Source organism: Zingiber officinale, chromosome 8B (genome assembly GCF_018446385.1).
Source record: "Zingiber officinale cultivar Zhangliang chromosome 8B, Zo_v1.1, whole genome shotgun sequence".
Classification (NCBI taxonomy): domain Eukaryota; kingdom Viridiplantae; phylum Streptophyta; class Magnoliopsida; order Zingiberales; family Zingiberaceae; genus Zingiber; species Zingiber officinale.
In genome coordinates this window covers 58,196,053-58,340,231 of record NC_056001.1, presented here as the reverse complement: position 1 = coordinate 58,340,231, position 144,179 = coordinate 58,196,053, and the positions used below count along the sequence as shown (strand labels likewise).

Here is a 144,179-nt window from a genome sequence, read left to right as displayed (position 1 = left end):
GTTTTTACTCCTTAAGACTTTTGAGGATTAGTGATAAGGAATTGTCACTAAGTTGAGTGTTGAGTTTAGTATCAAGGGGGAAATTAAGGGTTTCAATGAAAGGTATGGGACTTTCATTGGGAAGAAACTCTTGACCTTGATTCCCTCTTTTTGATGTGTGTCAAAAAGGGGGAGAGATGTCCTAAGGGGGAGAATGAGAGAATGTTTTAGAAAACCTAAGTTAGGTTATCAGGTTAACCTAACTTGTTTATGGGTTTTGTCAAACATCAAAAAGGGCGAGATTGTTGGTGCAACCTTAGGTCAAGGTTGACCTAGTTGACCAGACTCGAGTTGACTTGACTCGAGTTATGTTTTGATGTTTGACGAGTTATGACGATGTTTGACGTGAACAGAAAAGTTGTATCTTGATGTTTGACAAGGATACAAGCTTGGGAGATTGTGGATGCAACTCGTGGTCAAGGTTGACCTGGTTGACCCGAGGTGAGGTGACCTGACTCGGAAAAGTCCAAGCAGGGAGCTTGGCACGGGAAAAGTCCAAGCAGGGAGCTTGGCATGGGAAAAGTCCAAGCAGGGAGCTTGGCACGGGAAAAGTCCAAGTATGGAGACTTGGCACGGAGAAGTCCAAGTATGGGAACTTGACATAGGAAGACGGAGAGGGCTCGGTAGCTCGTTCTTCGGACAATGGTCAGAGAGGGCTAGGGAGCTCGTTCTCTGGACCGGATGGAAGTCGGAGAGGGCTCGGTAGCTCGTTCTCCGGACTGTGGTCAGAGAGGGCTCGGTAGCTCGTTCTCTGGACCGGATGTGGAAAGTCCTGGTGAGTGGAGCCAGGCAGTTTGGAAGTCCTGGTGAGTGAAGCCAGGCAGATTGGAAATCCTGGTGAGTGAAGCCAGGTAAAAACCCTAGTAAGTGAAGCTAGGTGAAAGTCCTGGTGAGTGAAGCCGGGTAAGGGAAAATCCAGATGGATCAAGGGTGATCGGACATCTGGTGTTGGGAAGTCCAAGTAGATCAAGGGAGTGATCGGATACTTGGCACTAAGAGGAAAGCCCAAGTGGGTCAAAGGGATTGACCGAACACTTGGTGGAGAATTCTAGCAGGTCAAGGGAGTGACCAGATGCTAGGAATGATGAACCAACAGGTCAAGGTTGTGTAGAAGCCTGAGGTTTAGGGCTGGGGAGTTTGGATCGGTCTGGGGACCGATCGATGACTGGATAGCTGATCGGTCACCGAACCGATCGGAACCATCCGAGAGCCTCATCAGGTTATCTCGATCGGGAGACCGATCGAAAACGATCGAGGCGCAGAGTTCAGAGAGAAGCTCGATCGGTGCGTGGCCGATCGGAGGTTCTGATCGGTCCATGGACCGATCAAAGACGGAACGAAGCGAAGGCTAGGAATGGATCGGTCCGTGGACCGATCCACATGGAGCCTGATCGGTAGACCGATCCAGGCACTAGCAGCTGCGACGCAACGGCTAGATTTCTTCCGTGTTTCTTCGCTTTCTTCGTAGGTTATAAAAAGGGCTGCTGCTGCGAGCCTCCTCCCTTCCTTCTTTCTTCTTCTTCTTCCTTGATTGCTTCCGACGCTTCTATGGGTTTCGAGCTTTGTTGAGCTCGCTTCAAGCTTCGCGTGAGCTTCGATCGTCGATCACCGCCGCAGCTGATTGGGTTGTGAAGTTCGCTCATCGCCTCCGGTCGACGAGAAGGCAAGCGAGTGTTGCATTCATATTGTTATTTGTATTTGCTTCTTGCTTTCCTTGTACTCCTTTCTTGTTGTTACAAGTATTGTGGCGAGGTTTCTCCACCCACAAGGAGCATTTATTAGCCGGTTCTCCGGGGACTCATCCACCGACAGATTGATAGGCTTCGTCCACCTTACGGACACGCCGAGGAGTAGGAGTTTATCTCCGAACCTCGTTACATCGGTTTGTTTGAGGTTTGTCTTCTTTCCCTTTCGTTTCTGTGTTTATTTTCCGCTGCGCTAACACGTTTTGTAGAAAGAAACGACGATTTGGGGTCGGCTATTCACACCCCCCTCTCTAGCCTCCGTACGAAGGATCCTAACACTTCGTTCTGCCACACAATTCTGTTGGGGTGTGCCAGGTGTAGACAATTAGGATTGAATTCCGACCTCTGATAAGTAATTCCTAAACTCTCCAAAGAGGTATTCACCACCACGATCAGACCGTAGTGTTTTGATACTTTTACCATGACGTTTCTCCACATCAGCCTTGTACTCTTTGAACTTATCAAAGCATTCAGACTTGCGGCATATCAAGTAAATGTACCCATATCTCGAATAGTCATATATAAAAGAGATAAAATATTCGAAACCACATCTTGCCTAGATATACATAGGACCACACAAATCAGAATGAACTAGTTCCAACACATCTTTGGCTCTATACCCCTTGGCCTTAAAAGGTCTCTTGGTCATTTTACCTTCCAAGCAAGATTCACAAGTTGGAAAGTTCCAACATTAATGAACCCAAGAGTCCATCGGCTATAAGCCTTTGAATCCTACTCAAGTTAATTATATGACCCAGCCTTAGATGTCAAAGATATGTTTGGTTCATTTCCGAAGGTTTCTTTCTCTTATTAGAATTAGAAGATGTGCTATTAATTTCCATTTGTTGCTTTATGGGAGTTATTAGATTTAGAGTATACAAATTGCCAACTAATGTACCAGAACAGATAATTACTCTATTTTTCTTTCTAAAACCACTTTGTCATCAAAAGAAACAGTATATCCATTTACAAAAAGTTTAGAAACTGAAATTAAATTCTTTCTAAAAGTTGGTACATAAAGACAATTTCTCAAAACCAAAATTCTATTCCTATCGAATGATAAGTAGATGTCTCCCACTGCAACAGCCGTCACTTTCGTAGCAGTCTTTAGTTAACAAGCCTTTTAAATTTTTAATTTTCTTTTCTAACTTACAACAGTCTTTAGTTAACAATTTAACAAACTTAAACAGTTTATCGGGAGGAAGAGACCGTACCTGACTTACCTTGTCGATCTCGTTATCCGTGTCTCCCCCTGAACTGTTGCTTTCTTCCGAAGTAGCTCCCCCTTCATCGATGCTCTCGATGCTCATTTCGAACGAGCTTGAATCGTAGTCCTCGTCTTGATGACTTACCATTAATGTAAGTCTGGAGAAAGCCTCAACTTCCGATTCAGACAATGTATCATCCCACATCGCCTTTAAGACCTTGCACTTGTTTGTTTGGACAAACTTCTTGCCTTTGTCTTTGTCCTTGTTCTTTAGCTTGGGGCAGTTGTCCTTGATGTGCCCTTCTTCGTTGCAGTGGTAGCAGCGGATCGTCCTTTTCTTTCTACCCTGTGGATTGTTAGTTTTTCTAGAATTACATAACTACTTTAAGTGTCTTACCATCATAACCATTTCCTCATCGTCGAGGGAAGACTCTGACTCAGGTTCGTCTCTTGATACTTTGAGGCCGATGTTTTTCTTGGGCTCCTTCGTACTGATTCATGCACTTCAAATGTGGAAAATAATTCTTCTAATGTAATTTTTTTAAAGTCTTTCGAAATATAAAAGACATCTACTAGTGATGCCCATTTTGAATTTCTAGGAAATGAATTGAGTGTGTACCTTAGCAAATCTCGGTTATGTTGGTGCAACATCCCTCAGGTCAAGGTTGACCTGGTTGACCAAGCTGAGTCTTGGTTTGGGTTTAGATGTTTGACAATAAGATATTGATTGAAGAAGAGTCAAGTAGGTCAAGGATGACCGGATACTTGACTGGGAAGTCCTAACTGGGATGTTAGGCAGGAGGAAAATCCTGGTGAGTGAAGCCAGGTGAAAGACCTAGTGAGTGAAGCTAGGCAATTGGGAAGTCCTAGTGAGTGAAGCTAGGCAGGAGAAAAATCCTGGTGAGTGAAGCCAGGTGAAAGACCTAGTGAGTGAATCTAGGCAATTGGGAAAGTCCTGGTGAGTGAAGCCAGGCAAGAGAAATCCAGATGGGTCAAGGTTGACCAGAGATCTGGTGAGAGTCCAAGTAGGTCAAAGGGATTGACCGGATACTTGGCACGAGGAAGAAAAGTCCAAGTAGGTCTTAGGGAGTGACCGGATACTTGGCAAGAAGAGAAAAGTCCAAGTGGGTCAAAGGGATTGAACAGACACTTGGTGAGAGAGTCCTAGCTGGCCAAGGGTGACCGGATGCTAGGTCTTATGTACCAACAAGTCATGGTTGACTAGATGTTGGTTTAGGGGGCTTTGGGCTTGGTTTTGGGCAAAAACCAAGGTTTGGATTGATCCGTGGATTGATCCAGCAGGTTTGGATTGATCCGTGGATTGATCCAGCAGGTTTGGATTGATCCGTGGATTGATCCAGCAGGTTTGGATCGATCAGTGGATCGATCCGTGGATCAATCCGTGGATCGATCCAGAGGTCCCAATCGATCAGTGGATCGATTGGGACGCTGCTGCTTCGCGCGATAAGTGTTGGATCGATCCGTGGATCGATCCAGAAGTTTTTCCAGAGCACAGAGGCGCTCTGGATCGATCCATGGATCGATCCAAAGCCTCCCCAATCGATTGGGAGCAATCCAATCGATTGGGATTCGACCGTTGGCGTCGTTTATAGCTGTTGGCGTGCGATTTCTTCAGCAGAACTTCACCGATTCATTCCAGATTCAACACAGCTCCTCCCCAGCACTCTCTAAGCTCCTCACCGCCAGTTCTTGAAGGTTCTTGGAGGTTCATCCAAGTCAAGAGGCGAGTTGCAACGAGAAGAAGAAGAAGCTAGGATTTTTACTGCATTTCTTGTAAGCTTTTGCTTATTCTTTACTACCCTTTCTTCTTCTTGTACTGAGAGTCTTGTAGGGCTTCTCCGCCCTCGGTAGTTACCGAAAATGAGTGTTTTCATAGTGGAGGGTGCGTGCGTGGTGTAGATCCTTGGATTAGTCATCTCCGTTGGAGGTGGATACCAAGTAAACTCCTAGTGTTAGCGTGTTTGTGTTTGTTTATGTATTTTCCGCTGCGCATTCTTGAAGAAACAAGCAACACCGAGCAACGAGCACGCGACGAGCTATTCACCCCCCCCTCTAGCTACTTTTGGTCCTAACAGGTTACTTACCTTTTCTCCGAGATTCGAAAGTCTGGTGATGATTTCCTTAATCTTCGAGTGCAGATGTGCGACTGTTTCATTTTTTTCAAGTCGCAGGTTGGTGAGCTGGTTGCGAAGTAAATCCCATCTTGCGAGCTTGGCTTCGGACGTTCCTTCATGCAACTCAAGGAAATTTTCCCACAGTTCCTTTGCTGAGTCGTAGTTGCCGATCCAGTTGACTTCTTGTGGCGGAAGAACGCTCAGCAGATGGAATTCTGCCTTGTTGTTTGCCACATAGTCGGCCTGCTCCTTTTTTGTCCACTGGTATTTTTCTTTGTCCTTCGGTGCTACAAAATCGAATTCCATAATTAAAAGTAAATCAAAGTCTGTCTTGAAAAATACCTGCATTCGTTTTTTCCAGCTAGCGAATTCCCCTTTGAATTTCAGCGGATAGATGCTTAGTCCAACCATTGATTCAGTGCTTCATTCGTCGGTTAGTCCTCCTGAAGCGTTCTCTCTCTGATACCACTTGTTAGATCGTGTTGGCTGGTTAGAAGAGAGGTTGAATAGTCCTGCAAAAGTAAAAGAAAACTACTCTTCTCAAACTTTCAGAATAACACTTGCATAAAATAAATAAACAGGAAATAACAAAAAGAAGAGGCACCGAATTTGACTTGGTTACAACCGGGGAGGTTGTTAATCCAAGGAATGTGTCACACTAGTATCTCCTTCAGGCGAAGAAGCCTCTTACAGCAATGGCGCACAGAAAAATAGAAGCTAAACTCTAAAGAAAGCGTACAAGTTTTGGAAATGCTATTTGCTTGAGTTGATACAGCTTCTTGGACCAAGGCTATATTTATAACCTTGGTCGGGACGCCTGGAAGGGTTCCAACGCCTAAGAGGGGATACAACTTTATCCCTTCTCGCATAGATCGCGTTTGATCGCGATCTTGATAAACTCCAGGTCCGGGCGCTCAGACCAGGAAAGTCAACAGAGTTGACTTTTTCTGGTCCGGGCCCTCTGATCTGGTTCCGTTCGCCTCGGTCCAGATCTTCCGCTCTGGCTCGCTTGGGTGATTTCAACCAACCGAAATAAGGCTCACCCGAACCCAATTTCGGCCTTCTTGAGCAGGCTTCCGCTCCGGCTTCTCATCCCTCGGAATCATCGCGTGCTTCCTTCTCGTCCGCCAACGTACTCATCCGCAGCTCTTCATCCCTCGGTCACACCCCGTGTCGACCTTCTCGCTAGCTATGTCTTTTGCTCTCCGAGCAATCTTCCGCTCCGGCTTCTCGTCCCTCGGAAACACCGCACACTTCCTTCTCGTCCGTCGGTGTACTCTTCCGCATCGCCTCATCCCTCATATGCACTTTCTCGTGCCGTCCTTCTCGCTAGCTGCGTCTTCCGCTCGACTCCCTGTGCTCCTAAGCTCTTGCACACTTAGACACAAGGTTAAAACACCACAGGACCTAACTTAATTTGTTGATCACACCAAAACAACCTTGGGATTCCAACACAGTGAACCTTACCAAAACAGAGGGGTTAGAGAATCCAGTTCAAATCTTCTATCCCCGAATTTGTCAGTCCCTATGTCCCAGTCAAAAAAAGCCAAAAACATGAATAGTGTTTGGCATGTAAAACATGTGCTTTCTGTGCCAAACCCCAATCGTCGAACCCTTCTGCTCCCGAAAGCCTTCTCTATGCCCTAAGTTAAGCTCCAGCCAAACCCTTCTGCTTCTGCCGTTAATGGTTGTCGTCAGCGTCATCTCCGTCCCCTGCCAAAGTCTACAACAACCATCTCCGTCCCCTCCCAAAGTCGACGATCGACAACATCTCCCCTCCTGAAGTTGATAGCGCCATCTCAGTCCCCTCCTGACGTCAACGATCATCGGCAGCTTCATCTCCATCCAACTCCATAACTTTCTTCCTCCCCCTCTATCCCCTTCTCCAGCCAAGATTTATATGTTTCTATTGGTGCAAATGCGACCAGCTAGAGAGGGGTGAATAACCTGTGATTAGAGTTAGAATAAAAAATCTCTTGCTTTTTCTTAGAGCAAGGATGTAATATTAATTAAGCAAATATAACATTAAAGAAGAACGACATATGAAATAAGTAACAAGGCTATAGTGTTTTACTTAGTTACAACCTACGTGGTTGTTAATCCAAGGCAGATGAAAGCTCACTAAAATTCTCCTTTGTTGAAGGCAGAGAAGTCTCTTACACTCTTTGATAGCTCAGAAAGATACTAGAAAATGAATACAAAAGTTGTTGTTAATTTCCTAGCTCCAGGGGTCTATTTATAGCCCCTGGAAAAACCTATCCGTGGCTCAGAGGCGCCTTTAAGTAGGTCCAAGACACCTTCAATAGATTAATTTTTATCCACTGAAGATAAAACTTTATCTTCGGCTAACGAGCTATTCATGCGAGGCGCCTTCCAAGCAATTGGAGGCGCCTTCCATGAAGTAGATCAACCTCAAAGCTGATCGTGTTCGCGTAGGTGATGCTCTGGTTAATCGGAGTTGAGCTCTTCTGAACCCAACTCCAACCTTCTCCTTCAGCAAACCTCCTCCCCGGCTTGTCATCCCTCGAACGTCGTGCACATTCTTTTCATCCACCGGTGTACTCTTTCACAACACCTCATCCCTCAGATGTACCAAGCTTGTCGACTCCCTTCTTGTGTTATCATTCTCGCTTGCTGCATCTTTCGCTCGACTTCTTGTATTTCTAAGTTCCTGCATACTTAGACATAAGGATCAAACATAAACAGGAGTTAACTTAACTCGGTTGACCACATCAAACTATCACGGGTTACTTATAATCTCTCCTTTTTTTATGTGCATCAACGTGAGTTAAAGTTAAGGTCAAAGCAAAATGCAATATAATAAGTAAGTGAATGAAAATTGCAATGACACTTATTATTTAAAAATAAGTATAGGAATAAAATTTTCAATTATCCTACCTCCTCCTTAACTTATACCTATTTCTCCCCATTGATCACATTAAAAAATAGGGGAAAAAAATAAAATAAGCAGTTAGAAAAAATTTAAAAAGTTTTTTAGGGGTACAAAATAAGAATTACTAGTAGACTAATATTTTTTAGAAATAATTTTTAAAAATATTCTATTTTTATTAACTAATCTTTTATTTTTACAAAAAATAATTTAAAAATTACTTTCCTATTTTGAAAAATCCTGCAAATGGTTGTCAAACTTAAATAAAATAAGCTTGATTAGTAGAAAATTTTCCATACAAAGATATTATTTAATCTAACTGAAATGATTTATTTCTATAGAGCAACCTAATTTTTTAAAATAAATCTTTAAAAATATTTGTTTCACTCTAAAAATTTTATTAATTTTCTTAAATATGTAAAACACATTGTTTAACGAAAGAGAAATTAAAATTTTCAAATTTATATTTTCTTGAATTTTTAATATTAAAAATTAACTTTTTAGAAAATAAATTATAGAAATTTTATTATTTATCCGAAAATTTGGAAAAAAAAAAATCCCTTAGCAGAAACATGACTGTGTTATTAGTTTAGAAATTTTGAATAAAAAATTCAAATAGAAGATAAAATAAATATTTTTCTAAGTTAAAAGAATTTCTACCCAAATAAGAAAAATTGGTGATTTAATCTAGAAAGGATTTCAGAACCCAATATAGGTTCCTACCTACTAAATTTTCTAGAAATTTGGGTGGTACATAATTTCTAGAGATTTTCTTTATTTGTCCCTTATGATTTTTAATGTACCAATTTATTCTACCATAATTTCTAAATCTTGATTTAAAAACATTTGAACATGTATTGTCATTTTCCCGTTTCTCTGTTTGTGCTTTTAGTTTTTTATTTTCTCTTTTTAAATTATCATACATTACTAAAGGACATGAATTTGTTAAGTTTAATTTGAGCTTAGGATTTTTATTTTCTAATTTTAGCATGTTTTTAGAAAGTATTTTAATAAACTCGTATGATTGTTTGACTTCTTGTGTTCATAAGCTCCTGCACACTTAGAAACAAGAATCAAATACAAATAGGACCTGACTTAACTTGGTTGACCACATTAAAACTACCACGGGCTACTTATAATCTTTTTCTTTTTGATGTGCATCAACCCGAGTTTAAGTTTCTACAATTTAATTGGGGCGAAAATAAAACATAAGACAATAGAACCTGCAATCCCCAAATTTTTGATCTATACATTTGTGGTATGGTTTATCATACTTCTATTTAGATAGTGTGTTGTGGGAAATTTGAATATGCTACTGTGGGTCGCTACTACATTACGAGATATCCTTTGTTAATAAAAAACTATATAAAATAAATGTTTTCATATCATTCCTAGACCTCTAGATGTTGTTGTAAACCTTGTGAGATGAGTATAGTTCTGTTGTTTTTGAAATTTACATTTCTTGGTTGTTTTTTTTCAAAATCAAGGTAATTATCATGAAGTTGTCGTAGGTTGAATTTTGATAAAAAAAAAAACTGTCGAGATGATGAGTTTGATGTTATTGATCAGAATAGGGACTCTACCATGCATGTTATTGATGAGTTCTGACACATCTATCACAGCAGAATTGATGCCAAAAATGTGTATGAAATTTAAGACAGAAGAGGATGCCCATGAATTTTATTTGAAATATGCTAAACAAGTTAGATTTACCAAAAGGAGTAAAAGTCACAATGATAAATCAAGTAAATTAGTTGACATGATTTTTTTTGTTGTAGTACGCAAGGTAAAAGGGGAAAGGACAAATAAGATGTTAATGTGAAATCAAGTTGTCCTGAAATAAGGTTTGGTTGTGAGGTTAAAATGAAGATTAATTGTCAAAAAAATGGCAACCTGAGTGTGGAGCAATTTGTTAAAGAGCATAACTATTATCTTTCAAGTCAAAACAAAATTCACCTCTACAGATTTCATTGGAATATATCTTCTTCTACGATGATATAGATTGAGATGACAAGTGATGTGGGAATCTCCTGAAAAGTATCTCATGATCTTATGGTGACACAAGTAGGTGGGAGGGAGAATTTAGATTTTATTCCTGAAGATTATAAAAACTACTTGCGATCCAAAAGAATAAGAAATATGAGAGTTGGTGATATAGGAGGTGTATTGGAATATTTACAGAAAATACAGTTTAATGATCCTAATTTTTTTTTATATTATTCAAGTTGATGAAGATGATTTGATAACTAATATTTTTTTCGTGGGATGCTAAGATGAGAGCTGATTATGGTAATTTTAGAGATGTTGTTTGCTTTGACACAACCTACAGGAACAACAATGAAGGTCATCCAATTGCTTTGTTTGTAGGTGTTAACCATCATAAGCAATCCATAATTTTTGGTACAGCTTTATTATATGATGAAATTTCTTTAACATTTGAGTGGTTGTTTGATACACTTACCAAAGCTATATATGAAAAAAAACCAACAACTATTTTTACAGTTCAAGATGCAGCAATAACAAAGGCTTTAGTTTCCAGATGGCCTAAAATATATCATCGTTTGTGTATTTGGCACATTTATCAAAATGCCGCAATATATTTGAGTGGAGTTTTTTTTTAGTTCAAAGAGTTTACTAAAGATTTTGCCTCAGGTATATATGACTTTGATGAAGAGGAAGATTTATTTTAGCTTGGAACATGATGTTGACCAAGTATGCACTTGAAGACAATGATTGGTTGAGACATTTGTTTTGTATAAAAGAAAAATGGGCTTTAGTATATGGACAATAAATGTTTTATGCGGATATGTCTACAATCCAAAGAAGTGAGAGCATGAATAGTATTGTGAAAAGGTATGTCACTTATCAACACAAGTTTTTAGACTTTTTCAATCACTTCCAAAGACTGTTTGATGATCATCGATATGAGGAGTTAAAAGCTAATTTTAGATCAAATACAAGTGTTCTATGTTTATTGTATCCAATTGAAATTTTAAAGCATGCAAGTTGTATTTATACTCCTGAGGCATGCAAGTTGTATTTATACTCCTGATGCATACAAGTGTTTTGAACAAGAGTGGTACAAATCTCATGATTCTAGTGTAGAAATTTGTGAGGATGTTAGATCACATATAAAATACAAAGTTACTTCTCACAAAAAGAGTTACCATCATATAGTTACACTTAGTTCATCGAGTCAAAAAATTGAGTGTAGCTATAGAAAATATAATTTTGTTGGGATTTTATGTTCTCATATTTTGAAAATATTTACAATAAAAAATATCATGAAGACCCCAAGTGAGTATATATTGAAAAGGTGGATACTTTGGAGTTATTGATTCAATTGCAAACAAATGTAGTTTGGATCCAAAAACTTGCAACAATATGCAATATAAAGAATTGAGTAGGTTGTATGTTCAATTGGTTACCAAGGAAATGGAGAGGGAGACACTTATAAGGTTGTTAAAGATAGTTTGTCGAGTATGCTTAAGATGGTGATGAGAGGTTATAAGTTAATGAACCAACTGTCCAACACTCAATTGAAAAAGAGTTCAAAATTGGCGAAGCAAACTCTCTTAGAGTCAAAGGAATTAAAACAAAGAATAAAACAGTTTCAGGCAAGAGGTTGAAAGGTGTCTTAGATAAGATTTCAAAAAAAAAAAAAAAAAAGATACAGCGAGGAAAATCAACCAAACTTCAACAATTGTTAAGGTTTCATCCCCATTCTTATTAAATTATTGTTTATTTTTTATCGTTACATTTGAGAAAACATATAGAATTAAATCATTCTATCTTTTTTTTTTTTTGTATTACAAGCTATAGAAGAGCATTATAAAAGTATATCCAGCATGCCCAATGTAGAATGCCAATGGATGATCAATCAAGTTAAGTATTATTTTAGTATATTAAACTAAAATAATTATGGTATCATTATCTAAAACTATATTTTATTGTTTTAGCCTACAAATCATAGATGTGTTGAAGGTTTGCGTTTGACACTTGAAACTCAATTTCTACCACTTTTGTCAAGCCAATTGTCTTAGGTTCACTCTAATATTAGCTATTTTCAAACAAATAATCAGGAAGGATGGTAAAAAACTAACCAGGTTCACACATTTGTTATTTTTCTTAACCATTTTTTTATAAGATCTGATTTGTTATATCAAATTATTTGTTAACACCTAGAAAGTAGTGTGGATGTTTCTACGATTAAAGTTTCCTCTCTTTGTTTTTTTCTCTTGGGACATCAATTATGTGAATATTACTACAATGGAAAACACATCAACCAAAGGACCACAAAGAGTGATCTTCAAAAATGCATTAGGTAATCAAATCATTCACATGATCCATAGCTATGACGTTGACCAATAAACTTCATGCTTACTTTATTGCTTGCCATATAACTGAAATATAGTATGTTTCACTTTAATATTGTGTGGTATCATTCCACCACTTCTTGATTTTTTTTCAACGAACATGAAACTGGTTTGAGATCAGTTTAAGCTTTTAATTAGCACTCATGAGTCTCATCTTGCTCGGCTCTCTCTAGTTTAAGCTTTAGTTCTTCTATTAACCTCTCAGTGTCTTTGGCATTTAGCAATTTCTCCTCGAACCTTTTCTAGTTCAAAATTGACAGTCTTTTGTTTCTGCATATAGCCAAATTCCACATGTTAATGATGGAACAATCAAGAATGCAAGAAAATATCAACGAAGTTATAAGCATCATCATTCTCAGTAAGAACATAAAAGAGTTTTAATATTACTGCGAATTGTGCTTTATTAGCTCTCCACTTGATAAACCATACATTGTTAAACATCATAATTTAATTGAGATCTAATTCACCAATAGTATCATCTTAGACAATTTTAATATAAATGATCTTTTCAACGAACTAATATACATCCATAAACAAAAAAAATATTAACTTCATCCATAATTATATTTTTTTTATCACATTACAACACTAACACTACTTAACCAGACCAACTAACAAACAAAACAAATATACAACTAAAATGATTAAGTTCACTAACACTAATATCCAGACCATAAGCAGGACATTCTAATTTCCCATATTATGTCCAGGATAAGTACTGTGTTCACTTTCTTTGCTTGACTCCACTCTTGGTAACATCCTAAAATGTATATCACTGGTGTCTTCATTTAGTCCAATATCAGACCCCACCCACTTTAACCATCTATGCTGCTTACATCCATAATATAGTCTTCCTGAGTTCTTGATTAATCTAGAGACTAACATCAATACTCTTAGTCTGTAGTCCCTGCATCGTACGGTTTCAAATAATTTGGTATGGTCGATGCTATTGTTTCTTGATGATGTCATTCAATAACAACCTAAAAAGTAAAATTCGATAAAATTAAAGCTAATTAGGAGAATTCCAAATTAGATAATAGTATTTGGGATGAGATAAAAATCAAATTGAATGTTTCAAGTGTAGAAAAATTGAGTACTACAAAATTAGATGTCCTACAATATAGAGAAAACTCCAATGTCACTCGATGAAGGAGATACCATCCACTAAGATGTCTAAAAACTTGTGTTGATAAGGGGAGAGAGGGGGAGGAAGAAAGGTATTGAGCTAGATGGAGATGAAGCTGCCGACGACCGTCGACTTCAGGAGGGGACAAAGATAGTGCTGTCGACTTTGGGAGGGGAGCTGCCATCGATCGTCGACTTCGGGAGGGGACAGAGATGGCTGTCATCAACTTTAGGAGGGGACAGAGATGGCGCTGATGGCGACCGTTGACGGCGGAAGCAAAAGGGTTCAACTGGAGTTCGGGTTAGGGCACAGAGAAGCTTTCGAGAGCAGAAGGGTTCGGCGAGTGGGTTTTGGCACAGAAAGCACGTGTTTTGCACACTGAATACTATTCACATTTTTGGCATTTTCTGACCGGGACACGGAGAGACGAATTCAGAGACAGAAGATCTGAACTGTAGGGAATCCGGCTTAAGAAGGGTCTGATGAACTTTACCAAAACAGAGGGATTATGGAATCCAACTTAAGAAGGGTTCGGTGAACCTTACCAAATCAAAGGGGTTAGGGAATCCGTCTTAGGAAAGGTCTAATGAACCTTACAAACTTAGTTCTAGAGTAAAAGTTTGGTCAAACGATCAGAGGTTGAGGTAAAAGAGGCCTCATTCAATGATATGAATTCACTTAAATATTTTGACATTGGAAGTTAATGTTTGATGTTATTTTATTAAAGTTGAAGGCCTCTAGGGCTAAATGTCAGCAAAGTGTAACTTTTAAATATTCAAGACATGCTCTTAAATATATACATATATATATATATATATATATATATATATATATATATATATATATATATATATATATATATATATATATATTGAAAAGCATATGAATATATGTTTATTTCTTGCTTAAAATGTTTGAATTTGCTAAGTTTTAGACTCATTAAATCCCTATGGTGCAGGTAATATGAAGGCAGAGGGACTTGATAGATGAGCTTGCTCGTACCTGACAGTGCACACCTGATGACATTCTTCTAGAATACTAGGTTCACTATGCATTAGGACATTGGTTTGCTTTAATCCGAATTGTTTTTCCTTTTTGTTGTTGAGGAAGACGGTTTAGGTTCTTTTCGTTGTCCCAAGTCCATGTAATGATTTATTTTATATTTGGGTTGTTTCATTTACATTGGAGTGTCTTTTTCTTGTTCTACTACTATTATGTATGTTTAGTTTGGTTGGAGTCTGAATTCGATTTAGGTGCATGTTTTGACTAGATGATTATAAATGGTATAAATTCTAGAGTGTTTCATGGGTGGTGGTTAGAGAAAGGGAGAAGAGGAATGAGAGAAAACATTGATCTCCACGGAGATTTTTCAAAAGCCTTAACAATTAAGATTTTATATAATAATTAAACAAACCTAACTTTAGATTTAGTCAAAGTCAATTAAATCTAATCCTTAGATTTAATCCTAGCCCTTATGTCTCTCCTCTCTTAATGTTGGGTTTTTTTTCATATCTTACAAATAAGAGAGAGAACGAGATAATTAAAAAGAAAAAGGAAATAAAAGATTTTATTCAAGATTAAATTTAATTCTAAAATTAAATTTAATGCCGATCTTAAATTAATTTCCTTTTTCCATCCAAAACTTTTTATTAATCTCTTATTAGGTTTTAATCAAATTCAAACTCATATGCATTAAACTATAATATATACCAATAGTTTTAAGTTTGGTTCAAAATTTAATTATAATGGTTCAATAATCAAACCCCTTAGTTCAATAACAAACCCCTTTTAATTAAAAAATCAAACTAATTTAGTTCATTAATTAAACCAAAGAATATCCAATTCATTTTCAAAAAATGTGGCTCAATGACGCTTTCATTACGTCAATCTCTTTCCATATCTACCCTTCATTTAGTCCAATCAAACTCAATCTCTCTCAATCTGAGAATCTAATTCTTTCACTCGTTTTAAGTCTCTCAGATAAATTCATATTGCGTGTAACTTTATAAGTTCCTGATTATATTGGATGTCTATAATTAACTATTAATTAAAAATCGATCATAAGTGGAACTTAATAGTACATCATGATCTCTAATTGACCAGAAATCAAACAGTTGATCCAAAACTACTTCCAAAGCTTTTAGCAGCTACAGTGAATCGTGTCTTATTCCTTTCACTATTCTTATACCCACTTGGTTCAAGACATGATCTATGTGTTAGTCCTTACTAGGCTGATTATGTCACACCTAACTTATGTAATACTTACTCATTCTGTGGATTCAAATTACTTGTACATGGACATATAATATTTTGGCTAAAGACTTTGAATAACAATCATGACAAGTGTTCATAGAATATACATCTCCTTTTATAAGGAGTGGTGAATCTTTTGTTGGTTATTCAAATACTTTCGGACACTTCGACTTATACCCAAGCATCCCAGATCCACAACTCCATGGAGATGCTTAAGATGTTAAAGTATAAGTCTCTATAACCAAGATAACTTGAATACCTCAAGTCGAAGGAAATTTGTACTCGAGGTACAATAAAAGTTTCATTAACATATCCATATATGTAGAGAACCATATGAAGTTTTATAGTAGGTCAATCCAATAAACTAGTTATCATAACTAGCGTCTATATTTAACTCTCAGCATCCCAATGTCTCCAGCCAATGAGGAACAGTTGCTTAGTTAGACCAAGGAGAATAACTCATGCTAGTCTCACAAAATCAATGATGTCATATTCAATTCATCGACTAGGGACTATTTCAATACATTCATAATTACATATGTAGAGATGCTCATAAGTTGTGATCCCAACACAAGTTCTCTCATGCTATGATTCATACTACGGACATTCAGTAAGTGAGTTTAAGATCCAATCAAACACATAAAATGTGCACTCAAGTAATAAATCTTTATTTATCCAATAGGTGCAAACCATAAGGTGATTGCCTTATAACACCTCTCAAACATAACACCAACTTATCTGTGTGAACGACTATGTTCAAGTTAATTTGGGAGCCTGGACGTGATTTGAGCGCACGGACACAGTCTGGGTGCCGCTTGGAATCCCTTTTTCCAGCTTTTGTTCCCATGCACCACAGAGTTATCATAACAAGCAATAATATGTAAAATCATTAATTAGATCTTGTCTTACCAAAATTAGAATTTAGTCATGATCTCAACCTAGACTTCTAACATGGATCTAAGTTAGATCAACGCCTACAGTCTCACTGAGACTCATCCTCACTGAATCACTCTCCTCCAGTGAATTACCTTCACTTACCATTTGCAATCACTTGACTTATCTCTTGATCCACCAGGTCTTCCTATTAGTTGTCAAGTCCGTAGACCTAACTGGACTTTAGTCAACTATAAGGTCCCAAAGACAAAGCTAGACTTCCTATCAAATATCAGGTCATACCTTGACCTATTTGGATTTCGTGTCAATTATTAGGTCCTTAGACCTAATTGGGATTCAACCTGATGTCAGGTCCTCTAGACCTATCAATTCCAGCACACTTGGTAAAAATATCAGGTCACACAGGAACTAACTTTAACCATTTATTGTTCATCAAAACTAAAATTAAATTATTAGTGTCAACTACACTAACACTACCAGAAAAGTAAATTTCTTAATAGAATGATATTAACAAAATAGAACGTTGATATAGACAAACCTTAACCTATAAATACTAAAAATATCTTAAATACCTTAAAGATTTTCGGAGGCTCTAAAAAGGGACTAAACGGTACTTTTTGGGTCTAAAACTTGACGGTTACCCTTATAATAAATGTAGATTTTTAAATTCTGCACACATGAGCCCCTTATAAAAAAATTTGTTTCCCTTGAGAACCCTAGCGACAAGCTACTGTATTGGACCTTTATAAAAAATTAAACTGATAAGAACAAGTACTACATTTGATCTTAGCCAAAATACCCATAAATTAGATTTGGTAAGGGTGCGTAAGGCCCATAAGGCAATGCTCGAGAACTCCAACAGTAAGCTAATGTAATTGTGCCTCCATCATAAAAAATTAATTTAATATCATACTTGTTCTTAGCCAAAAAATCAAGAAAAGTATGTTTTCTAATATCGCCAACCCAAGATATTTATAAAAACTCTTCTTCTTATGGTGTTGTCAATCATAAGACGTGAGACTAAAAAAACCATGACAGTGCATATTCTCTAATTGATTAATGAAAAAAAATTCAATAATAAGACTCTTGAATTCTAGATCCTTGATTGATTAATGAAAAAAAAATTCAAAAATATGCGTTAGTTTAGTCTCGAACTCTAGATTTTTGATTGATTAATGACAAAATTTTTTAATAATACACATAGCTAAGTCTCAAACAGATGCGTCTATTGAAATTACTCATAAACTTTGAAATTATTTTCAATATGAAAATAAAAAAAACATTAACATAATTTAATTTTAGATTTCATTAAATTAATTGAAAGTTAGTTAGTAAAGGGTACAAATCCTTAATAAAATAGTATATTCACTCCATAAATCTCTCTATTCTCATAATTCATCTAACACTTTATAACTCTTCCCATTTAAATAAAATTTTAACATTTTTATTTTCTAATTATAATTTATTACTATTATTATTATTTTGTAATTTTTAAATTTAAATTATTAATTTGATTCTATTTTGCAGTACCTAAAGATTGTAAAGAACATCTAAATTTTCAACATTCTAATTCGGTCGCACCTAGGGATTCAGATCTAGCTTGAGTGTGAAAGGATTCGCATTAGGAATGTTTGAACACTAAACTTGTTTGTAGAAATCAAGAACAATGTGCGGATGACCTCGACTTGCCGACTTGAATCGACATCTTTTTAGGGTTAATGAGGCCGATCAAAGAAATCCTCCGCGATAGTGAACCTATAAGATCGAAAAGAATTTAGATATCTTCACAATTGTATGATATTGTCTACTTTGGGGTAGCTATAACTAGGATTTTCTGCCTGGTGTCTGGTTCTCTTGATCCGAACGTAAGAGCCCCCACTTTTTTTGTTCAAGGTCAATATTGTACTCACATGGCTCAATCAAACCATAGCTCTTATGCACAGTCGGCGGTTAAACCTTCTGGCAGTCCGAGCTCTGATACCAATTGTAGGATCGAAAAAAATTTAAATATCTCCACAATGGTATGATATTGTCTACTTTGGGTCTGATCCCTCATGGTTTTACTCTTGGGCTCTACCCAAAAAGTCTCATGCCAATGGAGATATCTTTTCTCTTATAAACTTATGATCTTTCCTATGTATTTTCAATGTGGGACTATGTTCAACCCCAAGAGAACCGAGTTTGGACTACGACATCTACCTCAACAAATGTCAAGTGCTACATTTCATGAGCAAATGTTCTCAAGACTACGGTACCATGGTAGGACATCTAAGTTATCATCAAGTACCCGCAGTTCGATCTCTATTTATGACGTATTTATAAGAATTTTTTTCAATTGGAGCATGCAACTAAAAGGTACTGGGCTTCTGAGCTGTCCATCGCACGAGTTTCCGGATTTATCCGAGTGGCCAGTGAAAAAATTTTATGAGATCGGACTAATCATCCCAAGACTAGTCAATGAGATGAACTGGATTTATATTTTTTTTACATTCCGTGAGCAAACATTTAGGAGTTGTTTACTTAGATGGAAAGAAAGGAAGGGGAGCCCTTAATTTATTCTTAGGTCGATTGAAGAACTTCAAAATGGGCCGAAGTTTGAGAGACTTCCGGCCTAGCGTAGTTCGCATTGGCTTCTCTCTCGCATGTGATTTTGCAAAAATATATTTAAAAAACATGCTAAATTTTGAAAATACAAGGCTCGAGAAAGATTTCAAAATATGAGAAAAAAAGATAGTGTCAAAGAAAAGTGGTGTTTAGGTTAATCATTAGAGATACTTCGAGTGACTTTAAAAGTGTTAGAAAAATTAATTCATTTAGTTTTGTGTCCGATTCTTCGATTATTCGACCGATTTTAACAATGTTAGATTGGAGAACCCACCATGTGTGAGAATAGTATTTGGGCTCACGACAACGTGGTCGGACAACGGTGTATGACTATCAATTAAGTATCTTGAGTTCGAGACTTAGTTGTAATGAACATAAGAGATTTTTTCCACAAATAGATAGTGAATCTGAGAACATTGATATTTAGGATAAGTACTTATCCATGAATATTTTTCAATGTATCTTTGTAGCCAATGAGAAATTTTTATCGGGTCGGACAAGTCATCCTAAGATTAATCGGGTCGATGATTTGGATATCTAATGTCAACTAAAAAAAAAAAAAAAGATAATGGGGCTCATCAGCCTCCGAGGTAATGATGCAATTGTTATGTCCTTCAAACAATTAACAAGGTATTTCAAGATTACTATAGAGATTTTTATTGGTGAAAATTTTTTATAAAAATAAATTGATCATCTTCAAAATTAATCAATTAGAAAAGAATAAGATACCTGTATTATTTTAAAAATAAATAAATAAAAAGTAATAGGACTCACTATGTCAATTGGTAGCCATTAACTCTTAGGTGGGTAGGCCCTTCAAATTTATTGATTTTTTTTTTACATTAAAATTTGATAAAAGTTTTATTTTCATGTAGGTCCTTCTAATGCGATGGCTATGTTCCACCTTAAAGTGCGATACTATTCTAGTTTTGGAATCGTTAGGACAAGGGTTTGTGCTAGCCATTCAAGTTCTAACTGTCCCCACGATGCTAAAGAATTTGGTTTTTCTTTCTCAAGATTTACGGGCAATTTGACCGTCCTAATGGTGTCAATTTTAATTCAGTACAATCTAAACTTTGAATTTACACCCTATAGGTCCATGCGTGAAAGAAAATATTTCTCTATACATATTCATAACCTTCAATGGTTATGATTCATTATAAATAAACCAGCAAGTCATTACATTCCCAATATAGGATTAAAACTAATTTTACATTAGAGTTCCCTTCCTTTCCATCTCTTTTCTATCTACGTTTCTAGCAATGACAACTCTACTTCTATTCAACCTCGAACAAAGGTAACGAGTTGGAATTAGGTGTCTTAAGACTAACTAATTCAAACCCAATTTACATATATCTGTATCGCCGAGGCAATGAAAAGGATGATACATAGTAAAGATTGTAAAGGACTATAACAAGATCGCAAGATTGCAAGACCGCAACAAATTAAATCTTCCAACTCCTCAGCAACGATCGACAATCAATGATTCGATAATGATTAACTAACAAGGTTATAATAGGTCCACTTCAAAGTAGTTTAACTCCAAAGAACATACAACAATGACCACTTTAAGATAAAATGGTAATTGCTCTTCTTTCTTTTGAAATGTTAATTTTCACACCGCTATAACTTCCATAGTATTATAAACAGGAATCGATCGAGGATAGAGCTACAGACCTAGTAACAAACTCTTTTGCCTCTTACATACACATTTTTTACCTGCGATAAAAATGTGATAATGCTCATCCAGTTAGATACAGACAGATATATTATGGAAGATTTTACCTAGTAACAGTAGTGCATACAAAAGTGAAATAACCCACTGGACTTCCACACTCTTGGGAATCAACTCTAGCCTTATATATGACAACACCACTGTATAAATCATCTGTGCCTTATCAATGTGATTAAGGGGATTGTTATTAAACTCATCTAATTGTATGGTTACAAAGGGAACTTTTCACGCGATTAATATGTTCCTCTTCCACCATCATGTTCGTTTTCAATGATTATGTCAAATAAAGTCATGGGGTTAATTTTTAATGGATGTAAAAATATCTCATTGAATGTCTGATCTTTTTTACGCAAAAGGTCACTATACACAGATAAAATATCCTTTATAATTTATCCCTTTTCAAAGAGGACTAAGATGATGATTTCACCCTTTTATCACAATGATCAAGTCAAACAACCCGAGTGCTATAAATAGGAATCTAGGGTAGAGCTATAGACCATTAACAAACTGCATTGCCTCTTACATACACCACCGACAATCACCTTAATGGGGAAATAGTAGTGGTGACCAAATGCTATATGGAAAAGAAACATTGGATACCCCTTTGGTTCAAGGAGCATCATGGAAAGGATGCATATCATCAATTCATGTAGGGCCTCATGGCACATGCTTTAATTAATTATAATCACTCTACTTTCTATCATCACTGATTAATCCTTTTGTGAGAAGACGATGGTGGAATGGAATGGGACATTTGAGCTGTACTGTCCTATTGAAGAGAGAAGTGACATGTGGGATGGGATCAAGTGTCCATGGAAAGAGGGCAACTTGTTCATATATACTTGACTTCGAACTTTCAACTTTCAACTTTAAAGAGGAGAAATTGGCTTGCCCTCTTGTCTCAAATGAAATTATTCACTTGTTCAAGGACAAGAGAGGACGCACTGTTTGATGATAAAATTAAATTTCAAGAAGTTATTTTAATTAATAATGATAGGAGTAGTAATAGAAATAATAATATAATTGAAGGTTGTTTTTGAAAGATATAATTGACATCGGACCATTACATTATATTTGATGGGATGAAGAGAGGTTCGTTAATGGAAAAGAAAGGGAAAGGAAAAGAAGGTAACTTCCTTACCTCTCAAATTAGGGTATAAGAAAATATGTTATTTGAGAGGTAAGAGAGGGTAAAAATTCTCCTTCCCTCCACTCACCCCCTTCCCTCACTCTTTCCCAAACAAAATTAAAAGTTAGTTTCCTCTTGCTTACCCTTTCCTTATCTCCTCCAAAAAGATGGCGTGGGGTTTTTCTAAGAATCAATATGATCTTATCCAAAAACGAAAAGGTGGAAAATTAGAGATGTGACGGTTTCGCTGTCCTACTATAGACCTCGCTCCACTCTGCAAAATAAGTAACGTCAATGTCGAATCAGGGATGGGGTCCTCGGCGTTGTCCCTCTGACGTTCAAGTTAGTCACCGGAATAGTGGAAGACAGTGGAGCAACAATAACTTCAGCAAAAATAATGAATCTCGCATACCTCCGTCGGTAATGGACCCCCCTTTATATAAAGCCCCAGTGGGTGACGTGCACGCTTCTTGAGACATGGGTACGTTCTCCAATAGATCCTATGAAGGGACCTGTCAGGAAAGTACCTCTGACATCATGCTTTAACAGGGCATGCATATTCCTGATAAGACAGTAGAAGCTTCCGCCGTACGATCCACGTGTCGACCATGCTCGTGTCAGCGGCACTATCTCCTAGAAGGATACCGAGGGATACGACCATGGCCCCACTAATTGGCCGAGCGAGGTAGTTGCTCGGTCAAGACTCCTCCGTTCAGTCCATGACGCGGTCCCGCTGCTTGGCTGAGCGGGGTAGCTGCTCGGCTAGGACTCCTCCACTTTGTCGGCTTCAGTTGCTTTGGCTGAGCAGTGATTATGTAGTAACATGTCCTCCCCCGTTCGAACAAGCTATCTAGTCTCCTCAGCGTCATGCTGCTCCACACTGAACGTCGAATTATTTTATTATATTATCCCAAGTTGGACGGGTGGTACGCTCTGATATGTCTCCCGCCGGTCGGGCACTTAATGCCCTGACCGACCATTGCAATTGTACTTCATTCAACCCTTTGACACCATGGTGTTGACCACCTTAACTTTGACCTCCACCTTGGCAGTTGACCCCGTGTCAGGTGGGCCTCCCTATATCATCGCATCACAAGCCTCCCCCTCAAGTCTAGTCGAAGGAGACTGCATGTCTGATTGACTGGACAAGTAGCATCTCCGGTGTCTTACACAGCCGATCAAACCCTACATATGCTCCCCCATTTTTTTATCCGCACAAATGTCTTCGCCGTTTGGCTTCTTTTCGTCAGGTTGGGCGCGTAGCTGCCGCTTGGATCACATCTCCCTAAGCAGATGGTGCCTCGACTGTTCAGCTATATGACACTTCGTTATCTGTGCCCGGTCGGGACGATGGGCGACAACACTTGGCGAATTTTCTCCTTTCCTCGCGCTCCCTCGATTAAGCGCCCTGATGTCATCCAAATTTCTTGAAGATCGTACAAATCTATGATCATTATGGTCGAGCACTTGACCATACCTTTTAATTAAGTCACGTTAGTGTCTTCTAATAGTTGAACATCATGTGTCCCACTTTTTGCCACCGCACATTTGACATGGCAGGCGGATATCCGCTGGCAATGTGACATGCGCTTTTTCAAATTCAATGGCTGGATCTTCTCCTAGTTTTTCACAACCCTACATTGGACGGCTCAGGTCGATCGGTCATGAGGTTTATAAACTTCACTTGCGTCGTCATCTTCTTCCTTCCTCAAGCTTTCGTCTTCAAGCTTTCTCCGCGACGTTTCACTTCTTTTTCTTCTCCGACAATCTTTCCTGTAAGCTCCTTCACTTTTTCTCATTTGAATCTGTTCGTTGTTCTTCCTCGACCTCGTTTTTGATGGCCAGTTCCTCGCAACCCCCCATCCCAGTCCCTGGGCTCTGGTATGCTTCCACCGAGTCCAGGTTCGACGATGACAACGTTGAGAGTTTGAAATCTGCCTACCAATTTCCTTCTGGCTACCAAATTGCTATTCCTTCTGCCTTCGATAGGCCACATGCACCACCACCGGGTTTTTAATGTTTCTTTAAGGATCAGTTCACCACTGGTCTACGGTTCCCTATTCATCCTTTCTTTTCCGCAGTCTGTAAATACTTTCATATTTCTCTTAATCAATTAATGTTAAACTCCTTTAGGCTATTGTGTGGGATCGTAGTTATGTTCCGCCTGCACGGTATTCCTTTGACTCTTTGGCTCTTCCATTACTTTTATTATCCAAAACTATCCGAGCCGAGGACCTTTTTGTTCCAAGCCTGAGTGGGCTTGGTCTTCTTTGACTTATTTGTCGCCTTCTAATAAGCATTGGCGGAACCACTACTTCTTTGTTCACTTTCTCGAGCGGCCAGACTTCTCGACCGGCTAGCAGCATGACGAGCCCACCATCGCTCAGGAAGTACAAAAGCTGATCGAACTATCTCTAGGTAACTTCAAGTTTGGTCGGTCAGAAGTACCACATTCATAAGTTGTTGTTCGAAGGCATCCTTTATGTGTTCGGCTTGAGCCCGATCCGCATAAAGTTTTCGTCCAGCCTAGGTATGCTCTTTCTTTCCCCAATCTTTGAATCTAACTGATTTTTCCTCCTCTTTTGCAGCTCGAATCATGTTGCAAGCACATTTGGCTGGCAAGTGCAAGCTCGCGAACGCAAAAATCAACGTTGCGGTCGTGGCCAAGCTGGAGAGCCGCGGCCAGTAGCCGATCAGCTCCCACGAGAATCCGCTCGGCGACGAAGAGGGAACACAAATGTAGGGGAGCGGAGGGGGAGCTAGCCAGACGGTTGCTAGCAGAGCGGCTGATACAGCGAGCCTTCCTCCCGAACGGTCGTCTATGCTTCCGATCATGGTGGCATCGAAGTCGGCCACTTCCGAACGACGGCACTGAATGCCAAGTGGGAGAGCTGAGCGGCTGAGAAGGCAGCAGTGCAGGAAAAGCTGGACGCTAAGGATGCCGCTCTGGCTTCCATGAAAGTTGAACTGGAGGCCTCCCGAACGGCTATGAAGGTTTATCAAGGCGCCAAGTCAAGCCGGTCGAGGCGATGAAACGGGATTACCTCCGCTCGGACCCTTTCAATGACCGGCTCACCGACAGAGCACTCCGTCTCTTCAATTTGGCCATTGATGGAACGCTCGACCAACTCAAGGATGGCGGCTACATCCCAACTACCCTGACCAACAAGGTTATCAGTCAAAACAGGCTGACCAAGTCACTGCCCGACGATGTGTTGGACTACCTCGAGTGAGGCTGCCTCTTGCGAAGTTTGCCTCTTTTTTGTACTACCCTCCAATATTTTGTAAAAAAAATTCTAACTGTTAATGCAAGTTTGCCTATTCGGCGTACCTTTGTTAATCCGAGTATGTCTATTCAAGCATCGTCCCGCGTCGCCATTCGTCATTTCCTCGCTTATTTGATTTGACACTTGTTTATTCATGCATTGTCATTCAGGCTCGGGTGGGACTACAAACCGTTTACCATTTTACGGAAAAATTCTAATTCTAAGTGTGGTTCCATAGTCTACCAATCAGCGACTTAACTAGTCTTTGAGATGTACGAGCGATCACTTCAATGGTACCGAGCAGCCTTTTCAGGAGAAACTATTGCTTCTCGGAGCAGCATGCGTCTTGGTCGGCCTTATTCTCGGCTCAGATATTCATTGATAAGCTGTTCTTGACGTAAATTTAGTTTAAGATAGGCCGATCATACGTAAGTCGTTGTCGACTTGGGTTTAAGGTCGCCGCTCGCTGTTGATTTGTCGACTTGGGTTTAAGGTCGCCGTTCGACCGTCGGTGAAAACCAGGGTTTAAGGTCGCCGCTCGACCGTCGATGAAAATCAGGGTTTAAGGTCGCCGCTCGACCGTTGATGAAGACCGGATTTTAAGGTCACAGCTCGACCGTTGGTGAAGACCAGGGTTTAAGGTCGCCGCTCGACCGTCAGTGAAGACTAGGGTTTAAGGTTGTCGCTCGACCATTGGTGTAGACCAGGGTTTAAGGTCGTTGTTCGACCATCGGTGTAGACCAGGGTTTAAGGTCGCCGCTCGACCGTCAATGCAGACCAAGATTTAAGTCGCCGCTCGATCGTTGACGTAGACCAGAGTTTAAGGTCGCCGCTTCACCGTTAACATAGACAAGAGTTTAAGGTCGTCGCTCGACTATTGACGTAGATAAGAGTTTAAGGTCGCCGCTCGACTGTTGATGTAGACAAAAGTTTAAGGTCGTCGCTCGACTGTTGACGTAGACAAGAGTTTAAGGTCGCCCTCGACTATTGATGTAGACAAGAGTTTAAAGTCACCACTCGACCATTGATGTAGATAAGAGTTTAAGATCACCGCTCGACCGTTAATGTAGACAAGAGTTTAAGGTCGTCGCTCGACCGTTGACGTAGACAAGAGTTTAAAGTCGTCGCTCGACCGTTGATGTGGACAAAAGTTTAAGGTCGCTGCTCGACCATCTGTGAAGACTAGGATTTATAATGGTCGCTCGACTTTTAACTTTGCCAATCGGCACAAGTCTTGAACACTTGGGATTTTTTTATTCATTCTCTTCCTGCATCCACAAGTCATACACTTACACAAGTACATATGTATTTACTCACGCACCTCTCACCTGACCCTATAGGGTTGGAGATGGTTCGCTCTCCAAGGCTATCTTCCGTCTTCATCCTACAAGTAGTAGGCTCCCGAACGGAGCTTCTGCATAACCTTGTAAGGTCTCACCCATGGAGCTTCGAGTTTGGTGACGTCATTGACCATCTTTATTCTCTTCCACACTAGATCATCGATCTGGAAGGACCTCGGGATTACCCTCCGGTTGTAGTTCTACTTCATCCATTGCTGATACGCCATCAGCCGAACGGTAGCCTTATCCTGCACCTCACCCACCCAATCGAGCTCCATGAGTTTTTGCTCGGCGTTCTCCTCATCGTAGACTTGCACCTGGTCAGATTCTACTCCGACTTCCACAAGGGGCCACTACTTCGTCGTCGTACACCAAATGGAGCAGTGTAACGCTAGTCACCTCTTTTGGTGTCTTTCGGAGAGCCCATAAGATGTTAGGGAGTTCATTGACCCAGCTGCTTCCTACGTGGTCGAACCGAGCCCGCAAACCTCTGAGGATCTCTTAGTTGGTGACTTCCGCCTGGCCGTTGCTCTGGGGGTAGGCTACTGAGGTGAAGACTTGCTAAATGTCATAGCCATCGCACCACTCCCTGATTCTTTGTCTAGTAAACTGTCTCCCATTGTTTGAGACGAGTCGATGAGGGATGACGAACTGGTACAAGATGTTCTGCCAAACAAATTTAATGACCATCTATTCGATTATCTTTGCTAGCGGCTTAGCCTCCTCCCATTTTGAAAAATAATCCACTGCAACAAGTAGGAACCTTCATAAGTGATCGCTATTGGGAACGATTCAATGATGTCCATGCCTCATTGGTCGAACAGGCAAGATACCGTGAATGTCTTCATCTCCTTGGTCAGTCAGTGTGGGATATTGTGATATTTCTGGCAGGATAGGCAAGTGGCTACTGTCCGAGCGGCATCTTCTTGAAGTGTGGGCCAAAAATATCTGGCCAGAAGGATCTTCCGGGCTAGTGATCGACCGCTCGGATGACTTCCGCAGGAGCCTTGATGTACTTGTTGGAGGATGTACTCTATGTCTCCTGATCCAAGACACTTAAGCTGTCCGAGCGGCATCTTCTTGAAGTGTGGGCCAAAAATATCCGGCCAGAAGGATCTTCCGGGCTAGTGATCGACCGCTCGGATGACTTCCGCAGGAGCCTTGATGTACTTGTTGGAGGATGTACTCTATGTCTCCTGATCCAAGACACTTAAGCAGTGACCTCAAGAAAGCTTGCTTATAAAGCTGGTCCCCGATCAGCGTAAATCGTCCGACCCTCCTTTTCAATAGACGAGCTGCTTCCTGATCAAACGGGATGTCGATTGATCGGAGGAATTCAATCAACAGTATCCTCCAGTCACTTGGAAAGGAGACTCCCTCCATTCGATCGATGTGCACCATCAGTGAGACCTACTCGATTAAGTGGTCTATCACGACTGGGGATAATGAACTAGCTAACTTAGCCAGTTCGTCTGCTGCCTGGTTATCTGCTCGAGGGATCTTCTGTATAATGACTTCTTGGAAATTTGCCTTCAACTTCTCAAAGGCTTCTGTATATAGATTAAGTCGGGAGCTGCTTATTTCGAATGTCCCTGATAGAATCTAAGCGGCTAACTGAGAGTCCAAGTGGATGAGGATTTTTGTAGCCCTGACATGCTGAGTTGCCTCTAGGTCGGCTATCAAGGCTTCATATTCGGCTTCATTATTCGTCGTCCGATAATCCAGCCGAACGGACAGTTGCAACCGGTCCTCTCGGGGTGAAATCAACATAATGCTGATCCCACTGCCTTGCCGAGTGGACGAGTCATCGACGTATATTTTTCAAGTTGCCTCTGACTCGGTGTTCTGGACCTCAGTGACGAAATTAGCTAAGGCCTAGGCTTTAATCGACGTTCGGGGCTGATATTGAATGTCGAACTCATTGAGCTTGGTCGTCCATTCGATCAGCTATTCAGACATCTCTGGGTTTAGAAGGACATTTCCCAGGGCGTTGTTGGTCATCACGATGATAGGGTGCGCCAGGAAGTACGGGCAGAGTCTACGAGCGGCTAACACCAATGCGTATGCTAATTTCTCAAGACAGGTGTAGCGGGATTCTGCATCTTTCAATATATGACTCAAAAAATACACGGGTTGTTGTTCGTGGTCATTCTGCTTTACCAATGCTGAGCCAACCGCATACTCAGTGGATGACAGGTAGATCCAGAGCAGCTCGCCAGCACTCGACTTGGCCAATATAGGCAAGGAGTTGAGGTACTCCTTAAACTCTTCTGGCGCCTTGTCACACTCTGCATCCCATTGGAATTTCGTCGCTTGGCACAACACCTTGAAGAACGGATGACTTCGGTTGGATGACTTGGAAATGAACCTTGATAACACTGGATCCGTCCGGTTAGTCGTTGGGCCTCCTTCAAGTTGCGAGGCGGGAGCATGTCTTGTAGCGCCTTCACCTTGCTCGGATTCGCCTCAATGCCCCGTTCGGTGACGATGTATTCGAGGAAGTGGCCACTCTTTGCGCCGAACAAACATTTGCTCGGGTTCAACTTTATCCCATATACCCTTAAGGTTTGGCATGTTTCTTCAATATTTGCACAAAGATCAGCAGCTCGGAGGGATTTTATTAATATGTCATCGATATATACCTCCATGTTAGGTCGATCTGCCGACGGAACACTTTATTCATCAGCCTCTAGTAGGTGGCACCGACGTTCTTCAATCTGAACAGCATAACGTTGTAGCAATACATTCCGTTCGGTGACGATGTATCCGAGGAAGTGGCCACTCTTTGCGCCGAATAGACATTTGCTCGGGTTCAACTTTATCCCATATGCCCTTAAGGTTTGACATGTTTCTTCGTTATCTGCACAAAGATCAGCAGCTCGGAGGGATTTTATTAATATGTCATCGATATATACCTCCATGTTACGGTCGATCTGCCGACAGAACACTTTATTCATCATCCTCTAGTAGGTGGCACCGACATTCTTCAATCCGAACAGCATAACATTGTAGCAATACATTCCGTTCGGTGACGATGTATCCGAGGAAGTGGCCACTCTTTGCGTCGAACAGACATTTGCTTGGATTCAACTTTATCTCATATGCCCTTAAGGTTTAGCATGTTTCTTCATTATCTGCACAAAGATCAGCAGCTCGGAGGGATTTTATTAATATGTCATCGATATATACCTCCATGTTAGGTCGATCTGCCGACGGAACACTTTATTCATCAACCTTTAGTAGGTGGCACCGACGTTCTTCAATCCGAACAGCATAACGTTGTAGCAATACATTCCGTCGGTCGTGATGAAACTAACTTTCTCTTGATCCTCCCGGGCGAGCGGCACTTGGTGGTATCCTTGGTACGCGTCGAGCATGCAGATCAGCTCGCAACACACTATAGAGTCCACTATCTGATCTATCTTGGGCAACGGATAAAAATCCTTTGGGCACACCTTATTCAAATCACGAAAGTCGATATAGACCCGCCACTTGTTGTCTAGCTTGGAGACCAATACGACATTAGCCAGCCAACTCGGGAATTGAACTTCTCCGATGTGGCCGGCCTCCAACAATTTTTTTATCTCCGCCCGGATGATCAAGTTTTGTCTCTTCTTTTGCTTCACCGACCGAGCGTCCAGTCGGACATGAAGCTCGTGCTGAGTCACGTTCAGCAAGATGTTAGGGAGCTCATGTGTAAACCAAATGAACATGTCATAATTTTACCTGAGACAAGTGATCAATTTTACCTTCTTCTCGATCTCTAAGTCGGCGGCGATAAAGATGATTACTTTAGTTTTCTTGGGACGAGAAGAATGGGGAGGACAAGAGAACATTAACAATAATTTTATGCATTTAAATTAGTGTATTAATGTTTGTAATAATCTAGATCTAGTACCCTAAAGTCTTCACTAATACACCTAAACTTTAGTTTTACTAAATTTCGTTGTAAATTTCACAATTCTCTCGTTTTGCCAAACATATATATGAGGATTTCGTGAAGAATATTTAACGATGAATCTCGTCTGATTAATATCCAACCGTTTGAGATGATTAGTCGGTCGGTGACATCCATCTCGGTTATGATCCAAAGCAAGCGGCCGACAACACACAACACAAGTCTCTCAAATATGGGAGAGCATGAAGAGTCACCACACAACACCCAACACAAAGTCACAAACCAATGGAAACAAAGATCTCTGCCGACAATTCATTTTTGAAAAAAAAAACCAAAAACAATTTTAATTTTTTTTTATTTGTGTTCAGATATGACATGAACAGGGGGCCATCACTAGAACAAGATTTATTTTTTTTTGTTTTTGTATTTGTAAAGATCTGCTCATCTGTCTGTTTTTGTCTGCAGTGAAGAATTAATACGAGAGGTGAATCATGTGCAACATGTGAAGGTTCCCAGCAACTGAACTTTTGTTCTTGTTCTCTCCATCGCATTCACGTTCAGTACCCCCTTCTTTCACTCACTCGCTCTATGTTTAGTTAGGCAGCTCTGTTTACTCGAGAGGATGGATCCTAGGAGTTCTGATATTTTTGTTTATTTACTAGACTAACATTTGTTTACATCGAGACCGTGTTTTCCCGACAATCACTTGCCCATGAGCTTGTGCCCTCTTCGCGAGCTCACAATAGTTGCTTGGACACGAGCTCACGACCTACTTGCGAGCTCAATGATCTCTCATCATGAGCTCGTGGCTGCCCACTTGCGAGCTTGTATCCTACTCACAAGCTCACTGGCAACTTGCATCGGACCGTGCCACCGACCTAAGCCTATCGGCTGTCATTTTCCCTTCAGTACTTTTAGTCGGAAACTAAGTTACTCTTTGTTGGACAATCTGTTGGAAATACTTGAAAATTTTAGTTGAATTGAAATTACATAAAATCAATCTCAACTTATTTATCAAGGTGACTTGAACATATAATCTCAGGTTGTCTGCCTTAAACGTTAGGCGAACTGCTATGTACTCTTGAAGAAAGTTGCCTTGTAGCACCAAGTCCAAATCCTAATCGAGTCTGAGTGCCAAGTCGGTTGAATGCTTGAGTGTTGAGCCAGAAGAAGTCGCAGTATCATCCGAGTGGACGCCGAGTCAGGAAGGAAGTTGCCATTCGGATGCTGATTGGAAGTTGAATGGATATCAAGTGCAGCCGAGTCAAGAACAAAGTCACCGAGTTAGGAAGCATAGTCGAGTTGGGAAGTATATGTTGGATATAAGTGATGTGAATGGAGAAGAGGTGGAAGAGGAAAGAAGCTCCATTGTGAATGAGACTTTATCCCACATTGAGAGTTTTCATGGCATGTTGGTTGATTTATATTGATTCACATGCATTGAGGATGTGAACAAATACAGGGGGAGAGACTTTCTCTGACGAGTGGGTGCGCAGATGGGGGTGCAAATTCAAGGCCCGGATTGCACTGAACCATGTTGACTCGTGTGTGGACACGACCTGCGTGCGTCGAATGTCAGACCAGTCGGGGCAAAATTAGTGGAGCAACCAACATATTACCACGTAAATATTTTTGTTACTTGTGTAACGGATGCATTAAAGAAAGATTAATACAGCTAAGTGAAACGTTGGCATTAACGCTGCCCATTAGTCTGAGCTCCTAAGAAAGAAAAGCAGCAGAAGCTCTCCACCTATGTTTCTTCCTCCTGTGTTGTACAACTTTTTGTTCGGTGGAGTGCCCGTGATAGTTTGGGTACCACTCAGTTCGCCGTGACTATCAGTGCTTGGTGGGGATCACGGTTAACCGTTGTATCCTGGGAAACAGATGACCTAAGGAAACCTCAAAGCAAGGCCGAAGGTGGGGTGAATTTGTTTCAAGGAAACTGCGTATCGCGGGCCTTAGTTCACATGTCCGGTTGCTCGCATCGCTCGCTCTGTTGCAACGCCCGCTCGACCTCATCGCCCGTTGGGTCGTCCTGCTCGTCGAAATTCGCTCGGCAGATAACTTGGTCTACCTTTCCGTCCGGTCGGCTGCACGCGCGCTCAACTCGCCCGGCCTCCCACTCGCCCGGTCGACCTCTCTGGCCGCTCGTTCGATCGCCCTATCTGCTTCGCCCGACCGGACTATCGATCGACTTGTCTGATTGCCCGACTAGCCTATCGATCTACCTGTCTTATTTCCCGACCAGCCTATAGCTCGGCCTGTCTGCTCTCCCGATCGGCCTCTAACCCAGTCGGCTTCTCTATCCGGTCGAACTTGCTCGGCCTTACTACCCGGTCGGCCTCTCTGCTGTGCAACTCGGACGCGAGGTTGGTCGATCACCCACTCAGCCTAACTGCCCGGTTGGTCGCTCTGCACTCTTCCCGATCGACCAATCTACTACTTGCCTGCCCTGCCATTAAGTCCGCTCGGACTTTACTACTAGGACTCGGAGCTCGGTCTACACTCAACAATTAGCAGAACAACCCCTGCTGGCAGCTTGCGATTATCAGCAAAGATCATTTCAACAAATAAGTGAATTTAGTTCAATGTAATTTAAATTTAGCTAATATCCCATAAATCTCCAAAAGCATATTGTTTCTTTCAACAGTAGAATCGCTTAGTCAGAAAATGAAGGTGTTGAGTTGGGAAAGATTCTCGATTGCTTAAAACCTTGAGTGTATGTTTTCCAGGATACAACGACAGATCATGATCGCCACCAAGTACTAGTGGATTACGACGAACTGAGTTTGTACCTGGCTGCTTTCACGAGCAAATATGTCGAGCGGGTGCACGACAAAGAGAAAGAATGGGAAATGAAGTGGATGAAGTTTTTGCGTATCGTCTCTTCTCAAGACCATGGTCTCCCACTTGAGCAAATTTTGTCCTGACTAGTCTGACATTCGATACACGCAGGTCATGCCGCACACGAGTCAATTTAGCGTGTGAGAGAGAGACTCTCTCCATACATTTGTTTATATCATATATGCATATGTAACAATATAAACTAATACTAAAATCATAAAACTTCTAATGTGAGACTAAACTTCCCATATATATAATGAAGATCTTTGTATCCACCTCTTTATTTCCATTCACAATTCTAACACTTTGTTCCATTCACAATTCCAACACTTTTTCTCTTTACTTTTACCTTTTTTTCCTTCTCTTTCATGGCGAATCCTTATGTACGGGATGACCTATCGTAACTCTGTAAAAAAACCAAAAATAACACAAATTATAAAATACTCAAAAGATAATTAAAAAAATTAAAAAATCTTTAGACCACTGAAAAAATCTTTAAACGATATTTTTTAATATGAAATTAAGTGATTACAAGTTTCACTCAATAATCAACTGGATTTCTTTTAACAAGCTTCAAATTTTATATATTATAGATCTCGTTATTTAATCCAAATCAAAAGTTTCTATCCATTCTACTCCGATATTACTCTCATTGATCTCACTAATTCTGTTAAGATTCTATTACGAAAAAAATCCTACATGATTTAGAATCGATACAGTATTCCGGATCATAAGATCGTGTGATCCTATGATCCAAGAACATAATTTTTTATAAACATGGCATCCTACCGTAATTCTTCCTTCCAAGTAAATTAGGCATTAAAGACACATCAATGAAAACAACTGGAGTTCTTTTGTAAAAAATAAATAAATAAAAAATAAGGAAAACAAATAGAAAGTAAAAATAATTACTTCCATTATTGATCATTAATAAATCTATTTATACATATTATCAAAATGATAATAAAATATTATAATAAACATGTTCAGATATAGTAAGAAATTAATTTCTAATTATTATGTCGTCCCGTTATTCATTGTCGTCGTCATTATTTAAGAATGATAATTTTTATAATTATTATCCTGCACTGTTATTTTCCACTATAAGAGAAAGACGAAGACAGCAGTACTGGCCCTACTCTTGTTCAATTTAGCATCTTTGCGGAGTCGACGCGGAAAGGAGGAAAAAAAACAAAAGGCAAAGCTGGATCCATTCGAGCTCCCATTCCATGGCGATCTGATCACTGCAGCCATGCGGCCCTGCTCGCGCATCGTCGAGAGGAAAGGGCCACATGACATGGAGATGGGGGAGGGGGCTGAGGTTTCTGTGTCAAATGCCATGTGATTTCCAGACACGAGACAACCACCAACCACATTTCTATGCAAATCAATTAAAACAGTGAGGAGGAGGAGGAGGGTCCATGCCTGCCTTGCCCTTGCCCTTGCCCTTGCCCTTGCCTCCAAGGCACTCAGTTAACCCCACACGATCATAATTTTATTATTGTGTTAAGCTCCTCAACTTAAAAATATAATAATAATAATAATAATAATAATAATAAATAATGGAGAATTTACAGCACAATCCCAAAATCCACAGTTCACACTCTGCTTTTGCCTTTCTTTTATAGTGCAAATGCTGCTGCTGCTAGAATAGAGGGAGGAGTGCCGACGAGGAGTTTGACGCCGCCGCCGCAGCAGCTCAGGGCGAGTGAGGGGGGAAAATGGCTTCTTTGGAGGACACGAGCAAGAGCTTCAGGTTAGAGCGGCATGGAAGCTACCTTCTCCGCCGGATCAACAGCGCCAAGGTCGTCGCTGCCTCCTCTCACCTCCTCTTCCGCGCTACCATCCTCGCCACCGTCGTCCTTATCTTGCTCTTTACGCTCCATTACCCGCCGCTTCTGCTCTCGGGGTCTTCGGCCGTGTCGTCCGCCGGGGGCGCCGGCGGGCACTCCAACCACCGGAGTCTCATGGCGTCGTCTTCAGCGTCGGCGGCCTCCGCGATTAATTATGGGGGAGCTGCGTGGGAGCGGGAGGTTCGGAGGTCGGCGACCCCGCGCCGACAGGATGGGCTCACCGTGCTCGTCACTGGCGCGGCGGGGTTCGTCGGCACGCACTGCTCGCTTGCGATGAAGAAGCGCGGGGACGGCGTCGTCGGCGTCGACAACTTTAATTCCTACTACGACCCTTCGCTGAAGCGAGCGCGGCAGGGGCTCCTCGGCCGCCACGGCGTCCTCGTCCTCGAGGCCGACATCAACGACGCCGCGCTTCTCACCAAGCTCTTCGACGTCGTGCCCTTCTCCCACGTCCTCCACCTGGCGGCGCAGGCCGGCGTCCGCTACGCCATGCGCAACCCGCAGTCGTACGTGGCTTCCAACGTCGCCGGCCTCGTGGCCCTGTTCGAGGTAGCGGCCAAACACGCCGACCCGCAGCCGGCCATCGTGTGGGCTTCCTCCTCCTCTGTCTACGGCCTCAACACCGCCACCCCCTTCTCCGAGAGCCACCGCACCGACCGCCCGGCGTCCCTCTACGCCGCCACCAAGAAGGCCGGCGAGGCCATCGCCCACACCTACAACCACATCTACGGCCTCTCCATCACCGGCCTCCGCTTCTTCACAGTGTACGGCCCGTGGGGCCGCCCCGACATGGCCTACTTCTCCTTCACCCAGCGGATCCTCGCCGGGAAACCCATCAATCTTTTCCGCCGCCACGACGGCGCCGCCGTGCAGCGCGACTTCACCTACATCGACGACGTCGTCCGGGGATGCCTCGGCGCGCTCGACACCGCTTCTCCCAGCACTGGCGGCGGCGGAAAGAAGCGGGGCCCGGCGCAGCTCAGGGTGTATAATCTCGGCAACACCGCGCCGGTGCCAGTGTCGAAGATGGTGGGAATATTGGAGGATCTGCTGGGGAAGAAAGCGAAGAAGAACGTGGTGACGCTGCCGCAGAACGGCGACGTCCCCTACACCCACGCCAACGTCAGCTTGGCGGAGCAGGATTTTGGCTACCACCCGACCACCGACCTCGCCACCGGCCTCAAGCAGTTCGTCAAGTGGTACGTAGAATACTACAAAGTTCAGACCGGTAAGCATACTGACTCCAAAAAGAGGGCGGAGGAGGAAGGCGAAGAAACTCCGGCGACGGCGACGGCGTAGTTAATAATGGCCGATTAATTACTTCAATTTAAGTGTATCTACCGTCTCCAATCATACATTACGGTAATTAAGATGATCAATTAGCCCTGGTCAATAAAGAGCGAGGAGAAAAGGAATTGGAATAAAGAGACAAGAGAGAAAATAACCACGACGGAGGAAGAAGAAGGATGATGTCATGGTTCCTCTGTTTCTTCCTTCTCCAATTTCTCTTCCCCTCAATAACTTCTCTTATTATTGTTGTAATTGTGAATTAAGGTTGCAATTGCATGAAAATGTAAAAAAAGCCACTCACGGTTCTATATATTTTGATTGTGATCCATATCTTCTTCTCTTTCACTCTTAGAAGGATAATTTGTTATACGATTTTCCCAGAAATAGTGCAGATAATTAGTTAGCAACTAATAAATGCTCCCAATTAGGAAAGACTAGAGAAGATTTAATAAAATCAAATTTATTTAAATATATGTGAAATAGAAGGATTCATATAATAATCTCATTTATTGGAATAAAAGTTGAGTTGTTATTGTTGTTGGTCAAGAAGGATGTTGTTTAACTCTTCTTTCACTTAGCTCAGTGTTAGTTGAATCACTTTGCAAGTCACTAAGTATCACTCGACCTCTCCTAGTTAAAATTTATCTTTTTGTACACTTATTATCAATACCCCTCTCGCATCGGAGAAACTAATAGCACATGAAGTCAAGTAAGATGCCAAAGATGGAAGAACGAGGGAAAGAAATTATCAAGGTTACCTTTGACAAATGCAAAACTCTCAAGACTTTTTCTTTTAAAATGGAAAACTAAACCCATATATCCCTAGTTTATAATCCACCATGAATGGAGGTGCATTGAGGTTTTAGGGATTGAAGATGTTGAAGGGAGTGAAAAATGTTGGATCAAGGGAAATTGACTTAAACTAATGCATGGGGAAATGGCGTTAGTTAGGGGTCAACTTCAATTTTGGGTAGTGGAGGTCTCACTCTTTGGTGAGGTCCTCCGATTCTTAAGGACTAACTAACTCAAACAATTAATTGGTGATTATATTTATAAAACCAATTATTATTGTAACAAAAGAAATTAAATGTTTACTCTGATGGAGGAGTTTGTCGAGCATAATTAATTTGTGGGAACGCGGAATTCCAAGTGTGTAGTGGATCCAGCTAACGTTATATGCGTTTTGTTGACTACTCATCATAAAGGACGAGGATGGGGCAGGATAGATTGGATTGGATTGGATATGGAGGTCTAGATTCCTACTTTATGATCATACTTTTTTGTATATGAAAAAAAGTATTTAAAAAACTAAAAATATTTTATTGGATGGGTCAATCAAGTAGAATATAGAAGATCCATTGAGTTAGTCAAGTTGGATCGATCAAATTAATTGGATGAACTGATCAAGTAACACAAGTACTATTTTCCTATGACAAACTTAGCGTACTGAGGACTTAAAATCATGATATTTTTCTCGTGATCCTAACAACTCCATCAAAATAGCCTAATTACGTATAGTAGATATTTAATATACTCAAGATAAGTTAGTGTCCATGGTTCAATGTATTTATGGCGTTATCCCATTCGCGATCCGACTTTTGCCTTTTTCTCCTCGCTGTGTGAGCCAGGACAGTGTTTCTAACCAACAAGGCAAAATCCAAAAAGGTCTACGCTCTTCAGTAAGTAATCAAATTTGTCATTTACTCATTTATCTGTAAACAATTCAACCGGAAAAAAATTTAAAAATCACAAATTATAAGTATCTGCTTAATTTTTATAATAAATATAACAAAGGCAACACCATCTCCAACACCATAAAGTTGCAACTCCGCTCTCCCCAAAAGGGTTGATTGGATGTTGGAGCAGACCTGACGTTTGTCCATTTCTTGCCGACGCCCATGAATTATATCTATTGCTGCATGTTGATGGTGATCCTTAACATGCATTGCCTGGCACCTTTAATCCTTTGACCCCACGGACTTTGAATGAGATATCCTCCTATCGTATACTGATCATTCGTTTGCCCCCACGGACTTTGAATGAGATATCCTCCTATCGAAAACTGATCATTCGTTTGAGAAAGGCGGTGTCAATTGATCTCTCGGCAATTTAACAAGCATGCAGAGAACAATTCTTTTACTTGTTTCCAGTTTCACTAGGATCGGTTGGCAGCATTGCCACTTGCCGCCGTCGAACATGTGGGGCGCATACGCCTCCCCTCTCCTGGCACGGTGAGCTTGTACCTGCACGCTGAATAGCTCAAATGCCTTCATACGTGACTTAACAAGTACTATGCTCCGACCGACCTTGTCAACATGTTGCCATGGAATGAACTCAACTGCTCGAAGCTGTAACGATCTGCTTTAGCAAATTTTATCTAGTCCATCTCTTAACATTGTAAATCTGCCACGATGTTGTTTGCTCCAGGATACAAGCCAACTAAGGATACAACTCTATTGAGCTTCTTTCAATCCCAAAATGTCAGGTTCCTCAACTAAGTCACTGCTTGTTATTTTAATGCTCCCTCGAACCTTTCAGGTTTTATGACTATTATCGTTGGGCACAAATGAAAAGGTTCAATTACAAAAATTAATTTTTTATAATTTAACATAGGATCTTTATTATTTACATATTAGCACAAATTGAACAGTAGAATATGTAAAGAAATTAATGTTACTCTTGAAGTGTGCTTTTAATGCGGATCTACACTTCAAACTCTTGAGTCTTCTTTGATGTCCTCTCACAATTAGACTATAATTTTTAACTAATCAACTATTGACTAGTCCAAATAATTTATTAAAATCTCATTCTATTCCATAAAAGAATGAGATTCACTCTCAACCCAATTGAAATTACTAAAGCTTATAATCAATCCATTTAGAACTACTAAAGTTTATAATCAATAAACATATCTTCTAATTGATCAATCTAACAATTACTATTAAGGAAGAATTATGCATCATGGGCTGCAGTGGTTCAAGTTCAGTTCAAGAACAAAGGTCAGTTGGAATACTCACCACCCAAGCGGTCAAGCTTTGTAAATCCACTAGAGCATCAAGGGAACAAATTGATGTTCAATTACTTGGTAATCCATTGATCTCTGCTTTAAGGTTATTTTCGTCTTCTCCTGCTATCAGATATGCAGCAGCTAGGGATCTATAATCCTGGGATGACCACAAATATTGAAGGATTTGAGCCCATGGCTGCTGATTGTCAGAATCATCTTTCTCATCATTTTAGATGTTAAGGTTATGCATTGACAAACTCCTCGCCAATATGTTTTTTTCTCACTGTTTTTCTCAGAGATAACTTCACTCCCCTTGTCAGATGTGTACAAGGATATTATGGTTATCTACCACATCCATGCCACCATCTCACCCCTTGCTAGACAGATCTACTTTGGGCACGTCAAGGTTGACTGTTAATTCTTACGTGAAAATGGACCATCCTCTGAATATAGTTGGCCACCAGTACTTAGGAGGGTCCATCAACTCCCATCTCGTAGCTCTTCTTTTGCTCCAAGCTACATCAAACGCCTCCGTCTAGATCATTTTTGTCTTCTTAATGCATTTGTTCTTTTGAATTTATTGTCAATCATAAATTGTTCAGTTATGTCTACTAAACACTTGCTTTATTTAGAATTTACAAGAAGGTGATTGGTACTAGGCATAAGTCTCGGGGTTTGCATCATTTATTTGTACCAATTTCTATATTTCCCTAGTAGTTAAACCCTCTAAAGCTTATCTATCAATCATTTGAGTCTTCCTAATCTTTAAAAGATGTGATCACTTTATCTCATCTTAGGAGTCTTCAGAGTGGCAAGTAATATCAATGGTTAATCTACTGTTCCTAACAGTTGTTTCTGTGCAGTTCTCTTATATTCATTCAAATGTTTGAGGTCAAAGTTAAGCCGCCAGAAATAGTCCTCGTACACGCTCACCATAGTCGAAGTCCCTGGATGGCCTCTTGTTGAGAAAGTAAAAGAAATCATTGTCGGTGAGCCCTTGGAAAAATACGCTCACCAAAATCTCCAGGGTGGCCGAGGGAACATCCATAACCATTTGATTGAACTTCTTGATATGAGCCCAAAGTGTTTTCTTAGGCCCCTGCTTGAGCGAAAAGAAACTCAAGGGTGTTTTATGGTAGTGATAACTGTTAGCGAAATGATAAAGGAAAACCTTGTGGAAATCCTTGAAACTACAGATGGATTCAGCCAACAGTCGCTTGAACCACCTTTGTGTTGAGTCAGAGAGTGTGGTGATGAACACTCGACACTTTACATCGTTCGTATATTGGTGAAGAAGAGCAGCATTTTCAAACTTCAGGAGATGGTCTTCTGGGTCTGTAGATCCTGCATATTCTCCTATCGCCAAGGGACAATAAGGTTTGGGCAGCTTGTCGTCCAACACCCCTTGGTAGAACGACGTGCTAATCTTTTCAAGAGAGCTGACAGCCATCAGGGCTTTTCCTTTGCGTAGATCTTGACCAGGTGCGTCCCTTAAGGATGATCCTTGAGGTCGCTCCTCTCGTCCCATATGTTTGGGCGGTGTATGAAATAATGCCCAGTGATACACAGGCGATTGGGAAACAAACGGTAAGTGGATTAGGGGAACATATGGAGGCACCAAGCCAATCACTAGAGGAATTGGTTGGCACTCCATTGGGCCTCCCACCCGGGCACCTCACTCAGTATGAGGGTCTGTTATTGACGCAACGGAGCCGTGTGGCAAGGTACCGCTAGTCCCTGCTGCTTATTGCTATTGCTACACCAATTTTGTGATTGGGCGTTGATTAATATTTCTAGAGCCTCTTGTGTTAATATAACTGTGGTGAGTCATCCAACTTCCTCCATCTTGGAGCTTTAGGTTCAGGTGAAGATTCCCACAGACGACATAAAATATGATCCTGCCTAAAAACTGGAGATGACACGCTGGGCAAGTGACTTGAATGATGACTAGGCGAAGACTTTAAATTGAGCAAAATAGTCTTTCCACTAAAATGAAAAATCCCCTCTACACAGACTAAAACGAGCAAACAGACGTCAGTGCCAAAGACTAGAGAAGGGGTCCCTAACAAAGATCCTTCGACACTCAAGTCAGTATAGTATTCGAGCGGGAAGAGGAACGGTAGTTGAACAGCGAGAGCTCATGCATAGTAAAAAATATGCTAAAAGTGTACCTTGCTAGTGGAGAGGAACCCCTTTATATATCATCTCTCATAACATCTCTAATCATGAGGTGTCAGAAGATGTCGGGTGTCAAAAGTTATCGGATAAAGAAATATGTACAGCCTAGGAGGCAAGTAGCCATCATCCGAGGAATCTTCCGTTATCCGTGTGCACCCTTTTTGTAACCGATGTCATTAATGAGGCGATTCCAGGAATATGTTATTGGCTAATGGAAGAGGTATAGTTACCTTCGACGAAGGTTCCAATGAATGTTCACATTGCATAGGAAATATTTTTTGACAAATGGTTGTTATTATCTAACAAATTGTTATGATTCTATGACATTATTGCCTCCTGAGTATATCCTAGTTGGTCTCTTAGCCGACCGGGTGTATATTAATAAAGTAGTGAACGAGTAGTCCTCAGTATAATAGGATTGTCCGGTCCATAAGTTGAACGACTATGTGTTATATCGCACTGGCCTTTCTGATAGTGAAGCAATATGAGGATAAATCCCTTAGGCCTGGTCAATTCCATGACCGATCAACCACATATTAGGATACTTGCCTTTGAGCTAGCTTGAGTTAAGGAAGTCCAGTCGATCTTTCAGCCGACCAGCTATATTTTGTAGTATCATATCGATATGTAGGCGAGGTATTAGGTCCCATAGGGATGCTCGACTTCTAAGGATGTCCCAATATCTATTGCGTGACGTAGAAGGTCTAATTGTAAAGTAAAATAGAAAATCAAGCCCCTTAGGTCTGAGTGATTATCTGACCAACTAGCCATATACAGGGATACTGTTCCTGAATAATGGAGAGTTGGACCTTGATAGACCTAATTGATGCTTTCAACCGATCATCCTTATATTTGGAGGCTCATCCCTGGTAGCTAAAGTAATGCCCCGAGCTTTATGAACCTGATCGGGTTTCTTCTGAGACATGTTTACCTTGCGAAGAGAGCATGGAACCCTTAACTCTAGACATCTTTATACCCGTTCTCCCCTATATAGGAGGATGAGGAAATGAACAGTGAAAGTCCATATGTCTGACCAGCTGTATATTAAGTCATACTCTAAGTGGAATGTTGGATTATTAAGACTCAGATGAATATATCCCCGAATGGTCTTATGGCAGGCCGGTCCATTCTTAAACCTAAACGGATGATGGCTGGCTGAATATACGCTAAGTGTCTTAATACAGACAAGGAGCAATAGGCCCCTTTGGTTCGCCCAAAACATAGGCTAGCTGTCCTTACATTGAGAGCCTTAACGTTGGGTGAGGAGCCAAGCCCGATTAAGAGTGACACTCTGATTGCCACATCCTCTTGACTTTGACTTTCTCGTTACCTTGACTTAACTGTCATATCATATTTGGGTCCGTTGATAGCCTCCAGTATTATACATGAACATGCACTTTAGTGAATATAGAAAATCATCTTAACTCCTATACAATATTCTTAATAAGGGAATCATGCACTAGTTTTGCAAGTTTATTTTCTTTTTTATTTTTGACAATTTTTTTTGATTTGTTGGGATTTTTTGGAAATAAGTAAACTAGAATGAAAAAAGCATAGTTTTTCATATTATCATTTTTTTAATGTCATTATAATTTTTTTATTATCATTTACCTCTCAAATTTATAAATGTTAATGAAATATCCCATATAATATTTCCCCATTGGTAAATAAAATTTTGCATGTAGTCCTTATTAGAATTTTTTTTTTTATTTTCATTCCTTAGTCAAACATATTTACCTAATTACCTTGATATTTTAAGTATAAAAAGTTTAAAAATGAGTATAGTTCCTGTTAAATTCAATACATTAAACTAGAATCTAGTATTTTTTTTATCAAATTAAGCACGATTCTTTTTCCACCTCAATTGGATGAAAAATATAATATATTTTCTTTAAATGATACTCAATTGGATGGAAAATATACTACATTTTCTTTAAATGGTGCTGAATTTAGGAGAAATTATATTAAGTAGGAAAAAAATCGTGCTCAATTTAATAGAAAATATACTCGATTCTAGTTTAAAGTGCTGAATTTAATAGAAATTATACTCATTTTTAGACTATTTGTACCTAAAAATATGAGGGGCAATTTTAATAAAAAATATATTCGATTCTAGTATAAAGTAGGGGTGTAATCGAGTCGAGCCGAGCCGAACTCTTGAATGTTTGAGTTTGACTCATTTATAATCGAGCCGAGCTCGAGCTTTATTTAACGAATATATTCATAGCTCATGAGCTTATTCAAACTTTATCGAGCCTAAGCAAGCTTAATAATATAAATTATACATTTAAATATTCATTACAAACAAAATTATGTATTTAGAGAAAATTATAATATTCTTATTAAAATTTATAATTTTATCATAATAAATAAATTTAATATATTTGTCTATATTTTTCATAAGTAGAGTATACAATCTATAAATTCAATATCAAAATTATTATTTTTTCATTTAAAAGTTGATTCATGAACTTAACGAACATATTCACGAGCTAACGAGCCGAATATTATGAAACTTGAGTTTGATTTATCGGCAATTTACCAAATCACGCACTTAGACATCTTAATTGACCAAAAGGCGTATGTTACTTTGGTATTTACCAAAGAACGTACTTTTTCAAGTGCACTTCACTTTTTATCCTTCTGACAAATCAAACCTTTTTTTTTTTTTGTCGTTTTTCTTTTCTCCCTCTTCTCTTTCCTATCTCCTCTTTCATCAACGACATTTAAAATTTAGTTTGTTTTTTGATAACATTTTAATACATTTAGAGAAGCTAAAATAAACTATGAATAGCAAATTTGAACTCCTTGCAACATCAGGAATCCATAGGAACTGAAATGGGTGTAATATGAGGTCTCTAGGTCCATCAGTGGGTTTCGGTCAAAATCCACTGATGGAAATAGAGAGCTCTGATTGCACCCATTTCAGTTTCTATGGATTCCTGGTGTTGCAAGGAGTTCAAATATGTTATCCATTGTTTATTTTGACTTTTAGAAGGTGTTAAAATATAAGAAGAAAGAATCAGTAAAAAAATTTCATATCAGGCCCACGTTGGGCCTGATATGGAATCATATTAGGCCCAACGTGGGCCTGATATGATTTATATCAGGCCTAACGTGGAGCCTTTTTGCTGATTCTTTCTTCTTATATTTTAACATCTTCTAAAAGTCAAAATAAATAATGGATAGCATATTTGAACTCCTTGCAACACCGGGAATCCATAGAAACTGAAATGGGTGCAATCAGAGCTCTTTAGGTCCATCAGTGGGTTTCGGTCAAAACCCACTAATGGACCTAGAGACCTCAGATTACACTCATTTCAGTTCCTGTGGATTTTTTATGTTGCAAGGAGTTCAAATTTGCTATCCATTGTTTATTTTGACTTTTAGAAGGTGTTAAAATATAAGAAGAAAGAATCAGCAAAAAGGCTCCACGTTAAGCATGATATGAATCATAACCCACTGATATGGAATCATATCAGGCCCAACGTGGGCCTGATATGAAATTTTTTTGCTGATTCTTTCTTCTTATATTTTAACACCTTCTAAAAGTCAAAATAAATAATGGATAACATATTTGAACTCCTTGCAACACCAGGAATCCATAGAAACAGAAATGGATGCAATCGGAGCTCGCTAGGTCCATCAGTGGGTTTTGATCGAAACCCACTGATGGACCTAGAGACCTCAGATTACACCCATTTCAGTGGGTTATGATTCATATCAGGCTTAAAGTGGAGCCTTTTTGTTGATTCTTTCTTCTTATATTTTTAACATCTTCTAAAAGTCAAAATAAACAATGGATAGCATATTTGAACTCCTTGCAACACCAGAAATCCATAGAAACAGAAATGGGTGCAATCGGAGCTCTCTAGGTCCATCAGTGGGTTTCGGTCAAAATCCACTGATGGACCTAGAGACCTCAGATTACACCCATTTCAGTTCCTGTGGATTTCTGATGTTGCAAGGAATTCAAATTTGCTATCCATTGTTTATTTTGACTTTTAGAAGGTGTTAAAATATAAGAAGAAAGAATCAGCCACGTTAAGCATGATATGATTCCATATCAGGTCCAATGTTGATCTCGCTCTATTAGGAATGCTCAACTGTTTTAGGAACTCTTCATTTCATAATGGATGTGTTTATGATTGCTCTAAGTAGAAAAATAGATAAGGGCATCAATGCATATCCTCCTACATAAATATTTCAGCTAGTGATGAAATCAAGTGGAAAAAGGCAGTAGCAAAACGTTGAGAGTTCTCTGACAAATTAGAGAATGTATAATGCTTCATTACCTGTAAGAAATACATATGCAAACACTTAGAACAAATAGTCATAATATAGTTATTGAAAAAAAAAAGAAGATACGTATAATTCCAATAAATAGAATTGACACAATACCAGATAGACTTAATTCTTCTACTAGCATGTAATTGCAAATAAGTCATGACTCACTTATTTCTTCTTTCTTTGTAAAATAAAATTAATCCAGAAAATGAGATCACTTACGAGAAATAAAGGAAAAGGACAAAGAGACACCACTCCAAATTTTGAAGGCTGAAAGAAAAGTGTGTCAATTATTTAAATGGGAAAAAGATACGAAGCAAAAGGCAGAGGAATTGCAAAAATCATTACTTTTCAATATCCAATCTAGCATATTTGAAGAGGTATTCAGCAGTTAAGGCTTTTCCAATGTGCATAATTTTTCAAACCCCCGACAAAGACATACATCATGAACTGAGATTTAAGTCAAAATAAAATGCTACATTGGAAATGAAGAGTTCCTAAAATAATTGAGCATTCCTAATAGAGTGAGATCCACATTGGGCCTGATATGGAATCATATCAGGCCCAACGTGGGCCTGATATGATTCATATCAGGCCTAACGTGGAGCATTTTTGCTGATTTTTTCTTCTTATATTTTAACACATTCTAAAAGTCAAAATAAACAATGGATAGCATATTTGAACTCCTTGCAACATCAGGAATCCACAGGAACAGAAATGAGTGTAATATGAGGTCTCTAGGTCAATCAGTGGATTTTGATCGAAACCCACTGATGAACCTAGAGAGCTCCAATTGCACCCATTTCAGTTTCTATGGATTCCTGGTGTTGCAAGGAGTTTAAATATGCTATCCATTATTTATTTTGACTTTTATAAAGTGTTAAAATATAATAAGAAAAAATCATCAAAAGGCTCCACGTTAGGCCTGATATGATTCCATATCAGGCCCAACGTGGGCCTGATATGAAATTTTTTTACTGATTCTTTCTTCTTATATTTTAACACATTCTAAAAGTCAAAATAAACAATGGATAGCATATTTAAACTCCTTGCAACACCAGGAATCCATAGAAACTGAAATGGGTGCAATCGGAGCTCTCTAGGTCCATTAGTGGGTTTTGACCGAAACCCACTGATGGACCTAGAAACCTCAGATTACATCCATTTCAGTTCCTGTGGATTCCTGATGTTGCAAGAAGTTCAAATTTGCTATTCATAGTTTATTTTAGCTTCTCTAAATGTATTAAAATGTTATCAAAAAAATAACTAAATTTTAAATGTCGTTGATGAAAGAAGAGATAGGAAAGAGAAGAGGGAGAAAAGAAAAACGACAAAAAAAAGTTTGATTTGTCAGAAGGATAAAAAGGGAAGTGCACTTGAAAAAGTGCGTCCTTTGATAAATACCAAAGTAGCATACGCCTTTTGGTCAATTAAGATGCCTAGCTGCGTAATTTGGTAAATTGCCGTTGATTTATTTATCTTAACGGGCTTCATTAAACAAGCTCAAATGAAATTTTATCGAATCGAACTTTGAATAGCTCATGAGCGGCTTGGTTCATTTACATCCCTAGTATAAAGTGCTGATTTGATGAGGAATTATACTCATTTTAGTATATTTTCTATCAAATTGAGGATGATTCTATTTCTACCTCAATTGGATGGAAAATATACTAGATTTTCTTTAAATGATACTCAATTGAATAGAAAATATACTAGATTTTTTTTAAATGATGTTGAATTTAGAAGGAATTATATTAAAGCACAAAAAACGTGCTCAATTTAATATAAAATATATTCAATTCTAGTATAAAATGCTGATTTAAAAAGGAATTATACTTATGTTTAGACTTTTTGTGCCTAAAAAATTTAAAGAGTAATTAGATAATAATATTTACATGAGGGAATTGAAACAAATAAAATTTTACATACATAGAGTGAAAATAAAACTTTTTATGATTAGAAATTGTATATAAAATTAAAGTTATGATTAAAAATTTTTTCTCTAATTTTACCGTTAGTTATTATATAGTCTATTAAAAATTAAAATGCAAGACATTTTTAATGCGGGGGAGAAGGGTTAAAATGCTAAAAAATGGAATCTAGAACTAAAAGAAGTATTTTGAAAATCAGTAAAAATATCTGTAGGGCAAAACAAAATAGGCTTAAACCCACTCCTTCGGTTCGCCTCCAACGGAACCCTCTCCCAACTGTCGATACGCTTCGTCGATCAAATTCCTCTCCATATATTCGATCCGAATCGCTCCAGATGGCGACCAAAGTTCTAATGGTGAGCACCAATCACTCCTTTCGGTTCCCTTATCGATCGATCTCCATGCCTTTCTCTCCCATGGCAGGTCGCGGAGAAGCCCAGCATTGCACTGCCCATCGCCACGGCACTTTCTGGTGGCCGGGTGAGACTTTGATTACGCCAATGTTCTGCAAATCGTGTTATTTCTTATCCCTTTCATGCTTTCGGTTCTGTTACATCGACTGTAGTTGAAAAGGTAGACTGCTTTGATGCACGTACGTCAGGGAGTTAGAGCTCAGAATCGTGAAAATAGAGTTCTAACTCAGTGTATGCGGGCAAAACAGGACCTGATTTTATCAGGTCAACAAAAGCCGCCAATATCCTGAATTACTCGACAAATTTTAAAGCAAATCTCCCTGCATCATTACAATAGAATTTTAGGATTCATATAAAGCGACGTATTGAAAAAATTGCATAAACAAGCAACATGACTCACCCTAAACATGCTTGATGACATGTTGGTCGAAACGAAGCTAGCATGTAGGCAGCTATAAGTAAACTGACAGCAAAGTTGACAAGGCAGCCACACTAAGAACCTTATCTAAAATTTTCTGGCCTTCCATCTTTTGTTGTAGGATACATAGTGTTTCCCTGCCTGGCACTTTTCTAGCATCATTTTTTAGTTTTTGCCTTCTGTAGAAGCTTTAGTTGTTGGCATCCTTCCTCTTCCAATGAAGGAGCTGATCACCATCACCAGATCATTTAATCCAAGTGTTAAATGCCATACTTCATTGCTGTAAGGATATAGGGTTCAGGTCACATTGTAACAATTACAACTGAGTGGGAGTAACTTGTGGACTCCACAAGCGAATTGCTAGTAAATGATATTGTCTTTATTCTCCTTAATGTATCCTTAATCTTTTCCATTTATTTTCTGAGCATGTATTGAATCAGAGGTTAACTTTAAGTTACCCACTTGAGAATATGTTGATTCTCATGCTGCCCATTTGTGATATCTAGGGTCGAGAGAACTAGTACCTTTTTACTTGAGAATAAGTTGATTCTCATGTTACCTTCTTGTGGTTTATAGGGTTAAGAGAACTAGTACTTTCTTTGTGACCATTCGTGCATTTAGTGTAAAGTTACCACATTTAATTAACAACAAAGGCAACATTAAAACATTGTCATTAACCACAAATGGGCAAAATGGTAACTAAGGCCCCATTTATGTGCATGGAATGAGCGGAGAGGGGAGTGGAGAAATGCACGTAGGCACTCCATACTGTTTTTTACCTTTGTTGTTCGGGCAGCTAGAGGGTGTGGAGAGGGACTCTGCGACAAGATTAGCTGTGCTAAGATTGCCCACCCAAATTGGAGGAAGGAAGAGGGGAAAAACTGAAATGACATATGCCCCTTTTATTTCAATTACATTTTAACTAATAGTATTCATGACGGTCAATTTATTTCTGTTTTGACCCACCGCATCCCTCCCTTTCTAGGACTCCAAACAAATGTATCTGAACAAGATCTCTTCACCTTTCCTTCTCCCTCTGCTCTTCTCTCCGTTCCCTCTAGGTAAATAAAGCCCACGTCACATCTAACATAAAATAAAAAATTGATTTAACTACAATTCTTCATGTGACTAATAGTGCTTGTGAGGCTTATGATTTGCATTTTATTAATGACATGGATAAAGTTATACTAAAAAGAATACCATGCTTAGGCTTCTTTGGGAATTCACTTTTACATAGTGATCAATATTTAAGTTAATTTTGGGCATCATGTATTGTGCTAAGTTAAAGCAGACTGTGCTAGCAAAAATGGAAAATCTTTAACAAAATGCAAATTGCTCATGGATAGTATTTGTTGATTTATGCACTGTCATCGTTTTATTCATCTCTCTTTATATGATGTGATACTTAAAAATTTTAATTAAAGACTGAATAACAACTTGAGCCGAAATGAAGCCTAAATGACATCTAAGATAGAATTGGAAATTGACTTATCTACAATTCTTCATGTGAGTAATAGAGCTTGTGAGGCTGATGATGTTACACTTTGTTAACCAATGGATGATGTTAGAATTACTGAATTACAACTTGAGCCTCTACAATCTCCCTTCTGCTTTGCCTCCTGAAAAGGAGCTTGTCATCTTTTTGCTTAACTTGCTATGCCAAAATGGCCTTGTACCTGATATCAGTTTGATTTCGTCCATGCCTCTTACTCCAGTCATATAATTTCACATGAAATCTGTTGTACCTTTTTTATCTAGGATTGCGGGTCATTTGCACTTCTTGTCAATCTATCATTTTGATATATTATGTTACATCTTCAGCTTTACTTTTTTTTTCTCTTATTTTATAATGTGGTTTTCTATCTGAATGGAGACTATAGTTCTCAGTATTCTCCTTATTTTTTTTTTTAAACTAATAAGGGCTCATCTGTTTCTGTTAGTCGTGTGGTGAGTTATCATTTTACATAATCAAGTACAGAACATGACTCACCTATATGATTGATGTAGTTTTCCACAAGAAGGGGCAGTACTGATGTGCACGAGTTTGATGGAAAGTTTCTTAGCAGCAATGCCCACTACAAAGTGACATCTGTTATTGGACATGTTTTTAGGTTACCGTCTTTTCTTTCATTTTTTTTTTCATATCTTTTCTCCACCCATAAGCTCACATCACATTGCAACTTCATTAATCTTTGGTAAATATGTAAAGTGTTCTATTCATTTCTGTTTCTTAGCATCTCTTTTTAGCATTTGTGTTTTTTTTATGTTGTTTTTCATCTATGTGATTAATGCTCTTTAGTATGAGTCAATTGATTTTATAGTTTACTGCTCCTTTTTCTCCTTTTTCCCTTTTTGGTTTTCTTTAACTTGGAAGCATCTATCTTTACTTCCCCTTGGTTTTATAGAAGTTCTTAGTTGTGAGAATCATACAAGTCACCGTCCGTACCATATTATGATATATTATGATTCCTATGTAAAATGATTTAATTATTACAAATTTGTCATGGCAATTCAGACAAAAAATGAGAAAGAAAATTATATTAGGACTTTCAAATAAACCATTATTTTAAAAATTAAGCCAAAGTCATTATAAAAGAAGAAAGAAATAATGAATATTGTGTTATGTGATAAATGTATAAAGGTTGAAGATAATGATATCTCAAAGACAATAATGACATTGTCATGTCATGTGGAGACAAAGAGGTTATGATACCCAAGGTGGACACTACATCAAAGTCAAACAATGACTTAGGAACAAGTCTTGACACAAAATGACAATGTGGGTGAAACTATGATGGTGACTTAGAAGTATATTATGTCAAAGTCATCTTTTGCTCCTCTCTTCATGGAACATAGTTCTTGCCCACAACTTTCACTTTAGTTGTGGTGATCCTATCAAGACTCTTAGTCAATAGCAAGGGTGGCATCACTGATTTTTTTATGTCAAAAGCATATGAGGGAGAAATTTTGTATTACTCATTTCATTTCAGATCTTAATGGAACGAAATATCAATTTCTTAATGGAATGAAATAACAATAATTTGTACATCGTTAGCAATATAATATATAGACCCATGTATATTTGTTATGAATCAACAATAACACCTATATATATTTGTTATAAACTAGACCTATATATATATATTTTTTAAAAAAATTAATTATTGCAACATCATTATCTTTCCTAGTATGGTATTTTGAAGATTTTGGTATGACAATATCTTTGCAAGATGCTTTTCATGAATCAAGACCTAGCAATTGTACTGCAATCCCAAGTTTCACTTCTAGAAGAATATATAACATATACTAATTATGCTAATTTCAATTTAAGGAAAGAAAGTTGAATCAGCTTTAAGATCATATATAGTTGTTAGAAAAGATTCACTAATTTTGCTTGTTGTAGATTTGTTTGAATTATCATGTTTTGCATGAATAATTAGTGGTGATCATATCTTTGCAATTCTATTTTTAATTTTTATGGCAGTGTTTGTGCTATAATTTTTTATAATGATTCTTATATTACATTTGTAACATTTGCTATGTGCAATGTTTGCAGCATGGATTTTCCATCTTCATATCAGAACTGGGAAGTGACAGATCCATTTGATCTTTTTGAGGCTCCAGTTTTGAAGTCAGAATCAAACCCAAAGGTATACTTTCCTATTCATGCTTTTATTTTATTTCTTCATCACATATAGGTTTAGTAGTTAGGAATAATTTGATATAGTTCTTGGTATATGTTACTGCAAATGAAAATATCTTCGGTTATTTGTACAATCAGTTGTGGAGAATAACTCATTGGTAGTTTAGAAATTTCATTTTTTTGGATGAATAATGAGCCACTGACATATGATCTAATGCAAGAAAACTTTAGAAGTTTCAGGAATTCCTAATATGAAGCTACAGATATTTTCATCTTGCTTATTAATTGCCTTCTTGATTTTCTTCTGAAAAGTGTGGAGTGAGAAATGTTGTTAAGTTTACTAAGAGACAAAATAGGTGGCAAACTTTGTATGCCAGAAAATGTAAATAAAGAGATCCTTTTTATTTGGGGATGAAGGAATGCCATCACTTTAATCGTTTGATAATTAAACAGATTATGTAAGTAGGATTAAGTAATATCTTGTAGACAACTGTTGTATTTGATTGGTTTTAGTTTGAATAACCAATTTGATCGGTTTAAGAATCATCAAATAAATTAAAATGTAATCCCTTGTTTCATGTTATACTAAAAAGACCAATAATATAATTCTACACCATTTGAATTTCAAAAACTGTGTAAATACTAGTAGTGTCATTAGTGAAGTATAATAATGCCTAAATATGAAATTGAAAGGCCACCAATATCTCTATAACACAAATCCAAATATAGTTCTATATTTTTGGAGTGTAAAAAAAAAAAAAGATATATCTCAAATAAATGCCATTAGAATTCTCTACAACACACAACCATATTTTGATCAAAATATGGTTTCATTTTATTTATGAGCATTAGTCCCTAATGACATTTCAAGCATTTCCATATAATTTTCGGAACTGAGATAGTGCAGAATCATATTTTGCCAATAAGTTTAAGCATAATCTTTTATAACATATTATACTAGAAGAGACAAAATATTATTTTAGACTATCCTAGAGTAAAAATTGTGCGCAACTGCTAGTATTAAAACGAAAAGAAAGAAAGTGCAGTGATGATTACATATGGAAACAAAAAAAAAAATGAATGCTCGTATAACACAAAATATTGTGTTAACTAAAACATGGTTATACACTTTCGGAGTGTAAAGATACATAAAAACATTAAGAAATATTCTTCTTGATTTATAATTATGCTTACACAACAAAATGGAGGCCATTAAGAACTGATATGACACACAACCACATTTTGAACAAGTTATGTTTTTAGCGTGAGAATTTTTTAAATAAATTTTAAAGATAATTATTGAAGTATAGGGAAGCTTATAAATAAAAATAGAAGCCAACAGATAAAAAGCATGCTTTGAATAAATACTTTTTTTGGTTACTCAATATATATATATGCATGTGTGTGTGTGCGCGCGCGTCCAGACCCCAACAGATAAAAAGCATGCTTTGAATAAATACTTTTTTTGGTTACTCAATATGTGTGTGTGTGTGGGCGCTATGTTTTTTTTGTTTTGTTTTGTTTTGTTTTTGTTGATAACATAGCCCTTGACCTGATGGCTAGGGGTGTTTTTATCAATTAAGGGGTCATAAGTTTGAATCACACCCATAACCTTTGATTAATTCCTTTCAGCAGTTATTCTTTTAATGAGTCACTGCTGTTTTAGGTTTTCTACTCTGTACTTGTCTCAATGCAGTTACCAAGATTCTTTCTTCAAAACTTTCTATGCTTTTGAATATCCTAAACATGGTTATTATGTTTGCTATTTGCTTCTGATTAACTATCTTCATTAGTGTCTTTGACGTCTCAATATCTCAAACTGAGGATGAAGTTGGACAAATATCAGAGAATCAATCTACTTTTGACAACAATCAAACCATGTTTTTGACAGTATTTTACTGATCTGTGTTTAGCTGAACAAAATTTTGCATGTCATTTCTCAATTTTTGCTGGTCCATCCCTTTATTAAGTTTGTTGGTAGTTAATGCTTGTTACTAAGGTAATAAATTAATAACATGTATGTGGCATGAGTTGGTGACTAAATCTCTCTTAGGCGCACATTAGGAGGCATTTGCATCACGAAGCTCAAGGTTGCACCTACTTGGTACTTTGGTTGGATTGTGACCGTGAAGGTGAAAATATATGCTATGAAGGTAAGCTTTTCATGTAGTTAAGGCTGTAGCTTTTTGCCTTTGTGTATTGGCAGAACTAGTATTCTTAAATTCCTGTAAAGTGCCCTAATAGCTGGAGGAATATGCTGATTGAATTGAGAACTTTTACCATCATGTGGAATTTGCATTTGATTTTTTATTATCTTAGAAAAAGCTTATGAATGGATTCTTTAGAAAAATGTGATTTAGTTACTGATTAGAAATACTAGGAGTGTAACCACAGATATGTATGCATGCATAGATTCTTCATCTATCCTCTTCATACCTGTGTTGGATACCTGACACTCGAACACTAACACTCTAAGCGGACACTTAACATTTCTATTTATCACGTGTAAAAGATTCTTAAAAAAAGTCATGGCAGGCACTGGGATCCATACCCATGTCATATACCTGTATCAAGTTTGATTAATATAGTGTACCATTGAGGCTGCAAACATGATGTGTTGGCATTTCTGGCTAATAGTAGTATTTGCAACTTTTAATTCCTAATTGCAATTGGACTTTAGACCTTGCAGGTCATTTGAACATTTGCAGGCAACAAGATGCTTGCAAATAGAGCTTCTACAAAATATTATTTTCAATTAATCTTTTTGCAAACCCCCAAATAGCCCAAAGTATTTTCGTCAACACTTTCTCTCATGCCAGTTGCATTTCTTAATACTTCTATATTTGTATTTATTATTTATTTTATTTATTTATGATAAAGTTCATGCTCTTAACATATGGCACTATAATTTCTCATAAGGAAGAAAGAAAATAACTTGTCATGACACTAACAAGCGAAGTTTCTTATATTATGACAATTGACATGCAAACTTAGTCAAACCTTTTCCAGACCTTGTCAATATATCACTATGGGTAACTTGAATCTACTCTTCAGTAATTGAATGTACTGGCATCCGTGAAACTGGGCCTGGAAGGAGAATTTACCGTGCTAAATTTTCATCTGTCACTGAGAAGGATATATTTAATGCTATGGAAAACCTTATCCAGCCCAATCAAGATGAGGCTTTAGCTGTAGATGCACGCCAAGAAATAGATTTGAAGGTAGGCGTGGCATTTACTAGATTCCAGACTCGTTATTTTCAAGGAAAGTATGGGAATCTCGATTCAAGAGTTATTTCGTGAGTTCTTAACTCTTCGCTACCTCCATTTTCGATTGATCTGATAATTTATTGGATGATGCTATACTATGTTTGTGTATTTGATTTATTTACCGCCATTTAGTATTTTATATGATTTTGGGCAACGTGAAACATCTTTCAATTAGTAAACTGTTTGATGGTCTAAATCTTTATAAACTATTAGTAATGGTCTTCTTGTTTCTTGCATTTGAGTAATGAACTATTGGGTCTATGTTTGTATTCATATAACCGTGTAGGACTCTTATTGTTCTAATTCTATGATTTAAAAAAATGTTGAACCTGATAACATTGAATCTGGGGTGACCGTCCCAGCCCCATGGAAATTTCCCACCGACCACTACGGTAAATCGGGAAACGCTCAAAGCGGGCGCCCCAGAAGCCCAGCATCTCGTGGTGGTGCGCCCCATAATTCTATGATTTAGCAATTACTATTGGTTGGTGAATTATATCCTATTCAATATGGATTTAGTATTGATCTATCATGGATGAACATTAATGCTATATAGATTGGTACAAAAGTTGTTACGAGTAGGCAGGGATTATTCCTCATGGAGCCCTAGATAGCCTCCATCTACCTATATATGAATATTATTATGAAGAAATCTAGATTTTTACAAATGTAAACCAATTCTAGACCCCTTTTAACAGTTTGGCCAATAAACCTACTATTGATCGTAAGAACTAACAAAGGAGGCGATGATCTAGATTGTACTCTCTTTCATAAAGTGAAAATCAATCTCTATATGCTTTGTCTTCTTGTGGAGAATGAGATTCGAAGCTATATATATTGCAGCTTGAGTATCACGATAAAACTTCATTGACTTCTTAAGAGTCCTAGCTCAGTGCCTCAGTCATTAAATGTTTAATCCAAATGAGCTATATAACTAGAGCCATGACTTTATAGTCTACCTCCACACCTGATCTTGCCATCATTGTTTGATTACCTTTTAAGAGAAAATAATTGGCAATCTATTGGGGAACCTGCCGATTCTAATACCACACAATATGGAGATGATCTTGGGACCTTTCCTTGTATCACCTTTCTGGTAATGTAGGCTTCACAGTTGCTATCTAATGGTCATGACGTGAGTTCACAAATGAGTAGTTAGGTCTATTGACAATGAGATAGGTTAGTTTTCCTAACAACTTCTATATTTTTGTAGATCAATTAATGGCTTTTGCTGTAACTTATCTCACACTACATACAAGAAAGATACCTCTATGGACAAATGAGCAAATGAGGTGACAAGCTGGGATGAATCATTGACAGTGGCCCAGAATAGGTGTAGCCATGATTACTGTTCCCCTTGAACAATGACGGTGGAACTAGAATGTGCTACATGTACAATGGAAGATGGATGATCAGAATGACCCTTACAACCTTGCTGTCAGCCTCCTTGGGGATTTGACATCCTCCTTTTTCTAAAAAAAAAAAGTTCGCCTAATGTATCATCAAATTTGACCAGCCTGAAAGGATGGTTCAAGGAATTGGAGTAATCAGGAACTAGAGATTGTTGAGGAACTAGAAATTGCTGAGGTGGTTGCAAATCAGGTTTTGTTGCCCTCTCATGTTGCTGTTTTACAGGAGTCAGTTGATTTTGATGAGAAAGAACTTGGCACAATAAAATCTAGATGTGCTTTAGGCAAGACAGAACACCCTTAAGTATCCAATTTCAAATGTGGAACTCCAGAAGTTATTGAAGCATGCTGTGCTATACTGATTCCGGTTCAACTGGAGAACAATGTCCAGAATCGGGAGCTGCCCAATCTGAGAGAATTGCAGCAATAGACAAAACTAAAGTCAGTGTACACCTCATCCACAAATGCAAGAGGAATCAAAGGCAGAAGAAGCATGATGCATGGATGTGTCACGCGCAGAAGAGCTACGGGTGAACTCCATCGCGCAGGAGGACGATAGGGTACACACACCGGCAATTGGAAATCCCACATAGAGATGGTCAATAGCTGAAGAGGGCTTCCTCCACACAGGGAACTTCATTGCTGGAGCATGTGCAGATAAGATGTTGTACTGATCTATGCATGCGTGTAAAGTGACAGAGACACGGGAGCTAGTAACTTGACAAGTAAAGGGCAATCATTTCTCGTGGAACCCTAGATAGACCACCACTATATTACACATTTACAAAGGGTCCAATTAGTTTATAATAAAAATGTCATATACTATATCGTGTCATCCCTATCATGTCTAAGTGTCTTAACTAGGTAGTGCAGTGTTCCCTTATTCACCATCTGTGGAACCAATCTTCACACAATAGGATCGAATCTTTAACTCCCTTAAGGATTCTTGAATTTGCAACAGTTTACTGCACAACATGTGTGCACTATTGAACCACACTATATTTGAAATAAACATATCCCCTGCCTAGCGCCAGATATACACAAGCTCGATGAAGAACATTCGTGTATTAATGCAAATAGAAATGTCATGACACTACAGTTGATCAAGGTATGCCTCTAATAGCTCTGGTATGGGGAGAGAATGATATTTGATGTGATGAAATTCCCCTGGGCACTAGATCAAAATAAGACTACTCTCTGGGCTCTCAGGGAAAAGGTTTTAGGCTATGCTGAACTTGAATTCTTGGAAATAGTTACTGGAACTTTTCTAATTGGATAGGCTGGATGCCTAGCTTCCAGTCAAACATGATGAATTTGTTGAATTCCCTAACTATCAAGATGGGATCACGCTAAAATATGTCTATTTCTTGAACCTTAACTGGATGTAATCACCTAAATTTCCTTCTGTGGGTTTCTGGTGTTGCCATAGTAAATGCTTTCCTTTCAGAACTTTTGGAGTCTGTGAACATCAGTGTATCATGTGAAATTGGGCTCTGACATATTTGCTGCACAAGAAGAATTCCATAGTCTATTTCTGCAGGTTGTGGCTAGACAATGTGTCACTAACTGAAATAATTCTGCTTGTTGCAGTTATGGCTGGATGCTTGAACTATTTGTCGCAGCTAAATTTGCGTGCTATGGCATTTCTTTTGTATGACAATGTCAGCCCTTTCACCTATAGATGAACGTCAAACTTGATCTTTGTTGATGAATATTTTCTATAATGTCTCATAGAAGTTACCTTGTAGGGTCGTACTAAGCATTTCCCAGCATGTGGCATTTCTTACATTTCTATGACTAATTTTGGTATTTTTCTGAGGCTCATAATTCTTGCCAAGTTCTTAACAGCTTAATTTTCAAGTCATGGTCATCTTTTTCTCTCTGGTGGTGTGTGTAATCTTGCTTTCAGCTCAAGATAGTCATTATTACATTGACATTTGGTGCTCTTAACCTTTATTTTTGTATGTTTCAGGTATGGGCCTTGTCAAACCCCTACTCTTGGGTTTTGTGTGCAACGGTTTATGCAAATTACCACATTCAAACCAGAAAAGTTCTGGTCCATAAATCCTTATATAATTAAAGACGGCTATGAACTGCTGCTGGATTGGGAGCGTAATAAAGTTTTTGATTTTGATGTGAGACTCATGGTTCTCTTATTTCCGAGCACAAGCAATTGGCTTCAGCAGTAACATTCTTTCTTTTGCAGATTGCTGTGATGTTCCAGAAGTTGGTAGCTAATGATGGTAACCTGAAAGTAATTGATATTTCTACAAAGGAAGAGTGCAAACCTCGCCCTTGTGGGCTTAATACAGTTGGCATGTTGAAGGTAATGGGTGTCCTTAATGTTTTTCTCCTTAAACCAAGATGATCAATTTTGCCAAATTTGTATATTTTTTGTCATGGACTTAGAAATACAAATTTAACTGGATGAAACATTGTTAATGCTTAACATTGTTTTTTGTCATCGTTCCTCCTATGATCTTTAGTAAAAATAAAATGTCATACAAACTATTATGTCGTTTCTGGTTTTGTCAAACTGAGCAAGCATCTCCACAATCATGCATCTTATGCTTCTTCTTTGTCTCTTAAAAATAGGCAAATATCCTAATGAAATCTTGTTCAAGAAAACTAACTTATTTCCTGTGAAAATGCAGCTTAGTCATGATCTGTTTGGGGTCATCCCTTCCAAGTTTAGGTGTTGCACACATGGGGGATCTTAAAATAAGCAACTTGCACGTCTCTAACCAGAATCTCTGACAAGAAGTGCAATTAAATAGTCATTCCTGAAATTGGAGACAAACTAAACAGTGAACACACATGAGCAAGTATGTATATATTAAAACTATGAACGTAGTTATAGAAAGGCCTAACATGGGATATATCAATCAATGATAGCAATATTGCATCATAATCATCAACATGAATGCAACAACTAAACTACCAATAAATTCAACAACACAATGCTGCAAAAATCTCCCCCATTAGAAAGGACCACAACAATGTCAAAAATCTTGCAACTATCATTTATCAGTTCATGGTGACTGCAAAGTAACAATCAACCATATAGGTATACTGCACCAAACCTACAGTGTAATTACTAACTCTCAACTCTCAAGTGCTCAGACATATATTGCTAATTATGTAGGTACCTGCATCCGCATGTGGATACTGAACAACAATCAACATGAGACTGCTATACATTTAATATCAATCAATGATTGTCAGTTTGGACCTGTGAATGTACCTTCTTCACTCAAAACTGTAATAGAGATCAGAGCAATGCCACTTCTTCTTAAATGTGCTGACTAGAACATCTCTCACGCACTGACTCACATCCATCATAATTGGTGCAGACATCCTGTGGTTTCTAGCAGAATGTTTCTATCTCAAGATAAGAAGGCTTTTCTTGAAATCTGGAATCAAAATAGATATTTGTCCATACCTTTTGCATCCATAGAAGAACCTTATGAAATGATAATATATGAAAGCCTTCCAGTTGTGCTACGCAGAACCATAAGTCCTATGATTATCTTTTATATGTTAGGTTTAAATTGATTCCTCATCGGTATGTAATACACATTAAATGTACAACAAACTGGTAAATCTGTACTAATTTGGGCCAGCTGCACAGGCTGTTGTATGCACATAACTTTCATCAATTCACCCATAATAAACAAATGCCTTAAAAATGTAATTAATTAGTGCTATTTTCACATTCTTAGTCTGAGTTTCGGAACATTTTAATTGTCTTATATTATACATAACCTAAAATTGGACAACAACAATCTGAAAATTTTAATCGTATCAACGTTCAAGTCATTTCTATTCAGCATTTTTTTGTTAGCATCTAATTTGATATTGCTTTACTCTGCTCTTGTTATCAAATGTCAATTTAAATTCTAATCACTGGCGACATTGAGATCGTACATTGGTTATGATAATGTTGAACAAATTGAATACAAGGACTGTTTTGTTTTCTTGCCAGGTTGCTTCAAGTTCACTGGGGTTTGGGCCACAAATGGCCATGCAGCTGGCAGAGCGGTTGTATACTCAAGGCTTTATAAGGTCTTAGGTGCAGTTTGCTGTAATATATAAATGAACATAATTAGAAAAGTTCTAAAAAATATATGAATAGGAATGGGTACCCCATATGACTTATACTTCCATTACTGTGTATCTATATGTATCATGAATTGCATTTAAAAACATATCATTAAATAATTACTATAAACTTGATCAATCAAAATTTGAAAATAATTCATTAAATTACTTTTGAATTGTCATGAACAATAAATGCAAATATGCAATTCTAAGTTTCTAACACATTAATAGGCAAAAACTGAATTTCTTATGCAAAGATCTTTAAAATGATGTGAATAGTTGATAATTTTTCTTCGGCAAATCAGGTAATTTTTCAAAATACCCAAATCACGTACCCAATACCATTTTTTCCCTTGTTTCTGTTCCTATCGATTGCTACAATATAGCCATCGATTCGGGATACTGTTTATCAGTGCAATAAATTCCCTAATCGGTTGCTACAATTTAGCAATTGATTAAAAAAACTCATTTTGCGTTTAAAAAATCATTGCTTTCAATATAGTGGGTCAAATTGATATTTGAGGGCATTAATATAATCAGGAGAATTAGACGAACACATAAGATTTGGTTCCATCATTTCGAGCTCTTTAAGTCCATCAGTTGGTTTTGACCCTCAAACATCAATTTGACCCACATATTGAGAGCAATGATTTTTTAAATATGAATTGATGCTCTTAATATATTGTGTCAAATTGATGTTTGAGGGCATGGATATAATCAAGAGAACTAGATGAATACATAAGATCTGATTCCATATCATTCTGAGCTCTCTAGATCCATCAGTCGATTTTGGCTTGAATTTGGCCGAAATCGATTGATGGACTTAGAGAGTTCAGAATGACATGGAACCAAGTCTTATGTGTTTTTCTAGTCCTCCTAATTATATTCATACCCTCAAACATTAATTTGGCACATTATATTGAGAGCAGTGATTTTTAAACACGAATCAAATTTTTTAATCATTAAAATACTGTAGCAATCATTTAAAATTATTCTGATTTGGCCAAAATCGGCTGATGGACTTAGAGAGCACGGAATGACATAGAACCAATTTCTATGTGTTCGTCTCGATTTGTATTAAAAAAATCACTGCTCTGTATAGTGCATCAAATTGATGTTTGAGGACATAGATATAATCAGGAAAATTAGACGAACACATAGGACCGGATTTTATGTCATTCCAAGCTTTTGAGGTCCATTAGCTGGGTTCGGTCAAAATTGACTGATGGACCTAGAGAGCTTAGAATGACAAGAAACTAGATCCTATGTGTTCATTTAGTTTTCATTATATCGAGAGGAGTGATTTTTTGAACATACAACGGATTTTTTAGGACTTTACCGCGTTGATGAATACTACCCGAATTTATTGCTACACTGTAGCAATTGATTGGGAACAGTGGGCAAAAATGGTATTAGATATGTGATTTGGTAATTTTGAAATTAGGATACGTGATTTGGGTATTTTGGTAACTTACCTATGTTGTTCGGTAATTTGTCAATTTTTCTTTCAGAACACGTAAGCAGTAAATATCAAACTTAGTCTTTTCATCAATAATAATCTGTGTTTCAGTATTATAAAGTAAAAGTGATGAAATTTCTTAGTTAATGTCTCCAAACCGTATTCTACATTTACCTCTTTTTTGTTTTCAGACTTTAAATAACTAGTACTTTACACTTTCTGCTTCTTTGTTCAATCAATGATCTTTTTCCCTTATGTATATATTTGTAAACTTATTGTTTCACATATTAAACAAGAGTTAGATGCATCATCTATATCTTTGTCATGTGCAGTCTGTTCCTTCCCTTTGTATGTGTAATATAAAATGGGAACCCAATCCAAGTCATAAATCTTAGATAGAATTAATTATGTCTAAAGGTTATAAATATATCCACTTGAAAGAGATGACTTGAGGGCATAATGATCTCTCCTAGTGAGATTGCATTTATAATAATTTACAACATAATTACAGCTCAATGATTTACAGCAATTAAGAATAATTAAAGCTAATTAAAGCTAATTAATGCTAATTAAAGCTTGCTAAAAATAATCAAGACAGCTAGCTAGCATAATTTACACCTCAGAGCTTTCCTAAATAATCTATATTCTCGACACTCCCCCTCAAGCTGGTTTAAAGATATCTTTCATACCCAGCTTGCTTACTAAACATTCAAACTGTCTCTTGTGTAGTCCTTTTGTAAGTAGATCAGCAACTTGTTCAATGGTGGGAATATTGTCCACACTAATCACATGATTGTTTATTTTTTCTTTGATGAAGTGCTTGTCGACTTCCACATGCTTTGTGCGATCATGAAGTACTGGATTGTGTGCAATTGAAATTGTTGCTCTGTTGTCACAGTGCATCTTTATTGGCGCCAACTCTGATATCTTCAATTCCAATAATAGTCTCTTGATCCACAAAACTTCACATATTCCATGAGCTAAGGCTCTAAACTCAGCCTCTGCGCTGCTTCGAGCTACCACATTTTATTTCTTGCTACGCCAAGTGACCAAATTACCACCCACAAACGAGCAATATCCCGAAGTAGACCTTCTATCAGTTAGACTTCCTGCCCAGTCAGCGTCAGTGTAAGCTTCAACTTGTAGATGCCCCCGGGTTTTAAACAGAAGTCCTTTACCGGGTGTTCTCTTTAGATACCTTAGGATCCGATACACAGCATCGAAGTGTTCAGACCCAGGCGAGTGCATGAATTAGCTAACTACACTTACTGGAAATGCTATATCAGGCCGAGTGTGTGATAGATAAATCAGTCTCCCGACAAGTCTTTGATAGCGCTCCCTTTCCTTTACTGATTCTGTCGCTGCTGGTTGTAGTTTGACGTAAGGCTCCATAGGCGTCTCAGCTGGCTTACATCCCAGCATACCAGTTTCGGTTAGCAAGTCAAGGACATATTTTTGTTGGTTGACAAAAATACCTTCTTTGGACCTTGCAAACTCCATGCCAAGAAAGTATTTTAACACTCCCAAGTCCTTGATTTCAAATTCTTTTGCAAGCTTTCCTTTAAGTTCTTCAAGTTCCTTGTAGTCACTCCCTGTTAGTATAATATCATCAACATATACAATAAGCACAGCTGTTTTACCTTCCTTTGAGTGTTTGTAAAACATGGTGTGATCAGCTTGACTTTGAACATAACCAAGTCGCTTCACAGCTTTGCCAAAGCGTTCAAACCATGCCCTTGGGGATTGCTTTAGACCATACAAGGCCTTCTTCAGTTTACACACCTTTTCGACTCCGAACTTTCTTTCAAAACCTGGAGGGAGACTCATAAGTACTTCTTCATCTAGATCTCCATTTAGGAAGGCATTTTTAACATCCAGCTGATATAAGGGTCATTTGAGATTGACCGCAAGTGACAGAAGAACTCGAATTGAGTTAATTTTTGCGACAGGAGCAAATGTTTCCTGGTAATCTATTCCATATGTCTGCGTAAAGCCTTTTGCTACAAGTCTTGCCTTATATCTCTCTACACTCCCATCTGGTTTACTCTTTATAGTGAAGAGCCATCTGCACCCTACTATCTTTTGATCCTTAGGTGCTTCAACAATTTCCCAAGTACCATTTTTCTGTAAGGCATTCATTTCTTCAAACACTGCTAATCTCCAATCCTTGTCCTCCAGTGCTTCCTGAATGTTTCTAGGTACAACAAGTTTTGAAATATTAATAGTAAATGCCTTATGTGATTCGGATAAATGGTCATGGGTTATGTATCTGGCAATGGGATGTTTGGTACAGGTTCGGGTACCTTTTCGAAAAGCAATGGGGAGGTCAAGGTTGTCAGGGTCATTTTCTTGCGGAACAATTGAGGTTGGACTAGTAGACTCAAGAATAATAGGTAAAGTGGAGTTTTCATGTGAGTTAGGGGAAAAAGAGGTACCTGGAGTATTCAGTGTTCCTTCGCCCGGGGCTTCCAATGAGGCTTGTGCTGGAATGGTTAATTCATCTCTACTTCTTCCAAGGACATTTCTCCTAGAATAAACCAAAGGTTCAAGGATATTTTGGTTTTTTTCCATTCGAAGTATTTCCTTTTCTGATAGACCAATTTCATGGTTGACAATTATGGGTTCGGACTCCACATTATTTTCATTTTGAGATTTTTGAGGTTGGTCAATAACCAAATTTGGAAGAGTTCTAGTTATCTCCCAAAAATTTGGTTCCCTTAGATTCTCCCCCTGAATCAAATTTTTGATAAAATATGGTTTGGTTTCCATGAAAGTGGCATCCATTGTTACAAAGAATCGTTTTTTTAGAGGACAAAAAAATTTGTAGCCTTTCCGATTTGCAGCATAGCCTATAAAAACACATTTTTCTGCCCTAGGATCTAATTTTGACCGTGATCTCTTAGGTATGTGTACATAAGCGGTGCAACCAAATACTTTAAGGGGTAAATCAGAATTGATGCGAGATTCAGGGAAGTATTTTTTCAGACATTGCAACGGCGTGATGTAGTTTAAAACTCTAGTAGGCATCCTATTAATTAAATAAGTTGTTGTTAGAATTGCATCTCCCCACAAGTATTTTGGAATATTCATGTAAAACATTATGGCCCTAGCAACTTCAAGTAAGTGCCTATTTTTTCTTTCAGAGACTCTATTTTGTTCTGGAGTATCAGGACAGGTTGATTGATGTAAAATGCCTTTTGTCCTCAAAAAAATTTCTACAGATTGATTGAAATATTCTATACCATTATCTATTCTCAAAATACTTATTTTTGTTTGAAATTGGTTTTCAATCAAATTGTAGAATTCTTTAAAAATTTTCTCAACCTCATTCTTGTTTCTCATTAAAAATACCCAACAGATTCGAGTATGGTCATCGGTAAAGCTTACAAACCATTTTTGTCCGGATGATGTAGTTACCTTTGAGGGTCCCCACACATCACTGTGGAATAAGTAAAAAGGTTTTGATTCAAGGTAAGGTCTAGAGACATATGTTTTACGAGGACTTTTTGCAAGAATACAACTTTCGCATTGAAAATCTAAGGGGTTCATATTTTTAAACAAATCAGGGAATAAATGTTTCATATATGAAAAACTAGGGTGACCTAAACGGCAATGCCAAACCATTATTTGATCATAAACAGAAAGAGAACTAATACTACTAAGTCCTTGCACAATTTCCTTACTAGGTAAAATGTCCTCAAAGTAGTAAAGACCATTCACCATTTTAGCACTGCCAATCGTCTTCCCCGAGCTCCGGTCCTGAAAGATACAATGAGAGTCACAAAAAACTACACGACAATTAGAGTCTTTGGATAATTTACTGACTGAAAGAAGATTGCATGTAAGTTTAGGTACATAGAGAACAGACTTAAGATCTATATTCTTAGAAATTTGGACTGAACCTTTTCCGGCAATAGGTGAAAAACTTCCATCTGCAATCTTAACCTTTTTATTTTTAGGACAGGGTGAGTATAATTTTAACAATTTCAAGGAATTGGTCATATGATCAGATGCTCCAGAATCAATTATCCATGGAGCAGAAATTCCGAAACCACATGGAAAGACAATTATTTCGTTACCTGTATGCGCCACAGAAACATTAGGAGTACTGGATGATGGGTTTGAAGTTAACAGTGCTAGAAGTTGCTCCAGATGCTCTTTTGTGATGGTGCTGGCAGTAGTCATTGCCTCATTCGCAGTGGGAAAGATACGTCCATTTTTCTCACCTGATTTGCTTTTAAAGTTGGCAGGTTTGCCATGAATTTTCCAGCAGGTTTCTCGGGTGTGACGTGGCTTGTTGCAAAAGTCGCACCACAGAACTGACTTTTCTTCTGGTTTACGTAGATTGGCAGTGCCTCTGCCTATGTTTGAGCCTGTAGAGGTAAGGGCTGAACCTTCAATGATAGTCGTAGGTCCTTTTTTGCCAAGCATAACATTCCTTCGGCTCTCCTCCCTTCTAACTTCGGAGAAGACTTCACCGAGGGATGGTAGTGGTCTCCTACCAATGATTCTTCCTCTTACCTCATCGAACTCAACATTGAGGCCAGCCAAAAATTTGAAGATACGACTGTCTTCCACTGTTTTCTTGTGGTACTGTCCATCTTCAACATTCTTCCACTCATATGCATCAAAAAGATCAAGGTCCTGTCAGATCCTCTTCAAGGAGTTGAAATACTTGGTGACCGGTTCTTCTCCTTGCCGCAATTCACCAAGTTTGAGAGTCAACTCAAAGATTTGGGACTGATTTCCCAAATCAGAGTACATCTGATTTATGTTTTCCCATAATTCATATGCCGTAGGGAAACACATATAATTTGCGCCAATCTCCTCTTCCATGGAATTTTCGGCATCCCATGTAGCATACATTGGGTCTTTTTCCGATGGAGTTTTCTTTTCACCCGTTAAATAGCCCATCATTCCTCGGCCCCGAATATACATCTTCACTGATTGCGACCATCGTAAGAAGTTGTCGCCGTTCAGCTTGATGGTGGTTATCTGGGCGGGATGTGAGGAGGACAGAGGAATGGTGGTGGATTCGCTGGAGTGTTCAGACATAACTTTGGCTTAAGAAATTTCTGGACAGGGAAGGATGGCTCTGATACCAACTTGAAAGAGATGACTTGAGGGCATAATGATCTCTCCTAGTGAGATTGTATTTATAATAATTTACAACATAATTACAGCTCAATGATTTACAGCAATTAAGAATAATTAAAGCTAATTAATGCTAATTAAAGCTTGCTAAAAATAATCAAGACAGCTAGCTAGCATAATTTACACCTCAGAGCTTTCCTAAATAATCTATATTCTCGACAACATTTACCTCTTTTTTGTTTTCAGACTTTAAATAACTAGTACTTTACACTTTCTGCTTCTTTGTTCAATCAATGATCTTTTTCCCTTATGTATATATTTGTAAACTTATTGTTTCACATATTAAACAAGAGTTAGATGCATCATCTATATCTTTGTCATGTGCAGTCTGTTCCTTCCCTTTGTATGTGTAATATAAAATGGGAACCCAATCCAAGTCATAAATCTTAGATAGAATTAATTATGTCTAAAGGTTATAAATATATCCCTATTTAGATGGCAAATAATATAAGTTTAAATGATATGTTTTTAACTCCTATTACCAGTGGTTAACTAAGACGCCCTTAAGGGCAACATATTTCTGAAATAATACACAATAGGAAACTTGTCCAGATGTTAAGGCAAGCCACTGTTTTGATGCTTGTTTAGTTCTGAATTATGTGAAAAAGATAAAAGATCAAGTAAAACACAGTATTACCGTGCTCTTACTTGCATATTCATCTTGGCTTCATGTAGGTCATAATAGTATACAAGTTATTCACATTTGTTAGTCATTGTCAAAGGATAGAGACCTGGAGATAAATACACATGACTAAAACAATTTTATAGTTGATGTTCTTGTTGGTTAATAGTGGTATCTTTTTATTTATCTTTCTCTTATTTATGACCAGTTACCCTCGCACAGAGAGCACTGCATACCCCTCATCATTTGATTTCAGAACTGCACTTAGTGCCCAACTAAATAATCCTATATGGGGCAAGGGTGTTCAGATGCTACTTGCTGATGGTTATCATAAGCCTCGGACAGGATCTGATGCAGGTGATCATCCTCCCATTACACCAATGCGGTTAGCAACAGAAGAGATGTTGGGAAGTGATTCATGGAGACTTTACCAATATGTCTGCCAGCATTTTATTGGTTCTGTTAGTTCGGATTGCAAATACTCAAGGTTATTAACCTGTCAATTTTGCAGGCGAATCATTTGTCTGCATGCATTTAAATGTCTGCAGCATATGGATTTTGTGAATTATTGTCCTTTCATTTGTGAAAGTAGATGAAGAACTTATTGGGGTCATACTTGTTTATACTATTTCAAGCTTTTTTCTGTGTCTTTTCATTGGTTTCTCATGGTCTAATAACCTCAAACCATCAATAATTTCTCTTTTTTGAGGGAGCTGGGTGGATAATAAGAATTCAACAAAAATCTAAAATGAAAATATGGTAAGACACAAGAAAAGAAAATTGTTTGAAGAGAAGTTGTACTATATAATCTGACTACTGAGTAAAGATAGAAGGAAAAAAAACAAAAAGAAGAAACTTAAGATTAGAGTCATAGGATATTTCGATCACTTAAAATTTGCAGATTAGTTTGAATTGTGAATTACCCTTTATAGAACCTTTATCCTGTAACTTTCACATTACTATCGAGAGGTTCAAGATCAGTGCTTTAACTTCAAATTAGTAACTTTTAAAAGTTCGCTTTGACTTCATATTTTGCTTTCCATTCCTAGAGCACATTTGGACCATGATATTTCTTCCTCTTTAACCATTCTCCCCTAAGTCTATACTCCATAGCTAGGACCCTATAAATTTTTGTTCCTATTTTGCTTACAGCCAGAATGTGTTGAGAATGCTCTGGGAGGATCATTTGATGAGAGTCTAAATTAGATGCACATAGTATTTTAATAAGATTAAGTAGTGATGAAGAATGGTTGTTTGATATTTCCAGGCATGATATGAAAGGTGACAGTTATTTGAAGTCATTTAAGTTAAATAGCACATAGGAGAGGAAGAAATGTAATAGATAGAGGGTAGACTTGTCACAACTACTTGAAACATAAGGACTATTTCCTGCTAATTGTTGCTTTAGTGATTTAGTTGTAATTCTGTTATCTCAATTGTGCATGATCTGCTATGTGGATGGACAAAGGTGCTTTAGGTTTAAGTTCTAATTAACTCAGAAATCCTGCAACAGTCACTACATTTCATAATTATGTAAGAGTTGCAAGAATTAAAGTAGCATATTAATTTATATAATCACTGCATGGAGGATTCTCATGAATGCATATTAATAAAAAGTTTAGCCAAACTGAACAGAAGTAATTGCAAGATAACTTGCCACTAAATTTCTGCATGCGTATTCCATGTTGTACTCCACAACTTAATATAGAAATAAAAATTAGATGATGACAGTAATCTCTGTGAAGGCAAAATTTTGATGAGTTAAAACTATGGAGCTCGTGTGAACATCCTGGATCATGTTGTGCTGTCTAAGTAACCCGTGTGCAATTGGAACAACAATGGAAAAATCAGAAAGGAATTCTGACAGAAGAATTTCACCACATTTACCTTTTCTACAATACTTCTAGGTCCACATTTACAATTATATGGTTAATAATTAATACACCAAAAAAATACAACAATGATTTAGTAAGATGCTCTAAGAAAACTAAATTCTATTCCTATTCCTTTAATCACAGGATTTGAGATTTTATCTCTAGTGATTTATTACTATTGTAGAACTGAAATTATTTTCTTATTAGATGGAGGTTTCAAAGTGTTATAACTGAATTCTTAGACTAGCTTCATCTTTGCACAAAAAAAGAGAGAGGAGAGGGAAAAAAAAAAGTGAATGATCTGGTTATTTCCCTGTTGTTTCCTGAAATGATGGCACAACCTAGATTTTGATTGAGGTTATCAGTTTGATTTCTTTATGATAAATTATATGTTTCATCATTCAAGCAGTGTTTGGCTTCTATTTGTGTTCACCAAAGTTGGTAGCTGTGATATGTATTCATGCTTTACTTGGATAATTTGTTACAATCTTCAATATTCACGTCTGATAATTCACACTCCCACATCTCTGGAAATTTGACATTTGGTGTTGTGCTTTCTATCTTGCGAATATCAATACAATATTAATGCCCTTTTAGGAGACCATTCGCTTGTCAAGGCTAATTAATATTAGTTTATGTACTGTTAGTGTTTTCCTGTCCACATTGTGTTCGTTTAGCTTCTAATGAACCCCCGAATCTTGTGTTCTTATTGGTTGTGTAATTTAGTCTTGTATGTCAGCATGTGGATTTAATATTGGGCATGCAATTTTCAATTAATGATTTCCTAATGATATCAGCTGTGGTATGACAGCGACTTTGGACCAGTGGATCCGTTAGTAGAAACAAAGAACTGGTAGATCGTTTGCAGCAATATGGAATTATCAAATCAAAAAGGGTGAAAGAAGTAATGGAGGCAATTGACAGAGGTCATTTTGTACCTCCTGGGAGTACACCATATGTTGATTCTCCCATGGCAATTGGTTATAATGCGACTATTTCTGCACCTCATATGCATGCAGCTTGTCTAGAGCTATTGGCAGATCATCTACAGCCAGGGATGAAAGCTTTGGATGTTGGTTCAGGTTCGATTTTATGCACTTATTGTGATTTATCAATCATTTTTTCCTCATTCTTTTTTTTTTAACGTTTTACTTATTCACTCACTACTCTATTTAAATGTGGTACGATCTGCCATACTTTTGTGAATCAAAGTGTTGGGCTTAGGAAACAATAATGTAGCAGAAATGAGAATCCTAAAATAAATGTGAGGGATGGCGAAAGGATAAAATAAAATAAAAAATACTAATATTCAAAAGCTATTAGGTGCAGTTTCAATAGATGACAAAATGAGAGACAATAGATTGAGATAATATAGCCATGTAGTTAATGCAATAAAAATAAATTAATTAATTTGAAGATTAATCTGTAAGAAAAATCATCTGCCGTATTAGATTATCATTTATTTTCTTTTATAGGATTTGTTTTCATATATTATTACTGATGTTATTTGATGGTGAAATACTTATCTTCGGATATGCTGTTCTAGTGGCCTTCTATTAGATAAATTTTTTATTACTTGTTTGTTCTTCAAAACGAACTTATCACATAATTACTATTACTAGCTTCTTTTGTAATGGTTAAGATAAGGTATCTCATGTTAGACATTGGATTTAAAACGAATTTGTCCTCCCTGCTGAAATTTCATTCCCTGCTGGATAAAAATGTCTTTTGCATGGACAAGTATTATCCGTTACCAGGATACCATTTAGCATTGATCAGGTCATTTTTTCTAATACTATGTATCAATACATAGTGTTCCAATATTGATCAGGTAATTTTTTTTTTTTTCTAATACTCTGTACCAATACATGCTCTTCCATTATGCCTTTGATTTGATCCAAGTTCTATTTGTTAATTCTAGGAACCTATGAATTTTTTTTTGTTTTGTTTTTTGTCCATTTTTCAGGGACTGGCTATTTAACAGCTTGCTTTGCAACGATGGTTGGACCAGAAGGTCTTGCTGTAGGGGTTGAGCACATACCTGAACTAGTTGAATTTTCAACCAATAACATCAGGAATAGTGCAGCTGCATCATTTTTAAATGAAGGTTCCTTGTCCTTGAATGTCGGTGGTAAGTGCATATGGACTCGACCTCTTTTCTTTTGTTTAGGAAAAAATAGAGCACTGCTTGATAAATGTTGGATGAAAACTCCCTGTATAGAGGTTCATCTTATTCTTTTATATTTTAGATTCTTTATAACTTCGTCTGAATTCATCTGGTATTTCATCTCTCTACGGATATTCAAAAGTCAGTGTTGTTTAGAGTTATTAGACATGATTTCTGTAGTTAACTTTCCATAGAAGAATATGCAACTGAAACATTCTTGAACTTTTCTCTTTTGGAATTCCGATTCCGCATCTATGATGACATCACTGCTAAGTTTTGGTACAAAGAACAATACCGAAATAAAGTGATTAGTGGTTCTTAATGGGGCTCATATCTGAAAACACAGAAATGTTTAGCTATTTCATTTCAAACAAAAAAGGAAGTCGGAGCAGTTTGCTTCTAATCTGAGTTTTGGTTGAAGCAACTGTTTTGAGATGAAAGTCTTGAATCATATTGATCCAGTATGAGTCTCCATCTCATTCGTCTAAAGAAAACTGCTACAAATTGCAATTTTAATCATGTGCGAACACATGGTTTCACATTGAATTTCAGCCTTTGAGCATTTGATTGCTCGATGAATATAGTTGCTCCAGGGTTTGCTCCATAAGTTTAAAATTTAGTGCAGTCTCTGGCCATAATGAAACAATAACTGTCATGCCGGCATCCCAAGACGTGGTGTGGATGTGCACTGATGAGGAGAGTGGAGTTTTGCAGGAGAAGAAGAAGAGGCAGCAGCTTATTGCTATTTTGTCAAATTTGCCCTAGCACCTCATGGAAGACGTACAATAGCAATGACCTGCCTATCTTGCTCGTGAATCAATGGATTGTGTCCCCTCGGGGTGGTGCGGTGGTTGAGACATGGGATGTTGTTACATGAGGTCTTAGGGTCGAAACTCGGTGCCTCCAAGCATGTCTTTCACATACTTTGGCCACCTGTACTAATAGCTAGTTATCACCTATGATTTTATCTCCTCTGTGTTGGCCAAGCGACGAGCTGGAGGGGGCGAACAAATCGCCTTTTGCCACGTGAATCAATGGATTGATGCACTCACAATAAACCGTCCACTTTCACTCGTGGCCAGAACTGCAGAAGGGGCTCACACATCAACGATTTACAGTTTACAATATTTTCCAGATGCATCTTAGCCTATTGATAATCACTTTACTAATTCATTGCAGATGGGAGACTTGGGTGGCCGGAACAGGCACCGTATGATGCCATTCATGTCGGTGCGGCTGCTCATGAAATTCCTCAGACGCTTATCGACCAGTTGAAGCCAGGCGGCCGGCTGGTGATCCCTGTAGGATCAGTTTTCCAGGATCTGCAAGTGGTTGACAAGAACATGGATGGCTCAGTCAACATCCGGACTGAAGCATCGGTTCGTTATGTTCCGCTGACCAGTAAAGCAGCTCAGTTGCATAACCACTAGCTCATTGGTGGTCAACACGATGAAATGGTGTTCGAAGAAAGAATCCTGTGACGACGAGCTAAATCCTTTCGTCTCGTTAGCCTATCGGTGTTTATCAAAATCGTCACGAGTATGCACTCATTCAAAATCACTGTGTGCAATATATAGTTCCATTGTCGTGTTTTTCTTTGTCGATAGAGAATGGTTGCTTGTGTTAGTATGGAAGTACCTTGCTCCGCTATGATTGAGAAAGGGTCTACTGAATTAAAGTTGAGATGCATGCTATCTTGATTCAAACTTTTTGAGTCATTATCCAAATAAGCTTAGCAGTCACTGTACCGTAGTAATGGAAGAAAATAATTTAGGTTTAAAATTATGGCATTGGAGTCATTAGCCAATAAGCGAGCTTCCCCTTCTCCTCGGCAATTAGTTTGGATGAGTCGATCCTAGAGGTAAGACTCAACCTTTCACATTGTGTTTTTGCTATCGCAAAATCTCCTCTCTTTTTTTCTTTATAGTGTTTCATTGTTAAAGAAAAATGAAGAGGAATTTTAGCGCAACAATGAAGTTGTCGTGGTCTTTTGTAATATAGGATAAGATTTTGATCCAGTCCGAAAGCTGAGTCGGATGAAGGCGAGTTTTGATGTACTGGAAGTTGATGGAAAGTTGCTGCGGCGTCGGATCTCCCTGGCACCTCTCGGAAAGGTTCGCACGGGCGGATGACGAAGGGAGATGACCAGGATGATGACACTACGGCTCTGCGCACATTCAGACGAGTCCACCAATCGTTAGAGACCAGAAACCAAGGAAAAAGTCTTCGGGTCATGTCCTCCGACGTTCAAGTCAAGTACTTTTTCTCCAAAAAAAAAAAAAAAAAACATGTATAATAAAATCTTTTTCGGAATACAGTAAAAGATTCATGCATCTTTTATCTTTAAAGGTAAAGAGAGACAAACAACCTTCCAATGTATCTGGCCATATCTTCTCAAAATTTTCCATTATTTCTTTCCAAAATAAAGCAAAAACAATGAACCTCAGAGTGTATCTCTTCAATTTCCTTATTCGAATTTGAGACCAAAAAAAAATTTATCTATATTACCTTTTGTTGCATCTCTCGATCCTCAACTCTTCATGGACTCCATCCCCATCGATCTCCTTCATGCTTACCATGACGAAGAACGTCGGATTTTCTCCCGCATGGTGTTTATCCTTGGCTTGGAACCAAATTTATCGATGAAGATCATAGCTTTTTGGTTGTGGTTAGAAGAAAACAAATGTAAAGATGTCGTCCAAAGGCTTAACTCCCTAGACGATAGGTATCTTCTTCGCGTTTGTGATGTCGCCAAGTCATTTTTGGATTCCCTTCAACTTAGTTATTCGTCTATGGATCATGCCTATCCTAGTGAAGGCCACTTCAAACAAGCTTTTCGAGATGTTGCTATTTGCGGTATCAACTACTATCTCGATAATGTGTGCCATAAGGTTTTACTAGACATCCGTAAGCAAGTCCATCAATCGTACATTGAGAAGTTAGTCGAAGAAATGGGTCGAGTTCATTTTGGTTCTGAGTTTGTCAGGAAGACCGGATGCTCTCACATTCGAATCGAAAATTTTACTGATGGTAGTAGAATCAAAGAAGGTAATTCCTATATGATGCGGAAGGAGTTAACACCTCTGGACTTAAACAAGATCAAATCACGGAATCGATTCTTTGACAATATGCGAAATAGTTTTCAGACGAACGATGACTTTCTGCGGTGCGAAGATCTAGTGCAGTATCATTCTACCACGAAGGATGTAGCAAACTCTAGCCTCTCTTCCAATGTATCATCATCGACAAACCGTAAGATCCCACGCGACGAGCGAACGTTATTCGTGACATTCTCTAACGGGCATCCACTAAGTGAAGAACAGCTTCAAGCATTTTTCATGAGGTACTGGAGTGTTGTGCAGTAGTTAAGAAAACTCTGATTATAGACTCTTACGATTATTTGATACACAGGCACTTCGGAGATGTTGAAAGGGTATATGCTCCAGAGCGAGCCGATAACAAGCCTCCGCTTTACGCTCACGTAACATTTTGCTCGCCGGCCACCCTGGTGCGAGTTCTTAATGGCAATGGCAATGTCAAGGTGAAGTTTGTGATAGAAGGCAAACAACTCTGGGCTCGACGTTTCGTTCCAAAAAATGAATACAAGCAGCACCGTAAATGAACTATGGACAGAGCTCTTCCATGCTGTACATGTATTACTTGAGCAAAACCAAGTTCTAATTCGTCTCTTATTTCTCCTAACATATCTCAACCAACAAGTCTTACCGAACCGTCCAACCCGCTCGGGTTGGACTGTCTACCTCGAGCAGCTCGTCAAAACAACCAACCCACTTGGATCGGTCCATCTGACCCATCCGACCGACCGACCGACCCACGGACCGAATAACCTATAGTACTCAGCCGCCAAACTGATCTTGGACAGGCCAACCTTACAAGATGAATCGATACCCAACCAACCATCCTACAAAACCAACTAGTACAAGACCAACCCAAACTACCTAATTCAATCGACACACGACGACGAAGTCAATCAGTTGGTCCAAATTGATTAACCCATCTTGTTTGATGACCTACCTGAAAGCAAACAAGTGCGACCGCATAATCAAGCTTCTAAATTGAAATCCACACGTCGACAAAATGAACAAACTCGGACGAAAACAAATACAATTTTAAACTTTTGGATCCAAAGCTTTCAAGTAAACGAATAAATAAACTTAGAAATATTTAACAGCGTTCATTTGTAAATAACCCCATGAATTCACAAAAGGTAGGAAATGCATAAGCTTTTTAGGTCATAACTGAGTATATAGCAAACCCCACTGGTACCCTAAACATCACAAATGTGTGCCGCAACCACATTTCATGCCAAATCTAAACTAGACTTTTAAATAACAAAAGGGCAAAAAAAAAACTAGAACAGTGTTCTTCGGTTTCATTTGCCTCCTAATCAGTTAACAAATTCTGAATACTAGACATTCGATATTTCACCTGATCTCAGAACATTGATCATTGCAGCGAGAACAAGATATAGTAGTGTATCACCATTGCAACCCTGTTGAGTCATCCAGATCCTACGCGGTCCACAGCGGAAAACTGAGTTTCTCGAATTCTCAGTACCTTCCATGACGCCTGCAACAAGTAGAAGAAGATATTACATTCTTATCATAAGTAGAGGGAAAAAGGCATTGGATTTGACTAAAACACCATTCCTTGATTCCTTCTGCCCTTGAGACATACAAAAAGCTGATTGTGAACAACGCGAGTAGGAAATTGCAAAACCGAAAGGTAACGAGGCGTGGCAAATATAACCCAGCTCCAACACATCACACGAAGCCATCCAATTTACGGTATGTGCTACAAAAAATCTATTTCGAGTTAAAATACAATAGCCTAGTCGATCAAAGAGTAAAGCGAACAGAAAATTCAAGTACATTGGAGATTGGCATGGAGGAGGTTTGACTAGAACAGAAAAATCTTTATCTTGGATCACTTTTTAACACGGAAAAAAAGGGAAACCCTTCATATGATTATTTTAAAAAAATGTTTATTAGAATGAGAGGCATCAAAATGATCTCTATTTGCCACATGTTTTCTTTAAAAACCACTCCCAAAAAGTATTTATAGGATGTATGATGCTAATGAAGCACTAAAACCATGACATCCAAAACTTGAAAGAAAGGCCATGTAATTACCTATGCCGGTCATAATCTCTAGAACGATCCTTTGAGCGAGAACGTGATCTTCTATTCCTTGAATCATAGTTTCGAGATCGATCTGATTCTCTATCTCGATCCCTACGATCTCTATCATGCCGATCCTGGTCCCTGCTCCGACGGTCATGCTCTCTGCCTCTATCTCGGCTATCAATGCGAGCATCTTTCTCTGCATCTCGATCCCTGCTTCCAGACCTGTTATGATCCCTACTTCTTTCTTTCGATCTAAAGCACAAATTGAGAAACAAAATGGCAATTAGTAATGATCTAAGTTATCCAGGAAAGAAAATGGCAAAGAAAAAGAATACCTTATATCATCTTCAGTCCGATCAACCTTTCGCTTCCTGTTTCTCTCTTCCTGGCAAATACATCGTGAAGAAGCATGGGTTTAAAAATGGAAAAAAAAAATCTTCACATTTGATTCATTTCCAGAAAGGTCAAACTAAAAAACTTTAATAAGTTAAAAACAATTGAGAATAAAGAGCAGGTAAAAGGCCCACGGTACTCTTTTGCACAAGCTAAAATCAAGATTTTGAAACAGGCAAGTGGTGACCAGCAATGGCATTGCACATAGCGCATATGAGTGCATATACAATATCTATAAGAACATTATTAGAAATTATAGTATCCTTTTTTACTCATGGTGTTTATGAAAAAGGCTACATTAATGGGCGAATGGACAATCACCATTAAGAAGCATCAATGCTCTTAAGCTTTACATATAACTCACTCCATTTGATCATATTCTGATACAGTAAAACTGAATCTCGAGCTTCTACTTGGTTGAGGCAGCACTGGAGCACTCGAACATTGTGCATCTAAATTCCCAAAAAATATGGTGCGACCTCTTTTCATGAACAATTTATTCCAAAAAACAAAATGTTGGACAAGACTAGTAAACTACTTCTGTCTAGGGAAAACCAAATGAAGATAAAAATAATGTGCAACAGCATGACCAATTTTTCAACTGATAACTTAATGTGCTACACTGAGATACTGTAATAGGAACTTCGGGAAAAAATCATGGAAAACAAAAAAAAAATGGATAAAGAAAAGAAAGGCGGTGAAGAATATCTAGGCCTACAAAATATTTCCAATTACAATTTAAAGGGCACATTTCACAATCTTCATGTGGCAAAGACAAAATAATCACCTTCTAAAACTGCTTGCAAAATAGATCTCAAACCCAGTCATTCAAATGAAAACAGATCTAACAGGCAACTGGTTCTTTAAGAGAGAATATAAGAACACCAGATGATGAGTTCGTCAAGAAACTAGTTTGTTGATCTTGAGAATGCTGTTAGATTGCCATTATTAACAATTGTCCAAGTAAATCTAGCCATTTGTTGCTTCACAGAAAATATTCCCAGCACAACTATGAGTTTTCAACATATTCATAATATGACATACAAAATGATTTCTTACCTTTCCTAGCAGACTTTGATATTCTAAAAATAAAAAATGCCATTCAAAAATGAAAATTCCAAAAAGATTTTTCAATGCACAAAATAGGTGCTTCAAATAAATACTAGAAATGCTGTATTGTTAGAATGATCATAATTAACCTAACAAAAGTTGTTAATTTATTAGTTACTAGTATCAAACCTAAAATTAAAATTAAATCGTTGAAGAACAAATGAAGGACATGAAACAAAAATAACACAATTGTTTGCTACCAATTTTAATATGCTTTATGATACTATTCATCAGCTTACAGCTTTTGACTTAGGAATAGCAGTTGTTCATGAGGGTACCACCATAAGTAATCTTGATTCCATATATGACCACCCTTCGCTACTTCAATGGTCCCCTCCCAAATCAGTCTACTAGCCAATTAAACAAGTGAAGCACAAACTCAACAAAACTACATGGTGATCTTTCAACTGAGATAAGGAAACTCACAGATGCCAAAAATAAGCGAAACTCTTTATTGCAGAATGTCAAACATTATACCATCACCTGACCAACATTTTCAAAGTTTGAACTTCAAAGAAATTTAGTAAAAGGACAAACTGAATATACAATAGAGCTAAGATTGTGAAGAGAAAAAAAAAACAAATTCTCAAGTGTACATAGTGTATTATTTAGTAAAACAAGGTAGAAAGAACCAAGTACTAACAGAACAATAGTTCAGCAAACAAGTGTACCAGTAGAGAAGTTCCCAAGATTACCTGGAGTTCTGCTAGCTTTTCACGGATTTGCATATATCCAAGGTGAAGTTTTCCTCCAAAATGATCCGCTAAACGACGATCACTAGGTAACCCAACAATGAAAATTTAACAAATTGATTAGAAAGGCAATAACTCCCAAACTTTCTTGCATGTTTGTGGGCATGCTATCACTTCATAACTTACAAGAATGAGAACATAAAACTCAGTAAAATGCCAACACCGACAATGGCTAACATAAATATTCACGAGGAACATAAGCATAAATTTCATGTGAGAGAATTACTTGTCATAGACACTCAAGAATGCTCCACAAATGTCACAAACACGCAATTTCTGATCAGTCTGCAAAATAATCCCAGATTGCATTAACATACATGACATGTACAGCTAACTTCTTTTGGTTTTTAAAAAAGATTATCTATTTAATGATCATTTGCAGCTAAATCTTAAAATAATAGCAACAAAAAACAGGCATCTGAACTTTGCTTTGCTAAGAATCTGAAACCAACAACTATTCTGTAGGGTTAAACAGTGAACTGAGACTTAAACCTTCTGTAAATACCTTTTATTTCCAAGATAACATTTTATTTCTAATGTCATCTTTAAAGACTTTCATGAGTGTTAAAAAAAACTATTTTATGGAAGCTTTCTCCCAAAAAAAATAAATAAACTGGTTATTTTAAAAAGTAAGTATTCAAACAGAAACAGTAGCATGGATTTGTTTTCTTCCTGTTCAACCTGTTTTCCATTGCTTTCATCAAACAACAAAGATCTATAGCAAAACACTTTTCTTCCACTTCAGTTCCCAGATATAGGTTTCAAACACAAAATCAATCAATTTCTCATTGGTATCTTGTTTGACCTTTAAGCGGAAATGTCAATGTTTTTATTCTTCTGCTTGGAAGAAACATTTACCTTGAGAAATAATCAATCAAGTAAGTCTAGAAATAATATGAATTTTCACATGATACATTCTAAATAAATACATGAAAGAGGAGCCTTTTCATTTTCTAATGCAGAAAGTAAATTTACAATCAACATTAGCCAGGTGCAAGAATGATAGTGTCAGTGTGAAATCAATACCAATCAAGAATGAATAAACAGGCAGATTACCACCAACAAATCAATGTAAGATATGCTGGCAGAGTACCAGTCAAAAGGAAATTATAGTGAGAGAAATAGGTAATAAAAGGAAAAGCAATGGCAGCATGGAAAGTGAAAACTAGATACAAACATGAAAATAACAAAAGATGTGAGCAAGGTTATCACCAACTCAGACATGAGTTAATGCCACAACAGTTAACTGTCAATGCAGGTGCAGCAATGGATGAGGCAGCAATCCAGGGACAAAGATCAGCCAATCTCTTCCTCAGATTGTATTTCCTCTACCACTCTATCTTAAACACATCTAGAATTTTCATCCTCATTCAACAACATATCCCCTTATTACATTAAAGAACTTTTAAATCAGCCTCAAGAGAACTCTAGAAAAGTCATTAGATAAGTTACTTGATGACTAGCCTCAAACTCAATTAGAGGACAAAATTAGATACCTAGGGATGGAACCAACATTAACACCCAAGAGATAGACCTTGCCTCAATGGTCCCTCTCTCGAGGCGAAAGAATCCAGCCTCCCTATTAACATACCTTGTTAAAGAAACATTCAACATGCTACAAATCACATAACTAAATCTTCAACCTCATTTAGTGATCCACATTTTGACACTAAAGACCATAACCGGGCCTCCAAAAGAGCCATTAATAACTCAAACTAGGAATATGCAGAATTTTCCTCATTCATTGAGATGGATGACCAAGAAGGAAATGATGACGCAAATTTTCCTTGTACATTGGAAGGGGCATCCAAGGAAGATGATGACAACCTGTTAGGAGTTGAGTTATTCTTGATGAAGGTCAAAGATGCAAATAAAATCCCTATTTAAGTGTGTGTGTGTGTGTATATATATATATATTGTTTTTATTTGACTGTTCTAGCAACAACCTGGTAAATAAAACACCAACTGTTGGGAGCTTAGGATAATGTAAGGCCTATAAAAAAAGCCTCTACTATTGTTTCGAATATTCAATTAATATACAATGCCACATTCTCATACAAGAGGTGCTTTCCCTGGCACAAGACTGCCAACTGAAGCATGAGACCTGATGAGATCGCCAGCAAAAGGCCACTAATTCCCTCAACAGGCTATGTCAAAGCTACTGCTTAATAGACAGTGAATCATTTGTAAATTCTCTCCTCTTTGTGTTCAGCATTATCAAAACATCAAACTAAGCATGAAACTGCTTAAAATTTATTTATCCAAACAGAAGTTTCATTCCCTTTAAAATGGGCCCAACTCAAATTACGCTTCCAAACTATTTTCCTGGAACTTAGTGAAGCCATATCCTTTAACTAATTAAATAATTAATGAAAGCCAATAAAGTTTTCATAATAAGTTGCACTGCAAGACTATGTTACCAATCTAAACCATTTTGATGCCATATTATCTCCATGGAAATAGGAGTGTTAAACAACCACAAATAATTGCATAAAGCATAGTCAGTGTTTTGCACAGATTGGACAGAAGCAAAATAGAGAACAGGGGAAAGATTTCCCAATTCATTCCTCCCCGCCCTCTTTTTCCACCAAAAGGAAACGAAGGGAAGGTCTTTTATGAGAGGGTTTTAGCAGGACTTTGAGGATAGCATGTAAGCTGGTATTTGCATAGAACTATCTCCATAGACAGGCCTAATTAGATAACTAAAATATTAAGATTACTAACAAAAATACACAAACTAGAACCTATAACCACCCTTGAAAGTATCATAGTTAGACATGAAAGCATCTTTAATAGTCGAAATTCTCAATTATATTAAATGAAAAACTCATGTTACAAAGAGTATATCAAATAAATTTCTCAGAGGCAACCAAACTTACAATTCGAACGTCAGCAGCACTATACTTTGAGGATTCTAGGACTGGCTCTTGTCGAGCACCCAGCTGAACAAAAAGAGGAGAGAAAACCAGCGATGTTATGAGACAAATTCACAATAAACAAAATATACTGTCACATGATGCAATGTTGTGAATAAAGCAAGATATACTGTAATCATGATGATAATAGCAAAACATGCTTAGTCTGGACAACAAATGAGAGTGGCAAAAGAGGAATAACCTTTTTCAGAGCTTCTGCTTCTTCTAGAGCTTTTTGAGCTTCATCTATCATTCCCCTCTCACCTGTCAATTTTGAAAAGGAAAAGATAGTTTCAAAAAAATAAATAAATAATGGTGGTATGTTCAAGAATGCAAAAGTTCACATATTTAATAAATAAACCAACCAAATTTAGCATGTCTATCACCCACCTCTTTTGCATAATTTTTTGAATGGTTTCCTTTAGTAAGCAGTTCTAACAAAATCAATAAACTAGTGTTACTTGTTGCTCTACCATTGTGTTTTCAGGATCTCCATAAGCAAAGACAGAAGTGTTGTTGAAGCTCTACATCCGCGTTGATCAGATATCACATGTGCTATTTTGATATACCATCTCCATATCCAATAGCCAGTACCAATTAGGGTGATCAATTACACAGTTGAAATAAAAACCAAAAAGAACCAAGTCATTCTAGACCTTCCATTTTCATTTATCACATCATCTCCTCTTCCACCAACATTGTTGTTATCCAAAGATGATTTTTCATATAATGAGACTCCTAAGTATCTTTATAATCTTAATTTTGCATTATTGTGGCTGAACTCATGTGGAGTAAATGCATGACACATCTTACTTTGTCTCATGTTTCTTTTTTTCCATATAGTCGTTTAGGTGGATATCATGTTCCTCTCCTTAATGTCTACACCTAGAAGTTCTAGAACCAGATGAAAACAGGTATTGTTTCAGAGATGATTGCCTTGATTGTTAATGGTCAGGATATGGTTATTCCACCAATTAGTTTGTGGACGAGTTTGTCAAATTTAATCTTGACGGCACTGTAGATCATTGCAAGGCAAGACTAGTAGTTAAATGATGAACAAATGTTAGCGGTGAATTACCTAACATTTATACTACAAGGAAGTGCCAATTTGAAAAGGATTATTCAAGGTTGGCAAAAATATCAAATAGACTTTAATAATGGCTTCCTCTATGGTGAGTTGGTCAGAGCTATTTACTTGGAGCAATCTCTTCAAATGTTGCTCACATAGACAGAGGTATTAATTTGGAAGACAATTCACGGACTGAAGCAAAGTCCCAACCTAGCATGAAAACTCTACCATATTACCAAAGATATATATATATATATATATATATATATATATCAAGGAGTGCTTGTCATTTTATCTATCTTTGACATAGTAATCATGTTAATTATATTTTTGTTGACAGACAATGATCATTCAACTTTTTATGAACTTGGAATTTAAAATGCATCTGATAACTTCACTAAGTTTTTTAGGTTTCTCGTTCATTATGCTCACAATTAAGCTATGATGGATATCTAAGCTTCAACTTGAAAAGAAGTGATAAACTAGTTTATTTTATATTGTACTAATAATCCCTAGAATAGTTTAAAAGCAAGATGGCTCTAGGATATTTTAAGGAAAATATTTTCCTCCAACCTAGCCCTTCTTGGATAGTCACCAAAAGATTTGAAACTATACTGCCAACAGAAACATAAAGCCAACCAAAGAGTGAGATACCCTACTCTGTCATTTACAATAAAGAAAAATTCAATGATGTATGGTCTTAAATATAGGATTGAACAAGAGGTGGATCCCACAAATCAAAGACCGTACAATAATATCCCTTAAAACCTAAATGATGCATCATGCTTCAAGATCCAGATTATGCTTACCATGCTGGTTCCATCTGGGAATGCAATGAGCCAGCATACATCATGATAAATAAAATGAGAAATAATAATAAAACTGATACAAAGCTTTAGATTACCTGAAATGTCCTCGTGTAAATAAAATTGTAAAGTAAAGGTAGAAAATCAGATTATAACCACAAGATACGGTAGAAATAGAGTATGAGAAGGATAGGTTCATACCAAGATCCTCTGCTTTCTTAAGTTTTTCATTTATCATTTCTTGTGTCCGAGGATCTGGAGGATTGACAACAGGCAAGGATGGTAGTTGAGTAGGATTCTGAATAGGAAGTGACAGAGAAGCCCTATCTTTGTTGAAAGCGTCAAGAAGAAGAACTGACTGCAGAAATAAAAAATAAAGAACTAGACATTGGCGTAGGTAAAGATAATTTAGTATTTAATGGTTGAATTTCATAAATTCAAGATATTTAGTCTGAAGAAAAGTTGCAGTGAAACTATGAAACAACAACCATGGAAACTGGTACCTGTTTGTCAGCTCTTTGAGCTTTGAGCTCTTCCACCACTTCTAGAACTCGTATTTTACTATCAGTCTTTCCTTCAAAATCTGCAATTACACACCCAAAGTTTAACCAACCTATAGAAAACCAGAGCATCTAAGTAAGCAGCTATTTGCACAGCGCATGAACTGAGGATCATTCTAACATGATAAAATGCACCTATAACTGAAGAAAGAATTGTTATAGATACATAAGGGCTTTCAGGCAGAAGAGTTCTTTGGATTCATTGAGTGTGAGTCAGCAATTGAAACTAAGGTTTCTACCAATTTTGATGCGTAAGATCACAATTTTCCAATATACAAGGATACACGCTCAGGCAACCAGTATTAACCAAAACAGGACAATAAAAAATTCTGTTACTTTGTCCAACAGTAAAATGAATCAATATGCCTCAGTCATTTTACAGAATCTAAACAGACACCTGATGAAAAATCTTCTCAAACTAAACAGAAGACTGGATCTACTTAAAACAAAAGGCATAAGTGACTAAATTACATAAATAAGACAACGACAATAAACTAATACTGACAAGGATAAAGAAAAGGGACATCAATAACATTTCTAATATTAAAACATGTGAGAAAATGGCCCCTCATCATCTTGTCAGGTAAGGTTCCCCTCTCCTGCCCATTTTATCTTCATCTAGGAAATCTTTGCAAAGATTTAACTACCACTTTTTGAATTTTTTTTTCCCAACAACAATAACAAACCATGAATTCAAAATACGTGGGACCTGCTATACAGAGAGATCTTATTTGCCATTGAACTCTATGTGAAACTAGAAACTAATATCTAGATCTTTATTTGAGTCACAATTATGTCAAGTAGATTTACATTCCATAAACCCAGATTGATTTAACTTGTCAATTTGCCCTGGATTTTTTTATCAAAGCACAAATCAAGAAGCAGGTCAGTCAAAGACTTATTAACAATATCCAAGCTTCTTTAGCCATTTTTAACAATATCCAAGCTTCTTTAGGCATTTTTACATAATGTAAGTGATTGACAATGTGCCTAGAATTGGTATGCATATACATTTGGTCAGCATAGCTCTTGAAGTTGCTTTCATGAAGCTGCATCTCAGTCATTGCTTGGTGCAAGCTGTGAGACAACTCTAAATTCAAACTTTGAATCTTGCCTTGGAGTCATAATGTTTCATTTGGTACATGATCCCTCACTGCATAGCGCATAGCCAATAGATGGGGGGATATAATTGATTTATGTTGACAAAGTGATATTAACATTAAAATGACTAAGTATACATCTAACAAAATATATTAATCAATCAAAACAAGATAACAATCATAAGTACACAAGCGGAAATTAATAAGAAAATAACAACAGCAACAAAACACATCATATTTCACACCACAACTTGCAAGGAATCACTAACCACAACAAAATGCACAAAGTACACAACAAAATGCACACAATCATATGAGCTATAAGTAAAGACATGAAATTCATAAATTCATATTGACAAATTGCAACAAATAGCAATTAGTCTAGTCATCTCTAGGAGAAAACTATCAAAAAAAGAAATTGTGTTCACAAGTGTGGCAACATCTTGTCATCCATGACTTAATTTTTATGTTCTTACAAATTATCAACCAGCATATTTGTGCCAGCAAAAATACTGATAAATATGAATTCATTTCTGATCATAGCATCCTCATCACAAGTACAACAATCAGCTTAATATTACAAATTAATGAGAATGAAAAGAAGTTACCAAATGCATCAGCTTCTTTGAGTTTCTCTTTTATTTGCTTTGAAAGTTCCATAATTTCAGGTGACTACATAAGAAAAAATTACATAGGTTTATTCCAGCTGTCGGATTAGATTACTAGATACTAAAGAATGAAGCGCGTACCTGTGTGACCATGGATACAGATATTGCCACAGCAGCCTTAGCATCCTCATCTTCAAGACGCTTGAGGGCTCTTTGAATTTTTCGTTCACACTCAACAATAAGCCGTTCTATCATATCTTCAAGTTCTCTATCAAAATTGTGATCACCTTTTGCTTTTGCTTCTTCATAGCTAGGAAAAGTTTAGGAAGAAAAGAATCTTGTACTATAGAAGCAAAAAGGAGAGAAATCAAAGAATTGTATTATGTAAATAGAATTCATGTATTGATGCATGTATAAGAAAGAAACCAAACCTCACAATATAAACTAGAGAAATTCATGAATTATACAAAAAATGAAGGGAAAAGTTGTAAAAATATACTTTCACCAGGTCTATCTAAAGAAATTAACAAACGAGCAATTATCTTTGTAGAAGCAACTGCTATATTAAAAGACCATGTGTACCTGATTCCATTGATGTCTTTCTAACCAAAACAAGAAGTGAGTGAATGTGCTTAAGAATAGATAGAAACTTTAACCATGAGAGCACTTTCATATAATTATTTATCTAGTATCAATATTTTTGAAAACCATACAATTGTCACCCTGATTCCCATCATCACTGGTTCAACCATAAAATGTTATTTTTCTGCTAAAACTCGACTTTGGGCTAATTCCTAGTTGACCAATCGAGCCTATCAATCTACTCCAGTTTTAGAACATTCCCTAGCATATGACTACACTACAACAACTTGTCAAAAAGATCTCATGTATTTCCAAAATTCAAAACTTTTATACATTATACTGCATTGCATCAAGATTAGATAATTGAATTTGAAATTACATGTCAATAAAATTTGTAAGTATCCTTTATTTCACTTCAAAATCCACCAACTTAGCACAAAACCAATATTAAAGTGCCTGACTGATAACACAGACGAGAATTGAATAGAAAAAATAGGAGAGATATCTGATGATTGATAATCATACAATGTATACTAGTAAAAAATAAGAAATCTGCAATCAGCCCATAACATGAATCATTTCAAAATCATGATTTCAGACTTTCAGTTGCTTTTGATCTGGAAAGTACCTAGCTAGAGGTGTCAGATGCAGAAAAGGTAGATATGAATGATACCATGCATGCACATCAAGCAAAATCTACCCCATGATTATATATACAGCAACAGTGATTCCGTAATCTATTTGTTTGTGATGCTGTAATCTTTTGCTAGAAATCCAAATCAAAAAATTTCATACCGCGGAGATTAAACAAATTAAAGAGATCATTATTCTGCAAGCACAAAGGATACTCTTTCCTCAGCTGCAAGGAATGAATCTTCGGACAAGGACCCATGTCCATTTTCTGTTATGAACCAATCCCATGATATCAGTGTGGAAAGTGGAAATGCAAATGACCAAAGATAAAATTTGAAGGTAAAAGGTTGGAATACAAGAGCCAAAACAAGCTAATGTATTAAAGAAGATATTGTATCTGAACAAAGGAATTTCATAGACCAGGAAAATAAACACAAAAATGAGAGCTCAAAAGAATTAACAAGGTAGAAAATACGAAACTGAACAGTCAACAGTTCACACAGAGGAAAAACATAATACGCCCAGCATAGTTCCCTTCCAATATCAGAACATAAATTATGAGTTTTCTTCACCGAGTTAATCACATTAATGATATTCAAAACATAGAGGACAAAACCAAAAAAACAAGCTCAAAGTACTAACAAAAATGGACTCTTGAGGTAAGGCAACATGTCGTAGTACCAAAAGATATGAGCCAAGCACCAAAACTAATCAAAAATAAGACAAGATTTTGACGCCCCTACGAGGCCCCAAAACAGCAAGTGTAAATTGACCCAAAAAAAAACAGCCTAGCATTAAATCACAGATCGTAAAACCGAACAGACAGAGTCCAAAGTAATAGATTGGTCTGGAGTTCAGCTAAAGCACCGTGAGTTGGAAGAGGTCGTGGGGGCAAAGCCCGGACAAGAAGAGGCGGCAGACGTCGCGGTCATGGTACTTGCGGTTCACCTCCCTGACGTCACCGTTGCGATTGGCCCCCATGAGAACGTCGAGCTGCTTCCGGATGGCGTCCATCCTCACCTCCACTAGGGTTAGGGTTTGGCGAGGTTTTCTCCGGCTCTTCCCGAACAATTTTGTTTTGGGGTCGTTCGAGTTCGAAGGACAGATAAAATCTCTCTCTCTTCTTCTCTCTCTATGATATATTTAAATTTTATTTTTTTAATATATTATAAAGATTATAATTTTAAAAATTATGGCCCAACTTAAGAAAAAAAACACATTTAAAAATAAAATAAAACTAATACTTATTATATCGTTATTATATTAAAATACTTTTTTATTAACTTAATGAAAATTATTTAAACTTAATTAAAATTTCTTATCATAGTTAATATTTATAAAAGTATTTTTAATATAATAATTTTAATTAAGTTAAATTGATTTAATATAAGAAGTGTTTAAATAAAGAGTGGGAAGTATGTTGAAGTATTATTTTAACATTTTATTTAAAAAGGTACTTTTTATTTTTTCCTCAAAAAAATTTTTAGTAGTGGTTTTAAAAATAAAAAATTAATTCAATCTCCTCGAACTATTGTTTTTCTTTTTTTTTTGAATAAAAATATTTTATTTATTTTTTCTTTTTAATACTCAGATTTTATATGAAAAGTAAAAAATAGATTGATTTTTCCAAACTACACAACCAAAAGATCTCTATAATTAATTTGATAAAATAGATAGATTAATAAAATTCATGAATAAATTTGCTCATTGTAAAAAAAACATCAAGTACTTTTTCACATTTAATAACTATTTTAAAAGTGTTTATGAAAAAGACATGTTTCTTAATTAGCCATTTGTCATAAGATTTTATTTCACAAAGTATTAAATATACAATGAAACAATTATCCAATTAGTTCTATGGCTCAAATTCTAGAAAATATATGCTGATATTATTAAGGATTAAAAAAATCACTATATATATATAGTTGAATTTTTATATATGATGAATTATACATGTCATAATCAAATGTCTAGCCCTGCTAAAATTTAATTGTCTTAGTGCAACTCTCAACTTTCTCTTAGATAATTATCCCTTGTTACGTATGAAGCCAACTTGCCAACTTTTTCTCCTAACAAACTTGAGATAAGGTGTGATCCTAGGGTGATTAGCGGGCGTCACACGAATAAGAAAAGATTGATAAATTTACTTGTTCCAATAAATAGGAAGTCGAGTCGTCTCTTGGCTCTCGGGACTTCCAACTTCTTGGCCTTTCAGTTTCTTAGCATCTTGATTTTTGGGCCCTCTGACTCCTTGGACTCCTGTCTCTTTGATGACTCAATTTGAAATAAGGGTCATCTCATAAAAAGGATAATCATCACATAAATCTCAGATTATTTTAGAAAAAAGATGTACATTTATAAATAAATCTTGTATTATTTAAATAATTAAATAATGATAACATGTACATCGAGATGAGAGGAAAAAGTCTGATGTCTTTTATAAAAGATAGTCCTTTCGGACATCTAAGATACACACACATACATGCATATATCAAAACTCTAATATTTATCTTCTTCTTCGTTCTCTAACTTGAGGGTCGAAATAGCTACGTTCAGAATCCCTGACCGTCATTTTAATTTTTTTTTCTTCTGGCTTATTTTCATTCAGGCTCCTCAAATTATACCATTATCATTGTAGTTATCAACCAATCTAATATTGATTCACTCGTCGATATTCACCGACAAGATCAATACATTTGAAGAATAAATGACTTAATGTGTCAATACATTTGAAGAATAAATGACTTAATGGCTAGCGCTTCATGAGCATCACTAGGATGGGTGGACATACTAAATTATAAGAATAAGAAGTTAGCTTTCAATTTAATAATTCTATTAATTTTTTTCCAACTTGTTTATTTTAAATTGAAAGTCAATTAGATCTTAATTCTTAGGTCCGCTTCTCGAATTTTTTTTTATATTTTAAATTTCTTAATTATCCGTTGGAACGTTTAACCATCGCATCATTGATCCAGAGTATATTTATTCTTAGTTATCCACATATATGATGAATTATACGTGTCATAATGAAATGTCCATCCCTGTTTAAAATTTAGACTCTAAACTTTCTCGTAGATAGTTATCCCTTGTTTTGTTACATATGAAACCAACTTTTCCCCCTGACAAACTAGTGATAAAGCATTTGAAAAGAAAAAAAATATGGAATCTTTGCATCAACGGTTCCCTAAGTCGGTCCCACGGATATGGAGGGAAGTAAATACAGGTATAAAGTTGAAAGCACATAGTCAGGACGCTAACCTCAGATAATGACACCCCGAGGATCAAACTCTGAACTTTTCGATCACGAAACCATACGCCCCCAACTGTGCTACGCCCTGAGGACAGTGATAAGGCATTTGAAGAATAGGTGACTAATGGCTAGCCGTTCATGAGCATCACCAGGGTGAACATACTGAATTATAAGAATAAGTTTTCAATTTAATAATTCTATTAAATTTATGCCAACATGTTTATTTTAAATTGGAAGTCATTTAAATCGTAAGTCGTCCTATGGCTTACCAAGCTTCATTCTTTCTGTTCTTGTTTATTTCGAAACATCATATTTGACGAGGTGAATGTTTTTTTTTTATCATTGATCTCAAATACCGCATAGAAAATTTATTATAAATATTTTGCAAAACTATGGTTTTAAGTTTTCTTGGGCTCACGGATCTCTTTCATAAAAATCTTTAAAATAAAACTCAGTCGTCGGTTACTCCATAGTCAATCGGAGTAATTGGCAAGCAACAAAAAGCATCGACAAGGTTTATCGATGCCACGTTAACATTTCCATAACATGTTTTGGAGGGGTAAAAAAACAGGGATAAAATGGTTCCAAATTTTAACAGCCACAGATTCACGAGTTCCCGTCGGTTCAGTAACACGAAATACAGAACTTTATTTCTTTAAGAAAAGAAGTTAATTTTTTTCAATCTCGTTCGTTGCATAAACAACCTTCGGCAAAGGTATCGCGTCGCACGAACAAATAGCTTGTTTGCCCCTCGATAAGCAGCGTATCGATGACGACCAACCTACAGCATGGGCAGAATAAGGAGTGATTTACAAAAACTTATGATTTGATCGGTAAAGGCTTATCAGCAATTAATTTAATCGGTAAAAGAGAGGAGACATGCTGCGTTTGACAAGCGTATACTTAAATAGCTTACTGTCATTTACGAATGAGAAGGGAAAATACCCAAAAAAATAAACCAAAAAGGAATAACTGATTTCTTTCTAGTTATAATTTCAGTGTTTAGTAAGGAATTGGAAAAAAAAGGAGAATAAACCAATATAGTTTCAATTCTGTAACGTCTAACAGAATGATTATCTGCAGGTGCAGGATAAGCGGGTGGAGAGCAAAAGTAACTGGCATGGGAAGAGGGAAAAAGGAGATTTTGTTCAGATTAACTCATCTAACAAGCTCATCTGTCACGAGACTGGTATCACTCACTATGGCATTGTCTGCCGAACGAGACCATCAGATCTATCTAACAAACTCATCTGTAGCGCGAGACTGGCTTGGCATTGCCTACCGAACGAGAACCATCAGGCCCTGCCACAGTATGAATGCTGCAACTTGCACAATGAATCTCACCTGGCCACCAACCATTGAGTGCCTACTTGGCACCCAACAGCCATACTAAAGATAGGTCTTGAATAGCAGTTTGTAACCATTCATGAGGCCTCCCAAACTGATTGGCCATTCTCTATCGAAATGATTCTGTAATTTAAATGCATCAATTTGAATTTAAAAAATGATGTTTGATCAATTAAGGAATATTATATAGATCTTAAACTCCAAGGTGGCTTCAGAAACCTTTTCACCATCAAAAATCTAGTTCATAACCTTAATTCACGTGCCAGAATTCGAGCTCTCGCCACGTCTAACTCACCCACTCACTGTACCCTACTTCAGCACATCAACCATTAACAAACGCAACGCATTCTATTTTATTTTCAACTGTATCATTCCTACCTCCTACATTATCACATGCTCCATGGCTTGCTACTCATCAGGAGGAAAATTGGGCAAGACTGATGAGTCAATCGAATGCCATTATAGTGACAAGGACGAAGCACTGAGAACATCTCGAATCCAAATAGGAACTTATTTGGGTGCTTTTGCAAGATAAATTAACACCGTTTGTACGCATAGAAACTACCGAAAGTGCCAGAAATTCATAGATCAGGATATGAAAACGTACTCGTGCGCAAAAAATGGCAGCCATAACACAACTTAAAGAAATTTCTAGGCGGTGAAATGAGCACTGAAACGATGAGCAGTTTTCGAAGTATATGCACGCTACTAACTTGTGTCAGGTGGGAACAAATAAAGGAAGCATATAATTTCCAAATGACAATAGAACACTGGGTTCAGACGAAGTAACTTGTCGAAAGAATTTTAGGGGAAAAAATCTTTGCGTTTACTAGTTGTTTCACCATGTAAGCATCTCTACCAATCATTCATTTTCGAAATCTTTCCTTCCCATTGGAAACCAATGTACTGATATTAAATATTAGGAAAAACAAATCAGCAAGCCATAACAACATCAATTTAGAGGTTTAAATTCCTAAAGATGAGACCAATCAAAATCTACTAGCTAAGAGCGCGAGTAGAATAATCTACATAGACATGATGTAGGCCTGAGTTGATCGTCGACCTACATTGTTGGCAGTTTTAAATTTCTAAAAACATAGCAATTTGTATTAAGTTAAAATCTAGCCGATCAATTCACATTGATTTTCACGATACTACAAGCTTGTCATTGCCATTTCTAAATGAGTCATTTGATCTAACTACAAGCGAGCGGTGTCATTACTTGTTAAAGAATGTTTGGCTCGGATTCCTCGTAGTTCAAAGTAACATCTACAATGGAAATATGCTATACAAGTTTATTTGCTTTGCAAAAATACTAGAAATCCAATATTTGCAAGAATTGACAGCAGGAAGGTATTGGGTGGAAGGGATGAAAAAATTGCATTATTTTAGTACTAGAGATGGTGTTTCTACAGCGAATGGCAACCCGCAATCCTGATTATCCTCTTATTTATATAGACATGTTAAGTTTCAAAATTTTAAAGCAATCCCTCAATTTGTTTCATCAAATTGGAGAAATCGAATTATAAACCTCTAAAATGCCTTAGCTTTTCATCCAAAATAGCGACAGGGAAATTCAGCTTTCTGAGGATAGAATAGGTATTTAGAGGCGTAAACGCATTCTAAAGGGAAGTTGATTTCCTTTCACATGTTTGAAGGATTACTAAATTAATTTTAGCTCCTTGACAAAGTTCCACTTCGTTCACTTTAGGCCTTTTGGTATTGACGTTCTGGTATTGACGTTTTAGGCAATCAGAACAGACGCCGTACTTGAATAAGAATACTTTCGATATTGTGATGATAATTTAAGAATGGATAATTCGCTTTACAAAGAATAAGTACCACCCTAAATATATTTGAATAATATCAAATGCTGGGTCAACATAAATATTCATCAAGGTCTAGGCTAACTCAGATCATAAATGTGAACTGTAATATAAGTTCTAAAATTTCAGACAAAAAAATGACAACGAAACAAGAACATGTGACATTGCTCATGTTTGTTCATACAGTGAGCATGCATGACACAATCCAAAAAGACGAGTGAATGTCAAGTAATGCAGGAAGGAATCTGAAGCTTTTAATATGTTTCATCTTTTAGTTTGCCACTACTGTAACCACTTCCTAAGGGGTGCAGAATTTCCAGCTACTCATTCATGGGTTTGCGACTCAATTCTTCGCCATTTTAGCTCTTGCACAACATTTTAGGTCATATACATTTGTTATATTCATTTTTCTAGGTGAAATATGAAGTGATGTGGTGAATTAGCTATTGGAAGAAAGGAGGATGGTCAAAGGAAGGCCAGGATGTTGCAGAAGCTGCCTGGGATTGGCTTCTTTTGATGAGGAAAGAAAAGTAGGAGTCGGGGTTCCTATTCTTTGTTCTTTTCTTCTTTTGTTTTTTCGCCATGACTAGACTGGGAGGAATTTTCTAGTTTGTTCCTTTCAAAGTTAATAATAATATAAAATTTCAAATCAAAGTTGGATTAAGTAACAATTATTCAAAATTTCTAGTTACTACTATAGCTGTATTCTAAAACTACACCAAAGCCATGAAAGAAAATTTGCACTTAAATATTAACCAAAATAAAATAATTGCCGCACATTAATACCTGCAAAAATCTTTAAAATACAACATAACTAACTAATTATTTTAACATGCGTCCATGAAAATTAATAATCATATCCTAAATACAACTACTTAAGTATACAACTACAAGGTATGATCCAAGGTATCTTATATTTTCTGTTACAACAAGAAAATGCCCTTTAGCATAAACAATTCCCTTGGTTTTCTAATTTTCTTAATAGTTTCTAAATCAGCTACTGAAATTTATAGTTGATGGATATTAATTCTCCTACTTCTGTAGCAGAGGTAGAATCTAATTGCGACCAATAAAGAAAAGGATTAGTGTGGATGTAAACACGATCATAGTCCTAATCCAACTTTGATCACCCAAGTTAGTTCCAACTATTTCAGGTACCTGGATCTAATCCCTTCATTCAACCCTAAGCAATATTGTCACTATACTTTCAACACAGTCAACTAGAAGTTCTCTTTAGTCTAAAATCTATAGGCCAGTCTAATGAGTGATGAATTTCAATCTTTTGCTCCATCCATTAAGAGAGCTCTAGAATATGTTTTTTAATTTACAATTTTACCTTCTTGTACTTGTGGATCTAAATAAGACTTTGATTGTTAACTTACAAAGTGACATGAAAATCCTACAAGACCATGCATTCTAGTGAGGGTGAACCTTAAAAATAGTAGATGCTTGGATCAAACTAAGCAAGAAAACTCAGCATATCAATAAAAGATTCTAATGAAAGGCAAGTAGTACCTGATACCAAAGTCAGTCTCACTGATGGTTTCCAGATCCAGGTGCAGTGTTAGCATTTGTTTGTTGTTGCTGCTGCTGTTGAATTTGGAGAAGCAAATTAGCAGCAAATTGTAGGGTTGACTGATATCGCTGGTTCTTGTCAGCATCACCTTGGGAAGTTCCCTGGCTTGAACCCGGTAATATGTTTTCTAGCCGCTGCCCTTGGTTAGTAAACTCCAGATTCCCTTTGTTATTTGGCATTGACATGGCAGGTTGGTGCTGAGATACATTTCCAAATGGACTATGAGCAGATGAAGAACCAAGTCTTGGTTGCTGCTGAACCAAAGAAGGAAATGGATCCGTAACACTTGTTGAACTTCCATAGTTGTCACGATTACCATAGGTGTTATCAAACTGATAAAGTTGATTGTTTTGCGTGACAGAAAACTGTCCACGTTGTGATGTTTCATAGTTATTCAACTGATTTGTTGAAACTGCAGGTGCTTGTTGCATCGTAAGAATCGGATTTTGAATCTGAAGGCCACCATAAAATGGTTGTGTGGCAGGATCAGTCCCACTTGTCGTATTTGTGAATGGTGGAAACTGAAATGGAATCGCCGTATTTGTGACCGAAGGCCCCTGGCTATTGAAATCTTGACCTAAAGGCGGTGGCAGCTTCTGTTGATCCATGGAATTAAGAGAAAGAGCCATCTGATTCTCTTGCCTCCAACTCTGAAATGGAGCTGATCCATCAGGCATTGCAGGGGTATAGGATGAAGTAGGTCTCGCAGCTGAGTTAGATGGCAGCTGAGCAGCAGAAGCTGATGATTGATTGTTGCTGGGTATAAGAGAAGCTAAAGTTGCTATTAGTTCTGGAGTTAAGGTAGCTTTCAACTGAGAAGCAGCAGCAGAAGAAGAATTGTCATCTTGGTCAAGTGGTGCTAATTGTGCCATATGTTGTTCATCCCTGTGAGCTGATGGAAAATTTTCAACAGCAGGATGTCGCACCACTTCCTCATGTAAAGCATTGTTATAATCACCTCTTAGTATTTGCTCTTCATTGTGGCGAACAAAATTATACCCTTTCTCCAAAGGTTCTTCCCGGCGATCAAGCTGACGGGGTGGTTGAGGAATAGCTATTTGCAATTGTTGAGCAGCAGGTGACTGCTGCTGCATATTCAGAACAACACCATACAGACGTTCAGGGCCGTTCACATTCAATACACTGGTTAAGAAATCCGATGGAGGTACCAAAAATAAAGTTGTGCCATCTTCAAGCTTTGCAACTCCAGCACGATTCTTTAGGCCAAGGTACCTTAAAAACTCAGTGTAAGAAGCAAAATCCTCTTCACTATCTGGTAAAAAGAAAACTATCTCAAAACCAATTGCCTCAGCATAGTGTTTTGTGAGCATATCCAATCCAGTTCTAGCCGAGCAGTTGACAACACTAGGCCTGGCAAAATGTCAGATAACATTAGTTAGAACAAATATCAATCTATTAAAACCAGCAAAGTGCAAGAAACTAAAACCTACATTGGTGAATCGATGCCCTTTCCTATTGGTACACAGCGAGCATAACAAACATGCGCTCCTCCTTTAGCAATAACACCACGCCAAATATAGTCTCTATCAGGAGAATGCAAGTTAGGGCGGTGGTGAGGAGCAGAACCAACTCGACTGCGACTAGAAACACCTCTATCTGGATGAGATAACAAAAAACGCTGCTCCTCCATACTGCTGCTAGCAGATTTTCTTTGACGAAAATCATCATTGCTGGGAGGACTATCTAACCTAACCCTCTTAGGGTCTCTCATATCAACTCCATCCCATGCATCAGGCATGGAACGGACACCTTGAAAAATACCTGGAGGAGAAGGAAGAATTCCTGGAGCTGAAGGAGACCGACGTATCCTTGGCATAGATTTACCAGTATCAACCTCAAGGAGATTTGGATGAAGAATACCAAGTTCATGGAGCCCAGCACCAGCATGGCGGGGATCTAATCCTTGTGGCCCAAATGGCCTTGATACCATATTTGTTCCAGGCAGAAGACCAGCATGCAGGGAGCCAAGTAAATTATTTGGCGGGATCAGATGACCATGACCTAACAATTCAAGAGGTCCAAATGGGCCTATATTGAAAAATATATCAGATCGCTGTGCTATAACTTTGAATTGATAGAAGGAAAGTGAATTACCTGAAACAGATGCTAAAAGTTCATCATTGGAGTAGAGAATCTGTATCCTAGGATCATTAAAGAGGCGACCCTGCAGACCATCTTTTGCACGCCTAGCTTCATCAATGCTTCTGAACACCACAAAAGAATAGTGTCTAGCTGGAAATGATTTTATCAATTCAATTTCACCAAAGAGAATCATGGCATTGTGAAGCATCTTCTGATCAATCTGAACCGGAGGTGGATATCTTATGCAAAGAACATTGCTTGGAGGACCATCTTGAAGCACCCCATGAAGCTGAAATTTCAAGAAAGCAAAGAAGTTTGAGACAAGATTCATAAAATCTACATTGGTGAAGTGGAAAAAAAACAATAGTAAAGTTGCAATTGACGAAAAATATACCATATCCCACTTAGACCCGAGGGAAGAAGAATTATGAAAATTTCTCAAGCTGTCAGATGGCAAAGATCTTAGGTTGCCCAGATGCCCATTCCTCAAATCATGGCGGTCAGGCCACTCCTATTTCATTGAAAGCATCAGTTAGAGGCAATAACTAGATAATCTTAATGATGAATGAAAAAGGTACAAAACAACAAAATATTGCTTGTGCATGCCATTCATGGAGATTAAAACAGTATCAGTCTGGGAAGCACAAGTACTCTCAAGAAGCATGAAAATCAACCAAATAAGTTCATAAGGGCTATATATCAGTCCCTGGGTTGTCAGAATTCTAAAACATTTTCAAGATAATTGTGATTTTGTTCAAAAAAGTTTTCATGTAATGGAAAAACAAGAAGTATTTTCTAGTACTGCTTGAATCTACATAACATTTTTATTTTATATGGACAGATTAATTGGATAACAAGTTTTCAAAAGATAAAGATTGATAGTCTAATTCCTCCCTCTCTGATTGATGATTTGTATGTTGGTACTCATACATCTCTTGTTATGAATCTTATACCTTTATATTTATCTGGACACCACTATTAATATATGGTCAAATTAGCACACCATCTATCAAAAAGGTGACTTAAGTTAGCTTCCTCAAAGTAACCACTAAGATATAAACCCAAGGTGAAATAATTGTTGTGTAAAGATCTAGAGTGAAAGTGATATTATAAATGGTGATAAAAAGCCTAGGTATTTGTTAGAGCACATAGGCAGCAATAAAGAAACGGAAGAGTGGGTCTGAAAGGTCATATTAAATATTATATTAAATAATTTTGTAAGTCATTCAAAACCTTATTTCATTGTGCACTTCCATACCTCTATCGAAATATCATCTGGTCAACTTTTTCATTGTGCATCCCATTTAAAGTTTGTTCTACTTTTGAAATTTGAATTCTATGGTAAAAAATTAAATTTCTATACTCATTTGACCTACTTAAATTATCTAAGTTGAGTTGGTCACATAAACCTTTATTACAAACTAGATGAAAATACCTCTTCCACCGCTCTTTTATTTCTCCATTGTCTACTAATATCCTATTACATTCATCTTTAATACAGTTTAGTTGAATAAGATCTTTTGTCTTCCGTTCTCTCACTAGTTATTTTATAAATGTCTTTTTCCCCTTCTTTTATATCTAATCTTTGATATAATTGTTCAAAAGTTTCATTCTTTACTTCATTTACAACTTTCTTAGTCTCTTTCTTAGCTATTGTATATTTTTTTTAAGTTTTTCTCGTTCTTACAAATATACAATTTCTTATACGCTATTTGTTGTTCTTTCACTTTTTCTTATACTTTCTCATTCCACCACAAGAATTTTTCTCCAAAAATATTTCACACAAGCAAAACAATTTGCACAAAACAAATGAACCTTGTGTGATTATCAATATCGTTAGAGATATAGTTCTAGAAGAAGAGAATTACCAATTGGAAAAGATTCTACCTCAAATGGCTTTCAAAAGAGAATCATCAATATATTTCTCACATCCCCTAGAAGAGTCAAGGGGTACAAAAAGTGGCTTCCCTAGATGCTCTCAATTAGAGCTCAAATTCCTGCTGAAATCTATCTACTTTATAATATTTTGAGCGTTTTGAAGGCATCTGAGTGCTCCAAAGAATATTTTTACTCAAATCTTTCTGATAAGTCCCATAAATCTACATGTAATGCTTATTGGTGTTTATTAAGGGAAGTAACTTGATGAGTTATAGTCGTGTGTCAGTTTAAAAATTCTTAGAAAGAAATGGCACCTCCTTGGTGTCCTGCACAAGATCAATTTAAGAAATGGCACAAATCGCATAGCTTAATCTAGGATCACTGTGAGAAACAAAAGTGACAAAAATCAAAATCAGCTAATCCCACTTCTGCTGGATGAAAAAGAGCACTCCAAGAGACAAGTAGTTATGGAGGTGAGGGAAGCATGCATTACTAGGGATGCAAAGCCACCAAACGGAGATAGAGGTAAAACCAGGACAAGTAGACAAAGTAAGTTGCACGGGAATTGCAGTAAGGTTTTTGGTCAATGAAAAAGACTAAGCTAAGGTGGAGGACAAAGATAGATGTCCTGGTAACCAAGGGGCCCGTTTAATGATAGCAGTGGTGATGAAAAGGGATACACAGGGCAGTGATGCCTTGGTGGTAGATTGAAGAGCATCCAGATGCACCTATAAACATTGATTTTTTTCCCTAATTGTGTTTTCATTATAGGGATGTACAAAACTAGCAGCCTCTATGATCACCAGCAACCCTCAAGCTCTGTGTAGCGATCGTGAGATCCCATATTAAAATGCACTGGGAAAGGTGTCCTCAACATGATTAACATTGGCGCTGGGTCATTGGATTCAACTTATTATCCATGCAGCTCAAAAAGGTATTTCCTCTATAATTTTTTTCTCTAAAAACAAATTGGAATGAACAACCTCTATTACTTTTTCACCAGCTTGGTTGTTTTGATGATGTTGATTCAAGATTTAGGATTTCAATCTGATTATTATGGTTGATTTTTTTTTTGTCAAAATCGGTGATACTGGTTGATAGAGAAGATATTTGCAGCATTTTATCAGTCTTCATACAATGTCATATTTCTTTTCACAGAAAATCATTTGATATAGAATATTAATTTGTAGGAATTTTATAAAATATTTAATTTATAAAATAAAGTTGTACTCCTAAGATGCAAGATAATATTAGTAAAGAGTCATCTGATTTTTTTTTTTAATTGATTGCATGGAATTAAATTTAATCGTTTTACATAGTATATTGTGAGATTCCTGATGTACCATATATCAATTTTTCAGATCATTCATAGCATAATGTAGGTCTCATATTCATTTATATAATGCTTAAGAAAGCTAATTAATTATTAAGTGATAAATAATAATTTGGTCTATATTGATTGATTAGGTTGTTGGAGATGACATATTATATTGAAGATAAAACTTATATCTTTCAACATTGATGATCACCATTATTGCACATAATAACTAATGTTGGTTTTTTAAAAAAGAAGAAATGGACAGCATACACATTAGCATGCTGCATGTGCATAATGCAATAGCTTAACTTCATACCCCCAAATATACTTTAATAGCCTTGGGTGCCGTGGAAAATCCTAGACAAACCTTGATCAATATAACTAACAAGGAATGAACGAAAAAATAAACAGATGTAGGTGTAAGGAAAGATACCCTTTTAGGAGGTTGGGAGCGCAGAAAATCAACACGTAGTTGTTGACCAGAAAACTTCTTCCCATTCATATTTTTATGAGCCGCAATGGCATCTTCCAACTTATAATATTCAATAATAGCTGAATTTCGATCCCTGAAAAATCTGTACTCTTCAATCTTACCAAACTGCAAAAACTCTTCTTTAAGTTGCTCCTTACTTACAGATGAATCAAACCCACCAACCCATATCTGCTTAGCTGCTCTTGGCTGCATGAGAAAATTAAACACAGCATTAATTTGATTACTATACTTTCAAGAATTTGATCCCAATACTTTAGCTTTTCAAAAAACAAAGCAAAACACTAACTAAATAAAGGGGGAAAATAGTTAAAAAAACAGTTAAACAATGTTATCAGTAAACAATGAATTCAGCACTTTGAAACATAAGAGGATGAGTTGATCTATTTATCCTTCTAATCTTAAAGGGAAGACAAAGTTCTAACATATGTTTGTTCACCGAAACTAAATCTAATGTTATTGGTAAAATAACAAATATAAACGCTTCAGTTTTTTTCACTTATACAGTGAAACGATGATTCAGGTATGGCAGTAATGTTTCCTTAGAAAAAATCGTGTGGCAGAGGGAATGCCAGGTTTGAATCAACCACATGATCCAACAACTTAAAGACGTCTAGCTCACAAATCTTTGCCCATCGTTTCCTTATCTTAGTGATAGTGTGCATTGGAACCTATATTACACGAAAGGTCTAACTGAACATTCAACGAGCAAAGACAAAACAAACAAACCAGAAATTAACCAGATCTTCCTATTTCATTATCCCATATAGCATCCATATCAATCTACGCAGAGGTAGAAGTGGTTGTACTAACCGGTCTGGCAAACTCAATCCTGATCGCGCTCCCATGGATCAAGTTCCCTTGGAGGGCTTCCTTCGCAGCCTTGGCTTCCTCGACTTGTCGGAAGTACACGAAGGTATAGTTTCTCGCCGATTGCATCGTGGTGCAATCCAAGGCGCCGTGCTTGGAGAAGACATCCATCAGATCTGAATCGGTGGTTTCAGCGGAGAGTTGCCCCACCCAGAGAGTATTCGAGGCAGACTCACTGCTCTCCGGATCCTTGGAGGACGATGGGCGCCGGTGGTCGGAAGAAACACCGGCAGACTTGTTGATCGGCATCGCCGGCTCCGCCTGAATCCCAAACGATTTCTGGCAGATCCACGAGAGGGACAGAAGGAAATCCACAACGAGTCAACAACAAAAAGGATAAAACAAATTCGCTCACAGAAATCGATCGCAGAGCGGATCTACAAACAGGCGGAGAAGAACGCAAAAGAAACCCTAAAGCTTCGGGGGAGAAGCATTCCTTACGCGTCGCGGCCTATATAAAGTAGATAGAACGGTACAGTTGGAAATTATCTTTTGCGTCTCCAACATTTAATTTATTACATAAACACCCCCTAAATATTCTCTTTTTACGTTCTTGATTTTTAGAATTCATAAATAGATTTAATATAAAATTGGAAAAGCAACTATTCACATGGATTCATATATTTTCGATTTGAGCTAATTTTATAAATTTATTTGTATAAATGAGAAAATAAAAAATAAATAAATAAAGGGCCAAAATTAGAAAATGATGAAACTATTTGAATCAAAATGCAAGTATTCTGAGATATAATTAGAAAGCTATCTAATTATAAGATTAAATAAAAATGACAAAATCCCTAGAACGACTTTCTTTTAAAATTTATTGAAATAATAACTTATTTAAAATTAAAGCAGTGCTAAAGTGAAGTATAGAAAGCTATTTCAAATATTAAATTATAAATAAAATATCATTTTAATATTTTTAAAAAATATTTTTAGTAGTTTTAAATTCTGAAAAAAATAAAAGGACGTCTTTTTTTATTAAAAATAGGTAAAGGGGGTTTTTCATTTATTTTAACGATTTGTTCGTACATATTTTACGAAACTATTATTATATTTATAGCAGTATAATTTCATAATTGTTATAATATAATAGATTAATATTGATCATAAATAAATTATCTATATTATAACAATTATATTTTGTAACTGTTATAACATTATGTTGACCTATATTGACAATGTTGATTAAAGATGTTGCATCAATTTTATAAGAGTTATAAATTATAAGTGTTACAAAATAATATTATTAATGTTGATAGAGTTAAAGTATTGTTATAATATAATACTACCAGGATTTATAAATAAAGTACACATATTATAGTAATTATAGTTTATAGTTGTTATACATAATTTATTAGTGTTAATCAGAATTAATTAAAGTATTCATGTTATATCAGTTATAAATCCATAGCTAATACAAATATGTCAAAAAAAAAAAAAAAAAAAAAAAAAAAAAAAAAGATAATTTATGAAAGAAAAAAAATGCCGAATTAGATGCCCTTCTTAATAATAAATAATTTTTTAAAAAAAAAACTTTTAATTTTATGCCAATAAAAATATGTTATTATAATTGGAAGTTGATAAGCCAATCTTTCTTTAACATTATATCAATGATTAAGATCGAAACCGACTAATAAGTTTACGAGTCTTGGAGTTGATTCGATGAGCTCAAAGTGTTTACGAGTCGTATGAGCTAGAGACTAATTGATATGAGTTAGCATCATCTACTTTTATCATTCTATCATCAGAGCTTAACAAGTTCACAAACATAGAGATCTCCAAACGAGCTACCTCACAAAATATTCATTCATTACAAGTTTTGTCAGTTTGCATTTAATTTAGATGACAAAGATAATCCAAGCAAAATGATCACTCGGGAGAAATCCCTGATCAGGCGAGGAAAAAGAAAATACAAATACAAGCCATAAATAAAAAATTTAAAGACGATATCGAAAGAGTCGGCATGGTTGTTGCTACTTGGAGATCTTCGCAGTAAGTTCCCTCACCAACTTTGCAGCCACCATGGCAGTCATTCCATCAACGGTGTCACGCTGTGGGTTGAACTCAACGACATCAGCAGCAACAACGTCGGCTTGGAGATTATGGAGGATGTTGAGTACATCACGGAATGAGAGACCACCCGGCTCGATATGAGACACTCCGGGAGCAAATGCAGGGTCAAGGCAGTCGACATCCACAGAGATGTAGACACCCTTAACGCCTTCCCCAAGTTTCTGAAAAATAATGTAAGCAAGGAACTCTTAATTTACTTAGACAACTGATTTGGAGTTAAGAGGAAATAGAACATTACCAAATTTTCTAGCATATGGCGGTCTTGCGAAAAAGTGCGCATTTCGTACTGCTCAACCCCAAACCTTTTCCCTTGTTCACGCCCTTCGCGAGTAATCGACCTAATTCCGACCTGAAACACAAGTATGCATTTTTCAATATAAAAATGAGACATTCAAGAAATAACAATGCATTCATCGTGCTGAAGTATAGCAAAGAGTTTAAAAAGATGAAATGACAGTTATCACTTTATTACATGTCTTCCATTACAATTTAGTTAGCTCATATGTGATGCAAGATTCGACATCATAAGAGCTGATGGACACACGAGAAGTGGAGAAATGCTTTCTGTGTAGCAAATGTCGTAATACAGTCCATAAGAGTCCACCATTTCGCATAATATTTTTTTTGTCAAGAAAAAACTTCGCATAGTACTGCTAAGTTATTTTATAAAAGAATACTAAAGAGATCAGATTATTCACCCATCTTCTGAATCTTTCTGAAGTCATCATTTACAGGAAAAAAAATTTCTCTTTTTCAGGATAAAGCACATGTATCGCTTCTCAACCCTGGATCACAAGAAATCTAGCGAGCTTCCATGTGACACAAAGAGTCCTTTTCAAGTTGAGTAAAAAACATCCTTCGTGACATAGAAAATACAATCACAAATATAAGCTTAGAAAAACAAAGTTTCACAAAGTTATGGTAGGCTTTTCTTTTATATAGTATTTGATAAAAGAATAAAAAAATTATCCTACGAGACGTAGAAAATACAATTAACAAATAAAAGCTTAGAATATTTTTTTTCCAAACAGTAAAAACACAAATGGTACTTTCTGTCGTATGGTAAGTACTGGATGGGTAACAAAAATGATGTCCTCCTACTCAGAATCTAATGTAAAATGTCGAAAAACAATGTTTATTAATCTGACAGAACAATACCTGCAGAAGGCGCCTAGCATAACCTCCCTCCATTATTCGTGCAAAAGAAGAAGCATGTGAATACTTGTTTCCCTCAAAAGCATCATATATATCCGGATGGGCATCTAGGTGAAGAATATCTAAAGGCCCACCTAGCTTTTCTGATACAGCTCTGACGACGGGAAAAGAAATGGAGTGGTCACCGCCTAAAACAAGAGGTCGCAGTGGATCCTGTAAATAAAATAGCAAGCTCAGCAAGCATGCTGTACATTATAACTGAAACTAAGGCTGGATTTACATAGTTGCAATAGATTGGGTTACTTATGATCCCAGTAAATTTTTAAGATGATGACATATCCCAATATGCCTAGGAGCATTTCCAAGCTGCCTAGAACTATAAATAATGCAGTAGCATGATTATCTAATTACAATTTCAAAATTTTGAATAATGCAAATAACTCAGCAATAAAGAATGGAATAAGAAAATTGAAATATTTGTGTTACCTGTTCCATCACTAACTTGACAGACTCACTTATAATATTCATTAGTCTGTCATCATCAACTCCACAATCTCGTATCTCTTGTATAGGAACATCGCCAACATCAGTTAGTACACGAGGATCATTTAATTCTTTACCTGTGCAAACACCCAGATGAATATAAATTGAGATATTCCATCATCTACAAGAATTAAACCACAAAGGAAATGATGGACGCCAATCAAATTACATTCCAGGAAGGACTCTAAAAAAATATATTGAAGATAACGAAAAAAGCATTGTCTTGGTAAAGACTATCTTGCTAGTAATATCCAATCAAATATATTTTGATTACATTATAAAGTTTTTTCATCCCCCTCTAACCCTCATATCAGCAACTATAACCAATTCAACATGGAAAGGACTCATTTTCTATGATCAGCAGCAAATCGATAGTACCTGACAAGAAAGACTCTGCTGTCAGTTTCTGTGAATACAATTATAAGCCAACATTTGACAGTGTAAATATTCAGATTACTTCAATCAAACAGGCAGGTTATATCAATATGAAAAGCAAATTCAAGCATTTCTAAAACCAACTTTAGGAGGCTGACTTATATTTTGAGCATTGTGGCATTGTCAACTTCCAAATCATGCAATTTAGATATGTGAAATTGTTTACAGAGAACATGAAACAAGTGATGACTTTGCATGTCAATTAAGTAAATATATCTAAGCACCAAAATATAAACTCAGTGCGTCAGGGAAGATTAAAAGGAGCAACATCTGTTAAAACCAACCTAAATCCAGTTCTGTTGATCTGCTCCACTGATAATACAATTGCTATATTAAATGCATTGAAAAAAATTGAAAATTTACATTACCTTCTTCAGTACTAGAGTTGGTACTACCACACCAGATAGCCTCCCTAATCCGAGGAGGAGCAAAAGCAGGACCCTGCAGGAAAGAGGAATTGTGTCCAAGCGGAACTCCCAGGAGTGATGTTGAAGCTTTCACACTGCCCAAAGACCTTAGTAACTCTCCCTGTAAAAAGAGAAAGGGGGTTCATTTAGTTCAGAAATTTAGAAAACCTAAAGGTGCATTTAGTTTCATTTAGTTCAGAAACTTAGTAAATCTCTCTGTGTAAAGACCAATCAATTTTACAGGAAAAAAAAATCAACTAGATTAGTCTCTTGAACTTTTATAGGCACGAAAGAACCAATATGATGAAGAAAACCAGTGGCCATCTTCATCGAGCAAAAGTCTAATCAGGTAACCAATACTATATCACTAACCCAGAGCAACATAGAAACATGCACTACGTAGTAGTTATTGACACCATAAAAAGCTAGTTTGACCCCCACTCACTATTTCAACAAACACAAATTATAGAAAACTTGAAATATGAATGACAAACTTGTGCATACTCAAATATGATTTCATACAGATTAAAGATTGTTTTAGTAACTTTGTTAACATCTAATTACGATATTAAACATTCTTTGAAGCTTGATAAGTTTTCAAATTAGACAATTAATTTACACACAGAGTAGCTAAATGAGGATGAGATTTTGACAAGATAACATTTTGATGATATCAATCTACTAACTTTATTGGTTGCAAAAGAAACCAGACAAAACAATATCGAGCAAACAACGAGAATCAGGCCAACATAACACTTCTACTAACCTTGAGTTTGGCCCTCTCGCGAATCAAAGTAAGGGAGGCATCGATGACCCGGTTCTGCCCCTTCTCTATCAAGGCCGAAGAGACGTTCGCGGCGCTCCACTGCCTCAAGTAGCTCATCCACTTCGTCCCATGGCTCATCTTTACTACAACCCATAGAAAACTAACATCCGCTCAGTATCCAAAATTGAAAAAGAAAAGATCTTGGAAATAACAGGGAAAGAATTAAAAACAGCATGATACAGTCAAGAGCGGAGAAACACCGAAAGAACACGAAAGCTACCCAAAACAAAAACGACGGAAAGCTATGACCCATCGAGAACACTCAGATTTCAACAAACAGAAAAGAAAAGAAAAAAAAAGACACACACATCACTCGGTTGAAGATAACGAACTAAGCAAATCAAATACCTAATCTAAGCAGATCAACTCACGGAAAAAAAAAAAGAATGGAAAAAGACGAATGTGCCCGATACCTCGTTGTGCAGTGAGGAAGGAGACACTAGAGAATTAGGGATTCAGTCCTCTTCTTTGACGCATGTTGTCGTGGTGCCGTCTCGGAACTGACTGTGCAGTGTTTTCCTCGGCAACAGTGGTGGAAGATGCAGTAAATATATTGTTTGGGGGCGAAAATACAAAAAATAAGCCCTTTATTTTTTTTCTCATACTATTATGTTCCATTTTAAAAAATTAGCAAACAATATCTTATATCTCATTTAGGTTCCCTTTTAAGATACTTAAGTAAACGATTATTAAAATTCTAAACGTGAGATAAAAGAAAGTAAATTATATTTATTTTAGTCATTGTTTACCCTCCTTGTCAGATTATATAAAAAAATATAAATTATAACGTCAATTTATAATTGAACGTCAAATAATATTTGACTAGAAGTGAGAAGATTTTTTTTCCCATTAACATATATCCATCTGATAATTAATTTCTATTGTAATAAATATATCATTCTTAATGAATTGGGCACTTGGTGGGATATAGAAATTATATACCTGAAACTTGTATGTTTGGATCGAGCGTTAGTGTTGGAACTTATTTGTCTCGTAGTAGTTGATTTGGATAAGAGTCTTGAAATCGAAAAGGAACTCATTAAGCATGTAATATCTTATAATGATATTGTAATTGTCTTGGTAGTAGACAAACTACCTAGGGTTTAATGGTTTTGAAACCTTACATTAGAAAAGTCAAAGTTTATCGGGAACTCAATACGTGTAAAAATATGTCATAGCGGTAAAAATCATACGTTGATACATTCTTAGTTTTATGATTCATGAGGTGCGGTGTTGGGATTCGAATCTTGATAAAGTTGAAGTAAATGTCTTCCTTATATGTTAATCATTATTCCAAAGACTAGTAGTGGTCCGTGATTTACTTCCTCCGTATTAGTCCTGAGATAAATTAACGAGAATACTAAGGGCGAACATATTCACTTTTTACCACCATGAGATCTGGTATAGTAAAATATTCAAATGAACAATAAAAAAATGAGAATTTAAATTTTAAATAGAACAAATATCTTAAATTTATTTGGTAAACGAATAAGAGGGAAGGGTATGACTACTTTCAAGATTAATCAGATAAAAAAAATAAAAAATTGAGAGGTACCTATTTCAAGTTTAGGACCGCTCTAGCAACTACAACCCTGATTTGAACCAAAGGAATCACTCTTGTTTGTCTTGAGTAGCTTATAAATAAAATGTCCAATGTTGACTTGTGTATGGCCAATATTAACCCGAGCTTCCCAACTTACAATTAAGGATGCCAACACCATCAATGGGGAACAAAATTTTTCTTTTGTTTTTTTTTCACCGTTACCATAACATTATAATTAAAATAAATATTTTCTGAAAAATAATTATTCATATTTTTTAAAAAAATAAAATAACAACCACGGTATAAAAAGTGGAAAAAAATACATTATGGGATGACTGAATCTTGAAAAAAAAAAAATATTATAAGAGTCATCCAACCACCTTGGACCCTTGAAATCCTGATTAATCTGGGCAGTTTGGATGAGATAAAAAAGGTCAAGAATCTCATTCTTTGATTCATTTTGGGTTTGAGACTTCATCCCTCTCTTTCAGGAAGGGTTCTCCCCTTAGGGGGAAATCCTAGAGCTTCCATCTCCACCGATTTGTCCATCTCCAGAGCAAGGGAACATCTCTAATGACGTCGGACCTCAAGAATAAGCACTATCTTCTCTTTATTTCCATATATTTAGTTATAGTTTATTATTTTCATTGTCTTTTAGTTGTATTCTTTTGTAATAGAGTAGATCCTCTGATTATTAGGATGTAGAGAGTATTTGTGATGCGGTGTCGAGGTATAAACTATGTACTTGCTTGTTTTATTATTCAATGAAGTGTTTATGTCATGTGTTATGTGCATTGTGCCTTCTATGTGTTTGATGAAATGTGTGAATAGTGTAAATATGTAGATGTATATTGATTGTTTATCCCGTAGAGGAGATGCTCTAGATTATATAACCAGAGAGCCCTAGTGATAAGGGTATCCCTTTAACCAAAGGTTTAGAGTATCACCTTTAAAGGGAGAATAATTCTCCATAAGGAAACATCTAATTAGGCTTAATGAGTTATCTCAAATCTTATGTTAATAAGTGTTTTGTGTAATCTAGCGATTGTATGACCGGAGGACTTTAGTGATAAGGGTATCTCTTTAACCAAACTTGCTAGGTTACCTCTTTTACTTAGTGACATCGGATACCAATAGGGGTAGCACTACGACAGACCTTGCGAGGTAGTATCGGTATTTAGTTATACTTCTTACATGGTGGCAAGAGGCGAATGCGCTCGCCCCCAGCGCCCCCGTAGTTATACTTCTTACATGTGCATAAGGATGGAGGTAAGGAGATGAACAATGCATAGGTACATTAACTAGTATCATAGTGAAATCGAACTCCTCGAATCATTCCCCCAACCAACTTCACGTTCACTCACTTATGCTTCTTCTCTCCCTCTCTGTCTTTACTCTTCACTCTCTCTCTCTCTACACTCTTCACTCACTTACGCCTTGGATTTACACTCACCCCTGCACACCTACACGTGAGAGAGTCTCTCCCCATGCATATATTTACAACATCAATGCATGTATCATAATTTAAATCAACAATAAAGCCAAGAAACTTCTAATGTGAGACAAAAAACTCATGCACAATAGAGTCTCTTTATCTTCATCTCTTTATTCCATTCACATTTCCAACAAATGTCATATCATTGGAGTTCATACAACTACAGAATGATTTTCTATAGGAGAGAGCAACAATTCGTAGTCCTTCTTAATGGGGAAGAGAGAAGAAAGATGAAGAAACTCTATTGAATCCAAGATTCAAAAAGCCCAAATCAATGAACTTCTTCCCTTATATATATACCTTAGTCCATCTATAGGAACCATCCACATAATAATCTATAACTCATTAACAACCCATTATTGTTAATGAAACATGTTATACATTGAATCTACATCCAATAATATAAACCCCTTTCATTCTTAATGCATTAGATCATTTAATTGGAGTTTAGATCCTTAATAACATAATTGTTGTGTTGTTATTATTCAAGTGTTAGCCCATTAAATAGAGATTAAATCCTACGATCTTCTACTTGGGATATATTTGATACTATATACACTACACAACATCTTATTTGAGATCAACATGCCAAAATTTTATGGGTTGAATATGTTGGATTTGCAGGGTTGCAAACAAAATCACATATTAGAAATACATAGAAAATATCATAGATTTAAAAGAGAAAGATATCTCCATTGGTATGAGACCTATGGGCAGAGCAAAAAAATAAAATCATTAGAGTTTAGGTCTAAAGTGGACAATATCATATCATTGTAGAGATATCTTAATTCTTTTAGTTGTAACAATTGATATTAGAGTCCAGACTGTCAAAAAGTCTAATCGTCGACTATGCACAAGATCTATGGTTTAATCGAGCCAATATGAGTAGAATATTGACCTCCAACAAAGAAAGTGGTGCCTCCCGTGTCCGGATCAAGAGGACCAGACACCAAGCAGAGAAGCCCTAGTTGCAACTTGGTAAGGAAGACCTAGTAAGTCAGTTGTACTGAGGGTCAAGGAAGTCCTAGTAGGTTGGGTAGACTAGGAGGCAAAGAAGTCATAATAAGTCGGGTGGACCGAGGGGCAGAAAGACCTAGTAAGTCAGTTGGATTGAGGGGTAAGGAAGTCTTAGTAGGTTGGTTGGACTTAGCAGCAAGAAGACTTGTTGGGTTGAGGATCAGACGTTAAATAGATAGACTTTCTACTTGAAGGAGGGCCTGGATCCTTTGTTTGAGAGGGATTGTTGGATTTGCAAGGTTGTAAACAAAGTCTCATATTGGAAACACATAGAAAAAATCACGAGTTTAAAAAAGGAAGATATCTCATTGGTATGAGACATTTTGGGCAAAGCCTAAAAATAAAACCATTAGAGCTTAGACCCAAAGTGGATAATATCATATAATTATGGAGATATCTTAATTTTTTTTGTCTTAACAAAATACTCTTTTAAACAATCTGGTACATTAATTTAATTAATACAAGACTAAAGAAGTTAGAGTTACTAACACTATAATAAGACTCAATACTAATCACAGTATTAATATCATTAATGACATAGATTAAATGTAGATGTATGATACAATAATGACATGAAATGTGATCTATAAGTGTTCATTCTCAATAAGTCCTTATGATCCAAAATCTAGTCTAAATTATATTTACTGATACTTAATGTTAAACTATAGTGGTAAATAATGATTCAACTTTATGACTCAAAATTGAGTCTCACATCATATTTATAAAACCGCATGCAAAACCACAATAGTAAATCATGATGTCTTTATGTTAAAGAATCAAATTTTATACAAATGTAAAACTTTAGTATATACAATAAGTCAAAAATACATGTGTTCATTAATATAAAACATTACCCCAAAATATATATTCCCGCCAAATGAATATTCATAAAAAAGAAGAATCTCATATTCAACACATGTTGATGAACACATTGGATGGCAAACCCTTGATGAGCGAATCCTCTAACATGAAATTTGTCCTTATATGTTCTATCATAATTTAATCATTCGGAACTCTTTCTTTAACTGCTAAAACTTTATATCGATGTGTTTAGACTTCAATGAACTACAATTGTTCTTGGAATATAATTCTATAGCTTTATTATCACATTTGATTCTCAATAGCATGTCAATACCCCTAATGATATGTAACTTATTCCGAGACTTACCTTATTACCTCCTAAACATCCGGTTTAACTAACCTGTTTGGACTCCTTCTACTACTTAGTGTATGATCGACTTAATCTACTAAGACTTTTCTTCAATATCGAATTAGCATAATAGATAATAAATAAAACAGTGTTAGCAACATCTAAAATACGCTGGTCATATTTTCTTAGAGTTCACTCTTCTAAGACTTCTCACTTCTTAAGGTTCACTCCTGTAGGATTTTTTCTTCTTACTTGGAATTCACTCCTATAAAATTTCTCATTGTCAAAGGTTCACTCCTTTAGAATTCCTTCTTGTCATGCATTCGATCACCCTTGATCTGTCTGAACTTTTCCTTTTCTTAGGTCAACCTTGACCTATCAGGACTTCTCCCTTTGCTTAGGTCAACCTTGATCTGTCAAGAATTCTACCTTTGCAATTATTCGATTAACCTTGACATCACTAGACTTTTTCCTTACTAGTTATATAATCAATCTTGACCTGACTAGACTTATCACTTTGCTAGTCATCTGTGTTGGTGCAATAAGCCTCCAGGGTTTCAATATTTGATAATGTACCTAAGTTTTGTCAGTTTGACCAAGGTTGATTCAAATAGAACTTGATATTTGGAAGAAAAAAATATAGTCAAGACTAGATGACTAGCAATGGTAAGTGTTATAGTATGTACTAAAAGCCTAACTTTTTGTAAACATTTATTGTGAAATAAAGAATCATATTGGTCAAATGTCTACATTTATATGCTAAGTATAGTTGTTCAATTAATTTATATTGTAGATAACATGGTGTGTGGTGTCACATACAGAAGATCATGTTATCAATTCCTTATAAATTATAAACAGTAGCTTACGACTAAGATGGAAAGGAACAAACCATTGGAATAGTCGTAGTGTAATTTGGTATTAGTTTATCTTAACTATAAAATTACACTAGTACACTCTGAGTGTTTTGAGCAGAACCATTTAAGGTAAGTTTTTTTATACTGACTGCATAAAAGAACAAAACCTTTGTTATTATGGAAGTGTGTGCTCTTAATCATGATATAATAACAAACACATATACTCAATATTCATTTCTTTAATTTATCAAAGGGTGCGATTTAGTTCGATAAATCAATAGGCCTGATAAGTTGAGAAATTATATTATTTATATGGTGTGTTGTTGATTATAGAATGAAATTGTGTCCTAGTAATCTAGGTTGATGATGTCTCCAAGAGGAGCTCATAAGGATTGTCATGTAAACGTTGTAGGTGGACTTAGTCCGACATGACGATGAGGTTGAGTGGTACTACTCTTGGAGCTAGATATTAATTAAGTGAGTTCTCAGTAACTCATTTAATTAGTGGACATTCTATATCTTAGACACAGGGAGATTAACACACTCATGATAAGGAGTCCATATAGTAATATGAGATTGGTGCGGTAGTTCAATAATAACTCTTTAGTGGAATGAGATATTATTGATAAACTCGAGTTGGGTGTTCGAGGCGAACACGGGAAGCTCAAGTTCATTGGGAGACCAAAATCAATTCCTCCTCTCGGTCCCTGTCATAGCCTCTTATTTATAAAGTGTATACTCACCCATACCCACCTTCTTACCCACCTTAAGGTGGCCGGCCAAGCCTAGCTTGGAGCCCAAGCTAGGGTCGGCCAAACCAAGGTTAGATGGGTCAAGTAGGTGGCCGGTCGTAGCTTGAACCCAAGCTTAGGTGGTCAGCCACAATAAATTAAAAGGATTTTATTTTTAAAATCTTTCCTTATATGGAAGCCATGGTTTTAAAAAAGAGTTTAAAATTTAAATCTTTCCTTTTATAGCTTTCTACAAAAGATTAAGAGAAAGGTTTGATATCTTTCCTTATTTGTAGTTAAAAGGAAGATTTTAATTTTTGATAAAACTTTTCTTTTTTGTAACCATCTTCATGGTTTTAAAAGAGAGTTTAAAATTTAAATCTTTCCTTTTATAGCTTTCTATAAAAGATTAAGAGGAAAGTTTGATATCTTTCCTTATTTGTAGTTAAAAGGAAGATTTTAATTTTTGATAAAACTTTTCCTTTTTGTAACTATCCTCATGATTTTAAAAGAGAGTTTTAAAATTTAAATCTTTCCTTTTATAGTTTCTACAAAAGATTAAGAAAAGATTTGGTATCTTTCCTTATTTGTAGATTGAAAGGAAGATTTTAATTTTAGAGAAAATTTTCCTTTTTGTAAATCATCCACATGTTTTAATAGAGAGATTTTAATTTATAAAAGTTTCTTTTTATGACCAACCATGAAGGGAATTTTTAAAAGAGAAATTTTTATTTAAAAATATTTGAAAACAAATTAGGAAGTTTTAATTTTGTGTTTAAAACTTTCCTTCCTTAGAGGATTAGATATGGTCGGTCACATTAATAGAGAAAAGGATTTTTAATTAGTTAAATTTTCCTTTTCAATGGAAAGGAAAATAAGGAAGTTTTTATTAAAACTTTCCTTATTTGCCAAGACCAAGGAATATAAAAAAGAGGGTAGATGTGCCTCACCTCACAAGAACATACATCTAGTATTCCTCTCTTCTCTTGTGGTGGTCGGCCCTCATCTTCTTCCTCTCCTCCTTTTCTTCTTCTTTGGTGGCCGGCGGCATCAACTCTCAAGGAGCTTGTTGGTGGCTGGATTTTGCTTGGAGAAGAAGTAGAGAAAGGAGGCTTTGTTTCTTTGCATCCCTTGGAGCTTGGTTGGTGGCCGAAAACCTTCATCTCTAGGTGATTCTTGGTGGCTGAAACTTGCAAGGAGAAGAAGGAGGCTTGGGTGGATTCTCATCTCGGTAGATCGTCACTCACATGACGTCCGAGATAAGAAGAGGAATACGACAGAAGATCGTGAGGTCTATAAGCTATAAAAATTATAACTAGTTATTAGTTTCCGCATCATAACTAGTTCATCCTTTTATTTAGATCTTGAAATACCAAACACAAGAGGCTAATGAATCTAGGTTATCAAATTTATGTTTTCAATTTTGTGTTTCTTTTATTTTTCAAACTTGTAATTCGATTTTTCTTTTTGGTTAAACCTAGGGTTACTATAAGGAAATTAAATATTGAATTTCGTTGAAAGACTTTGTCTAGAAAGTGGTGGATGCTCCCATACCCAAGAAGGCCTAGTGTCTCGCCATGTTTAACCTGGAAGCCGATATCTGAAATTAATATTTAATTGAATTTGTAACATGGGTGGATTTGGATCAATAATGTTAAGCATCGTTTGCGATCCAAGTCTAAACCACTAAGAACAGATAAGTTGAATTTGAAATCAATAATATTAAGTTCTGTTTGCGATTCCAAATTTAATTTCTAAAGAACACAATAGGTTGTTAGGAATGGTTCAGGACTTGTACAAAATTTTTGTACAGGGGAACCAGTATGATATTTCGAGTAGCAACCAACAGTAAGTCCTAATCGGAGGTTAGGTAGGTGAGAAATCTATTGAATGACTAGTCCTAACTGGATGTTAGACAACAACCCCTAATCAGAGGTTAGGCAGGTGAGAAGTTTACTGAGTAACTAGTTCTAACTTGAGGTTAGACAAGGGGAAGTCCTGGTTGTTGGAGCAATCCCAATGGTCTATGCGACCATGTGTTCTAGTGTTTGGGCAAAGGATTTAAGTTAGGTTCACCCATGTATTTGATATGTGTATTTGAGTTGTGTAGGTTTATAGGATACACATATGACTCAGGTTGATGGTTTCAGGTTCGGTGAAGGATGGAGCATCCGAGGGACCGTGGATAAGGTAGCAAGGATAAGGGTCGAGGAAGCAACTTCGAGGCATACACAAAGGATGGTATTGGGGACAAGTCACGGGCTTGAATGCATCCAAGGGACGAGAGCCAAAGGAAGTATGCTTGAAGGCAAGAGATCAAGGCTGCAATGAAGAAGAGTCAAGTGAGTCGTAAGGGTGAGGGTCCGAATGTTGAGAGACTGTACTCGGGGTACTAGTCGACTGATAGAAATGGTAATTGACTGGTATAGTCGACTAGACAGTCGACTAGGAGCAAATATAATATTTCTGTTCACTCAGCTAGTGTAGAGTAGTCGACTGGTACTGTCATTAGTCGACTGGTATCGAGCCATTAGGTTATAACGGTCGAATCTCCATAGAGGGCAATCGACTGACACTTTCACCAGTCGATTGGTAGGCAGGATTTTCCAACTCGTGGCTTATATAACCAAGGCTTTGGAGCTTGGTTAAGGTTGAAAAAAATTAGTGATGGTTAACCCTAATTAGTAGTCAACAAGTGCTCAAAAGTTCTTTGTAATCCCAGAGGTCTTAGTGAGTGTTGTGGTAAGGTTTCTTCACCCACAAGGACGCTTGAGCTAGTCGGAGTTCGCCGAGGACTAATCCACCGACGGATTGAGGGATCATCCACCTTACAGACAGCCATGGAGTAGGAGCAAGTTATCTCTGAACCACGTAAACGACCGTGTTAGTGGTTTGTATCTCTTTTTTTTTTTTTTTTGTCTTTAGCTTTCTTTGTATTCATATTAGTTTGTAATTCTGCTGTGCAAACTAACAAGTGTAGGAAGCTATCGATTTGGGGGTATCGTCTATTCAACCCCCCTTCTAGTTTGCCACTATATCTCCAACAAGTGGTATCAGAGCGAGGCTGCTCTATGTTGGACTAACTGCTGAGGAAGCTAATTAGAAGATGCCCGACTTGATTGATCCGCCGAAGTATTAAGGAGGAAGCTTATGGGACATCACCTTTTGGATGGTGAAAATGAAGAACTTCTTAGAGATGGATTAGGACACAACGATGGTCATCGAGGAACCATTTGAAGTCCTAAAAGATAAGAAAGGGAAGAAACTCTGACCATGATATTGAACAGAGGAGCAAACATCACGGTCAAAGGCAAACGATAAGGTAATATCAATATTGATTGAAAATTTTCCTTCTAACATGATAAGTCGTGTAGGTGAATACATGAACTCCCACGAGTTGTGGAGCAAGGTAAATATAGTTCTAGGAGAAGAACTCATGCCTACACGAGAAGAAGAAGAGCCCAAGGAAATGAGTTCAATTGCTCAAGGAAAGGAGGTGGAGCAACCGGAAATTGAGTCATGCTCAACATCTTAGGAGGAGGAGGAGGATGAGGAGGTATCATCTACATCCTCAAGAATTGAAAAAGATTCCAAGACAAGTGAAGAAGAAGAAGTCTTGGAAACCAACTTAGCAAGCATCTCCACCGAAGATAAGTCAAAGGATCACATTGTGTGCTTCAGTTTCAATGAGAAGGGGCAATACAAGAGTAGATGTCCCTTGCTCAAGAAGGTAACTCCTAAACTCATTCAAGTTAATTTGAATACTAATAAGGGTTGTAAGAATGAAGGAACCCAAGGAAGGAGATTGCGTATCGTATGCTTCACGTGTGGGGAGAAGGGACACTAGCACACCAAATGCCCCAAGAAGGGAGAGATCAAGTAGCCAGCATAAAGATGTGGGAAAATAAGTGGAGAAAGAATGGAGGCTCATGTCAAGGGGGAGCTCCAAAGGTAAAGGGTAAGGTAAACCCTAGTTTAAATTTGAAGTCAAATTTAAATTCCTTCATGCATGCTAGGAAAATAAATGATAATCATTATGTAGCAATGAAAAATTTTGACTTTAGATATCATGATAGAAATAAGGTAAATGTAGGTCATAACCCTAGGAGACCAATTCATGAAAAATCTAGAAATGGTAGGAATCGGAATGTCCAATATGGAAAAGTCAATTCTAGGGTTAGGAACCTAGCAAGGGAAAATTAAGCTTTCAAGGGAAAGCTTGATAGTTTGGAGAAAACTCTAGCTAGATTCACGGTTGGATCTAGAGGGTTAAATATGGTATTAGGTAGTCAAAGATCCAAAAATGATAGATCGGGTTTCGGATACCGATCTAATGTCTCTAATGCTAAGCGAAAGTCTTATGCTAGGATTGCATATGACTATAGCAAGGAGAAGTCAATAAATGGCAAGGGAAAGCATTTAATGGTAAGAAGATATTAATCAAGGACAAGATGTCTAAGGTTGAAAAGATTAGGTTCGTAGGCCAAGTGCCACCGGAAGTGCACCGATGTGACCTAGCAATTATGGATGAGTCACATAGAGAGGCGGCTAAGGCTAAGAGCTCTAGGGGGAGCTCAAAGAGTCAATTTGAGACTCATGACTAATGGATCTCAAGTGAGTTTTACTTGGAAGTCTAGAGGAGCCATGGAGTGTGCCAAATGATTTGGAAACGGATTTCAGTCTCAAACCTAGGGAATTGTCACACATGGTTTGTGTTTCATGTAAGGAAATATGACATTAGGGTCATATTGCATGATAATTGATTTTGGATGTATAGATGTTATATAAACCAATGCTAGGGATGCATTGTGGGTTAGTATGATCAAATACATCACAAGGAAGTCAAAACCAGGACTTTAGGTCAAGGTTCAATTGAACCATTTAGCTAGTTTTGGGTATTGTGTCAATCTTACAATTGGTGATAGATATATTTTTTAATATATTTTTTTCAAATAGACATGGGTAAAACAAACCTTTTCACAAAATTTAGGGATTTTTGGATGTCTGTGAAATTTTTGATGCATTTCTGAAATTAGGTTCAGAATGTTGATTAGACTGGAATTAGGGTGCGAGACGACTGGTGCAGTTACCAGTTAACTGGTAACAGTGTTTATCGAACACAGAATGGTTCTATGGGTTTGTTTCGATAAGGGCAGTCGACTGGTACTATTTGTTGGAGTGTGTACTAAAAACTTAGCTTTGTATAAACATTTATAAGAATCACATTGGTCAAGTGTTTACATTTATATATACCAAATGTAGATATTCAATTAATTTATATTGTAGATAACATAGTGTGTGGTGTCACACACAGAAGATCGTGTTATCGGTTCTTTATAAATTATAAACAATAGCTCATGACTAAGATGGAAAGGAGCAAACCATTGGAATAGTCGTAGTGTAATTAGGTATTAGTTTATCTTGACTAATAGATTACACTAGTACACTCTAAGTGTATTGAGCAGGACCATTTAAGGAAAGTTCTTTTTATACTGATTTAATAAATGAACAAGTCCTTAGTTATTATGGAAGTGTGCGCTCTTAATCCTAATATAATAACAAGCATATATATTTAATATTTATTTCTTTGACTTATCAAAAGGTTGTTTAGGAAAGGTTTGACACTTGTACAAATTTTTATACAGTGGAACCGGTACGATCTTCCTAGCACTAACCAACAATTTTGCCAGTCGACGATACAAGTCTGAAACTATTTTCAGCATTAGTTTGTGACTGGGTCAACTCATTTAAATGTATGATATCTATAGGGGATAAATATATGAGTTTAGGATCAGGTTGGATGATTAGTTTCGAAAATTAGGAGATTTGTTGGAGCTTTTTAATGTTAGGCAAAGGGGGAGAAGTAAGATTTAATTGGGAAAATTTGAAAATATGTTTGCGGTGGTGAAAATCCTAACTCGGGAGCTTAGGTGTAGGGGGAGTCTTGTGCTAGGTTCTTAAATAACTCTGTGGTAAAATTCTTAGCTCAATGGGGAGCATAGGTGTAAGGGGAGCCTTAGGATAAGTTCCAATGCATGTTTGCATTTTCCATTCGACCGTGTAAATCCAAGTGTGTAGCCTTGTCAACGTAAGTCCGTTCGACGGTGTAAGTCCAAGTGTGTAGCCTTGGCAACGTAAGTTCATTCGGCGGTGTAAGTCCAACTGTGTATCCTTGGCAACGTAAGTCCATTATTTTTAGCATGTTTATTTGCTATTTGTTTTCCCTAACTTAAATGTATTGCCAAACATCAAAAAGCGAGAGATTGTAAAGCAATCCCAATGGTTTGTGTGACCATGTGTTTCGATGTTTGGGTAAAGGGTTTAAGTTATATTCACCCTTGTATTTGATATGTGTTTTTGAGTTGTGCAGGTTTACAGGATACACATATGACTCAGGTCGATGGCTTCGGATTCGGTGAAGGATGGAGCATTTGAGGGACCATGGACAAGGCAGTAAGGACAAGGGCTGAGGGAAGCGACTTCGAGACATACGCGAAGGATGACATTGGGGGCGAGCCGCGGGCTTGAATGCATCCGAAGGACGAGAGCCAAAGAAAGTAGGCTTGAAGGCAAAATGTCAATGCTACAATGAAGAAGAGTCAAGTGAGTCATAAGGGTGAGAGTCTGAGTGTTGAGAGAATGCACTCGGGGTACCAGTCGGCTGATAGAAATGGAAGTCGACTGGTATAGTTGACTAGACAGTCGACTGAGAGTGAACAGAATGCTTTTGTTCGCTCGGCCAGTGTGGAGCAGTCGACTGGTACTTTCACCAATCAACTGGTATCGAGCAGTTTGGTTGTAACGGTCGAATCTCCACAGAGGGTAGTCGACTGGTACTTTCACCAGTCGACTGGTAGGCGGGATTTTCTAACCTGTGGCCTATATAACCAAGATTTTGGAGCTTGATTAAGGTTGACGAAATTAGTAGTGGTTAACTATAATTAGTAGTCAATAAGTGCTCAAGAGTTCTTTGTAATCTAAGAGGTCTTGGTGAGTGTTGTGGCGAGGTTTCTCCACTCACAAGGAGGCTTGAGCTAGCTAGAGTTTGCTGGAGACTAATCCACCAACGGATTGAGGGATCGTCCACCTTACGGACAACCGTGGAGTAAGAGCAAATTATCTCCGAACCACATAAACGAGCATGTTAGCGGTTTACATCTCTTTTCTTTGTCTTTAGTTTTCTTTGTATTCATATTAATTGTATTTCTGCTATGCAAACTAACAAGTGTAGGAAGCTATCGATTTCGAGGTACCGTCTATTCAATCCCCCTTCTAGTTGGACACTATATCTCCAGGTAATAAAAGTTAAGGTGAGTGAAGCCAGGTAATAAAAGTTCTGATGAATGAAGCCAGACAATGAAAATTCTAATGAGTGAAAATAGACTCTAGTGAGTGAAACTAGGTGATGGAAGTCCTAGTGAGTGAAACTATGTCCTAGTGAGTAAAGTTAAGTAGTAAAAACCCTATTGAGTGAAGCTAGGTAGTGAAAAGTCTTAGTGAGTGAAGCTAGGTAGTGGAAAACCTTAGGGGGAGATAACCCTAGGTAATGTGAAGTCTTGAAATAGTAAACTTTAACCATGTGTGGTTGACCAGACCAGTGAATCTTGAAAGCTATTAACACTGCTTATCTTATTATTTTATATATATTGTGATAATTCAGTATTATAGGTAAGTCTTAGTTGATCAAGTTGATCAGACACTAAGTAGGACCATAGAAGTCCAAATAGGTCTGGAGGATCAAATGTTTGGTAGGTAAAGTTAGGTAAACAACGGGAGGAGAGAGATCTAGTGAGGACGAGTCCCAATAATATTGTAGGCACTGTGATCCAATTTAGATCCATTTTGAAAATATAAGTTGAGACCAAGATTAGATCCTGGTCCTGTCAAACATGATCTTATTATGTATGCTAACTCTGTTTTACAGGTATTCCTTATTATTTTAAACTAACATATTTTTGCAGGAGTCAGAGCTAAAAATAGTCTCGGATAAACAATGATATAGGTGCCTTAGTTGAATAGAAGACACCCTATATGAACAGTACAGGAGGTGCCTAGGCTGATTAGAGGTGTGTCGCCCTGGATGGATGGAGCCGCCTCCGAGTAGATAAACTTTACAGATGAAGTTTCTGTTGGATCGTGAAACGTCGATAGAGGGGGGGGGTGAATATCGATTCGAAAAATAGTGTTAAAGAGAGTTAAACGCAGCGGAATTTAAAAACAATAGACACAGTAATTTTTACTTCGTTCGGAGCCTGTGACGACTCCTACTCGAAGGCCCGTACTCCGTGAGTATTTTCGTTGGGCAATTCACTAGTAATTCGAAATAATGATTACAAAAACAGTACAATGAATGCTAATGAAAGTTAAAACAAATACCGACAAGAATTTAATAAAAAAGGAAAGGAGCGTATTGTCGGAGCTTTGTTAGCTTCGCAGAAACACAGAGCAGTAGAGCAAGCAGTAGAAGACTTTCTTTTTCGTTGTTGTTCTGAAGCTCCCCTCTGACCCTCCTTTTATATGAGGCTCGGGGCGCCTCGGATCCCTTCCGGGCGCCCTAGTGGGACGTGGCAGGTCCAACCAGCAAGCTCCACGTAGCGACGCGCGAGTTTGGATAAAACTTACCTCTGGGCGCCCGGATCCCTTCCGGGCGCCTGGACCTCCGGGCGCCCTGATCCCTTCCGAGCGCCCGGACCTCCTATTTCCAGGAACTCATTCTCCTGCAAAATAGAGTTAGTCCGAGGCAAATATATATCCTGTAAAACAGATTGTTAGCACAGTTAAAGTTCAACAAAGTAATAGAAAAAGAGTATGACTTAGATTCCGTCTTTCCGAGACCGGAATCTAGTCACGATCTTGACTTAGATATCCGAAATGGATCTAAGTCGGATCGACGCCTAATGTTCCCTTCCCGGGAACGCGTCCTCGCAGTCACTCCCCTCCAGTGACTTACCTCACTTACCTGTCAGACGTCCGGTCAGTCCGTCGACCCGTCTGGACTTCGTGCCAGCTATCCGGTCAGCCCGTCGACCTAGCTGGACTTCGTGCCAGCTATTCGGTCAGCCCGTCGACCTAGCTGGGCTTCGTGCCAGATATCCGGTCAGCCCGTCGACTTGTCTGGACTTCTCCTGCACACTCGATCAAAGTGTCAGACAACAACAAACTAACTTAACCTGATTTGTCATTCATCAAAACCTGGGTTAAATCGTTAGTGCTAACCGCACCAACAATCTTCCCCTTTTTGATGGAATGACAATCTGATTAAGTTAGTGAAAACATATGCAAGAAACAACATGCATTTATGTGGTTTTAAAGTTAGTTTGTATTTTCAAATTGGTTTAGCTAACTTAACCACCTAACCCTCCCCCATTGGCATTTATCAAAAAGTAAGCATGGATAAAGTAAGTATAGATACAGACCTCAGACAAAGTAAGAAATAATGTCAAGTTAATCTGGGGGAGTTTAGAACATAGATTATTTAGCTTTTATTTCTTAAAAAAAACTAAATCTTGAAAGATAGCTGATTTTTCAAGTATAGTTTATAAGGTCAAAGTTTAAAAGTTCAAGGTTTCAAACATAAGTTTTCAAAATCAAAATTCCAAAACTAAGTTTGAAAAATCTATTTTTCAAAACTGATTGAAATTTATTTTTCAACACTAAGTTAAATCAAATTGTCAAAATTATGTAAAATCAAATTTTAAGAACTAGATTTTTAAATTCAATTTTCAAAACTAAGTTAAATCTAATTTTCAAAATCAATTTTCAATAAAAAGTAAAACCCAAAAAAACAACTTAGTTTTATAAGAGTTAGTTTTCAAAAATAGGTTTAAGAAATTTTTAAGAAAATATTTTTCAAACACAAATTTTAAAATATTTTAAATAAAGAGAAAATTTTAATTAATTCCCCCCTGAACCTAACATAACATTTTGAAAATATTTGCTAAAAATATTCAAAGTAGATTTTTTTTTAAATGAGGTAGAATTTTCTAGAGAGATTTTAAAGAGAAGATTAAAAAATAACGCTTAAGGAGATAATTAAAAAAATAAACCTCCCCCTGAATTTGATACTCCTTTAATTTATTACTCCCCGCTAATATAAAATTTTACAACCGTAACATATTTTCGTACCTAAGTGTTTTAGGCGATTGTATAATTATCTTTATAAAGTTGTTCATTTAAATTTGACTAAACGTAATTAACGTCAGATTCAGTTGAAATAAGTTAACCTTTAGTGTAATGTTAAGTAAGATTAATTCAATAATTGATCAATATTAATAATTTATTAATTAAATTTTGCTTGATTCAATAATTTAATATAATCTAAATTTTCTATTAATTGATGAAGGTGTTAGTTATAATTTAACTTTTCATTTACTTCCTTTTAAGTTGGATTAACTTAGTTTAAAGTTGGTAGTAATTTGAAGTTAAACTCATTATTAAACAAGGTTAAGTAAGGTTCAATTTAAGTCAAACTTTAATTATGTTTTAATAATTAATATTTTAAAGGTTGATTAAAAAAAATGACTTAGAGTAATTTTAATATTTTTACTAAGGTTAAACCTAGGTTCTAATCAAATCAAGCTTAGTTCTCAAATAAATAAGGTTAGATTTAAATAATTAGTTATTTACTTATTAATTACTTGATTAAGTTTAAAGTCAAAAAAAAAATTTAGTTTTAAGTTTTATCTTAGGTATGAATTTAAAGTTTTAATTCTAAGTTATATTAAGTCTTAAATTTAAGTTTTAAATTTAAGTTTTAAAGTTTTAAGTAATTTAAGTGCCTTAGTATTAAAATAATTTTTATCTAGATTTTTTTTTAATAATTAAAATTGATTTTTAAAAGTTTTGAAATAATTTTGAGAGAATTTTATTTTTAAAATAATTTTGAAATAATTTTTTTTAAAATAATTTTTAAATTTTTTTTTAAAATAGTTTAAAAAATAGTTTTTTTTAAGGATTTTAAAAATAGTTTTTAAAAGATTTTAAAAATAGTTTTTAAAGTAATTGTTTAAAAAGTCTTTAAAAGAATTTTTAAAAATGATTTTTAAAATAATTTTTAAAATATTTTAAACTAATTTTTAAAAGAATTTTTAAAGTTTTTAAAATGATTTTTAAAAGAGTTTTTAAAATAATTTTTAAAATGTTTTAAAATAATTTTTAAAAGAATGTTTAAAATGCTTTTTAAAAGAGTTTTTTTTAAAATAATTTTTAAAATGTTTTAAAATAATTTTTAAAAGAATTTTTTAAAAGAGTTTTTAAAATAGTTTTCAAAGAATTTTGAAAATAATTTTAAAATAATTTTTAAGTTTAGAATAAAATTTTTAAAGTTAAATTTTTAAGTTAAATATAAAATTTTTAAAATTAAAATTTTAAAATAATTTTTAAGTTTAAAATAATTTTTAAAGTTAAAAAAAATAATTTTTAAAGTTAATTTAATTTTTAAAGAATTTTTTAAAGTTAATTTAATTTTTAAAATAATTTTTAAAAGTTAATTTAATTTTTAAAATATTTTTTTAAAAGTTAATTTAATTTGAAAAATATATTTTTTTTAAAGTTGATTTAATTTTTAAAATAATTTTTAATGTTAATTTAATTTTAAAATAATTTTTAAAGTTAATTTAATTTTTAAAATAATTTTTAAAGTTAATTTAATTTTTAAAATAATTTTTAAAGTTAATTTAATTTTTAAAAAAAATTTTAAATTTAATTTAATTTTTAAAATACTTTTTAAAGTTAATTTAATTTTTAAAATAATTTTTTAAAGTTAATTTTAATTTTTAAAATAATGTTTAAAGTTAATTTGATTTTTAAAATAATTTTTTAAAATTAATTTAATTTTGAAAATAATGTTTTAAAATTAATTTAATTTTTAAAATAATTTTTAAAGTTAATTTAATTTTTAAAATAATTTTTTAAAGTTAATTTTATTTTTAAAATAATTTGTCAAAGTTAATTTAATTTATAAAATAATTTTTAAAGTTAATTTAGTTTTTAAAATAATTTTTAAAGTTAATTTAATTTTTAAAATAATTTTTTAAAGTTAATTTAATTTTTAAAATAAATTTTAAAGTTAATTTATTTTTTAAAATAATTTTTAAAGTTAATTTAATTTTTAAAATAATTTTTTAAAGTTAATTTAATTTTTAAAATAATTATGTTTTAATTCGAAATTTAATTTTAATTAACTTTAATTCAATTTGAAAATTAATTAACTTAATCCTTATTCATCTCACCCTGTCTAGATTATCAATCAGGGAATCCTATAATTTTGTGAGATGAATTAGATTTAATTACAGAGTTTGGTTTGACTTATGCTAGATTCAGGTTTAGCTTTGGTCTCAACAATTATGCATTCTTCGGATAAACTTCTAAGCTTGGTGAGTCACCTGGACATCATTAGAAGTAACCAACCCTTCGAGGTTTTCCGAATAGTCCTATCCATGGAGCTTAGTACTAAACCTTGGTCTACCTAGTTAGGATCCGTAAGGGGTAGCTTCAGTCAGTTCCACTTGGCCAAATGCACCAGATCGAAGCCATATCTTTCTAGACATGTGATGCCCAAGCTTCCCCAACGTACTATCATCCAAAACTTCACCAGTACTACTTGTCAAGTTAAACTTTTGTCTCTATTTATTCTATTCCTAACTACCCTGCCAGGTAGTCTACTCTTATTTTACCCTTGTCGGGTAGATTAATTTTGGAGGTGCCAGCTATTCTGGAGCCTCCCCTGAATTATTGGCCTTTAATTTAAGATTTTTGTATAATTAGAGTTGGGCTTAGTTAAATTTTAATGTTTAATTTTAAATTTAAGTTTTCAATTTTGAATTAATTAAATTGGTCAAATTGTCTTTCTTTAAGAGAGTGTATTTAATATTTGAATTTTCTTTCAATTTCAATTTTATTGGGTTAATTGAATTATCTTTCTTTAATAGCTTATTTTTAAAGTTTAAGTTTTTATTTATTTTTAAATTTGAATTAACTAAACTGTTTGAATTATATTTTCTTAACGGTTTATCTTTTAACTTTTTATTAATTGTTAATTTTGAAATTTCTAGATTATTTTTGTTTAATATGTTATCTTTAACATTTAATTTTAAGTTTGTTAAATTTCATTTTGATTTTATCAAAGTGTTTGATTTTATCCTTATATTTTCTTTGCCTTTTAAATTGATATGGTTAATTGAATTTATTAGATTAGTTTTATCTTTAAAGTTTAATTTTTTATTAATTAAATTATCTTGGTTTTGGATAGCATTTTCTAGACTGATTTTATCTTGATTATTAAATATTTTATCAAGGTATTTATTGATTTTATCCATTTTCTCATTTTTAGCATTTAAATTCAAATTTATTTTAATGTTTGACTTATTTATGTCTAAATGCTCACCTAATTTTAAATTTTCTGAATTAATTAAATTATTTGAATTGATTTGGTCATTGTTCTGTTTGACAAAGTCAAGGTTGATGCCAAATTGATCAGAGTCTTGATTGACTTGATCAGAGTTTAGATTATTTTGTGATTTTGAATTTAAATCATTTAAATCTAGATTATCATGCACCATACTTGGACTAATTTCATACTTATCATCATGATGATTATTTAAACTACTATTAATAGGGGTATTTTGGTAAATATTACTAACCTTGAGCGCAACCCCTAATTCAGTAGGCTTCTCCGTTGGATTTGACTCGAGTCCATATTTGACTTTAACTTGATCTTCTAGCTCCATCGGCATCTCGTGAAGCTTGATCAACTGGGTCCACAGCTCATATGCATTCTTGTACTTTTCTAATCTGCATAAAATATTGTTAGGTAAAACATTACAAACAATGTTACTTACCTTTTTGTTCAGTTCTGAGTTTTGAGAATGTTTGCTCAAAATTAGCATATAATCGATGTCTACGCTTCCTAAGAAGCATTCCATTAATCGCTTCCAGTAGTTGAAGTCTTCATAATCGTATGGTGGTGGTTCGCAGGGGTTCCGTCCTTCTAGAAGAGTCATAATTTCCCGACAAGAGAAACAAACAAAAAATCCCAAGACTTAGTCTTGGATTAGCAGTGCTGGAGAAAGAATATAATATTACACTAATTTCGAAAAATAATAAAATATTAATAAAAAATATTATTCCAAAATTTTTGAAAATGTAATATTTTATCAATACTAAGCAACGGTGAAAAGATGATGATGTGTTTTTCAAAAACGGTTTTGGAGGGAAAAAAATGAAAGTCGAACAATATCTAATTTTAAAAAAAAAACCCTTGTCTGATTGGTGGTTGCACCAAATCAGAGCGGTACCTGCTCTGATACCACTTATTGGATCGTGAAACGTCGATAGAGGGGGGGGGGGGGGGGGGAATATCGATTCGAAAAATAGTGTTAAAGAGAGTTAAACGCAGCGGAATTTAAAAACAATAGACACAGTAATTTTTACTTCGTTCGGAGCCTGTGACGACTCCTACTCGAAGGCCCGTACTCCGTGAGTACTTTCGTTGGGCAATTCACTAGCAATTCGAAATAATGATTACAAAAATAGTACAATGAATGCTAATGAAAGTTAAAACAAATACCGACAAGAATTTAATAAAAAAGGAAAGGAGCGTATTGTCGGAGCTTTGTTAGCTTCGCAGAAGCGCAGAGCAGTAGAGCAAGCAGTAGAAGACTTTCTTTTTTGTCCTTTTATAGGAGGCTCGGGGCGCCCCGGATCCCTTCCGGGCGCCCTGGTGGGACGTGGCAGGTCCAACCAGCAAGCTCTACGTAGCGACGTGCGAGTTTGGATAAAACTTACCTCCGGGCGCCTGGATCCCTTCCGGGCGCCTGGATCCCTTCCGGGCGCCTGGATCCCTTCCAGGCGCCTGGACCTTCGGGCGCCCTGATCCCTTCCGAGCGCCCGGACCTCCTATTTCCAGGAACTCCTTCTCCTGCAAAATAGAGTTAGTCCGAGGCAAATATATATCCTGTAAAACAGATTGTTAGCACAGTTAAAGTTCAACAAAGTAATAGAAAAAGAGTATGACTTAGATTCCGTCTTTCCGAGACCGGAATCTAGTCACGATCTCGACTTAGATATCCGAAATGGATCTAAGTCAGATCGACGCCTAATGTTCCCTTTCCGGGAACGCGTCCTCGCAGTCACTCCCCTCCAGTGACTTACCTCACTTACCTGCCAGACGTCCGGTCAGCCCGTAGACCCGTCTGGAATTCGTGCCAGCTATCCGGTCAGCCCGTCGACCTAGCTGGACTTCGTGCCTAAGCGTCCGGTCAGCCCGTCGACCTAGCTAGGCTTCGTGCCAGACATCCGGTCAGCCCGTCGACCTGTCTGGACTTCTCCTGCACACTCAATCAAAGTATCAGACAACAATAAACTAACTTAACCTGATTTGTCATTCATCAAAACCTAGGTTAAATCGTTAGTGCTAACCGCACCAACAGTTTCAGCCATTAGAGGCATTTAGGGTTGACTGGAGGTACCTCGGGTGGGACTGGAGGTGCCCTCAGATGATTGGAGGCTAATGTGCATAAATTATATATATTTTTAAGCATTATTTAACACACTTCTACTTGTATTTCATGCATATAATCTATGTTTATTGCACTATATTTTATTATTATGTTATACTTCCATTATATTTATTCGGAAATCTACTCTTTGCATATTTTGATTGACAGGACGTCATTTGGAGCGAAAATGGAGCAAAAGGCACACGTTGAAGCAACTTATGAAGATCATCAACATGGGTTGTGCTTCCTGGCACAGCCGTGTGCTCTCTCCCGAAGCAAAGCATGCTTCGGTCGTGCCAAAAGGCATGATCGTGGCTCTCACTAGAGACAAATCAAGCTCAAACCGTGTGAAACCACACGACTGTGTGCTTCCTTCAGGTCGTGTGGATTAACACAATCGTGCTGCCATGCCAGAGCCGATTCAGTGTTCGGTTTGCCAAATGGCACGACCATGCCTCTCCACCCGAGGCTATTCATGCCACCAGGCATGTCCGTGTGGCGTAAAATACAAGGGAGCCGTGTGGCGTGGAGTCGAGATCGTGTCGCGTGAAAACAAGACTGAGTTGAATCTGGGCAGATTGCATACTTATTTTGAAACGACTATAATTTTGTGCTCAATTGAAGTTATAGGCTGTTCTTTATATTGAAATGTAGATAATTTCAAGATCTACAACTTTGATTTAGGTTCAAAGAATAGAAACCATGGTCTAGCTATTCTAAAACGCACGACCGTGCCTCCCATCCGTAGCTTTATTGGGTCCTCCGCATAGACTGCAGACCAAACTTTGAACTACCATAACTTTCAATTTAGTTGGAGCCAAGGCTCGATCCAATTATCAGAATGTAGATAATTTCAAGGAATACAACTTTGGTTTAGGGTGAAATACGATAAAACTAGGTGTAAGTGGTGAAAAATCTAATTTATCATACCTATATAATCCTGGTTAATCTGAGCAGTTTGGAAGAGGTATAAAATGGTTAAGAACCTCATTCTTTGACTCATCTTGGGTTTGAGACTTCATCCCTCTCCTCGGGGAAGGGTACTTCCCTTAGTGGGCAACCTTAGAGCTTTCATCTCCATCAATCCGTCCACCTTCGGAGCAAGGGAACTCCTCCAAATACGCCGCACCTCAAGAATAAGCACTATTGTCTCTCTATTTTACTACAAAAAAATGTTAAAAGACAACACCACAAAGATAACGGTTTTGGAAGAAACTGTTGTGAATTTGATAAAAGACAACGATTTTTTATAAAACTGTTGTCTTTGAGTTCCCATAAAATACAAAAGACAACAATTTTATGAAAACCGTTGTTGTTGAGCGATTTTATTTTAAATCAACAATACATTTTACAGCGATTATCTAAAACTGTTGTTTTTAAATACTTTTTAGGGGTTAAGACAACAATTTTATAAATCGTTGTGTTGTTATATTGTTTTATATAGTTAAAGACAACAATTTTAATAAACCGTTGTCTTTGACTTTATTCTTTCGTTGTTTTCCCCTTCGCATTTTTTATTGCAACCGTGTTTTACTTTCCCTTTCTACCAAAAATTTTTAGCGCCATGTTTCCCCCCTAGCCTTCTCGAACCCTAACCCATTTTTCTTTCCCTCTTCTTATACAATCTCTTCACGAAGCGAACCCTTGCTGTTTTTTCTGTTGGATCGTGATGTTTCGATAGAGGGGGGGGGGTGAATATCGATTATAAAAATTCTTTCGAAAAGAGTTAACCGCAGAGGAAAAATCAAGCAATGCTAACACAGACCAATTTTACTTGGTTCGGAGCCTGTGTCAACTCCTACTCCAAGGCCCGCACTCGTTGAGTGCTTTCAGTGGGCAATCACTAGCAATTCGAAATTTATTACAAACTAAGTACAGAAAATGCTAATGAAAATAAAAGCAATACCGACAAAGGAATAGATCAAAAAGGAAAAGTGTGTTGTCAGAGCTTCGTTAGCGTCGCAGAAGCGCAGAGCAGCAGAGCAATCAGTAGAAGATCTTCTTGTCAGTTGTTGTTCTTAGGCTCCACCTCTAACCCTCCTTTTATATGAGGTTCGGGGCACCCCGGATCCCTTCCGGGCGCCCTGGTGAGACGTGGCAGGTCCAAACAGCGAGCTCCATGTGGCGACGACGCGATCAAGATAGAAATTGCCTCCCAGGCGCCCGGACCTGTTCCGGGCGCCCGGACCACCTTTCTCCAGAGATTCCTTCTCCTGCAAGACAAGGTTAGTCCGAGGCAAATATATAATATGTTTCCTGCAAAACAAAGTTTTAGTACAGTTTATAAATTTAATATCAAGAGTATGATTTAGATTCCGTCTTTCCGAGACCGGAATCTAGTCACAATCTCGACTTAGATATTCGAAATGGATCTAAGCCGGATCGACGCTTAATGTTCCCTTCCCGGGAACGCGTCCTCACAGTCACTCCCTTCCAGTGACTTACCTTTACTTACCCGCCAGACGTCCGGTCAACCCTTCGACCCGTCTAGACTTCTCGCCAGCTATCCAGTCAACCCGTCGGCCTAGCTGGACTTCTCGCCAAGCATCCGGTCAGCCCGTCGACCCGCTTGGACTTCTCGCCAGCTATCCGGTCAGTCCGTCGACCTAGCTGGACTTCGTGCCAAGTGTCCGGCCAGCCCGTCGACCCGCTTGGACTTCGTGCCAGCTATTCGCTTGGACTTTAAATGGTTTTTAAAGATTTTTAAAATATTTTTTTTAAAGAATTTTTAAACTAATTTTTAAAGAAATTTTAAAATAGTTTTTTAAAAGAATTTTTAAACTAATTTTTTAAAGAATTTTTAAAATAGTTTTTAAAGAATTTTTAAAATAGTTTTGAACGAATTTTTTTTAAAGAATTTTTAAAATAGTTCTTTTTAAAGAATTTTAAAACAATTTTTAAAGAATTTTTAAAATAGTTTTTGAAGAATTTTTAAAGAATTTTAAAATAGTTTTTAAAGAATTTTTAAAATAGTTTTTAAAATAATTTTTGAAAGAATTTTTAAAAATGATTTTAAAATAGTTTTTAGATTAATTTTCAAAATAATTTTTGAAAGAATTTTCATAATGATTTAAAAATAGTTTTTAAAATAGTTTTCAAAATAATTTTTGAAATGATTTTTTTTAAATGATTTTTAAAACAGTTTATTTTTAAAATAATTTTCAAAATAATTTTTGAAAGAATTTTTAAAATAATTTTAATAAGTTTTTGATTTAATTTAATTTAACTTAAGTTAATTTAATTTAAATTTAAATTAATTTAATTTAATTTAATTTAATTTAATTAATTAATTTAATTAATTTAAATTTAATTAATTTTACTTAATTTCAGTTCATTTTAGGTTCTTAGTCATCTCACCCGATCTATGTTTTCAATCAGGGAATCCTATAATTTTGTGAGATGAATTATGTTCAATTTTAGGATTTGTTTTTAACTTGTGTTAGATTTAGGTTTAGCTTTGGGTTCAACAAATAGGCGTTCTCTGGATAAACTTCTGGGCTATGGTGAGTCACTCAGACATCATTAAAGTAACCATACCTTCGAGTTTTTCCAAATAGTCCTATCCACTGGACTTAGTACAAAACCTTGGTCTAACTGGTTAGGATCCATAAAGGGTAGCTTCGGTCAATTTCACTTAGCCAAATGCATCAGGTCGAAGCCATATCTTCCTAGACATGCATAGACTAAGCTTCCCTAACGTACTATCATCCAAAACTTCATCAGTATCATTTTTTAAATTAAACTTAAACTCTTTTTAACTAGTCATAGTTACCCTGTCGGGTAGGTTGATTAGGGTTATCCTGTCGGGTAGGTTGGTTAGGGTTACCCTGTCGGGTAAGTTGGTTTTGGAGGTGTCAGCTGTTTTGGAGCCTCTCCTGAATTATTGGCTGTTAATTTAATTTTTAGTTCTGGGTTTATTATAGTTAAGTTTTGGTTAAAATTTAATGTTAAATTTGTAATTTAGATTTAAGTTTTTAATTTTGAATTAATTAAATTGGTCAAATTATCCTTTTTTTTTAAGAGAGTGTATTTAATATTTGAATTTTCTTTCAATTTTAATTTTATTAAGTTAATTGAATTGTCTTTATTTAATAGATTATCGTTAATAATTGAGTTTTTATTAATTTTTGAGTTTGAATTAATCAAATTGTTTAAATTATATTTCTTTAAAGGTTTATCTTTTAACCTTTTATTAACTGTTAATTTTGAATTTTCTAGATTATCTTTGTTTAATATGTTATCTTTAACATTTAATTTTAAGTTTGTTAAATTTATTTTTGATTTTATCAGAGTGTTTGATTTTATCCTTATATTTTCTTTATCTTTTAAGTTGATATAATTAGTGGAATTTATTAAATAAGTCTTATATTTAAAATTTAATTTTTTGTTAATTAAATTATCTTGGGTTTGGATAGGATTTTCCGAATTGATACTGTCTAGATTAATATTGACCTTATCATCATTATTATTTGAACTTTCAGATTTGTTTAGGTTTAAATTTGAATTTTTAGGGTTATTAATTATTTTCAGATTTTCTAAATTTTCTAAATTAATTAGATTTATTTTATCAGAAAATATCCTAGGGGTATTTTTGCAAGTATTGCCAGCTACACTATTTTCACAGATATTTTCAGAAATATCCAAATTAACATGTATATTCTTTAAACTACTATTAGCAGGGGTATTTTGGTAAATATTACTCACCTTAACCGCATCCCCTAATTCAGTAGGCTTTTCGATTGGATCTGACCCGAGTTCAGATTCGATTTTTACTTGATCCTCGAGCTCCATCGACTCCTCGTGAAATTTGATCAACTGGGTCCAAAGCTCATGTGCATCTTTGTACTTTTCTAATCTGCATAAAACATTGTTAGGTAAAATATTACAAATAATTTTACTTACATTTGTGTTTAGTTCTGAGTTCTGAGAAAGTTTTCTCAATATCAACCAATAATCAAAGTTTAGACTTCCTAAGAAACATTCCATTCTTCGCCTCCAGTAGTTGAAATCTTGATCGTACGATGGTGGTTCATTGGGATTCCATCCTTCTTGAAGAGGCATTGGTCTTGCACACAAGGAAACAGAGAAAAAGTCCCAAGACTTGGTCTTGGATTAGCAGTGTTGGAGAAAAAATTATAATTTTTCACTATTTTTAAAAAAATAAAAATAATAAAATATTATTAAAATATTAATAAAAAATATTATCTCAAATTTTTGAAAATGTAATATTTTTTCGATACTAAATAATGGTGAAAAGATGACGATGTATTTTTCAAAACCAGTTTTGGAGGGAAAAAAACGAACGATATCTAATTTTTCTTTAAAAAGACCCCCTTGTCTGATTGGTGGTTGCACCAAATCAGAGCGGTACCTGCTCTGATACCACTTGTTGGATAGTGATGTTTCGATAGAGGGTGAATATCGATTATGAAAATTCTTTCGAAAAGAGTTAAACGCAGCGGAAAAATTAAGCAATGCTAACACAGACCAATTTTACTTGGTTCGGAGCCTGTGTCAACTCCTACTCCAAGGCCCGCACTCGTTGAGTGCTTTCGGTGGGCAATCACTAGCAATTCGAAATTTATTACAAACTAAGTATACAAAATGCTAATGAAAATAAAAGCAATACCGACAAAGGAATAGATCGAAAAGGAAAAGTGTGTTGTCGGAGCTTCGTTAGCGTCGCAGAAGCGCAGAGCAGTAGAGCAAGCAGTAGAATATCTTCTTGACAGTTGTTGTTCTTGTTGGTCCCTTTGGAGGCCGGCAAGAGGGGAGGGGTGAATTGCCCTACAAAATAAAACTCGAACCTTTCTCGGATTTCAACTATATCATAAATATTTGTAATAAAAAGTAGAGACTAAGTAAAGAAATCATACACCAGAGATTTACTTGGTTTGCAATCAGAGGATTGCTAATCCAAGGAAAGTAAGCGCACTATGATCTCCTCTGGGCGGAGAAGCCTCTTTACAACGTTGACAGCACAAATGAAAAGAACACAACTGAAAGCACAGAAAGAATTGATTACAAGTGAGTTAAAAAAATCTGTGCAAACCAGTGCTATATTTATAGCATTGGTCGGGGCGGCCCGAAGGGGTTCCGGGCATCCTGGGGGGATAAAACTTTATCACCCAACGTTCAGATCGAGTTTGACTCGATCTGGTCAAAAACTTCGGTCCGGGCGCCCCGGAGGGTTCCGGGAGCCCCGGACCCCAAAAGTCAACTCTAGTTGACTTTGTCCGTCCGGTCGCTCCGCTTCGGTTCAGCTCGTCTTGGTTCAGGTCTTCTGCTCCGGCTCCACTAGCTTGGGTGATCTCGGCCATCCGGAATAGGGCTCACCCGAACCCATGTTCCGGCCTTCTCCTCGAGCAGCCTTCCTGTTGGTGCAATTTCCCCTAGGTCAAGGTTGACCTAGTTGACCAAGCGTAAACCTTGGTCATGGTTTCGATGTTTGACAATACAGAAAGATATGTAGACATGGACAATGCAGGTGCAGTTGTCCATGCGGAGAGATACTGATCAGGGTCTGATCAGGTTGGATGAAGAAGAGTCAAGTAGGTCAAGGTTGACCTGATACTTGACTGGGAAGTCCTGGTGAGTGAAGCCAGGCAGTTCGGAAAGTCCTGGTGAGTGAAGCCAGGCAGTCGGGAAGTCCTGGTGAGTGAAGCCAGGCAGTTGGAGAAAGTCCTGGTGAGTGAAGCTAGACAATTGGGAAAGACCTGGTGAGTGAAGCCAGGCAGGGGAAAGACCTAGTGAGTGAAGCTAGGCAGTTCGGAAGTCCTGGTGAGTGAAGCCAGGCAAGGGGAATCCAGATGGGTCAAGGTTGACCAGACATCTGGTGAAAAGTCCAAGTATGGAGACTTGGCACGGGTAAAGTCCAAGTATGGAGACTTGGCACGGAAAAGTCCAAGCAGGGAGCTTGGCACGGGAAAAGTCCAAGCAGGGAGCTTGGCACGGGAAAAGTCCAAGTATGGAAGCTTGGCATGCGAAGTCGGAAAGGGCTCGGTAGCTCGTTCTCCGGACTAGGTCAGAGAGGGCTCGGTAGCTCGTTCTCTGGACCGGATGGAGTCGGAGAGGGCTCGGTAGCTCGTTCTCTGGACTAGGTCAGAGAGGGCTCGGTAGCTCGTTCTCTGGACCGGACGAAGTCGGAGAGGGCTCGGCAGCTCGTTCTCCGGACTAGGTCAGAGAGGGCTCGGTAGCTCGTTCTCTAGACCGGACGAAGTCGGAGAGGGCTCGGTAGCTCGTTCTCAGGACCAAGTAGGGTTTAGGGCTGGGAGCTCTAAACCTGGATCGTCCGTGACCGATCCGGATACGCTGGTTATCCGATCGGCCCGTGACCGATCGAACAAATGTAAGCATTCTTGTTGTCGATCGGCCGCCAGACCGTCGCTGATTAATCGGCGAGATCACCTTCGGAGGAAGGTACTGATCGGTCATGGGACCGATCAGGGAAGGACCTGATCGGTCCTCATGACCGATCAGGACCCTTGTGGACCGATCATGATGAAGCCTGATCGGTCCACGTCCTAGCCGTTGCGTAGCAACGGCTAGTTTCTTCTGTGTCTTCTTCGCAGGTTATAAAAGGGGTTGAGGAGCTGCTGTTCCAATGTGTTACTTCTTCCTTCTTGCCCCTGCTTCTTGCTGCACTTGAGCTTTGCTGAGCTCTCTGATTCGTGAAGCTTCGTGTGAGCTACCCCGGCTGGTCAGCTGCTGCTGTTCTTTCGTGAAGTTGCTGCTTCGACAACGGAAACCAGTCGAAGGCAAGCAAGGTGTTTTACATTCATACTGTTTGTATTTCTTGCTGTATTTCTATCTTGTTGTTGCAAGTTATTGTGGCGAGGTTTCTCCACCCAGAAGGAGTTATTATTAGCCAGTTTTCCGGGGTCTTATCCACCGACGGATTGATAGGCTTCGTCCACCTTACGGACACACCGAGGAGTAGGAGTATCATCTCCGAACCTCGTTACATCGACGAGTTTGAGGTTTGCTATTCTCCGTTGTCGTTTCTTTTGTTTATTTCCGCTGCGCTAACCTTGATTTGTAGAAAGAAACGAACGATTTGGGGCGGCTATTCACACCCCCCTCTCTAGCCGCGATCATCGATCCTAACACTTCCTTCCCGATTTCTTGTCCCTCGAACGCCGCGCACGTTCTTCTCGTCCACCGGTGTACTCTTCCGCGGTCACCTCGTCCCTTGGACGTACCGAGCCCGTTGGCTTTCTCCTGTGCCGTCCTTCTCGCTAGCCGCGTCTTCCGCTCGACTTCCTGTGTTCCTAAGCTCCTGCACACTTAGACACAAGGGTTAAACAAATGCAGGACCTAACTTAGCTTGTTTGATCACATCAAAACACCTTGGGGTTCCAACAATCTCCCCCTTTTTGATGTGAGCAACCCAAGTTAAGTTAGGGTAAACACATGCAATAAAAACAATTTATATTCAAATAAGTCCAAATATTTTTCAAATGAAAAATTATATTACCTCCCCCTAGACTTAACATACTTCTCCCCTTTTGATCACATAAAAATTGGGGTTATAAACAAGTCTAAGGTAAACTCAAACAACACTTTGAGTCTAAGTAAAGACACTCTTCAGAAATTTTCTTTCGAGAAAAATTTAAGTAAAACATTTTTCAGATAAAAACAGTCATAAGTGTTAAAAAAATTTTAAGTTTGAAACTTATCTTAACATTCCCAAAAAAAACTTTTCTAATTAAAAAAAATTCTAAGTTAATATTCATAAGAAACAATTCTAAGTCAATTTTAAGAAAAATTATAAGGCAATATTATCATAAAAAATTCTAAGATAACTTTCATAAAAAAAATTTTCTAAGTCAATAAAAATTTCTAAGATAAAAAAATTTCTAAGAATTTTTTTTTAAAAATATTTTCTAACACAAATTGAATAACTCCTTTAAAACATTAAGTAATTAAAATTAATGCTTTTTCAGTTAGTCAATTAAACTTTTCATTTCGATACTTGACTTCCAGGTCGTGGCGAGGCACTAGGCCTTCTTGGTTATTGGAGCAACAACCACTTTCTTAGACAAAGCCTCATAAATAAATTAGTTGTTTAATTTCCTTGCTGAAAATGCTAAGTCTGACTTTAATTTTAAATTAAACAGGTTTTTGGAACCCAGTAGAGGTTCCTACCTATAGGATTAACCAAGTATTTCCTAGGTATATAGATTTTTGATATATTTCTAATTTGACTTTGATGAAATCTATAATACCAATTTAAACCTCTATAATTTCTAAAAGTAGAAATATTTGAACCATTAGATTTTTTTAATCTTTCTATTTCTTCTTTTAGTTTTTCATTTTCAATTTTCAATTTTTAAAAATCCTCTATAAGACATGATTTTGCCAAAATTCTCTTTGTTTCTAGAATTTCATTTTCTAATTTGGCATTTTTATTTTCTAATTTATACATGGATTTAGTCATAGCTTTGATACCAAAGTAAAGTTCATCAGGGGGTAAGAGGCATACCTCACTTACCATATCAGACTTGAAGCCTGCTTCGCTACTTCCATCTGAGATAGCTCCCCCTTCATCGATGCTGGGTTCTGATGTACTTTGTCCTTCGTAGCTTGCCATCAGTGCTATCCCGGTATATTCTTGAGCTTCTGATTCGGATGAAAAAGTGTCATCCCAAGTTGCTTTTAGGTTGTGTTTCTTGGGTGTCTTCATTTTGACCTTCTTGAGTTCTGGGCAGTCTTCCCTTAGGTGTCCCTCCTTCTGACACTGGTAGCACCGTACCTTTCTTCTACCTTTTTGATTCTTTTTTATTCTGCATTTTAAATTTATTAGATCTAAAAAACTTTTTAAAGTTTCTTACCATGTACGCTTCTTGATCGTCTTCGGAGTCTGACTCGGGTTCATCCTTGTTAGTTGCGTTCAGCGCCATAGTCTGGGTTATGTCCTTTGATATCTCTGCACATCTAGTTTCGTGTAATTCAAGGGTAGAAAAACATTCCTCTAATGTACTTACCTCCAGGTCCTTTGAGATGTTGTAGGCGTCGATGATTGACGTCCACTCCGGAGTTCTTGGAAACGCGTTGAGTGCGTAGCGTATGCTGTCCCGATTTGTTACCGTTTCTCTGAGGTTCTCGAGATCAGTAATCAGTTCTTTTACCTTTGCGTGTAGATTGGCTACCTTCTCACCTTTTTCCAGACGAATGTTCATCAACTTGTTCCGGAGGATGTCTCTTCTAGCGAGCTTCGCTTCTGACATGCCTTCATAGAGTTCCAGGAACTTCTCCCAGAGTTCTTTAGCAGATGAATAGCTTCCGATGCGGTTGACCTCTTGAGGTGGTAACACACTCAGCAGGTGATATTCCGCACGGCTATTTGCTACAGATTCACTCTGCTCCTTCTTTGTCCAATTGCTCTCTTCTTTTTCTTTTCCATCTTGATTCATCGGAGCTAAAAAACCATACTTCATTATAAACCGAATTTCGAAATCAGTTCTTAGGAATACCTCCATACGACGCTTCCAGTCTGCGAAGTTCCCCTCGAATTTTGGTGGGACGATGCTTGGTCCGGCCATCTTGTTGCTTCGATCGACGGTTAGTCCTCCTGAAGCGCCTTGCTCTGATATCACTTGTTGGTCCCTTTGGAGGCCGGCAAGAGGGGAGGGGTGAATTGCCCTACAAAATAAAACTCGAACCTTTCTCGGATTTCAACTATATCATAAACACTTGTAATAAAAAGTAGAGACTAAGTAAAGAAATCATACACCAGAGATTTACTTGGTTTGCAATCAGAGGATTGCTAATCCAAGGAAAGTAAGCGCACTATGATCTCCTCTGGGCGGAGAAGCCTCTTTACAACGTTGACAGCACAAATGAAAAGAACACAACTGAAAGCACAGAAAGAATTGATTACAAGTGAGTTAAAAAATCTGTGCAAACCAGTGCTATATTTATAGCACTGGTCGGGGCGCCCTGGGGGGATAAAACTTTATCCCTCAACGTTCAGATCGAGTTTGACTCGATCTGGTAAAAAACTTCGGTCCGGGCGCCCCGGACCCCAAAAGTCCACTCTAATTGACTTTTTCCGTCCGGTCGCTCCGCTTCGGTTCAGCTCGTCTTGGTCCGGGTCTTCTGTTCCGGCTCTACTAGCTTGGGTGATCTCGGCCATCCGGAATAGGGCTCACCCGAACCCATGTTCCGACCTTCTCCTTGAGTAGCCTTCCTTCCCGGTTTCTCGTCCCTTGAACGCCGCGCACGTTCTTCTCATCCACCGGTGTACTCTTCCGCGGTCACCTCGTCCCTCGGATGCACCGAGCCCATCGGCTCTCTCCCGTGCCGTCCTTCTCGCTAGCCGCGTCTTCCGCTCGACTTCCTGTGTTCCTAAGCTCCTGCACACTTAGACACAAGGGTTAAACAAACGCAGGACCTAACTTAGCTTGTTTGATCACATCAAAACACCTTGGGGTTCCAACAGTTCTTAGGCTCCACCTCTAACCCTCCTTTTATATGAGGCTCGGGGCACCCCGGATCCCTTCCGGGCGCCCTGGTGAGACGTGGCAGGTCCAACCAGCGAGCTCCACGTGGCGATGACGCGATCAGGATAGAAATTGCCTCCCGGGCGCCCGGACCTCCGGGCGCTCGGACCACCTTTCTCCAGAGATTCCTTCTCCTGCAAGACAAAGTTAGTCCGAGGCAAATATATAATATGTTTCCTGCAAAACAAAGTGTTAACATAGTTTATAAATTCAATATCAAGAGTATGACTTAGATTCCGTCTTTCCGAGACCGGAATCTAGTCACGATCTCGACTTAGATATCCAAAATGGATCTAAGCCGGATCGACGCTTAATGTTCCCTTCCCGGGAACGCGTCCTCACAGTCACTCCCTTCCAGTGACTTACCTTTACTTACCCGCCAGACGTCCGGTCAGCCCTTCGACCCGTCTGGACTTTTCGCCAGCTATCCGGTCAGCCCGTCGATCTGTCTGGACTTCGCCTTCACACTCGGTCAGAGTGTTAGATCAACAGTAAGACTAACTTAACCTATTTTTTCATTATCAAAACCTGGGTTAAACCGTTAGTGCTAACCGCACCAACATTTTCTTCCTCCTTCCCTGGTCTTTGATCGAGTTGCCCCTCCTCCACGATCAGGCTAATTTCCACCATGATGTTCTCATCTTTGACACCAACTCCTCCTACACCTTCACCTTCACCCTCACCCTCAACCTCACCATCTTCTTGCTAGTCGTGAAGACCACAGCGCTCACTATGAACGTTGCCGGCGTCATCAAGGATGGGCTCTTCATTGCCTTCTCCCGGTCTGTCATTCGTGACACAATCCCCTCCCCCCATTAACCTCTTCTGCTACGATGTCACCTTCCTCGGCATTTCCTACTACAACAATGGGCCTCGTGGCCTCTTTTCTTCCACCACATCCATCCGCCTCTAGGGTTTCCTTGTTCTTCACGGTCCTCATTCTATATGTGTTCCTTCTACAAGAGTCTTCTACCAAAAAGGCTCTTCCATGGCTTTAGAGGCGAGAGGATCAGGAACATATAGGCAAAGCAGCATCAGACTCATAAGCCCTCGTACGTTTTCTTGTAATAAATTTGAGTTAAGCAATGCTCTTTTGTTCGTCTTCCGATCTTCTTCTGTTATTTTCTAACCCATTCTTTTATTCTTCAATTAACATCACGAATCCTCAACTTGTTATTTTCTGAGTTTTTTTTCCTTCACTTGATGCGTTATCGATTAATCTGAATTTGTGGTGATCTTCTTTCTTGTGCAATGGTTTATTTTGAGTGCATTGTAGCATGTAGGATTTTATTCATTTTGGGGATTTCTATAGTTTGCTTCTATGTCGTTGCTTTTGTTATTTGTTAAATATATTCATTTGTTTAGTTTTGTAAACTTGCGTCGATGTATTATCCTTCGTCTTGGATCGTCGTTTGATGTGGCTATTTTTTTTTCCTAGGACATAGTAATTGATTATCATTTATGTTTTCTTGTAAAAATTATTTATTTTTATCTTCATTTTTTGTGTTCTCATTTGATTCAATCTACTTGTGGTTTAGTCTCTTTATTTTTAGATATTTTTCATGAATTAATAGAGTCAAAAGGTGGGAAAAAGTCTAGTAGTAGTAGTTTGTTACATTACGAAACTCCCCTCCCCCTCGGCTAAGCATTGAAGACTTTCTACCACATGGAGGAATCAATAAGTTCTAATCTGTTGCTTACTCCAGTGTAAGAATCTCAAAAAACATGTTAGTGACAAAAGAAAAAAATGAATCTTTCGCTTTCTTATTGTTCTTTGCTGTATATTAATTTGTTGTTCTCATGAAAATTAATTGTGACCATTTGATCTTTTGCAGTGTGTGAGGAAGCCATCCTGATATTCCTTCTTATATTCTAAACCATTGGTTGAATATATGATATGAGAACTAGTCCTTCATAACTTGAGAATGGAAAAATATGCAAAAATGAGTACTTTTCTTTCATATTATTTCTTTTGTCCTTCATAACTGCGTAGTTTATGCCTTCACCTTTTTTTCTTTTCCCTTTTTACCTTCACTCTTTTTTGAGTGAATATTCTT

The 144,179-nt window shown here is 36.9% G+C and overlaps 7 protein-coding genes across 19 annotated transcripts; 4 read left to right on the top strand and 3 right to left on the bottom strand.

The window, feature by feature from the left end:
- Positions 1–35,109: 35,109 nt before the first annotated feature.
- On the top strand, positions 35,110–36,952 carry LOC122015599 (UDP-glucuronate 4-epimerase 6-like). The gene has a single exon (XM_042572584.1). The coding sequence runs from the start codon at positions 35,203–35,205 to the stop codon at positions 36,631–36,633; it is 1,431 nt and encodes a 476-aa protein (XP_042428518.1). The 5' UTR covers positions 35,110–35,202; the 3' UTR covers positions 36,634–36,952.
- An 11,310-nt stretch (positions 36,953–48,262) lies between these two features.
- LOC122018002 (DNA topoisomerase 3-beta-like) lies at positions 48,263–69,126 on the top strand. 3 transcript variants are annotated; one of them, XM_042575739.1, is made up of 10 exons: positions 48,263–48,383; positions 48,451–48,507; positions 50,866–50,969; positions 52,415–52,508; positions 54,555–54,654; positions 55,556–55,799; positions 59,152–59,314; positions 59,386–59,505; positions 61,165–61,244; positions 68,724–69,126. In XM_042575739.1, the coding sequence occupies exons 1-10, from the start codon at positions 48,363–48,365 to the stop codon at positions 69,109–69,111; spliced, it is 1,371 nt and encodes a 456-aa protein (XP_042431673.1). In that variant the 5' UTR covers positions 48,263–48,362; the 3' UTR covers positions 69,112–69,126. The 3 variants fall into 3 exon arrangements, with proteins under 3 accessions (XP_042431673.1, XP_042431675.1, XP_042431674.1); XM_042575741.1 differs by lacking the exons at positions 61,165–61,244; positions 68,724–69,126 and adding an exon at positions 60,325–61,134; XM_042575740.1 differs by lacking the exon at positions 50,866–50,969 and having other exon boundaries at positions 48,295–48,383.
- A 2,045-nt stretch (positions 69,127–71,171) lies between these two features.
- Positions 71,172–74,234, top strand: LOC122018003 (protein-L-isoaspartate O-methyltransferase-like). The gene is made up of 3 exons (XM_042575743.1): positions 71,172–71,471; positions 72,356–72,520; positions 73,736–74,234. Exons 1-3 carry the CDS (start codon positions 71,297–71,299, stop codon positions 73,984–73,986), a joined length of 591 nt encoding a protein of 196 aa, XP_042431677.1. The 5' UTR covers positions 71,172–71,296; the 3' UTR covers positions 73,987–74,234.
- Positions 74,235–75,096: 862 nt separating this feature from the next.
- LOC122013868 lies at positions 75,097–76,246 on the top strand. Its single transcript, XM_042570083.1, has 2 exons — positions 75,097–75,899; positions 75,968–76,246. Exons 1-2 carry the CDS (start codon positions 75,097–75,099, stop codon positions 76,176–76,178), a joined length of 1,014 nt encoding a protein of 337 aa, XP_042426017.1. The 3' UTR covers positions 76,179–76,246.
- A 508-nt stretch (positions 76,247–76,754) lies between these two features.
- Positions 76,755–89,350, bottom strand: LOC122018000 (putative RNA-binding protein Luc7-like 2). Of its 7 annotated transcripts, none has more exons than XM_042575735.1 (13): positions 89,099–89,350; positions 88,447–88,499; positions 87,158–87,326; positions 87,017–87,080; positions 85,252–85,331; positions 84,950–85,106; positions 83,076–83,137; positions 82,838–82,900; positions 80,185–80,243; positions 79,902–79,983; positions 78,039–78,088; positions 77,710–77,955; positions 76,755–77,146 (listed from the first exon to the last, which is right to left on the bottom strand). In XM_042575735.1, the coding sequence occupies exons 1-13, from the start codon at positions 89,243–89,245 to the stop codon at positions 77,128–77,130; spliced, it is 1,251 nt and encodes a 416-aa protein (XP_042431669.1). In that variant the 5' UTR covers positions 89,246–89,350; the 3' UTR covers positions 76,755–77,127. The 7 variants fall into 7 exon arrangements, 5 of the variants coding, with proteins under 5 accessions (XP_042431669.1, XP_042431668.1, XP_042431671.1 ...); XM_042575734.1 differs by lacking the exon at positions 76,755–77,146 and adding an exon at positions 77,153–77,382; XR_006121522.1 differs by lacking the exons at positions 76,755–77,146; positions 77,710–77,955 and adding exons at positions 79,446–79,553; positions 79,633–79,689 and having other exon boundaries at positions 78,047–78,088.
- A 2,629-nt stretch (positions 89,351–91,979) lies between these two features.
- LOC122016752 (flowering time control protein FPA-like) lies at positions 91,980–103,317 on the bottom strand. 2 transcript variants are annotated; one of them, XM_042574146.1, is made up of 7 exons: positions 102,833–103,317; positions 101,963–102,208; positions 98,728–98,844; positions 98,346–98,622; positions 97,682–98,279; positions 96,170–97,601; positions 91,980–92,262 (listed from the first exon to the last, which is right to left on the bottom strand). In XM_042574146.1, exons 1-6 carry the CDS (start codon positions 103,136–103,138, stop codon positions 96,188–96,190), a joined length of 2,958 nt encoding a protein of 985 aa, XP_042430080.1. In that variant the 5' UTR covers positions 103,139–103,317; the 3' UTR covers positions 91,980–92,262; positions 96,170–96,187. The 2 variants fall into 2 exon arrangements, with proteins under 2 accessions (XP_042430080.1, XP_042430078.1); XM_042574144.1 differs by having other exon boundaries at positions 97,682–98,622.
- A 1,363-nt stretch (positions 103,318–104,680) lies between these two features.
- Positions 104,681–108,881, bottom strand: LOC122017045 (arginase 1, mitochondrial-like). Of its 4 annotated transcripts, none has more exons than XM_042574514.1 (7): positions 108,745–108,881; positions 108,272–108,414; positions 107,467–107,626; positions 106,607–106,740; positions 106,124–106,333; positions 105,204–105,314; positions 104,681–105,126 (listed from the first exon to the last, which is right to left on the bottom strand). In XM_042574514.1, the coding sequence occupies exons 2-7, from the start codon at positions 108,407–108,409 to the stop codon at positions 104,866–104,868; spliced, it is 1,014 nt and encodes a 337-aa protein (XP_042430448.1). In that variant the 5' UTR covers positions 108,410–108,414; positions 108,745–108,881; the 3' UTR covers positions 104,681–104,865. The 4 variants fall into 4 exon arrangements, with proteins under 4 accessions (XP_042430448.1, XP_042430450.1, XP_042430449.1 ...); XM_042574516.1 differs by having other exon boundaries at positions 108,680–108,810; XM_042574515.1 differs by lacking the exon at positions 108,745–108,881 and adding an exon at positions 108,552–108,656.
- Between the last annotated feature and the right edge of the window lie 35,298 nt (positions 108,882–144,179).

Coding starts and splice junctions, on each gene's coding strand:
- LOC122018000 (XM_042575734.1), bottom strand. CDS start 89,245: ATGGACGCCATCCGGAAGCAGCTCGACGTTCTCATGGGGGCCAATCGC. Junction 88,500..89,098: donor ACGACCTCTTCCAACTCACG/GTGCTTTAGCTG, acceptor GGTTCATAACAG/AAAATGGACATGGGTCCTTG. Junction 85,107..85,251: donor CTCAAAGAGCTGACAAACAG/GTACCAGTTTCC, acceptor TTATTTCTGCAG/TCAGTTCTTCTTCTTGACGC.
- LOC122015599 (XM_042572584.1), top strand. CDS start 35,203: ATGGCTTCTTTGGAGGACACGAGCAAGAGCTTCAGGTTAGAGCGGCAT.
- LOC122017045 (XM_042574513.1), bottom strand. CDS start 108,584: ATGGGTCATAGCTTTCCGTCGTTTTTGTTTTGGGTAGCTTTCGTGTTC. Junction 106,741..107,466: donor CAACTCTAGTACTGAAGAAG/GTAATGTAAATT, acceptor GTGTTTGCACAG/GTAAAGAATTAAATGATCCT. Junction 105,127..105,203: donor GCCATATGCTAGAAAATTTG/GTAATGTTCTAT, acceptor ATTATTTTTCAG/AAACTTGGGGAAGGCGTTAA.
- LOC122018003 (XM_042575743.1), top strand. CDS start 71,297: ATGGAGGCAATTGACAGAGGTCATTTTGTACCTCCTGGGAGTACACCA. Junction 71,472..72,355: donor AGCTTTGGATGTTGGTTCAG/GTTCGATTTTAT, acceptor TCCATTTTTCAG/GGACTGGCTATTTAACAGCT. Junction 72,521..73,735: donor CTTGTCCTTGAATGTCGGTG/GTAAGTGCATAT, acceptor AATTCATTGCAG/ATGGGAGACTTGGGTGGCCG.
- LOC122016752 (XM_042574144.1), bottom strand. CDS start 103,138: ATGCCGATCAACAAGTCTGCCGGTGTTTCTTCCGACCACCGGCGCCCA. Junction 102,209..102,832: donor GGATTGAGTTTGCCAGACCG/GTTAGTACAACC, acceptor TTTCTCATGCAG/CCAAGAGCAGCTAAGCAGAT. Junction 98,845..101,962: donor GCTCCCAACCTCCTAAAAGG/GTATCTTTCCTT, acceptor TCAATGAAATAG/GAGTGGCCTGACCGCCATGA.
- LOC122018002 (XM_042575739.1), top strand. CDS start 48,363: ATGGCGACCAAAGTTCTAATG. Junction 48,384..48,450: donor TGGCGACCAAAGTTCTAATG/GTGAGCACCAAT, acceptor CTCCCATGGCAG/GTCGCGGAGAAGCCCAGCAT. Junction 52,509..54,554: donor AGTCAGAATCAAACCCAAAG/GTATACTTTCCT, acceptor AATCTCTCTTAG/GCGCACATTAGGAGGCATTT.
- LOC122013868 (XM_042570083.1), top strand. CDS start 75,097: ATGGACTCCATCCCCATCGATCTCCTTCATGCTTACCATGACGAAGAA. Junction 75,900..75,967: donor CTTCAAGCATTTTTCATGAG/GTACTGGAGTGT, acceptor TTTGATACACAG/GCACTTCGGAGATGTTGAAA.